Genomic DNA, 144,179 nt, shown 5'->3' with positions numbered 1-144,179 from the left:
TCTGGTCCCTGTCCCTGAGGGGGTCTCCAGTGGTGACGCCTCTCTCCTGGTCCCTGTCCCTGAGGGGGTCTCCAGTGGTGACGCCTCTCTTCTGGTCCCTGTCCCTGAGGGGGTCTCCAGTGGTGACGCCTCTCTCCTGGTCCCTGTCCCTGAGGGGGTCTCCAGTGGTGACGCCTCTCTTCTGGTCCCTGTCCCTGAGGGGGTCTCCAGTGGTGACGCCTCTCTTCTGGTCCCTGTCCCTGAGGGGGTCTCCAGTGGTGACGCCTCTCTTCTGGTCCCTGTCCCTGAGGGGGTCTCCAGTGGTGACGCCTCTCTTCTGATTCCTGTTCCTGAGGGGGTCTTCAGTGGTGATGCTTCTCTTCTGATTCCTGTTTCCGAGGGGGTCTCGGGTCGAGACGCCCCTTACCCACTACTGGTGCCCGACCCAGAGATCCAGTCTGCCCGTCCGCCGCCAGAGATCCAGTCTGCCCGTCCGCCGCCAGAGATCCAGTCTGCCCGTCCGCCGCCAGAGATCCAGTCCAAGCCTGCCCGTCCTCCAGAGATCCAGTCCAAGCCTGCCCGTCCTCCAGAGATCCAGTCCAAGCCTGCCCGTCCTCCAGAGATCCAGTCCAAGCCTGCCCGTCCTCCAGAGATCCAGTCCAAGCCTGCCCGTCCTCCAGAGATCCAGTCCAAGCCTGCCCGTCCTCCAGAGATCCAGTCCAAGCCTGCCCGTCCTCCAGAGATCCAGTCCAAGCCTGCCCGTCCTCCAGAGATCCAGTCCAAGCCTGCCCGTCTGCCTGGAAACCTGTCTGTGCGTCCTCCGGGTCGTCCTCTGGAGGTTCTGCCCCGGTTCGTCCGGCCTCCTGACCGGAGCCTGCTGTCTGCACAGCCTCCGGGTCGTCCTCTGGAGGTTCTGCCCCGGTTCGTCCGGCCTCCTGACCGGAGCCTGCTGTCTGCACAGCCTCCGGGTCGTCCTCCGGAGGTTCTGCCCCGGTCCGTCCGGCCCCCTGGCCGGCCGCCTGAACTGATCCTGCTGTCTGCACGGCCTCCGGGTCGTCCTCCGGAGGTTCTGCCCCGGTCCGTCCGGCCCCCTGGCCGGCCGCCTGAACTGATCCTGCTGTCTGCACGGCCTCCGGGTCGTCCTCCGGAGGTTCTGCCCCGGTCCGTCCGGCCCCCTGGCCGGCCGCCTGAACTGATCCTGCTGTCTGCACGGCCTCCGGGTCGTCCTCCGGAGGTTCTGCCCCGGTCCGTCCGGCCCCCTGGCCGGCCGCCTGAACTGATCCGGCTGTCTGCACGGCCTCCGGGCCGTCCACCGGAGGTTCTGCCCCGGTCCGTCCGGGCCCCCGGCCGGCCTCCTGGCCTAATCCTGCCGTCTGTTCTGCCTCCAGGTGGCTCCCCCTGAACTTTGTCCTGGGGCCTGTCTTGTTTTGGTCGGTCCCTCCTCCGGGCCCCCTCCGCCCACCCTGGGTGGCCGGCTTGGGGTTTTTCTCTTTTGTGGACTTTGTTGGGCCGTCTGGTATCCGGCCCTTGAGGGGGGGGGTTCTGTCACGGTTTCTGGGTTTTGGTGGGTGTTTTGATTGTTTAGGATTTTGGTTTTTGTCATGATTAGTTTGGTCATGTTCTTGGTTTGTAGTTCTTATGTTCATGCTTTAGTTTTCAGTTTTGTCATGCTTGGTTTTCCCTCTTGTGTTCCTGTGGTTTTCTGTTCCTGCCTCGTTAGTTCACCTGGTCTGATTAGTCATCCACTTCACCTGTGTCTTGTTACTCCCTCTGTGTATAAGTACTCCCGGTTTTCAGTCATTCATTGTCAGATCCTCATTTTGTCATGTTTGGTTTTTGTTCTCTGGAGTTTATCCCCGTCGTCTGTGGTTCCCTGTCGTGAGTTCCTGGGTAATAAACCTTTTTACCTGCACCAGTTCTGCCTCCTGCCTGCATTTGGGTCCTCACCGCCGCCCGCCATTCATGACAGTAGGATCTGACCACAACTGGACCCAGCAGGTTTGATGGCTTGGCGTCAGTATTACGATCCGGGGGTTGCTGACTGGTTCCCTACGGTGGAGGAGCCAGACCCGTGGTTTCCTGATCCTCCTCCTACAAGGTCCAGGAGGAGGAGGACGTCCAGGAACCAGGGGCGACAGCCCCTCGAATACATGACATCAAGCGAACTGGTGGGAATGCTCCTGGGACTGGAGACGGAGTGGGAGCCGCAGGATTATCCAGAGCGGTCACCATTCTGGGGAACCAGACTGGCGATTAGCCCCAAACCACTGGGGCGGTCTGCATCTCGGAGGTCAACACCAGCGCCACGGTCCACATCTCGGGTGACGCCATCTGCTGTACTGTCACGGTTGCCGCCACCAGCTCCCAGGCCTACGTCTCCAGCTTCGCCTCCTGCTCCAGTGCCCCAGCTCTCCACGCCGGCTCCCAGATCTGCTCCAGTGCCTCAGCACCCCACGTCTGCGCCAAGGTTCTGCCCTGCTCCGCAGCGTCCGACGCCGGCTCCGAGGTCCTGCCCTGCTCCGCAGCGTCCGACGCCGGCTCCGAGGTCCTGCCCTGCTCCGCAGCGTCCGACGCCGGCTCCGAGGTCCTGCCCTGCGCCGCAGCGTCCGACGCCGGCTCCGAGGTCCTGCCCTGCGCCGCAGCGTCCGACGCCGGCTCCGAGGTCCTGCCCTGCTCTGCAGCGTCCCACGCCAGCTCCGAGGTCCTGCCCTGCTCTGCAGCGTCCCACGCCGGCTCCGAGGTCCTGCCCTGCTCTGCAGCGTCCCACGCCGGTGCCCAGGTCCTGCCCGTCTCTTCTGGTCCCTGTCCCTGAGGGGGTCTCCAGTGGTGACGCCTCTCTTCTGGTCCCTGTCCCTGAGGGGGTCTCCAGTGGTGACGCCTCTCTTCTGGTCCCTGTCCCTGAGGGGGTCTCCAGTGGTGACGCCTCTCTCCTGGTCCCTGTCCCTGAGGGGGTCTCCAGTGGTGACGTCTCTCTTCTGGTCCCTGTCCCTGAGGGGGTCTCCAGTGGTGACGCCTCTCTCCTGGTCCCTGTCCCTGAGGGGGTCTCCAGTGGTGACGCCTCTCTTCTGGTCCCTGTCCCTGAGGGGGTCTCCAGTGGTGACGCCTCTCTCCTGGTCCCTGTCCCTGAGGGGGTCTCCAGTGGTGACGCCTCTCTTCTGGTCCCTGTCCCTGAGGGGGTCTCCAGTGGTGACGCCTCTCTTCTGGTCCCTGTCCCTGAGGGGGTCTCCAGTGGTGACGCCTCTCTTCTGGTCCCTGTCCCTGAGGGGGTCTCCAGTGGTGACGCCTCTCTTCTGATTCCTGTTCCTGAGGGGGTCTTCAGTGGTGATGCTTCTCTTCTGATTCCTGTTTCCGAGGGGGTCTCGGGTCGAGACGCCCCTTACCCACTACTGGTGCCCGACCCAGAGATCCAGTCTGCCCGTCCGCCGCCAGAGATCCAGTCTGCCCGTCCGCCGCCAGAGATCCAGTCTGCCCGTCCGCCGCCAGAGATCCAGTCTGCCCGTCCGCCGCCAGAGATCCAGTCCAAGCCTGCCCGTCCTCCAGAGATCCAGTCCAAGCCTGCCCGTCCTCCAGAGATCCAGTCCAAGCCTGCCCGTCCTCCAGAGATCCAGTCCAAGCCTGCCCGTCCTCCAGAGATCCAGTCCAAGCCTGCCCGTCCTCCAGAGATCCAGTCCAAGCCTGCCCGTCCTCCAGAGATCCAGTCCAAGCCTGCCCGTCCTCCAGAGATCCAGTCCAAGCCTGCCCGTCTGCCTGGAAACCTGTCTGTGCGTCCTCCGGGTCGTCCTCTGGAGGTTCTGCCCCGGTTCGTCCGGCCTCCTGACCGGAGCCTGCTGTCTGCACAGCCTCCGGGTCGTCCTCCGGAGGTTCTGCCCCGGTCCGTCCGGCCCCCTGGCCGGCCGCCTGAACTGATCCTGCTGTCTGCACGGCCTCCGGGTCGTCCTCCGGAGGTTCTGCCCCGGTCCGTCCGGCCCCCTGGCCGGCCGCCTGAACTGATCCTGCTGTCTGCACGGCCTCCGGGTCGTCCACCGGAGGTTCTGCCCCGGTCCGTCCGGCCCCCTGGCCGGCCGCCTGAACTGATCCTGCTGTCTGCACGGCCTCCGGGTCGTCCTCCGGAGGTTCTGCCCCGGTCCGTCCGGCCCCCTGGCCGGCCGCCTGAACTGATCCGGCTGTCTGCACGGCCTCCGGGCCGTCCACCGGAGGTTCTGCCCCGGTCCGTCCGGGCCCCCGGCCGGCCTCCTGGCCTAATCCTGCCGTCTGTTCTGCCTCCAGGTGGCTCCCCCTGAACTTTGTCCTGGGGCCTGTCTTGTTTTGGTCGGTCCCTCCTCCGGGCCCCCTCCGCCCACCCTGGGTGGCCGGCTTGGGGTTTTTCTCTTTTGTGGACTTTGTTGGGCCGTCTGGTATCCGGCCCTTGAGGGGGGGGGTTCTGTCACGGTTTCTGGGTTTTGGTGGGTGTTTTGATTGTTTAGGATTTTGGTTTTTGTCATGATTAGTTTGGTCATGTTCTTGGTTTGTAGTTCTTATGTTCATGCTTTAGTTTTCAGTTTTGTCATGCTTGGTTTTCCCTCTTGTGTTCCTGTGGTTTTCTGTTCCTGCCTCGTTAGTTCACCTGGTCTGATTAGTCATCCACTTCACCTGTGTCTTGTTACTCCCTCTGTGTATAAGTACTCCCGGTTTTCAGTCATTCATTGTCAGATCCTCATTTTGTCATGTTTGGTTTTTGTTCTCTGGAGTTTATCCCCGTCGTCTGTGGTTCCCTGTCGTGAGTTCCTGGGTAATAAACCTTTTTACCTGCACCAGTTCTGCCTCCTGCCTGCATTTGGGTCCTCACCTCCACCTCCATTCATGACAGCCATTGTGATTAATACCCACACATTGTCCCTACTGTAAGATTAAAAAAGTAAGGTTATATGTTTAACTTTGGCTTTATTGAAGGACAGGACTCAGCCAGAACACATTATACATGGTGAGAACTCACTTTTGAAAGCATAAAACCAAACATGGTTACAGCACGGGGTGGGGCAGGGGGTCCATGGCTTTTTAGTATTTGCATGAAGGGGGTCCTCAAGGAAAATAGGTTGCTATTGGGAATCTGGTTTATGGGATTCTTTAATATGGGGAGATAGAGCTCATTTTCATTGAAGCCAACAGTAGCCAGGCTCGCTTTTTTTTTTAAACAGTTTTCTCATGATAACAGGATCATTTGTCTTGTTATCTTGGGAAAACAAACTTTGCTTTCTTGAGATAACGGATTATTTAAAAGCAGCGTTGCAAGGGGGGCTGGAGCTTCTTCTGCTCCAACACAGAGACAAACAGTCACTCCTAGTGAAAATTTAGACTCAAATCAGATAAACATGCATGTCTTTGGACCATGGGAAAAAGCCAGGAGAGAACCCATGCAGGCAAACTCCACACAGGTGTTACCCAGAAACCTACTTGTTGTTAAGATGTTTAATAAGATTTAATAAGAATTATAAAAATAACATATTAAGTTGGTCTACTGGCAGAATTACAGATCTCCTCCAAGCGCTGCTTCACGCTTTGGATGCAACAGATCATGTTGCATCAGATCGAGCAACATCCATCACTGATCAATATGCCCGATTTTACTTGTATCTTATATAAGTCTGACAAAGACTGAAATTGTGACATGTCTGACTGTAAAGTGTTCATCAATAACTCATTTGCATAATTACACATCTACAGCATGACTGTAGCCCCTCTCATCAGCTCTCATGGGGTCTGTTTTGATCACACACCTACTTTTGAGCCCACCTTAATCGCCTCACAATAAAATGAATAATAATTTTGCCATTATTGCTTCTAACTCAAAAATAACACCCACAGTCATTGGCAATGAATAACTAAATAAATAAATGGCAATAGCTTGGTGGAGGTCTGCGCTCTTTTTTTTTTTTAACTTTGTTAAATAGAATGATTATTTGTATATAAACTTCAGTCGTTGTTTATGCAAAATTATTAATAAAACAAAGAATTGCTTCAAATTTAGACGTCCATCCATTTTCTGTACATGTTGTTCCAGTTCAGGCTCAGAGGGGCTGAGGTTAATTCTTTCTTTTCTTCTTCTTTTCCCCTAAACTTTAACTTGGCTAACAGCTAACTAGCTTCGGCAAGGTGGGTGCACCCACCTTAAATACCATTGGATGTACCCAAGTGACGTCACCGCATGGTTTTGTGCTCCGGTCCATTCACGCCGCGCTCTTGTAAGTACCGCGCGCCTCGCCCGTCCAACCACTCACCTTCAAACCAGAGCGGCTCTGTGACAGAGAAGAAGAAAGAAAGAAACGATCATTTCAACTATACAAGTTCTTTCTTTACAGCCCAAATCATGAAAGACGGAATTAAACACGCGAACTACGGGGAGAAACTTCATGAAGCAGGTGAGAACTTTATCATTAGGATTTAGTGAGGCGCAGATATGACAGTTTGCGGCTCGCGCTGCTCTCGCTCTGTGAGAAGTAAAACTCCCTTTATAAAATGGTTTATTTAAACTTCGGCGCTTTTTAAGTGAAGGAATTAGACCAGTTTCACATCCTGACTGAAGTAATGTTTTTCAGTATGTAATCGGCTTATTCCATTCTAACAAATAATAGCTTAATATGCGTGATTAGTTTTTAATTATATACATTTTAGCTCCTCTTACTCAATAAACACGATTATAGAAATTACATTTCCTGTATCAAGACTAAAAAGAAAAAATATGGTCGTATTATATGGTCAAAAAATAAGATTAAGTATTCCTTCTTTAAATGTGCAATTCTGACAAATGTTTTAAAAATGCCGTAAGAAATTGATAATGTCAACATTCATCAGATGCCCTCAACAAACAGCTGGACACATCTGTCAGGGCAGGGGCAATAAATGTGTTTTTGGGGGGTTTTTCTTGACTTATATGCCTTTTTAAAATGGATTCAGAGACATCTGATGCTCAAAACTCTAGCGGGCATCACAGGAGAGGACAGAGAAGGTAACTGAGTCAGACATGGAGATATATGGTTTTACACAAGTGGAATAAATATGTAATAATATGTGATAATGCACTTAATAGTCAGAAAACACAAAAACATAGGGATTCTATATAATTTGAGTCTGCAGGGTGGCACAGACTGATGTAGATCAGTGGTTTTCAAACTTTTTGAACCACGACCCCCAAGATAAGATGCATAGGTGTTCATGGCCCCACACCCACGCAACGACTTAATGATTAACTGTATGTTTTAAATTGGTCATCTTGCAGCCATCCTCTAAATAACAGGCTAGAAAACTCAGAATTTTATCTTCATAAATAAGGAGGATAAAGTGGTTTTTGGTGACAAGGCATCTACATGCCTAAAGTCAGCTTCGTCCGCTTAGATAATCTCAAATTCAGATTTTTAATATGTGCACTAACTTTGTGTTATTGTGTTAAAAAATGAATGTGCTAATTTAAAAATTTATCTCTTCATTAATGGTTTTGATGTAGACAGCCGTGGTAAAATAAAATCCTAAATTTATTTTATAAATGTAGGCTATATATTTGTTTTAATTATCTAATGACCCCTTGACATTATCTGGCAACCCCCATTTTGAACATCACTGGTGTAGATAGTATAGTAATATTTTCTTTACAGATTATGAGCGCTTGCAGATGAAAATTTAGCCTGTCAGCTGATATGTGTGAAGTGCTGAGCCAGAAGAGGAACAATTTTAGTTTTCACAACACTAAAACATAGCTCTGGATTTTTTTACAGAACATGCCAAACGTCCCTTTTTACGAGACAAAAGTTGCTTTCTCTGTAAGGGATTTGCAAACATTAAATTAGAGCGCCACGTGTAGGGATCCATTGTTGACATTAAGTCCAAACAGTTTGTATAAAGGGCGTTTCAGATGAAGGTAGCCTCATTTAATGTGCTGAAAATATAAATTACTGCTGCATTCTCAAGCTTAGACAGAATTAAATCAGCTGACCAGCAAAAATTCTTGTGTTTGATGATTAAATTAGCTCTAATCCATTGTCTCTCCTGATGTGGACATTAAAGGCAGCATTTAGGAATCATTTAGTTCTGTAAAAACAAGTTTCTGCTGTTGTCGTCTGTAAAGGTTAGTCCTGAATTTGTTTGTTAACTATTGGACTTATTTAAATTGTACTGCACACTGTTAGCTTGGACTCACATTTAACTTAACGTACCTCAGAGTTACTCATCATTTGGTATGCTAATTATGAGTCATTCATTATTAATTAACCCTTAAAACAATTTAAATGTATTTTTATTGGACATTAACGTCAATTTAAGCTCTCTGATTGGTGGAAAGATTGGTGGACGTGGCTTCATCTTCGTTTCCAGGTCTAAATAAAGGTCTCTTAGCAACATAGTAATAGTGAACTTTTTATGATGGAAGTGTGATAAATAATGCTGTTATCATGGATCATTGTGGATTTACTAGATAGAGTCTCTGAATAAACGCTGGATTGTAAACCTTCTGAATGGGATATAAATGCCTGAAAAACTTCCCAAGATTGCCAAAAAGGTAAGCAATCTATCACAATGTACCCCACAGAGCTACACACTACCACTCCTGAGACACTGGTGATGGTATGAGAAACAGTGTTGGTGGTTTAGTGGAGTTTTAAGGGTTAATCTGCTAACTGTTTGCCTATTGATTGACTGATGGATTTACAGAGATGTTGCATCCTTGAACCTCACAGACATTTTTCATTCTTTTCTATTAACAGAATGGCTGCAGATGACTACTTAAAGACTCATTTTTAAGACTTTTGGAATAAAAGACAGTTTTAATTTAAACTGAGCCACCTTTCTGCCATAATGGCAAAAGAAAACGACATGTGCCACATCAAGGGTCACATCGACGCTGATAATAGCCCGCTGATCAGCGCCTTCATGTTCGCTGCAGGCATCTTCGGCAACGTGGCCGCCCTGGTGATCCTGGAAATCCGCCGGCACAGAAACTCCAAGAGCAAGGGTGTGCAACGCAGTGCATTGTTTCACATCCTCATCACGACGCTGGTGATTACGGATCTGACTGGGACTTGCTTGATCACCCCACTGGTGCAGGTGTCGTATGCGTGGAACATGACTTTGGTCGGGATGTCCAACAGCACTCACGCAGTGTGTCACTACTTTGGTTTTAGCATGACTTTCTTCAGCCTGGCCACCATGTCGCTCCTCTTAGTGACAGCGCTAGAGAGGAGCTTTGCCATAGGCTACCCCTACTTCTACAGCCGCCATGTGACCAAGAAATGTGCTTACATCACAATCCCATTGTTATTTTGTTTATGCATTTTATTCTGCCTGCTTCCTTCTGTGGGATTTGGTAAATATGTACAGTACTGCCCTGGCACATGGTGCTTCATTGACATGAATCCAGAAGAAAAGGAAGACCGCATCTATGCCAACCTGTACGCCACTCTTATGCTGGTGCTGGTGCTGACCATCGCTGCGTGCAATGGCTTTGTGGTGTACCAGCTGTTCAGGATGTACCAACGCCGGAAGAGGCACGGCTCAGTGATGGTGACTATGACAACCAACAGCCAGCGCAGGGCAGTTTCCATGGCTGAGGAGGTGGAGCACCTGATTCCTCTGGTCTTCATGACCATCATCTTCATCATCTGCACACTGCCCCTGGTGGTAAGATAACAGCAGATACACAAACATGCATGCTTTAGCTCAGGAGTCTTCAAAGTCGGTCCCCAAGGGCCGCTGTCCTGCAGGATTTGGATGTTTCCTGCAGGATTTGGATGTTTCCCGCTGCAGCACCATAATCATTTTGATTGGTCAACATGATTACGCAGAACCTGAAAACAAACTGTTGAGGAGCAATTTTAATTTGAATCAGGTGTTTTGGATCAGGGAGATCTAAAACCTGCAGGACTGTGGCCCTCGAGGACAGGCGGTGGACACCCCTGCTTTAGCTTATATCATCACCAGGGGAATTTTTTATGAGGCTGGTGCGGGTACAAAAACCGGCGTACGTCAAAAAGTCAACTTTTGGGATTTATAAAAACCAGACTTGATGGAAAAATGATCCTAGTTTTTTTAATTGTTGTCCCAGTTTCTGTCCAGATGGTCTTTATTTCCCGCAGCTACTTGTCCACCTGGTTAATAGCTGCGATTGTGTCCCTCTGCACCGTCCACCCAGGTGGAGCACCCAGCAACTAGAAAGAAATATTATTTAACACTAAATAAACTGCTACCAATCTCAGATGTATCTGTACATATTTATTTTATAGATTGAAGCAAATTACTGGCATCATTACTGTCATTTAGCAGACGCTTTTCTCCAAAGCGATTCACCCCTCTAGAAATCGAACTTCAGCCTCCCGCAAGGCAGACGGATGCTCTACCGACGGAGATATCCAGCCACATGTTCGGATATCTTTGGCTTGTCTTGCCTTCTGACGCTGCAGTGACAGCATCTGCCACCTGCTGCCACTGTTCTGCCTTTCTGACACCAGTAATGCCCACACCGTGCCCACCAATTAAACATTTTTACGTTTATCAACGTGGTCCATCAGGATCTCTGTCTCACACCCCGGAAAATTCCATTTCTTCCCTCTTTTTCCCTCCCGAGCCATCATGGAAATGATGTGATGAATATGTATCATCGGCGTCCACCTGACCATTTATAGCCAAGTGTGCAGCATTTCCTTTTTGCACCGCAGACGCCACCTGTAGTTTGCTTTGCTACACACAGTTTGATAAATAAGGCCCCAGAGGGGTATTGCACAAAACCAAGATAAGGAATTAAGCCGGGATATGTTGGTTATCCTGGCTGAATTTAGCCCTAAGTCGGTTGCATGAAAGCAGCTCAAACTAAACCCGGCCAAGTTACTGTGGTGATTTATCCGCTGCAGCTTGCCTGCTCCAGACCAGGCTAACTGCCGGAAGATTAATCCTAGCGAGTCACCTGCATGTCCAACGTCAATTCTGTGAGGAATTAATGTGTTTTACAGCATGTCCATGGTCTTCCAAAGTATGGCGCATCATTTTAATCATCCAGTATTAAAATATTACATATACAGTCACTGTACATTTAATCCAAATCTGTTCGTAATCGCAGCAGCCTTTTATATGGATTCGAGTTGCAGTATTATTACTCAGGCCAAGTGTTATATTGCTATGCTAATGAAGACTGCTCGTCAAATTGCTGTCAGAGGTTTTATAAATATGTGTTTTATTGCATTAATTGAGATTACAAAACACAGCGGATGAGGTTACAAAAGGTGTATTCAAGGAAATCCGTGACGAGGGCAATGTAGAATATTCAGGTCCAACTCCCCTTCACCTGTTCCCTGTTCATAATGGCTTGCCCTTTTTCGGAGGATGTGCTGGACGAGGAAGCCCGCATCCTCAGAAGAGCATTCAGACGTGAACGAGTCTTCAGGGACAGCTCACATCCCCTGGCCTTTGGAGATGACTATGTCATTGAGAGATACAGATTTTCAGTTACTGGATTTCCAGGTCCAGTTTTCTGAGTGTCCGTCGTTTAATCTCAAGATCCAGCTCCATTCCTTGGAGCTTGCCCTTTTTGAGTCAGCTTTTAACATCTGCCAGCTCTCTCTCTCTCTCCAGGTGCCCTGAATAAAGCGTTCTGACAGTTTGTGAAGTCTGTAAAGAAAATGTCAGTTAGCACAGCAGGATTTGTGCATAACGTAGATTTACTTTAGCCAATACTCACAATGTTACCAGGCCTCTTAGGAGACTGTGCAGCATCCGGGTCCTGCTACACATTTTCTATTAGCACCACATCACTGACTTCATATCCTTCATGGAATAAATAAGCAGGCCAATCCCATAAAACTGACATGCCTCAAGCCTTCTGGAGTCCACTGACACAGTCTCCTCATCTGCAGACGTGCATTCTGCAGCTGCAGATGTGCCTTCCCCCTGCCGTATACATGCAGCGAGAGGACTTGGATTAAGATTTCACAGAACATACCAAGCCTGTGATTTCGAGACACTGTACTAACCGGATCATCTTCTGGTGGCTCCAAAAGTGTAATTGTGTTACCAGACACTGCAAGGTTATCCAAAGTCAGACACTATATTATATTTGATTGTGTTCCATGTGCAGTAGAATTGCAGTACTTTGTGTACCTTGTATGAAGCAGACAGTTTCTGTGGCTGGGACAGAGTCAGTTATTGTCCCTCCCTGGATCCCCTCCATCACTGGCCTCCCTTTATTTAAATGGAGGCCAGTTCCTCTGCTGGAGTCACATCCTGGCTTGGTGGGCCGCCCCCTGTGCCAGTTCTATAGGCCTTTTTTTAACTGCTACAATCATACAGACATTGAACATGTCAGCAGACACCTCATCTATTCACCTCATTTGTTCACGGTTATCTACTTTGGAGACACTTACCAGCCTGCAAAATGTTCTTATATTTAATTTTTTCTTGCTGCAGGTCCTTTTATGGCCAGACAGGTTTGTCCTTTATGAAGGACAGAAAGATGAAATAGATAAAAACGTTACATGAGAAAAATAGATTAAATGACACATTGTGGATAATTGTTTGCACCTAATCATACTCTACATTTCCTGAGTAACATGCACCTGCTTGTCACTCTTAAAGTATACAACAGTTAGTGGATTTGAAAAGTAACTCCTTTAATTGTAGCCTAATTATGACAGTTCCAGTGGTGCACTGTTTATTAATTGTACAGTTTTTGACTACTTACGCATTGAGCCAGTCGGCTATTGTCTGCCAGGCTCTCTCGCGTTCTTTACTTATGGCATTGGTATTGCCTTTTTTCCTTATAATATCCTTAACTTCGTCAGAGAACTCCGTCAGGAGCTGTTGTTCAGCGGCCGTGACGTAGGACGCGCGACTTTTATCCATTTCCCCATCTGTGATTCTGTGAGCGATCGCGAGGTCTGCTTCAGTATGCCGTGCACATGCACTTATCCCGACTATCTTCACCTGGCTTAACCTAGCCGCACCTTCTCATCCTGGCTCAGCAAACGTGCAACCAATTAAGCCAGGATAGGCCGCGCAAGCTAGGTCAAGCTGGGCTTGTTTAATCATCCTGGATTTCTTTATTCTGGTTTCGTGCAATACCCCTCAGGTCTTATAGTTGCACTGTTTTCATTGCATATTATTTAACAAAAACAAAGTGAAATTTTAGATGCAGGTTTGTAGAAGTTTCCCTGCTGCAACACACTTTGTGCAGAGGTTTATATCAAGCTTTGCACAAGTCAGTATGACAGGGTTGATTTTGTTCTTTAAACTAAACCTGGGGTAAAGTATCGCTGTCTCTTCAGATCTGTGAAAGCTGAACACTGAAATGTAAGACAGCCTTGTGGTTTTGATCCTTGTCAGTGATAAACAATCTTATCTGAAGCAGCTGAAATGTCACCGAGAGCAGATACAGTCTGATTATATCGTGGTGTAAATGTCTCTGCTTGTAAAAGTGCAACGTTTCAGAATCAATACGACAGACTTTGGGTTGCGCTGATGTCAAGCTGTAGATGAGAAGTCATGTGATGACCCAGGTGTAAAAGATTAAATATAGATTTTTTGACTATGTGGTAGAAGTTTGCTTATTCTTTCAGATATATAAGGAGATATGAATCACTATTTAAGAAAACAGCCTTCACTGTGATAACTAAAGGTCTTACCACTGCTTTGTCATTTATGGACAGCAGGCACATTTTAGTAAAAGCACATAATAAAAAAATAAGGAAGTGATCTACAAATCTCATCAAGTCATCTTTTATTCCCAGTAGAAGATAAACACCATATCAGATGATGAAACTGAGACATTTTACCGTGTGATGGAAAATATGAGCTGATAGTGAATCTGATGGCAGCAACATGTTTGTTCTGGATCTTGTTCACATCTGGCTTCTTCTCTGCATGATGGAGCTTTAACCTGCATTTGTGGGTTTCATGGTGAACCGTGTTCACAGACAGTGGTTTCTGGAAGTCTTCCTGAGTCCATGCAGTGGTTTCCACTAGAGAATCATGTCTGCTTTTAATACAGAAGATCACCAGCATCCAGCCTTGTCCCATGCACACAGAGATTCCTCCTGATTCTCTGAATCTTTTGATGATATTATTCACTGTAGATGGAGGGATTTTCAATACTGACGTGAGTGAACGTAGTTTACTCTTCTCAGTGACGAGTGGGTGCTGTGCAGACCCCTCCCAGGCTGAAAATGAAACGTAAAGCTGCTGCTGGATGATCCTGCGCTGGCTTACCGTCAGAGTAATGTCTGCTAATTAAGAGTGTGGCCAGAAATATTTGAAAAGTTAAAAGTGGTGTGATATGTTCCAGACTCCTAATTAAAAAAACAAAATACACTTAAAAAAAACTGAACTAAAAATAAAGAAAATATTGACAGAATTATTTAATTTTATTTATTTATTTTTGCTGTTCTAAACATTTTTAGGTTGTCTTTTTATCATTTTTTGCCTTTCCCACTACATCCCTCTTTATGGCAGCATCCATTAAAACTACATGTACCAGGCTGATTATGTTAACTAGCGACTTTTAGGACAGCCAATAGCTGCTGTTCTTACTGAGGAGTGGGAACTGTGGCTGGAGGAGCATCAGTCCCTGAAGCTGTTTATTACCTGGAACTACATGGACCAGTCGTACCATGTCCTGTGGGGGATGATGGGGACAAAGTTTCCGTTCTGCTTCGACTACAAAATGAATCAAATCAAATCTGATTTGATTTGATTTGATAAGTTCTATGTCTGCTTGTTTTGTATTAGTGTGACCAGTAAGATGTTTTTTTTTATGTCAATGAATTGTAAACATTGTAATTTCTGAATTTATTGTTTAAGTATTTATCACTAATACAGTGAAAATGAGAGGAAATGAGAATATCTGCTATGCAAGGCGATTTCATTGTGCACCACTAAATTTTCTGCTTGTGCTCCTAAAAATTTAAGTTGGAGCCGCTGTCCTCGTAAAAAAAAGTTAGTCTGGAGCCCTGCATCAGATCCACAATGAGACCCACTACTAAGGACTGAAATGGAATCATATCACCATCTACAGCAGAGTCAGACATAATAAATCCATTCTTGATTTATCCTTGTAAAAAGGACGAGTACATAAAAAGACCTGACATTTTAAAGGAAATAGAGTTCACTGATGTGGAGGACCCAGGATGTGATCAGCCGTATCATCAGGAAGCAATTTGGATTCTTCTAATGAGAGAATTTCAAACAACACAAATCTAACATCTGTGACGGATCATTGCTTGAAACAAATCCAGTTATTTGCCGGAGATGTTAGCGTGACAAATGATGGGCTGCAGGGATGTTTTAGCATCGCCGGCTCACATCAGGGCTGCTGCTGCAACACTGATCACTTGTTTACAAAAGCAGGTTGCTGCAGCCTCACAACAAAAAAGAAATTAAAAGTAATGAAACATGACTTATTCGCTCTTTTTGTAAGGAAATTTATCTCTGTGTGGTTTTAAACATCACTTCTTTAACTTGCATAGAAGGAAAACAATGCAACATGTGCAGCTGCACATGGTTCAGACACAATTCTTCATGAAGAATGACGGCATTGAGCGATATTTACGATGAATTGTGGCATTTAATACCACAATTAATTGTGAAATTAGAGAATCATGACATCCCTAATCACAGCTAAATCTAACCATGTCTCTCCCCAACTGTGGAGCCGGTTTTATCTTGGCTATTTAAGATTCCTGCAGTAATAAGGACTTTTTTCCACTGATTTCAGCAAGTTAGTCATTTATTAACAAATACTGACTTCTAAAGAGATTAAACATAAATATGACGAGTATCTAATAGAAGGTCATTGGTGGCTAACGCCACTGATGGCACAAAACAGTCCATGGCAAGAAGAGAAGTGACTAGATGCTGGAATCAATACATGTACAAACCTAACCCACAAATGACTCATCACCCAGCGCGCAGCCATTATGCCGTCCCAGTAAGACTCCTGGGCAATCTGTTTGTAACCACACTGGGTTTTAAGTGTCTCTTTTAACATAAAATGTGAAATCGATAACTTTCCCAGCAGAGTATAGCAACGTGCTCCTAAGTGCAGACAGCAGAAATGGACCAGAGTTTCCAGAAAGTAGACTTCCAACCTGCTTCTCTGCAAAAGTAAGGCTAAATTCTGCATCGTGTCTACTCTAATCACACCAAGGCAAGAATGGCTGCATGACCCTAAAGAGTCGGTGTTTTAATCATCCTCCACCACACACTGTGCACAAGGTTACCACCACTGAAGGCAGGTGAAGGACATGGGGATCAGCTTTCATCACTGCCTCATCAGGAGGCCAAATAAAATAGATGACTCTGGTACAGTGAGGGTACACCAAGACAGCCACGGATGATTAAATATCTCCACCTACTACATCAGCTGATCTCAGATTACAACCTGAAAGCAAAATATATTAAACTAAGATTAGTTTTAGCCAAAAAATAAACATTTTTATTTTATTTGCTTGAGTTAGGTGATTTATTTCCAGTCAGTATCGATCAATATGAGCTCAAAGCATCCATTTTATGGTTTTATGGTACATTTCAACGGTTCATGATTTTATTTATTTAACCCTTAAAACGCTGAGATTATTTTTTTTTTATGTAAACTGCACGTAGGAGCAGAAGCTTTTAATCCCAGTCAGCATCAGACATGATGTTTCCAGCCTCAGCGGTCAGACTGGGAGGTAAAATGATGTAAAATGATTGTATGAATAGATGTAGCAGCATAAAGGCCGACCAGAAGAAGAAAGCAGAATTTATTACTAACAGAACTTTGTAGAAACAACACACAGATCAACAGTGACCAAACCTTTTCTCATCTCATCGTTCTCTCAAGTCTTGGCTTTCAGGAGAAAAAATATTGTTATTGAAACAAACACACAACAGAAACTATTTCCATGTTTCCACTTTTTCCTCATTTCCAGTTATTCCTGCTACTATTTACCTGCTATCCTCACTAAACCAACTCCAGCTCAGCTGCTTTGTGGCGCCACCGTGCATCAGAAACGTCTTCTTGGCTTTATTCCAGCCATAGAGGAGCATTATTTTTCTTCTTTTCACACACACATAGAACTTTCTGCTCACTGGTTGATCTTTGGCTGCTCCTGATTGGACGTTACCGTCAATCTAAGCTCTCTGATTGGTGGAAAGTCTGACAGGAAGTGGCTTCATCGTCATGTCCAGGTCTAAATAGAGGTCTCTTAGCAACATAGTAGTGATGGTAATCTAGTGATCATTACCAGGTCAAACTGCCGATCTAGCAGAGTTTTAAGGTAAATTTTAAGTATATTTATTGTTTGGCAGCACTGTTAATTCAAAATGAACCTTTAATGATTTACTTTGTCATTTTATGGTGATTTAGTGAAAATGCTCCTGAAATTCATCTGTAGTGGAAACTTTAAGAACATCAGGAACATTAAAAAGTTTTGCTTCATTATGGACGTTTTTGCCCATTTGGCAAATTATTTCTTTCATTCTGGCCGTTATTTAGGTTGTGTTAATGTGTATAGAGCAATTCTTCGTAAGAAAGTCTTAAATTTATTTTTCCTTTTGCTAACAGTATTTAATGCACAGGCCTGTAATGGTTCTGATTTAAGGGGTAAAGTTAAAAATCCACAAATTTTTCTATTTATCTAGAAAATGAATTAAATTGAAATTCTTACAGCAATTAGATTTAAAATGAGGGTTTAATGTGAATTAATAGACATTTTTGTTTTTGACATCAGTGACATCAAGTCATCAAACAACTTTAAAGGGTTCAAATCCTCAAAATTCATTGAGTTTTTTTTTGGAAGTTCTTTAAAATAAAATCGAGTTATCGATTTATTTTTGATTCAAGTGAAATAAATCCAATATCATTTCATAAAACTTGGAGATCGATTTTTTAATATGTCCTCATTTACGGTAACGTGACCCTACTCTTGCGTGACTTACCGAGATGTTAGCACACACACACACACACAACTGGTTTCCTTTGTCACCTTCGTCCAATCAGCTTCTCTTGCCGAGATGATGTCACATTCAAATATTTTCATTCACCAGTGTGGATTACATTCGCATGTTAAGTCTTTTGCAGCGTATTACCGCTCAAATTAGCAGCTAACGCTAAGACCTCATATTAGCAGGTAATGCTAACAGGTGTTGTCACGTTCTGCAGGAAGTGATGTCACCAAGCACGTAGTTTAAAATAAACCCGGCATGGTTGTTTAAAATCACATTTCCTCTAGAACAGGTTTACACTTCGTCCTTTTTTAAATAGTCTTAATCTATTTATCTGGTTTCCATGACGACATGTCATAACTGCTCTCTGTGTAGTGTAGTGAACGGTAGTGAGCACACACACACAGATGTGCACACACATAAAGGTCACCATCGGAGGACAGAGTGAACGTGTTGGAAAACACGTCAACCAGGACATTTAAAAAGTTTCACTTCTGCCCTCATGGTTGTTTTTCTTCTCCCATCACAGCTTTTCTGGCTCTGAATCTGAGGAAACACTGAGATGAATGTAGATGTGTCAGATCACATTATGACAGTAATCTGATTACTCCTACATAACTGATTCTGATTGTGAAGTAAATGTACTCAGAGTTTTTATTTAAAAAAAAAAAGTTACCTGAGAACGTCTTTAATATTCAAGAAAAATAGGTGCTGTTACATAATCGAAATAAGCTGCTGTGAATCTAATCGAATCAGGAAATTAGGGACGATACCCAGCCCTAGTTCTGAGCAGGACTGAAGGTTTTAAAGGAAAATTTGTTGAAAGTAAGAGGAAAAATAAATTATTCTGTAAAGTTTCATAGCAGTCTTTTAGAAGTGGACCTCAAGCCTGAGGGTTAATAGTGAGAAATTACTTTAAAAATAAAGACAACTGAACTGGCAAATGTGAAAATCTTCCTCTTTTTGCTGGTGTGCTGTGGTGCACCATAAAGTAGATGTGCTTAGGGAAGCCAAATGGCTAGCAGCATACATGAGAATACGTGTGATTATATTACTTTGGGCTGTCAGAGTCATGTGTCCTCTTCTGATCTCAGACATCTCAGCAACAACCACATTAACCTTTTTGACAGAGGAAGACATTTCCATCTGTTGTCCTGCAGGCAGATGTGGAAAAGCTTTTACAATATTTCATTCCAAGCTCACATTAAATAATAATGCCAGTATGGACATGGTTCCATTTAGCCCTAAATAGAATTTCTCTGTCCATTCTGCTCTACGATCCACAGAAATAATAAATCATTCCTACTGAAAATGACCACTCTGAGGGAGGCATGTTCACCAATACCTGACCTTATTACTTTATTTCTACCTCCCTTTACATATATCAGCTAGAATATACAATGTATTTTGTGTCAAGACATGTCAGCTCATTAGTAGAAAACTCCTTTGGGAAAGTTCATCTCTTACATTAATAATCATAATAGCTTAGATGTCTGTGAATTTTAGTTGATTGCTGGCATGGCAAATACTTTCCAGGCCTCCCAAGGCTGCATATTCAAACATACTACAGCAAATGCATAATTTATTATGAGCTATGTAAGTACTCATGGGTGTCCAAGTAAGTGATACCAAAGTGCACACACAAGCTTGGCAACTAGGTTTATTAAGACATTGAAATAACATCATCTGTGTACTGGCTAAACCTAACCTTAACTATTACCATTTCATACCTAGTCACTACTCAAACCATAGCTCTAAACCCTATTCAGGGCCCCAGAAATAACATTTTATTGTGTTAGGGTTGGTTTAGTCCCTTCAAGACTATTGGTTCCAAAAAATCCTGTTTCCACCAATGGCCTGGGTTGGTACTGGTGGCATTTCTTTTTCTTTTTTCTTTTTTTGCCTTTCCACAGGCACAAACTGTGAAAGGGGAACGGATATCTGATATGATTCTAGTGGAGCTTGACACACTAGAATCCATCAAATGGTTGATAGAACTGTCACTTCTGGTGCAACTCGGCAATAAGAAAAAAGCAGGAACAGCTCCATGTGTAAATATACAGTTGTTGTTTAAATCCACATGCAAAGAAGAAAGAACATGAATTCCTGGGTGACCACCATTCTCCTTTGTTTCTATGTTGTGTTGGTGTTCGTTTGATGCAAGGAAGGTGTAGATGTATCTATTACTATATGATTTCTACCACACCTACCTACCGGGTAAGAGCCAAAATATATCCGCTTTTAATTACACTTACGCGTGATTATCATTGCTGCCACGCACATCTAGCATTGTTTGAAGCGCTGTTTGTGCACAAACTCCACACGTCCACCGGTTGCAGTGTGAATAACCACTAGGGGCAGTGTGAAGAACAATGTGAAATTGGGCTAAAAAAAGGAAATGGCAACTGCCCTCGTAGTGAGAGCTGCAGACTGTTTTTAGAACTTAGCGCTCCTTAAAAATGGTGGGAAGTTTAGGAGTCTTACATTCCTTCTACGATACCGCTGCTGTCTTTTTTCCAGACGTGATCTCGAATTTAACTAAATGCAACCTCTGTCATCGTCATGTTTTTTTGTTTGTTTACTTCCTACAAATTCGGTAGGTCCATCCGTTACGAGTTCTCTTGCGCCCCCTGGTGGAATCCTCCGGTGACACGCGTAGTACTCAAGCCAGTATGTAAACAATTGTACTCATGACGCAGATCTTTGTGTACAAGAACATGAGGTTAAACAGCAAGTAAAACCTTAAAGGTCCATTTATTCTCCCTCATGTATGTAAAAAGTGACGTCCATTTCAAATGTCATACGTCGCCGTCCTCATACTTCCATGCATGTTTTGCGTTGCCATGGTTGTTAAGTCAGTTTCCTCCACTAGTGGGCAGTGCTGAGCTCAGAGTTCCCTCCCGCTGGCCGACGTCAATTTCAGACAGTTTTGGCAGCAGTAATGCGTCACCATGAAGTTGTTTCCTATCATCCAACACACCTAAACACTCGCATAACAGTTGCTGTGCTCGTCTTCCTTCTTCTTTTGCTTTTTTTTGTTTCCTTCTTGATTCTCTTCTTCTCTGATTCATTTCTTTCCCTGGTTGCATGTCAGCTGTTGTGCTCAGCACTGCCCTCACAATTTTCAGTGGTATTGCTCCATCTTCTGCATCAAGCAACGGGTAGTTAAGCTCCCTAAAAACTGACAAAATTATGTGTGTAACCAGCACAGAAGACGTTCGAAACTGTCCGTCCGTCTGCGTATCCGTCCTCTGCGTCGAGCATAAATGGTTGATTGTGGAAATGCAACAGAGATCAGGATTTACCAAACTGTCCCTTCCAGAGTCAGAAACAAGTCATCCTTGTTGGATTTCTTCGGTTATAGAAATAATGACTAAGATGTTATTGGTAAGGACGACTCGCATCAACTCACACTGTTAGCATGTTAGACAAAGAGCGCCCGCGAAGGCAGTCCACGTAGCCGAACCCACAAGATCACAAAATCCGAGAGAATTTGAGAATCTTGTGACTCTCCACTTCCAGGGTAAACGTCTTGTCATCTATGTTGGAAATGATGTTTCCAACATGATGTTTATAATGTTCAGCGATCGCAAATCTGCACGAGGCTTTTATTTTGAAATTTCAGGATGCTTTACACTGCTGCCGTGTCTGATTTCCTGTCTGTTCCTATCTGAACTGCTGAGCTGGATGCGTTCCGGACGTGCTGGAGGTCGGAAAGAAACGGCAGCGCATGTGCACCCAGTGGAAATTGCTATAAAACTGGTAGTGTGCTATTCCCATCAAAAGAAGCTATTTATTTGTTTGTTTCATTTTATTTTCATTAAAAGGTTTTTAAAATATTTATCAGACTTTCTAGTCATTTTATTCTTTATGCTAGTCAGTATTTACTGAAGTAGATTTCTTTTTCTTTTCTAAAAACTTTAAGTTCTGGTTATAAAGGTGGTTGAATGAAGGGTTGAATATGAATTCAGTGTTTGTGTGTTCTTTGGTAAAAGTAGGTCATTAAGCAATAGCATAAAATGGCCAAGTCTGTACTTAAATATATTTCCTTTTTTATTTATCAATCAATATGATCTATTTTTTATTGCTATGCTTTTTCCTATATTGTCCAGCCCTTCTTTATATTCCATACTGAATAATGATTATGATTATTTCTTAGACCATAATTTTATTTAAAAAAATCTATTCTATTATGAAAATGTGGTAAAATTACATTTAGGACTTGTTTGGTATTGGTACCAATGTCAGAGCTTGTGGTAGAAGAGATACTAATACACAGACACACACATGGAAGCACAGAAATAGTGTGATCACATTACATTTTTCTGTCAGTGTGAAACTGGTGGCTGGTGAGTGTGAAATGCCTCCAGTTATCTCTGATTGCATTAAGAATAAAAAAGGCCAGACTTTAGCCTTTTGCACCCAGAGGATAAGAGATGCTGCTAGAGAGAAAATGGAATTTGTAATGAATCTTCATACAAATAAAGGTCCCTGGATTTGAACAAAGGACAATAAAACAATAGGAGAGAGATAAAGAGAAGAAATATCATCACTCCTGAAGTGTTTGCTCAGCACATGCTGAATTTTCTTCTTGAAAATAGATCTAAAACAGATGATGTTGGTGTCTGAACGTCAGGGCATAACAGACTCTTCGCATTAACACTTTTATTACACTTCCTGTTGGTGCTGATAGAGGAGAGGAAAAAGGCTCGCTGTGTGAGCTCCGTCTGGCAAAACAATAAAAAAAAGTCTCCATGATCCTTCATCTGCTCTGTTTTTGCCGTTCATAGATGGAGAGGACGCCGTAATGATGTCATGTGGTTTTATTTAGAATTGGCATGGATCTGTTTGCAGATTTAGTCGTTGCAACACATCCTAAATTCCCGTTGTCCTTCAGCAGCTCATAAACTTTAGGAGTTAAGTGTTTTACAGCCTTCCCACGTTTAACGGTCGTAGCTGTGGAGCTTCTTGTTATAGAAGAACAAGTCTCATGCAGCTGAGCTGCAGCCGTTTGGCTTAAGGCAACCATATTGTGACTCAAGCCTCTGAACAATGAGTTAAAGGTCATTAAAAAACGGAAGTGAAATGAGAAAAAAAATAAATATATAGGTTGTTAAAAAGCAGGAAGTGAAGAATAGAAGGAGTTTCAGAAGCAAAAACCACATTTAACAGTATATTGTTCCTATGTTCCCCACGAGAAAGAAGCAGCAGCATTTTCTGAACCTGAAACTGGTCATAGCTTCCATGGATTGTATTAAGCAGCTGGTTCCCAGCCTTGTGACCATCAGCCAGGGAATTTACTGCTTCTCCTTCCAGCCAAAAACTGCAGTAGCTGCTGATCTGTTTCAGTCACAAAGAAGGAACTAATCAGTGAAACCAGATATTTGAAACTGGCCTCAGGAATGACGATAATGCAACAAGGCTGTTGTATTTTAAAAAGGTCAACTACTTTTTAATGCAACAATTAGTGACGCTAAATTTCTAAGAGTAAACATCACAGCCATGTCTGAGGCTTAGTGAAGGGAAAGCTGGTTGTTCTCTACCTCCCGACTTTTTATTTTACAGGGAGGAGGCTGAAGGTTTTAAGCACATTAAGCTGATATGTTATTTTATTAATGAATTAATATGTATTCTTTAATTTGAGTCTTGTCAGCTGGGATTCAGTATGATTATCAGAGCCAAGCAATCATAACTACGTTAGCCCAAATTTTATATAGTTGGCAAAAAGAAAATAAAAACATACAACCAGCTTTATGAAACATAATGGAACAAAAAATGTAAACTTGGCACGAAAGTACGGAAATTAAGGTTTTTAGAAATAAATTATACATTACTGGAAAGCCTTTATTTTCCTTTTAAATGGGGTCAGTTTTTTAAGGAAAATATATTTGTTTGGTGTTTATTGGAATAGCACCACCACCACAGGCCAGCGTTCACTGTAGTCTTTATGTTGCCTCCAGTTACAGCATAGAAATGCTCTGCAGATGTACCGTCCATAAACTGGCATTAAAAACACAATTAACACAGTTCTTATTTTACCAGGATTATTCTGTTCAGTGTATCTTTGTGTAAAGAATTTGCCTTTCCCTTAAAGCACAACACACATGGTCACTATTTCACTAATGTTTTTGCCTCAATAGCCCAATTTCAGAGTAATTTAAATTTCTTAACTGATTCAGAACATTACTCTCACACACACACACAAACACAGCTGATTTTGGGCCTCACCGGTAAACAGAATCTACTAAAGACCACCTTAGATGTAGGACACAGCAGGGAGGTGATCCACTCCCAGCTCTCCTCCCTCACCAGACCCTCTTCTCCATATCACCCCAGGTCTTCAAAGGATGTCTCTGTCCCGGTCTGAACCCCAGCGACCACCATCTACCAAGAAATACAGGGCTCCCCCTCCTCCCCCTCCTCATCCTCCTCTTAGATCATCTGTCCTGGCCGAGCAGGACACGGGAGGATTCACAACAAAGATAACATGCCATGATGCGTTCAGGGTCCTTGCTGTAGTTTTGCTACTACTGACAGCTGTTCTGAGATCAAGCCTGGACCCAGTAGGATTCCTGTGTTAGTAAAATAAGGAATCGAACACGGTCAGCTTGTGGGGTGAATGGATCTAATCTATTAACTATACCTTGTATAACTCAGAATACAACAGAGACCAGTGTAAACTTCATAAAGCTGCTGTACTAAATGTTAGATCTCTGTCCAACAATCACTGTTAGTTAATGACTTCATCATTTCTCACAGTTTAGATTTTCTTTTTCTGACAGAAACATGTTAACAGAAGACACAAGTGCTACAGTTCTTAATGAAACACACCCCCTCATTTTAGTTTTATGAATAAATGTCGAAACGGGAGGAAAGGGGGAGGAGAAGCTGCCTTATTTAAAGATTCATTCCAGTGTAAAGAAATGTCATTTGGTGATTTTACTTCTTTTGAATATCTTAGTTTTATTTTAAAGGGCATTCCTAAAATCCTATTTCTAATCATCTCCAGACATCCAGGACACTGTGTAAATTTTACTGATGAATTTTCTGAATTATTGTCGGTTATCTCTACTGATTTTAACCATTTCATCTTAACTGGGGATTTTAACATTCACATAGATAACATGACAGATGGTAATGTCAAGAAATTTTGTTCCATATTGGATGTTTGGTTTGTGGCAACATGTAAAAGAACCGACCCACATTCGAGGTCACATTCTGGACCTGGTTATTTCAGGGTGTTGATATTTCTTCTGTAGCTGTCACTGACTCGACCTTGTCTGACCATTTTTGTATTTTGTTTGATTTACTGATCACTCAGAATGTTCAACCAACCTGCTTCTCCGTTAGGAAGAGGTACATTAATTAAAGAACAAGTGCTAAGTTTGTGGAGGCCATAGCTATGTTACCAACAACCAGAGCAGAGTCAGTTGATGGACTCCTGGATCATTTCAATCTGAAAGTCTTGAATGTAATGGATGCTGTTGCACTGATAAGAATCAAGAGCAACTTGAGCAAACAGAAAACACCATGGAAAAACACCACTGTGGTTACCAGCCTAAAAAGAGAATGCAGAAAAACTGAGCGGAAATGGCGGAAAAATAAACTTCAAATTTACTCTGAGCTGTACAAACAAAGCCTGTGTAACTATAACAATGAGCTGTGAAGGCCAGAGAGCTGCATTTATCTGAAATGATTAACAGGAATGTCAACAATTCTCGCACTCTATTTGCTATGATTGAACAACTTACTAATCCTCCTATACAGATAAGCCCAAAGCTCCTTTCCACTGACAAATGCAACCAATTTGCCAACTTCCATCCATCCATCCATTTTCTGCCGCTTATCCAGAGTCAGGTCTTGGGGACAGCTGCCTAAGCAGGGAAACCCAGACTTCCCTCTCCCTGGCCACATTCACCAGCTCATCCGGAGGGATCCTGAGGCGTTCCCAGGCCAGTTGAGAGATGTAGTCCGTCCAGCATGTCCTAGGTCTTCCCCGGGGCCTCTTTCCTCTTTCTAATTGTTTAAATTAAAACAATTAGACAAAATATTAATTCCACACAGTCACACAAGAAAAATAGTCTGTGTCTAAAACCCGAAAATAATTCTGATGTCATGTCGCAATTTAAAATGGTTGATTTAAAAATCCTACAAGAAACAGTTTAGCATTTGAAATCAACAACATGCACTCTGGACATGATACCATCCGACTTTTTAAAAACAGTTTTTACCTCAGTAGAAAGTGATCTCCTACTGATAGTTAACAGCTCACTGGCATCAGGCATTTTTCCCAAGTCACTAAAGATAGCTGCTATTAAGCCTCCTAAAGAAAAGGACTCTAGACGCCTCTATAATGAACAACTATAGACCTGTCTCTAACCTCTTTTATTTCCAAGATTATTGAGAAAGTTGTATTTCACCAGTTTCATGACTTTTTAAATGAAAGTGGAAATCTTGATAAATTTCAGTCCGGCTTCCGACCTCATCACAGCACTGAAACAGCTCTGGTCAAAGTGTTAAATGACATTAGGTTGAATACTGATTCTGGTCTAGTATCAGTCCTGGTTCTGCTGGATCTCAGTGCTGCGTTTGACACTGTAGATCACAGAATCCTGTTGCACAGGCTGGAAAACTGGGTTGGACTTTCTGGAGCGGTCCTTAACTGGTCCAGGTCCGATTTAGAAGGCCGGAGTTATTTTGTTACGATCAGCAGCTATGAATCCGAGCGAGTGGCCATGACTTGTGGAGTCCCCCAGGGGTCAGTCCTTGGACCTCTTCTGTTCAACTTGTATATGCTCCCTTTGGGTAAAATATTACAAAACTATAGCATTAGTTATCAAAGTTATGCAGATGATACACAACTTTATGTCTCTGTCACCAGATGACTGCAGTCCAATAGACTTACTGTGTCAGTGTCTGGAGCAAATAAATACTGGATGAAGGAGAATTTTCTACAATTAAATGAAGATAAAACTGAGATTATTCTGTTTGGTAGAAAGAGAAGAGGGTCAGCATTGGCAAACACCTGGAGACTCTGGCTCTTAAATTCACCAACCAAGTTCGTAACCTGGGAGTGTTGATAGACTCAGACCTGACTTTCAGCAGCCACATCAAAGCTTCACTAAGAAGCTTTTTACCAGCTCAGAAACATCAACAGAATTAAAAGTTTAGTCTCCCAGAAAGACCAAGAGAAACTCATCCATGCATTCATCTCCAGTAGACTGGATTACTGTAATGGTCTTTTAACAGGACTTCCTAAAAAGAGCATTAAACATCTGCAGCTCATCCAGATGCTGCTGTTAGAGTTTTAACCAGGACTAAGAGATCTGAACACATCACACCAGTTTTAAAATCTTTACACTGGCTTCCAGTCAGTCACAGAATAGATTTTAAAACCCTTCTGCTTGTTTACAAATCCCAGAATGATTTAGGCCCAGAATACATCTGTGATGTGTTCAGAGAATATAAACCTAGCAGAGCTCTTAGGTCCAAAGACTCTGGTCAACTAGTCCAGACCAGAGTCCAGACCAGAGTCCAGACTAAACATGGAGAAGCAGCATTTAGCTGTTATGCTGCAAACAAATGGAACAAACTGCCAGTGGAGATTAAACTTTCCCCAAATGTAGACATTTTTAAATCCAGGTTAAAAACATTTTTCTCATGCACCTATACATGAAATCTGCATGTTAACTTTTTTAACTTATCTTGCTTTTAATCATTTTAATGTAATTTATTGTTTTATTGTGAATATGGTTGATGCCTTTTACTATTCTAAATATCTGTAATGCCTTTATTTTGTGTAAAGCACTTTGAATTGTCCTGTACATGAAATGTGCTATACAAATAAACTGCCTTGTCTTGTTTTTTCTTTCTCTTTTTTTCTGCATTTGAGTTCAGGGAATTATTCATTTTATTCCCCCATGTTTAATCTGTTCCAAGTCAAAATGTCTTTGCCATATTGATATTATGAATATCAATTTATTTATTCTGTTATAGACTAACACAACTTATTGTTCTACAGGACAGTATTATTACATGTTATTTGATTTTTAGAGATATTTTTATCACACGGAGAGTTATTATTTGTTAAGATAAGTCAAGATAAGCATTAGAACATTTGAATGCAGCATGAAGTTATTGCAAGATGAGGATGCAGGAGTTTTTCATTTGGTGCTAATTTGGAAACGCTGGTTGAAATAAAATTGACATGTTAAAACATTAAGACAAATTCACTTATTTACAAATAGTGGAATATAATTGCTTTTATTTACATTTAAAGGAAAGTACATTATCTCTACATAAATGGCATTAGATGAGTTCCTAAGACAACATTAGCAAGCAGCCCTGTTTTTAAAAAGAATCAGATACTTATCAGTAATTGTTCAGATACTTAACCTCAAATGTCAAATATAACAACGCGAATTTTAGTTCCTCGTCTGCTGCTGCTGTAGATGGCTGATTTATAAACAGGATGTCATTCGAGATGTGGCTGCATATGTGTACCTTTTAAAACCGAGATTACACCTCTGCTGCTCTTTTTTTTCTTATCACAGATCCAAGTGTACATCAACTCAACGGGGACAGAGTCTGATACTAGGAGCCTGATTGCTCTCCGGTTCATCTCCATCAACTCCATCATCGACCCCTGGGTCTTCATCCTCCTCTCCCCCAGTGTGCTGCACTTTTTGTGGTTCTCTCTCTGCCGAACCCTCCTGAGGACCTCCAGAGATTCTGTGTTTAATGAGACGCTGGTCAATAAGAATTCTGCAAACCTGAAACACTGTGGCCAGACGCAAAATACACATATTTCTACAGCAGCTGTATGACCGCAGCCTCGCTTTGTTGTTTATATTCATTAGGCTGAAATGCATTTTCTCTTGTAGGATCTCATGAGCTGCAGAGATTTGATGGGAGGCAACATCTCTCCCATGAGGTGGATGTTTATTTCTGGATCTTTCCGTTAGATAAAACCATCTAACTGAACCATTCGCTTCCACCAACTTTTAACATTTCAGCCAAGTTTAAAGACATTAAATTGAGGGAGTTTTTTATGTTTATTATACGTTTATTTTATGTTTATTATTATATGTTTATATTATAAAGGACACTTTGCCTTTGTTGCTGCTATGACTTCATGTCACCTGGTTTAGATGAATTGATGAAGCCTTTCTGTTTCTGTTGTATGTTCATCTAGAGAACATACCATAATAAATCAGAAGAAAATCGCTAGTAATATAAATACAACCAGTGACAGATACAGTTATTTGATGAGCTTTATGAAAGATTACAAGTTATTTCCTCCCGGCAACATTTCCTCTTATTATTAAAGAAGCATGAAATCCATAAAAAGTCGAATGAAATTAGGAACTTCGGCTCAAATTGGAGGAAATCCAGCTTTCTTAAACTGAAGCAAGAGGAAATCAACACGCTGCATCGTGATTCAACTTAACACACATTCAAGTTTAACTTGTGTAAATGCTCAGTTTGAGCAAAGGGGACGAAGCCTGGAGACGAAGATTTCACTCGGAGTGAGTGATAAACAAAAACATGTTACTTTTATTTATCTACTCAGCATGTCGCTTTCAGGATTTCATTAAAATGTTCATTCAACTGCAAACGTTGCTTCTTAGACAGTGTTGAGCAACTGTAGCTCGGGTGGGTCATTTCAGGGGGATGGTGGTTTGAGTTGTCCAAGAGCAAGACACTGAAGCCTAAAATCTCATTGCACAAACCTCTTTGTTGGTAAAAAAAAAAAAAAGTCTCATGTTTTAGGGATGAAGCAGTAGTGGTGGATCCAGAAAGCCTCGGTTAAAGGACTGGACGACCACTCCTGCATAAGCCTTACCCTTTGAGACTTGAGGTTACTTAATTTTCTGCTTGAAAATTGCATCCATAATTAAATTAATATATCTCTACAACCAAAAGATCTATTTGACCGTCTGTTCTCAGCTTTTAAAAATATATAAGGGCACTAAAGGAAGAGGTTAGGACTGAGGGGAGGATTTGGGCCTAAGTTGCTGCTTATTGTACGGCCAGCATCTCACAAGGCAGCTTTACTGCTATTCGTGTGTCTGTTTGTGTGAATTTGGAGAACAGCAGACCATTATTTAGAGTATAGATGTAATGCATTTAATGAGCCAAATTACTGCAGATATCATGACCATATAGTCTCTTTGTTATTACAGCTTTTACATGATGATTCCTTTCCTGAATGGATTGTTTTCTGTAGCTTAGATTAAAGCAGAAATGTGGTCATTTTGCAGAGACGCTTACATTCAGCATTATTCACAGTAATTCTTTAAAAAGGACCACAGTCTGCTTCATAAATGGGTTTTTACTGGAGAACAGAACTCTGTCACCATTTCCACCCTGAATCTTTTTTAATGCTCTTGGTTGAAAGTTATTTGGAAAAACTATGAAAAGACTTAAAGACTAAAGGGCCATTTGAAACACATTAGTTTCACAAGGGAACATGTTAAATGTCACTCAGATGGCACAAAAAAATTATTTTAAATTTCCTATTAGAGCACAGATGGGAAAATATTGTAATCTAAAAATTAAATCCCTACACTAACTTAAAAAGTATTAGTTTGATTACAGCTGCACTAATAAAAGATAAACTCCCCTTCTGTATCACTTGGAAACGCCACTATGAACCCAGTTTCCTGGCAAAAGCTGGTGGTTTTTTGTTTTTTTAGCAGTAAAAGTAGCTACAACAAATTTTTGAGGGATCTCCGGTCATAAATCTGTCAGTGAAAAAAAGAAAACAGAAACCATGCCAACTGGAATAACTGGTATTGCGTAAAAACAGGGAACCAGATTTAATTGCAGCAGTCTGGTCTGGAGCGATGTGTCATTTGAGAGGATGGCAGGAAGCTTGTTGCACTGTGACGTCAGCAGTTTGTTGCCTCTTGGTTCTGAGCTCAGCATCGAGATGTTCAGTATTTACCACAGTGACTTGCTGCTTCCTGTCGATGGGTGTGAATTTAGCTTCTGAGTGTGGATGTTCCAGTAATGTTTTTTTTTTTTTTTTTTTGTCTTGAGAGGATGTGTGCATGTGCCTACAATATGTGCAGCCTTTAATGTATGCATGGTGTTATATTTGGTGTGTATGGATGTTTTGGCTAGACTAACATAATGTGAATGTGATCAAACCAGAAAGCTTTCTACCTGGATGTCTCTTCAAGTACTGTATGTGAAACTGAATGCACTGAGCACACAAGTGTGTGTATGTATTCTGGCTTATGTAAATAAACATCTCATCAGCAAAATATGTTCAACCTTCTCTATAATCCTACACACACACACACCCTTGCTTTTCTATCTTTGGGGGTCCAACCCTTTACAATTCATTCTCAATCACCTGAATTAAATGTCTTTTTTTAAGCACTTGCCATAACTTAGATATAACCTTGACCATAAAACCAACTTTTGATCTTAAAAAAGTGGTTTAACAATTTGGCTCCCACAATCCAGTCGGACCCCATAAGTGTAAACCACCAACTCATGGACCCCACAAATGCATAAAAACAAGAACAAAGAGTTTGAAGATGGGTTCCAGATGTGGAGAAGAGTGTTCAGTCATTATATAAAAGTTGTTTTTTAAGTTAAGGCTGCATGTTGGCCTTGAAGAATGTTCCCTCACTGAATTAGGCTGCTTTGTTCAAAGGTTTTCCTTTTATATTTTATTAATTATTGCTTATAAAATCACAACCAAATACAGGAACGGGCATTTAAGGTGATTTTTGAAGACAACTAGTCAGGGCTTTCAAATGAGTTGATTAGTTGTGATGTCATCATGACATCATCAATAACAGAATGGAAATAATATTGTTTTTGTAAATGGAATTGAAAGTTTAAGATATATTTTCATTGTTCAAAATAAATTTTTCTATCAAAATATAGCTATCATTTTTCTTTTCATGTTAACTGATGAGGCACATTTGGTAATACATACATACATACATACATACAGACATACAGACATACATACAGACATACAGACATACAGACATACAGACATATACACACTGTTAGGATGATTTGGAATATTCACTCCATTTCTAAGTCAACAGTGACCCGTTTACTACGTTTAATATCCTATGCGTTGTTTTGATCTGAGGTTGTGTTTACTTTATTTTAAGAACAAATGCGACCTAAGGTCTATAATGGGCTGTCATTATCACACCATAGAAGTTTATTTTAATATCAAATATATAAATTGATTTTAATTTAGCTTTTAATTGATTAATTAAATGTATAATGATCATTGAAAGAATAAGAAGCTCCATCTGCCCTGCAGGAACCTGCATGTTAAGTTAAAGAGACACTAAAACAGCAGGTTTGAACAGCACTGAAAGACAAGGTAGACAGGGAGAGCCATTAAATGGTCTATATGGTATCTGAGGGGTGAAGACACATTCTTGGGATTTAAGCAACTAACTAACTGTCACTGTGTGTGAATTGCAGGAAAATAGAATAAGTAGAAAATGAGGTGACTTAAAATGTCTGCCTATATAAAGTTGATTGGACTTTCTGAATGTTACGCTGCAGTTGGATGTGTTGGGATAACCGCAACACTATCCAGAAGTGGGACATGAGGTTGGGCAACAGTGTCGGCTGATGGAGAAGGAATGCAAGTCATGTCTCGTCAAGTAAAATTAATTATTGTGGAGTTCTGCTGCTCATATGCAAAGGCTGAAATATATAGTTAAACTGAGGGAGAGGTAAAAAACAAACAAACAAAAAAAAGTCTTTTCGACTTTGACACATTTTGTATCGTATTAACCTCTGAATACCTAAAATATGAAATAATGGGCTGAAATCTTTATTTGGACTTATAACAAAATTATTAAAAAATAAAACAAAAATGTTTTGGGGTCATACAATGTTCATCATGTTATCTGTCAGAATTGTTATAGTGCAAAAAGCTTCCACTAGGGGGAAGAAGACATCAGATCACATGCAACTGGAACAGGAAAGTTTTTTTTTACCATAAAGTGATGCAATAGGCCTCAGAAACTGTATCAAATACAATGTATTAGGTATTTATGGGTTGAAATATTGAAAAAAAAACACTGAAAATAGATAAAATTCACATCAAAGGAAAACAGGTCTTAGAATGACTTATGAAGTAGATATAATGGTTAGAATTCATTTTTTGAGTCTTGACTGATCAACTGAATCATATTTAAGATTTAATGGTTATTACATGCGAAATAAATTTATTACTTGTTATAAGTGATTTTTTTAAAAATTTGGGCATTCATCTTCTACCGCTTACCTGAGGTTGGGTCGTGGTCGCAGCAGCTTAAAGCAGAAGTCCAAACTTCACTTTCACCAACTACTACTTTCAGTTCATCCAGGGAATCCCAAGATGTTGCCAGGCCAGTTGCAAGATGTCCCTCCAGCGTGCCCTGGGTCTTTCCTGAGTCCACCTCCCAGTGAGTGTTCCCTGGAACACCTCACCAGGTGGTGTTTAAGGGGCAAAAGAGCCCTAAAAACCGGCAGATGTTTGTATGAAGACTCAGGCATCAGACCTCCCAGGAAAAGAAGCTAATGGTATCTTTCTAAATATTACAATATTCACATTTTCGTCAATGAAACAAAACCAAACTAAGCATAAACACATGTCCACCATTCCTCTGTCCACATCAGATACGCTTTGTCCAAGGAACTCAGTGGTGCTGTTTTACACCTTCCTCATCATGTAAATACAGTTTCAGGTAACAACAGTGGTGGATTGTGTTCAGCAAAAACAGTTTTCCAAGGTACTTCTGAGCCCATATGTTGATATAAAACAGGTTGGTATGATGGTTGCTGTCTGAGGGCTCCAAGGTCACAACATCTAACGGCTAGTTTTGGTTTTGTGTTACTGCTCTGAAATGTTCTCACACCTTCTGAATCTATGCTACCAGTCAAAAGTTTGGACACACTTTACCATAATTGGGTGGTTTATGAAGAACTTTCTGAAAATTCTGGTTGAAAGATCAAAGTTCTTTGCAGTCATACAATGAAAAATATTTTTGATGACTTTCTGATTAAGTTTCATAAACTGATCAGCGACGTTCCATCCATACTTGAAAAGCCTAAGACTGTGTCCACACGGACATGATTTTAGGTTTATCCACTAAAGTTTTTCTTTATTTTTTATTTTTATCTTTCGACTTTGGAGGGGGTGTTGGAGAGCACTCCTTCTGGGGACTCCCTCGTTCTGCTGAGGGACTCCAATGCCCACGTGAGCAATGACAGCGAGACCTGGAAGGGCGTGATTGGGAGGAATGGCCCCCTGATCTAAATCCGAGTGGTGTTTTGTTGTTGGACTTCTGTGTTCGTCATGGATTGTCCATAACGAACACCTTGTTCAGGCATAAGAGTGTCCACATGTGCACCTGGCTCCAGGACACTCTAGGCCGCAGTTCGACGATCGACTTTTTAGTCGTATCGTCGGACTTGTGGCCGCATGTCTTGGACACTCGGGTGAAAAGATGGGCGGAGCTGTCAACTGATCACCACCTGGTGGAGAGTTCACTCAGATGGTAGATGAGGATGCCGGTCAGGCCTGGCAGACACAAGTGTGTTGTGAGGGTCTGCTGGGAACGTCTGGCAGTCCCCTGTCACAAAGAGTTTCAACTCCCATCTCCGGCAGAGCTTCAACCATGTCCCTGGTAAGGTGGGGAACATTGAGTCCGAGTGGGCTGTGTTCCGTGTCTCTCTGTGGCCGCAAGGTCGTCAGTGCCTGTCGGGGCGGTAACCCCCAAACTCGTGGGTGGAAACCAGCAGTAAGGGATGACGTCAAGCTGAAAAAGGAGTCCTATTGGGCCTTTTTGGCCTGTGGGACTCCAGAGGCAGCTGATGGGTATCGGCAACCTAAGCAGAATGAAGCTTCGGCTGTAGCTTGGGCAAAAACTCGGGCATGGGAGGAGTTTGGAGAGGCCATGGAGAATGAGTTCCAGATGGCTTCGAGAAGGTTCTGGTCCACCATCCAGTGGCTCAGGAGGGGAAAGCAGTGCCCCACCAACACTCTGTACAGTGGGGATGGGGGGCTGCTGACCTCGACTCGGGATGTTGTGAGGCGGTGGACGGAATACTTCGAAGACTTTCTCAATCCCACCAACATGTATTCTGATGAAGAAGCAGAGTCTGGGGACCCTGGTGTTGGCTCTCCCATCTCTGGGGCTAAGGTCGCTGAGGTGGTTAAAAAGCTCCTCAGTGGCAGGGCCCCGAAGGTGGATGAGGTCCACCCAGAGTTCCTTAAGGCTCTGGATACTGTAGGGCTGTCTTGGCTGACACACCTCTGCAGCATCGCGTAGACATCAGGGACAGTTCCCCAGGACTGGCAGACTGGGGTGGTGGTCCGCCTCTTCAAAAAAGGGGACAGGAGGGTGTGCTCCAACTACAGGGGGATCACACTCCTCAGCCTCCCTGGTAAGGTCTATTCAGGGGTGCTGGATAGGAGTGTCCATCGGATAGTCAAACCTCAGATTAAGGAGGAGTAGTGTAGTTTTCGTCCTGGTCGTGGAACAATGGACCAGCTCTACACTCTCTTCAGGGTCTTGGAAGGGACATGGGAGTTTGCTCAACCAGTCTACATGTGCTTTGTAGACTTGGCGAAGGCGTTCGACCATGTCCCCTAGGGACCCCTGGGGTCCCTGTGTCAGAGCTTGGTCCGCATTGCCGGCAGTAAATCAGAATCATTTCCGGTGAGGGTTGGACTCCGCCAAGGCTGCCCTTTGTCACAGATTCTGTTAATTACCTTTATGGACAAAATTTCTAGGTGCGGCCGAGGTGTTGAGGAGATCCGATTTGGTGGCCTCAGGATTGGCTCTCTACTCTTTGTGGATGATGTGTTCTGTTGGCTTCATGGGGTCGTGATCTTCAGCTCTCACTTGAGCAATTCGCAGCAGAGTGTGAAGCGGCTGGGATGAGAATCAGTACCTCCAAAACTGAGACCATGTTCCTCAGCCGGAAAAGGGTGGAGTGCTCTCTCCGGGTCTGCAATAGGGTCCTGCCCCAAGTGGAACAGTTCACGTATCTTGGGGTCTTGTTCACGAGTGACGGGAGGATGGAGCGCGAGATCAACAGGCAGATCGATGCAACGTCTGCAGTGATGCGGACTCTGCATCGGTCTGTCGTGGTGAAGAAGGAGCTGAGCCAAAAGGCAAAGCTCTCGATTTACCTGTCAATCTACGTTCCTACCCTCACCTGTGGTCACGAGCTGTGGGTAGTGACCGAAAGAACAAGATCGCGAATACAAGCGGCCAAAATGAGTTTTCTCCGCAGGGTGGCCGGGCTCTCCCTTAGAGATAGGGTGAGAAATTCAGAGAACCGGGAGGGTCAGTAGAGCCGCTGCTCCTCCACATCGAGAGGAGCCAGATGAGGTGGCTCGAGCATCTGGTTAGGATGCCTCCTGGACGCCTCCCTGGTGAGGTGTTCCGGGCACGTCCCACCGGAAAGAGGCCCCGGGGAAGACCTAGGACACGCTGGACAGACTACATCTCTCGGCTGACCTGAGAACGCCTCAGGATCCCTCCGAAATGTGGCCGGGGAGAGGGAAGTCTGGGTTTCCCTCCTTAGGCAGCTGCCCCAGCGACCCGACTCCGGATAAGCGGAAGAAAATGGATGGATGGATGATTATGTGTGTTTACGTGTCCTTTGTGAAGGAATATACATAGTTATGGCTGACATGAAAAAATATTCGATATTTAAATGGTCCAACTTAAACTTTTCTTTATGACAAAAACACAATTACACATTAATGGAGCTTAAATGGGTCAAGTATATGAATATTTTTAAAAAATGGCAATAACTAATGCTGGCATAGATTAAAAAATAACAGTATTGATATCTGGTTACTTATTCCTACATTATTAATAACATGAAACAGTGACACACGTTGGCCAACCAAAAGAGAATAAAAAGAACTTAAAATGAGGCGCCGTTAAGAATGTTATCAGAGGACATGCATCTTTTGGTTCTACCGGGATACATCTGTTCATGGAGGAAAGGGCAAAACTGTTTTTCTCAGCTCTAGAGGACCTTGCAAAGAAAACAGTCCAAAGTTGACTGGGCAAAAGGTGTGTGATCATACTGAGGGTGAGAAGTCATCGGTCTAGACGAGCAGCTTGAAATACCCTGAGCTGCTTTTATTACTTAACTGTTGACACAGAACCAATGTAAAAGCAAGAAAGTGTGCAGAGAAATCGCTAAAAGAGAAATATTCAGGTCAGAGGACATTGTATTATTTCTTCAAAGCAACATGTCAGAGTCTGTGATTCAAACTCCAGATGTTACAACTGTCTACAGGCATCGCTCCACTTCTAAAATATTCACTATAAACCTCAAAAAGATTTTAAAGCTGTGAAAAGGACTTAAAACTTAAAGAATAAATACGACAAAAAATGGAGTCTGACTTTGTGGAGGTTGTTTTGTGGCAAACATTATACCCCTGGGACCTTCACAGATCTACCTCTTAGTCCAACAGTATAAGCAGCCAGATAAGCAACCATCAGCAAGAAACAAGATCTAGAAGCAGAGATCGGATCATACATGGAGACACATAAAAACCATCGGTCCAGTTCGAAGGACTTTTTCCCAGTCTGAACCCTCTTAGAGAAGTTTTCTTTACATCGTCTTCAGGAATAGTTCTCCAGGGAGGATATGTCCCTCAGTCATACCTGCTGAGGTCCAGGTTCTGGAGCGGATCCATCCCTCCATCACACCTGTTTCCACTGATCTTCAGTCCAGTTCTTGTGTCATGTGACCTACATCGGTGGCTGGTTACCTCAGTTGGCAGCGCATCAGACCACAGTTCGATTCCCCAGGAGACTGATATTACCACCTTCCAGTTGGGTGCCTAACCACGTCACTGGATAAAACTGTCTGCTAAATGACTAATCAGCCTTCCTTAAGAATGGCTTCTTCACAGCCACGTTTCCATGGAGACCATTTCTGATGAGGCAACAGTAGATGGATTAACTGAAGGTCCCATCTCAGGTCCTGGTTCAGGACTTTGCTGGATTTCAGATCCTGTTCATCTGCTGTAGAACGTTTTTAGTCCTGACTCTTCTTTTGTCCTTCAGGTGTCCAGTTTCTGCATTTCAGTTTCTGCTGAGATAAGCCAAGTTTGCAGCCAACAGCTCTATTTTCTGTCTTTTACCGGTCTGATCTCTGCTTGTTTTTATAGATGGGGATGTGATGTGCCTGGTGACAGACTGCTGGTAACAATGAGCCCAAAGATCCAGTTTAAAATTAAAGTTTTCCGTTACATGTCAACAACAATGGTTCATCCCTCGAGTTTGAAGCCTTTTTGCTCTTGAATGAGTCAAATATCACTAAAGACCTGAAATATTTTCAATATGTTTTGACATAAAATTTTGCCCCTAAAGGAATAAATACCTCAGAAATGTCAACGTTGCCTCATTACTGCTTTAAAATCTCCTTCTTACAGATACAAAGGTGTTTCATGTCCTTCGCTGGCTCAGAGTTGTGTGCTGGGAGCCGTTCCCACATCTCTGTGTTGCAAGTCTGAACACATTCAGTTTCACTCCAACATTGTTTCAACAGCCCTCATGTGCTCCAGCTCTGAGAGCCGCTCTCCAGTCAGAGCCCAGCCAACCAGCTGGAAATACCAAACACTCCTCATACTTGAAGGGGACCAGAACGACAACACACTCAGATTACCATATAAACTCTGTATTGTGTAACATCCGTTTAAACAACCCAGAATTTGTTGATCTTAAATGCCATGAACTTTTTATTTCTGGTCTTTTGCAAAAGGCTGTTTTATAAACAGACATAATGTTTGTGTGAAAATCAGCCAAAGAAGCAGAGAATTTAGTTTTAGTCTTAGGTTATAAATCAGAAACGAAATAGAAATGTTCTAAACACTTGTGAAATTTATTAAAATAAATATGTAAAGTATCCGTTTATATGTTACTGGAGCTAGCTGGACGGACAGACTTTATTCATCCCCGAGGGGAAATTAAGTTGTCATAGCCGTCCAGTATCGTACACAAAATACCCAAAATACACAAAAACACAACAAGATTGAAAATATTGAAAGTAGAAAAATAGAATAAATATATTTAAGGGCACTTGTCAAATAATATTATTAAAAGCAACTGTGTAATAATAACAGTATATGATGTAGCAGCAACGGTATATGCTAATAACAACAACAACAACAATAATAATAATAACAACTACTACTACTACTACTACTACTACTACCACTACCACTACTACTAATAATAATAATAATAATAATAATAACGATAATAATAATAAATGTAAATATATAAATTGTTCCTATTTAGCATGTGCAACGTATGCTTAATGCTGTTGGGTGTGACAGATATATTTGTGTTGTTCATGTAAAAAGTTATTTTTTCTTCTTTCTGCTCCTTTTAATTTTTTTTCCTGACTATAATTGATCTGTTTTTGATTATTTAATTAAATTTAATTAATAAAACAAAGAAATTGTGTGATAAAGAAAAACTGTTTTATAAGATATATGATCTGAATTTCTCTTAAAGACTTGTCGTTTTTATTGATTAACTGGTTTATTTGTAAGTTTCCTCCTCAGCTGATTAGAGACTAGTAAAGGATGTGGTCATCTTTTTTGTTTTTGGCCCAGACGGGAGCTGAGGCAGCAGTACGAGAGCTGGATTATAAACCATTAATGAATTAAACTGGTTAAAGACCATTGGCTCGGGTATTAGTGGAAGATGGACTGAGTGCACCTCTAGTTTATCCCTTTTATCACACCAAGTTAAAAGGGAATAGATTTTAAAAAAAAAAATGTTTTTTGGTTTTATTATTTCTTTTTAGGATAAAATAATCTTTTTTTTTTTAAAAAAAAAAAGATTACAGGCCTAATAATTTAAGTCTGATAAAGCAATGGTATAGGAGCAAGAAAAGTCGAGTATCTCCCCAAGAAAGAGAGAGCAGGCTAACAAAAAGAAAAGAAAAATAAAGGAGGGGAAACAGCACCTCAGGCTTAATTTATTACCGACAAACACTTGATACTAAGAAGTCACGTAGCCTCAGCTAAAACAGCTTGTTATTGACTATTAATCCTTTCCCAGAGACCAGTCATGGCGTATTTAGTATCAGTGGATTGTAATCTGAGGGTTGTGAAGATGTCACCGTCATCCTGCTGCGAAGTAACCAACCTGAAAAAGTGGAATGTTAACACTAAAAGATCCACAGAGGGTTAAAATGGGCCAAATGAAATGGAAGATGAGAAGTTTTCAACTTTCAGATCATAAATAATGATGAATAACAGTTTGGGCATTTAACTCAGATTTAATGACTTTAAAATTAAAACTAGAGGATCTTGTAAAAGAGACAAGTTAATTCAACGTATTAAGTAGAAAAACGTTCTCTGGGAGTACCATGAACAGCAAAAGTCATCAATGATAACAGCGTTATCACATTTTCATCATAAAAAAATGACTGTCACTACGATGTTGCTAAGAGATGTCTATTTAGACCTGGACATGATGATGAAGCCACTTCCTGTTAAACGTTTCTGATGCACGGTGGCGCCACAAAGCAGCTGAGCTGGAGTTGGTTTAGTGAGGATAGCAGGTAAATAGTAGCAGGAATAACTGGAAATGAGGAAAAAGTGGAAACATGGAAATAGTTTCTGTTGTGTGTTTATTTCTAATATTTTTCTCCTGAAAGCCAAGACTTGAGAGAACGATGAGATGAGAAAAGGTTTGGTCACTGTTGATCTGTGTGTTATTTCTACAAAGTTCTGCTAGTAATAAATTCTGTTTTCTTCTTCTGGTCGACCTTTATGCTGCTACATCTATTCATACATTTAATTGACATAATTTTAGCCTCATAACCTGACAGCTGAGGCTGGAAACATGTCTGATGCTGACTGGGATTAAAAGGCCCTGAAGGCATTTTTACATTAGAAAGCAAGCAGGCGGAGCAAAAAATAGCAAAAACAAAAGACTTGGTGTTTAAAGGGTTAAGAGGTTTGGGATCCCTAAAACCCCCTTTTCTCCTCTTTTTATGTGAAGCATTTATTTTGTTTGTCTCTGCATCTCGTTTCTGTCTGTGCGTCTCTCTGCCAAGTTTTTGTTAAATGCAGCGAGAAGCTGGAGAGAAGCCAGCCTGTTTATGATGATACAAACAAAGAATTCATGCCTCTTGTTCCCTCTTCCTTCTTTTCTCCGTCATCCTAAAGAAATTCTTCGTTCAGCCTGACACATGGCAGTGTGTCTGTGGGTGGGGTTAGGGTGGAGTGTTTTTTTACGCCTGTCAGGACCTGTTCATAGAAACTGATGTCTTAAGAACAAAGAATATGATCCCTTTTCTAAGATAAGGATTTACTCTCCAAATTTATTTATTTATTTTTGTCATCCTAATGGCAAGGAATGATGCTTCTACTTTTCCCACTGAGGTTTTAGTGGCCACACTAAGACTCTTATAAACTAGAAGTCATGTCTTCTATTTGAACTCAACCACAGAAACATTAAACATCTTCAGGAATGTACTGAAATACTTTAGATATTCACAGACCAAACTGGTCCTCAGACCAGAGGAGCTTAACTAGAGGCTTCCTCTCTCTAGTTAAGATAAATCAAAATCTGGTCGTGTTAAAGGGAAAGTTGCACAACTTACATGAGATTTGAGAGAAACCGAAGAAAGCTGGGAATTTTTTATCTTAGATCATCTGCCTGATTGTGGAACATTACAGTCTTCTCACGCTCCGTTCATCCCAGCTGAAAAACACAGTCACGTCAATAAATCAGAACAGGATGCTTCTGTTACCATGGTGACAGCTTTGCAGATGATACAGATGTTCTCAAACTGGAGGAAACATCAGCTACTGGCTGTCCTGGTTGTGTCTGTGGCTGTAAATGACGAAGGAAAAATTAATTCTAGGTGCTCCGATAGGCTGAAGGAGTCATACGTGCATCAGGTAGAACTTAACAAAAACACTCAATTTAAGTCTAAATATGAAACATATTTTACACCAGAGACAAAATTTCAATATTTCTCATATTATAAATGTAGAAGAACAGAAATAAGGTTTGTCAGCTCCACCTGTTCAACTTAATCAACCAATCAGATGGCAGCATCTAGTCAGGCAGCCATGGCAACGACTTACTGAAGTTCAATCTGAGCATCAGAGTGGGGAAGAAAGGATTTAAGTGACTTTGAACATGGCATGGTTGAGTATTTACTGGGATTTCACTATTAAAACATAGTCCTGAATTCTACTGCTGTTTCTCACCAAACGTTTAAGTGATCACCATCATTCAGGATGTTTTTCTGACCACATTTCAAGACGATGGTTCCCACCATCCTTCCAGTTTTTAGTCATGTGTTGGACAGTTCTAACCCGGTTTTAGTCGTTTCTGTTTCTCCTTAGATGTTTTCTCTGCTTGATGCCAATGATCTGACCCTTCTGGAACAACATCTTTTCTACAACTACAGGATGTGTTTTTTTTACATGGTTGTTTGAGCTTCTCATTTCATAGTCAAGGTCCAATAACGTGTTGCAGCTGAAGCATCGTCGTCCATGCAGGAATTATCCATTGAGAGGCTCTTACCTTCCTGTATCATAATTGATACAGTTTGAGAACTTTTTCATCATTTTATGGTAAAAAACTTTGTTTAAAACCCTGTTGAACATAATCTGATGCTTGTCTTCTTCCCCCTGGCAGCCACCAGCAGTCAGAGTATAATACAATAACTGTGTCATATCACATGGTGGTAAATGCTAAATATACAAGAAATATATATTTATGTTTTTATATATTTAGTTAAAGAGCAAAATAATCATTTTTTTCTTGGGTCGGGCTTTAAACGGTTAAAGCTTTATTTAAACTACTGGTTAACACTGTTGTACCATTTTCCAGTCTAAGGAACGGCTGCAACTTTTGTTCCCGTTACCTCTGTATTCATATTGATAATTGTCATGGTGACAAAATTTTCCTCCTAAAGTTGGAAAAAAAACCAAGACGAACGCCTTCAGATTTTAATCCTTCAGGTTGGGAATCTGCGGCTTAAATACGGACTAAGCAGCAATGTTTGTGGTATCTTTTCATTAATTGAATCTTACTACCTTTTAACTTAATTTGGATTTTTTATCCCAAAATTTTTTTTAATCTCATAATAAATATTTCAATTTTGATTTTATTACAATTATTATATTAAATCTCAATCTGGGCTATTTTATCTCATACTGAATCTCATAATTAAATTGAGTTTTTATTTCAAAATTATAACATAGAATCATATAATAACTAACTCTCATTATGGAGATACCTTGTTGATATTTTTCCATTCTTAAGCCAAAGGAATGGGCTTACAGGAAAAACAGATGTGGAAGATCTCAAGCTGATGTACTGATGTACTCCGGAGCAAAAATATTTTTATCCCTCTAAAGTACTTCTAAATATTAACATCTGAATTCATCACTGTTGATTCACTCCCTTTTTTGCTTCCTGTTCTCCCCGTATCCCTCCCTCCCTCCGATGGTTTGTATGGAGGACTTCCTTCCCCTCTGACTTCTGTTATCTCTCCATCTTTGCCATGTCTGTTCTCCCTTCTTGGTGGATTATGGCAGAGATGAGCTCATCACATCAATCTCCATCTAGTAAAAGATCATTTATTCATAAGCTGAAACGCAAAATATTGAATCCCACAACTATCGGGTCCAACAAGTCGAATAAACTTCCTGGAATCAAAATAAACTTTATTTATAAAGCTCTTTTCATGCAGGCAACAAAGTGCTTTACATGATTAAAAAATAATTAATTCATGCATATTAAAATAAAACAAGCCTTCACACATCAAAACAGATAACACAGCAATTTAATACCACACTCATTAAAGTCTTTCACACAAAGTTGAACACACACACACACACACACGCATATACACAAACAAAGCATAACATGACTCCCTAATTTCTGTCTCTAAACTGAATGTAGGTATAAAAATACTAAAAGTCTCAATGCTGCTGTGAGGAAACAATGTCATGGGGATCAGTCCACACCAGGAGCCAGTTTACCCACGTCCACAGAGGCTGCCGCCATAGAAACCACCCAGATCAGGGCAGGCTGGGGCTTACACCACAGCCATAGGGCTGCAGTACAGGACCCCCGGCCACCCAGACAAGGGCGATCACCACGGCAACAACCCCCAGACCGAGGAGGCAAACCCCCAGCATGGAGGATCCTCATTAGGAAAACACTGGAGTTAAAACAAAGATTAAATAAATTAGAGAATCAATAAGAAAAACTTAGAGCAGCAATAATATACACATAAACGACTTCATAAAAAAATTTACCAAAAAAAGCAAGTTGAATAAAATGAAAATAAAAAGTAAAATAAATTTTAATAAATAAATTAAGATCAAATCAAATTCAGTTAATAGCTCAACTAAAAAGGTCTTGAGACTCTTTAAAAAAAAAAAATCAACAGTCTCTGCAGCCCTGAGGAGCTCCGGCAGGCTGCTCGAGAGAGTTCTGAAGTAATGTAATATGTAATAGACTTTTTGGGAAGAACAAAGAGAATGGCTTTACAGTAATCTAATCGACTAGAAATAAAAGCATCAGCATCTCCATGCTGGCAAGAGAGAGAAATGGGCAGACTCTTGTGATGTTTTTAAAATGATAAAATCCAGTTTTTCTGACATTTCTGATGTGTGGAGTAAAATCAAGCTCAGAGTTGAAAAGAACACCCAGATTTCTCACACACCAAAAAGAAATAAAATGTTTTAATTTTGATAAAATGATCTCTCTCTTGCCCTCGGGACCCATAATTAAAGTTTCTGTTTTGTCCTGATTAAGCTGTAAGAAGTTCTCTGCCATCCATGACTTAATATCTAAAATGCAACTTAAAAGGATATTAACCGGCTCCAGGTCATCAGAAGACACCATCATATAAAGCTGTGTGTCATCAGCATAGCTGTGAAAGTTAATGCTGTGTCTCCGCATGAGGCAACATGTACAGATTAAAAAGTATTTGGCCTTAAATTGATCCTCGGGGGACCCCACATTTTATTTATTGAATTCCTGAGGAGCATGTATCCATACTTACAAATAAATTGTCGATCTGTGAAATAGGAATAAAACCAGTTAACAACAGTACCTGACAGGCCCACAAGACTTCTGAATCTGTCTAATAAAATTTGGTCATCTACTATATTGAATGTGGCACTAAGATCCAGCAGAACCAGGACAGAAAGTTTCTGTCTCTGTACTGTGGTTTGTCCTAAACCCAGATTGATTTTTTTAAAAAATAGTGTTTATTCAAAAACTCATGCAATTGAATAAAAACAGCTTTTTCTGTCATTTTGCTTAAAAACTGTAACTTGTATACAGATCGGTAATTATCAAGAATGTTTGGATCCAAGTTCCTCTTCTTCAGGATGTGGGGAAGACTCCCGTCTGCAGAGAGTAGTTTGCTAAGTTTAAAAGCTCAGGCTCAAAGAAACCATAAAATGTTTTTAAAGTGATGTGGGAAATGGGTCTAAAAGGCAGGTTGTTTGGTTTAGTTGGGAGAAAACTCGACCAAGCATCTTTGCATCAAAACTCTCCAGTGTTTCCTCGTGTAAAATCAAAGCTTCGGGTCTGTTAAAATAAAAGACAGGAAAGTTCTCGCATACAGCATCTGATGCAGGCTGAGGACTTGTTCAAATCTGTGTTTATTAAAACATAAGTGGTTTTAAAAAGGAATTGTGGGTCAGCATTAAAGCATTTCGTATTTCATACCCCACCATGGCATCTAAACATTTTTCCTTTGTCCTAACCAGCCAAATCTCTGATGCTGAAACTGGATGAGGAGACTGCAGGGCCTGCGAGCCAGGACCAGGACCAGCAGACTGAGGGACAGCTTGGTCCACCAGGATGCAGAACTCTCTCCCTGCTCTGCTCATGATTTTATGGTCATGGAAATGGGCTCAATGTGATTCAGTCTGGTGCAAAATGACTTTGCAGTAGTTTGTATCAACACATCACCTGGCTGCAAGACTGTCCAGAGCACATTTTCCCCTCAGGGTTATATACGTTTACCAACCAGCATGTTTCAAATGTGGCTCTGAAACTGACAGAAACAAAAAAACCAGACAAGGTTTCTTAATTTTAGCTCTCTGAAAGACAGCAGGCAGTTCACCCTTAGTCTCACTGTTCAGAGCTAATCTGTATGTTCCTGTAAGATAATGAGCCAGCATAATTATCTGAAAAAGCTTATGCACATCAAAAGACTGTGGTCCACCACAGCTTAAAGGATAAAGCATGATGCTATCACCTCATGTTGTCAAAGCTTACAGACTCGACTCTACTCTGAAGGAAGTCCTGGTATCACTGCATTACCTCGATGTCTTTTACAAGTATTCGCTTTGAAATTTAAGAACATGCCAATTTCACCAAAATGAAAATAACAATCTATCATTTCACTGCAATCTGCTCAATGAATGGCTGAAAACCATGTTAGCTGTACAATCTGCACAGATTCCACCTTATAATTATTCATTTACTTATTTTAATTTATTTTAATTTTAAAAAACATGTTTAACAACACAATATTTTTATTTTCATTTAAAAAATTTGTCCCCTGAGAGGTCGTGACATACTTGAGTGGTAAGCTATAGCACTTAAGGTAAACACACTACCCCTGGTGGAAGATTTAATGTGCTTGTTTTAGTAAATATACCACACTTGTGTTTAAAAATACCCATTTAAACAGGATTCTTTTGTTGTAAAAATGATATAAGATGCTCTATTTGCCAACATGACTACACTATTGTGAAATGAAACTTCAACCTTTGCATGAACAATGTGTTTGTAAAAAATAAAAACAGATTCATACACAAAACATGACCAAAGAAAAGGTTTTGTGAGGCAGCTTCACTCATATTTACCATCAATCCTGTGATGATGTAAAACCTTTTCATATTGGTTATGATATGAAGCATGTGACTTATAAGAGTTAAAGACCCAAAATTATCACAAATTAGGCTGCTTCATGCATTCAGGTGAAAATGAAAGTACATGTCAGGACATTCTTTTTTCTTCTTCTGTGGTTTAAACTGAGCTAAATATTACAGAAGCTGAAAGTGGTCATGCTGTCAAATCTGTTTTGTGTTTTTTTTTAAACACCATTTTGTGATAACTCAGGAGGGTTAAGCCACACTTATCCTAAAATGACATTGAGAAGGTGGCTTACGATTTCTCTCTCTTGTCAGCACGGAGGTGCTGATGCATGCTTTTATTTCTGTAGAATAGATTATTGTCATGCCCTGCTCTCTGGTCTTCCTAAAATGTCCATTTCAAACCTACAACTACTCCAGAACTCAGGGCTCAGCAGCACAAGGACCAGAGGACGGGGACACATTACACCAGTTTTAAAATCGCTGCATTGGCTCCCCGTGCGTTCAGGATTGATTTTAAGGTTCTTTTAGTAGTTTATAAATGTCTTAATGGTCTTCTTATTTATCAGACCTTCTTTTAAGTCATGAACCGTTGCGGACCCTGAGGTCCTCTGGTTCCAGCCTTTTAGTTGTTCCAAGGGTGAGGACCAGGACATACGGCCCTCGTCTGTGGAACAGTCTGCCGGAGGGCCTCAGGGCTGCAGAGAACGTTGATGGTTTTAAAAAGAGGCTTAAGACCTTTTTAGCTTGGCTTTTAACTAAATTTATTTTATCTTAATTTATTTTACATAACTTTATTTCATGTCATCTTATTTTCATTTTATTCAACTGTACGACTTATTTATTTATTCATTCTTAGCTGTTCTTATTGTTTCTTAAGGTTATTTAATCTTCATTTTAACTCCAGTGTTTTCCCCATGGGGATCCTCCTCGCTGGGAGTTTTGTCTGCTCGGTCTGGGGGCTGTTGTCGCGGTGATTGCACTTATCGGGGGGTTGGGGGGCGCTGCTTGGTGTGTGTATACATGTGTGTGCGACTGAAATATTTTAATATAATAAAATATTTTAATGAGTTTTTATTTTTATGTAATTCTTGTATGTAAAGGCTTGTTTCATTTTTAATATGCATAAGTGTTTTTAATCATGTCAAGTACTTTGTGTTACCTGTGGCATGAAAAGTGCTGTAGAAATAAAGTTTGATTTGATTTACCTGTTAATCATGTCTCATCTAGATTATTGTAATTCTCTTTACTATGACATTTGCAAAGCTTCTCTCCACCGGCTCCAGCTTGCTCAAAATAAAACTGCCCGAAGGCTGACTGGAAGGAGACTTTGACCATATTACTCCTGTCCTTTCTGAGCTTCACCAGCCCCCCTTGAGTTTAGTTAAATGCTAAATGACTTGGCTCCGCTGTATTTGTCTGAGCTTCTAAACAAGCGTGCTCCGACTGGAGCTCCGAGGTCCTCGGTCAGAAGTACTAAGTCTATCTCTGCTTTTAAATCCTTACTTAAAACACACTCTAAGGTCAATGATAGGGGGTATTTTTCTTACTTTGAAGTATCTTAGTTTGTGTTTAATATTTTTTAAGTATGTTTATATTGCATCTGTTTTGGAGTGTTTTATTGTTGGGCTGTGCAGCACTTTGTGTGACGGTAGTTGTGGTAAACTAACTTGAACAGGAACTATAATGGGTGTTCTCCAGATAACAGATTATTCAAATGGAGGGCGGCGAGGGGGCTCGAGCTGCTCCTAGTCCATCACAAAACCAAAACTGAGACCAACATTCAACCGCTGTTTGGTGAAATACTTGCAGCAGCTCTTTCCATCAGCTACATAATAGGGTTTTGGTTTTAGGTATTTTTCTGCTGCGAGATTCACAAACATCACCGAGTAGAAATGAGTCAAAGTTCAACTTTGTTTTGATTGTACATCCTTTCTGCCTGCATGGCAACCTTGTGACATGTTTTCCTGTTACTGCCATGGGAAACTTGTTTTTGTTTCTTTAAACTAGTTAAAAGGTGACAACTTTCCACGTCATGGGAACACGCTATGCTCCACTAAATCACTAAACTCCCAACATACAGCATCCTAAAAATCAAGCTAGCCAGGAAGAGGTCTCTGCTAGAGGGTTGGGTAGTACTCGGGTTCATGGAGTCCTGGATCACACCCTTGACTCGCCCTCTTGCTCCATAGCCGCAGGGCCTCTGCTGTTTGTTTTGTCCCTGCAGTGGGCTTCTGGGGTTTCATGCTCCAAGGTAGCTGCTGCTTGCCCAGGTTTTGGGGCATTTTTTTCTGCTTCCAATCCCTGGAGGGGGCACAGTTTATTTCTATGAATCCACTCATTAACAGCTCAAAGCCTCACCTGTGATAAGGCAGGGTTTTGCATGCAGCCGTGTCCATGTCTTTATATGCTGCATGTGTCTAAAATTTTTTCATCTTCCTTATGGTCTCGACCAGCTATTCATTAAAATTATCCATTATCCACCTTTTGTGTTTGCGCTGGAAAAGAAAAGAAAAAAAACATCCATTTCTTTTTCTCCAGAAAAGAGATGAATGACAACCATTTCCAGTGTCTGAAAACCAGTTAACAAGACCAAACGTCAACAAAAAAAACACTTTACTTGCCCACAAACAGATGATGCCATTACTCAGGATGCTCCTCCACCATCATCATTCATTTCAACACTCGTCTGCAGCATGTTGAAGCAGCCAGTCATCAAAGAGAACTGGAACAAATAAAACGATAGCAACTGCATCCAATCAAGCTGTGAGTGCTTGATAAGAGTGTGCAACTGCTGCATTCGAGGGCTTTATCTGCACCAGTTTACTCCTCATCCATCTTCAAGGACAAGGTGACAAAATCTCACCCTCTTGCATATAAAGCCAGAGACTCTTTTCCTTAATGATGCTCTGGTTACAGATTTCTGTTACAGCTGAACAATATAAACACTTCTTCATTCAGGTCCCCAGGCTTTGTATCTTTCTAAGGCCCTCAGCTACAACCCCTGCACCACAGAGGGTGAACACCAAGCATCTGCTATACAAGAACCAGAGCCAATCTGTTCTGGGGGTCTGCAGATCCCCCTTCAGTTTCATAGCAACAGGCAGCATCAGAAACTGCTGTCCCCAAACTCTGCAACCAGGAGGCATCACGGTTAGTTGCACCGAAACATTGATGTGGATAAATAAAAGAAACTCAATATCATACTAAATAAATACATGATCATGCACACTATGTCCAGACTGGTGCAATTACATTCCTTCCATCCATCCATCCATCCATCCATCCATCCATCCATACTTTTACATGTTACAGAAAGATCTAAACTAGTGTTTTATCTCTTATTGTTCATCAATTATGACGTGTAAATGTGCTACAACTGTCATTATTTTTGGTTAGAAAACAAATATTACAAATATTAAGCACTAAAAATATGTTTTTTTTTAAACAGAATGTTCATATTTGATCAATTAAAATGAATTAAATCAGATTTTTAACAATAATATTTACAAATCACCTGGAGGTCAACAGTTTATCATCAGAGCGTGTGAATGTGTTTGGGTTGAACAGGATGGAAGAAACTCAATATGACACCAGTTAGAAAACACACGTGTGGTTTTGCCATCGGACAGCGGTCCGGGTTTATGAGGGGAGGTCTCTGCTGCCCTTCTCCAGGTTTACAGACTGTCTCTCTTTCTGATCTACTACATGAACTCAGTGGGGCATTTCCGAGGAACAGAGGGAGGATGTTTACCACATTGTTCATGTACAGAGTGGAGGATGTTTTCTCTGCAGCAGGTTCATATACGGCAGGAAAACACACCATAGAGACTCCTCTCCTGCCTCGGAGGAATCTAGAGTTATAACGTGTAAATCCACGATTGTTCGAACTGTACTGATCCAGTTCGAATCAGTTTTCAGTGAGAGCTGCAGAGGTGGGTCAATATGTCTGAATTACACTAATGCAGCTCTGCAGTCACAAATTTATCATTTAGAAACAGACCTAAATAAATTTAATTCAGTCTCTCAGAAAATCCCCCAGATGGCTTTTACATTATCTCAGTTTCAGAGAAACATCATTAGAATCCTGATTAGACCGGAACCAAAGGAAGGGAGAGTTAAAAGCGTCTTCTCAAAGCTGAAACAATCGTTTCTAATGTCCGCATCAGTCATAAGGTGGAGACTTTGTTTTTATCTGGTTTTACCATTAAATTCTACAGACTGAGAAGCTGGATGAAGTTTGACCTCCAGTTTTCAACTTTTACTCAATTCAATAGAAAAACCCATAAAAGCTTAACTCAAGTCTGTCATAAAAGGCATGAAATTAGACTCCACATGTGGAGTTTGGAGAATTAAATTATGTACAGTAACGTTATTCATCACAACTGAACCATCTTCCTTCTTGAAAGGAAACGTCTGGAGCTAAATGCATGACTCACTATCAGAGGTTGGTATCATCACCATCAATTCATTATAAATTTATTTATAAAACACTTTAAAACCAGCAATGGCTCAAAGTCCTGTAAACCTGAGATGGATAAAAAAAAAGCAGAAACAATTAAACTTCAGTAATGGTAAAACAGATTAAATCAAATCCACACAATAAAAAAGTTGAATAAATTAATTAAAAACTAAATAAGTTTTGTTGAAAGGCAATAAATAAGATTTAAAATGGACAGTGTGGGGGCCTGTCGTACGTACAAAAGAAGATTGTTCTATAATTTAGGTGCACTGCTAGAAATGCTGTGTATCATCCAATAAGAGTCAGAAGAAACCAAATTCACTTTAGAAAACACCAGTTATGACCCAGAAGAAAGTAGGAAGTAGAGACTGTTCAGAAATGGAGGATATTTTCTGTCCCAGCTGTAAAAATGCAAATACTCCATGCACAGAACTGAATACCTGAATGTATGGAAATACAGGTGTAGGAAAATGTGTTCCAAAATATTCAAATACTAAAGAGAATTCAACTACAAACTAAATCATTCTTCTCTTGTCCCATCTTCTAAATTGCTCGTCTAATAAAATCGCTGAAACTTTTTTTTTTTTTTTACATGGTTTTTGTGATACGTCTGTTTAAACAACTTAATCCTCAACATATTTTGAATAGTAATGATGTACCGAAGTTGTGTCTCAACATGTATGCAGCCTTTGCACTACAACCTATTTTAAAAGGTACACTATAATAATTACTGCCATCTAGTGGTAAAGATGGATATAGCAAAGATTTCAAATACCAAGCACAAAGGACGGTGGCCATCAGTGGCCAAAATTCTTCCAGACAAACATGTTTTCATTCTCAGGTGCAGCAATGACTGCACTGCAAGTAACTTTGTGTACTGTCTTCTTCTATGGTTCTTTTAAGGCATTACTTATCCCAAACAGTGCTCTAGCACAGTGGTTCTCAACCTGGGTCTGGGACTCCCCCAAGTGGGTATCCTTAAGAGACCCTGAGGCTTTAAACATTCAGAACCATCGTGATTAATGTCCACACATTGTCCCTATTGTAAGAAAATAAAAGTAAGGGTATATGTTGTTAATTTAACGTAGGCTCTGTCGAAGGACAGAATACAGTATTCATGGTAAGAATCTAACTTTTCAAAGCATAAAACCAAGCATGGTTTCAGCATGGGGTGGGGCAGGGGTCCATGGCTTTTTAGTGCATGAAGGGGGTCCTCAAAGAAAAATAGGTTGGGAACTTATGCTCTAGCGCTGCAGTGTTTTCCGTCCGGGGTCGACAGACACGCCAGTACATCCTAATCCCATATCTGATTTAAGATTTCGTAGCAGCAAGACACAGCCTTGCCAAGTCACCATTCCAACATCAACAGTGCAGACTTCAAACCATTTACTAGTTCTTAAATTGTGTTGATACACAAAAAAGAAAAAAGTTATGATAGCATATGTGTTCTGTGTATATTAGCATCACATTTGGTCGCTGAGGAAGAGGGAAAAGTTGTCGGAGAGACCAAAATCCACCAAATCAGATTGAAGTGCTGCCACCTGGTGGACAGGAGGACGAACATCTGGAAAATGTCTAACCTGCGTTGTCCTCCGTCTTTTCATAGACAGGAACTGGCTTTTGGTGTAAAACATTTATGTAGCATCCTATGGTGAAAACTAATTTTGTAAATATTTGTACAAAATCCAGGATTTTTATGTAGCTTAGATGCCTGATAACATTATTATTTGCTAAATTTGTACATAAGTTTTTAAAGTCAACTATATTTACATTTTAAGGTGTGAGGTTAATTAAACATGTTTGTGGTTTAGTGATGTGCTTTCCCGGATGAGCTGCACTACCTGAGCAGCTGCAGACATGCCTCATGTCACCTCTAGTGGAGAGGCCACTGGCTACATGCACACCTGAGCAAAATCATCCAAACAGGATGAAGACAGAGAAATGGTCTGTGGCCTGAAGCTGCAGGACTTTTCCTTTAAAGGAGCTGTCTTGATAACCGCTTCATTTCCACTGGTCCATTCGTACAACAGCAGGTGAAACTGATTCACGATCAGTTTTACTTCCTAACTGGACAGACGGATGTCCCAGAAGTGGGACTGACTTTGCCAGCAGGCGAAATGTTCAGCAGTCACATAAAACACAGCACACAAAAGAGATGTATAAGATATCAGATACGAGCCACAAATTACAATATGAGACAGATGCTTGGTCTAAAAGCATCTAAAAACTAAGTGTATAGTAAAGTAAATAATGAGCAGCAGCAGGTTTGATGATTGACAGGATGTGTGTCTCGCATCAAAAAGATGATGCACATTTTCTGCTCTGCAAAGGTACTTTAACATGTTTTAAAATAACTCATCCATTACTGAATCTTCCTAAACTTTAATAATCTACTTCGTGAGCATCGGAAAGCAGCTCGGATGTTTCTGACCTCTTTCAGAGCTGATCAGGTTTCTCCTGTCCTTTCTGCAGCATCTCTCTGGGTCTCCGAGGACCTGCAGGAATGCTGACCTCTGCTCTTCCTCATTCTGCTCCTCCTCCTCCCTGCTCTCCAATTAGTTTCTAATAAAAACACGTGCTTTTTAATCCTTTCTGAATTTGGATAGCTTAATCTAAAAGAGATCTTTATCCATCTATTATTGCAGCCGGGAGAACAATGTCATGGAGAAATAAACTTCAGAAGATGATGTTATCAGTCTCTGTTTGTGGGAACGCTGCTGGTTTCAATTTCTATTCACACCACTGGAAGCTAAGTAGAAACAAGAAGACACTTTACAGGCTGCAGGTTGGACTCTAACGAAGCAGCATCAACTTCTCAGCAACGGTAGACGTTAGGAGGAAAACCAAAATATGTCTGGAGAATTTAAAAGGTTTACAGCGAGCAAACAAACTCTGCTCACTTTTCAGACTTGATGCAAAGACTTTTCAAACAAGTTTCCTTTTAATGAAGAAATAACTGACAAAGGATTCATCAGATAAACGGGAGTAACCAAAAGAATTTCCAATAAAAGTCGATCATGCATCATTTAAGGTTTTAGCCTGAAAGTTTCTCATCCTGTATTTTCAGCAGATGGTTGAGACGCTGACAGATTTATGATAAAAACATTTCTGTCCTACGGGAAAAAAAGAAGCGAGGAACACAGAGAACTTTGTTTCATTTTTAGATTAAATATAAAGGGCTTATGAAGTACCTGTCAACCAGAAAATAAACTATATTCTGAGAAAATATTTTGGAAAATAAATTAAGGAATGAGGGATGTGGAATTAAGGAATAACTTCCCAGTCAGAGTCAGTAAGAGGAACCCAGATATGAACCCTCATTCCCAGTGTTAAAACAAGGCAGAAATTTTCCTGGAGCAGGATTTGGAGAACATCTAAGATCTCCAGGATAGCGGTGCTCGAGTTGTTCTTCACATCGGACATTCTGGTCCACACTCCTTAGGATTTATTACTCATATTAGTACTCAGTATCAGCAGGTACTCAAATGGTTCTCGGTTTAAGAAAATGTATTATCGGTGCATCCCTATTTTTAAGAAACATCAGGAACTTTATGAAAAAAGAAATGGAAAGTGGACTATTTTTACGGTTCCCCCTCAGTATAAGCTGAGTGTCTTCAGATGAGCCGAGTTCCTCTTAGATCCCCCGTAATTCCAAATAAAAAATACTTGATCGCAGAGGGAAATGTCGCTGTTGTAGTTTTTTTTTTTTTTATTTAAATAAAACAATAGTTAATTCTCTTTATATTTTATTACAATCTATCCAAGTTTCTTAACATCCCAAAACACCAGCTGTCCAACAGCAACATCACTGTGGAGCAGTTCTTTACTTTTTTCCTAAAGTTGTGTCCAGGATGGAACCAATCAGATATCAGGATCTGTTGATGACCTTCAGTTTAAATTATCCCATGATGCACTGCAGCTCAGGAAACTTTTTTAAATTACTTAACGCCTTAAATTAAATGTCTAACTTTTATCAACTGACATTTAATTTTACATTTTAAGCAGCATTATTTCCAGTTTTAGTTGACAAGTTTTAGTTTTAGATAAATGCATTAAATACATTTTATTTCCGGTTTTATTAAAATCAATGGAGTTATGATGTTTTTTATGCCCTTTTCTCCCTCTGTATAAATAAGTCAGACAGGCCTGATCTTACGTCTTTTCAGATCTGCTACTTGCAAAGCTTTCAACAAGTCACCAGAATCCGGTGGTGCATCAATCCAAAAACCAACAATTAGCACATCAGCATCCAGCTGAGATAGATCAGCATCTTAACCAGCTGCTGGCTCTGCAGTCTACCAGACACGTGCACTTTCAGTGTCTAAAATATTCAATGCTTTCACTTTACCATGAATGTAACGTAACGTGTGGTTCTGTACGGAAGCTGCTGCACCTCTGGTGGAATACTTATGAGATGTTTCTTCTAAATGAATTAAAGCTCTGGTCTGGAGGTCGTTGGGTTGTTGAGGTTGTTCATGATGAGTCAGATGGAGCTCTTTTAGACTCCCGGCTGCCAAGGACTGTAAATTGTCTCTTGAATGGATTCATGTTATGTTGATGTGTTGGTTAGCTCACCATCTCAGAAGCAGCATTGCACATATGTTTTTACTTAAGGCTGTTATTTTATGGGCTGTTGTGTTTTGATTTGTTGATGCTGTTCATGTTTCCTCCTGATTTGTATCTTGCTGAGTTTTTATAATACAGTGCTTATTCTGATTATTTCGAATTTTGCACCTGATAAATAATAACCCTAATTTGGAAAAAAAAAAAGAAAGAAAGAAAACTCAAACTAAAACTAACACTAAACCTAATAAAACCTAAACTAAAACTAAGCATTTTCAAAAAAAACAAAAAAAACAAGAAAATCTGCTTTAAAAACTAATTAAAACTGACTAAATTTGTCAAAACGTGGCCCCTGAGGAAGGAGGCGAGCAGCTAAGTGTTGAATTAATAGATTATAGTGGAGAAAGAACATTATATAATAGAAAAAATCATTCTGAATTAATGATAATAAAATTTTTTATTTATTTTAGAAGGATTTGAATGGTTAGGAAAATCCTCAGCTGTCTCTGTAATGTAGGTCAGGTCAGTAGTTTGGACTCATCCTCCTGCTTTGCAGTAGGAACAGAGACATTTCTAGTGCAGCAGACTGGGTGGCTGCTTTCAATCCAGACTGAGGCAGCAGCCGCCGAGCAGCACCATTTTCACAAATGGAAACGATAACATGAGGGAGAGGGAATGGGTGAGTTTTCCCGGGAAAAAGCTCCACGTTGGGCTCTTGGTGAAAAAGGCTGAGCAAGGACAGTGATGGTGAATGGGACTGCAGGAGCTTGACTCAGCAATAGTGTACCTTTACCACTCCTTAATTTCATTTTACACAAAGTTCTACCTTTTAAAATGTGATTATTTCATTTTAAAGACACTCCCAGCCGTTGTTTGGTTGTAAATCTCCACAGTGGTTTGCTTGTGACCGCAATGCATTAAGTTAATATAAAACAATAGTTAATATAAAACATTATACCATGTGAGCTCCTGGTATTTTTTGTTTCTGAGCCTACCTAATTTATTTTTCCATTTACTTCTAATTTATTTATTTATTGTTGCCTCTTGTTCAGTGATAATTTTCAATGATAACGCTCACAATAATAAAAAAAAAAAAAAAACGAGCAGCCATTTAGTTTTTGATGGTGTTTTAGCTGAGATTTGATTTGTTTCTCCACAGATTATAAATGCATTTTATTTTCATGTAAGATTTTATTTTGTATTTAGGTTTTGTATTTTAAGTAAGTGGTCTTGAGATAATTGTTTAAGTATTTAAAAAAAAGATGGATGGGTTTTTAAATATAAAGTATCTGTCTTGCAGCAAATAACTGAATCTAAATGAACTTCACGGTATTTTAGTGCTTCCCCTGATAAGTAGCCTCACTGTCATGTTTCTCATTTTACAAATATAGGTTTGATGATCAAAATATCATTAAAATCACTTATTTTATGTATTACAACATCAAAATGTTCCTGTGTGAAGCTCTTTGTAAGCAGTAGACAAATGATAATTTATCATGATTATTACCTGAGATCACGTGACACAACTTTAAATTCCAACTATTCGGCATTGATCCACTAACTTCTGTAAACTTCTGTAATTCCCAGAGTCCCTTCCTCATCGTGTCGTCATGGCAACGTGATGACAACTTCCTTTTCCCCCTTTCTTATGCAAGAAACTTGTGGTTTAAGAGGGAGCACAAAATCCTAAAAATAACACACAGTCCCAGTTGAAATGGAAAATGCACACACACACACACACACACAAAGCACTTGGTTGACAGCCAGTTTGGGTTTAGACGGATTAGAGTTCAGCAGCCAGTAACTAAATGTGGGGGAAAAGTTCAGGGCAACAAACTTTTAAACAAATCACAAAACTTCAACATTTTTACACAGTTTAAACTAAAGATTAAATTTATGGTTTTATCACAAATTTAAAGGACTCTGGGGTTAAAGTTCTGCTTCTTCTCATTAACTAACCCCATCCCTACTCCATGAAGGCCTGCTATCCTGCCGGTTTTAAATGTTTCCCTGCTCCAACAGCCTTTAGTCAACTTCATCACAATGACCCTTTAATTTCAGTCAGGTGTGCTGAAGCAAGAAAACAACCGAAACCTGCAGGATAGCTTGACGACTGAAGTTAGACACCCATGATCTGCACTTTATAATATCAAAAGATTCAGACAGACAATCAGGAGGAATCCCTGTGCGCATGGAACAAGACTGAAGGTCAGACTGGATGATGATGATCTTGGAGCCTTAGATCACATCTAAAACTTGCAGGACAGGTTTTAAAGCTTTTGCTAAACTTACCGAGCTGTTGGAGAGCCATTTTATTTGAATTGGGTGCATTGCAGCAGGGAAACATTTAAAACCTGCAGGACCGTTGGTGATCTCTACTACTGTGTTGCATTTCACTGGACCAAAGCTCATCTAAAATGGTCTGAGGCAAAGGGGAAAGTAAAATATATCTCTGGTTTCACATGGTCTGTCTAGAATAGATCAAACAAACTCGGAGCATTTTAAATCTGCGCTTTCGAGTGAATTTCTAGTCCTGGTGACCTCTTTTTTGTTAAAGTGAAAACATCATATGACCTGATCACGCTGGTGTGATCATACAACCTAAAGATCAAAACAATCTCATTCCTAATAAACCCCCTCAGGCGACACATTTAAATGTCAAAGTCCAAACCTCAAACCACTACGTTGTGATTCAAAGATTAAGCTGTAACAAGGAACTCTACAACAGAAGGATCCATCCAGCCTGAATGAGCCAGGAAAGTTTAGAAAGGAAAAAATCTCCTATAGCTACGCAACCGAACCCCAAGAGATTTGCTCTACTTCACAGAATTATAAATTTTATTTTTATTGAGAACTACATAAAGTTTCCTGGGAAAAAAAGAACTTTCCTGCAGAAAATAAAAGATATAGTGTTTAGAAAGATCAAATAAATTGTTCCCTTTGGGGGGTAACGGATTTAAAGTTGTGATAAGAAAAGAGCCTGAAGCCAGCGAAGGGGTAGGAGTTGTGTCTTTGCAGAAGAGTTTCAACGTCTTGTGACGGGATGTAGGTTTAGTAGAAAATGAGATTAAAGGTGTTGGTGCTGTAGTAATGTTAGTTGTATGTAGTGGATATGAATATTTTAACAGAGTTTTGGCTTTTCTTTAATTAAAAATGTTTAATTTTTAATTTCTCTGTGCTAACTTCACAGAAAGTTGTTTCAAGGTTTGTTTTTTCTCCCAAATAAAGTTTTTCTGATGCACTGGCTCAGGGATCACCAGTTCCGGGCCATTAAGAGGCTGTTGAAGAACCTTTTTATTTGAATCCGATGTGTTGCAGCAGGGAAACATCTAAAACCTGCAGGACAGTTGGTGATCCCTACTGGTGTTGCATTTTTGCCATACTCTCTAAATTCAGATGAAAAATTATATAAACTGCAGTATTAGTTTAGAAACATTCTCAGTGGTTCCCGGTGGATCTTTGTGCACATTTAAAAACTCATGGTTAGGTTAATATGTTAAGAAATATTTACTAAAAATTCCCATGCTCATGCAGGAATGCCCAAAGCCAGTCCTCAAGGCCCACTGTCCTACAAGTTTTGGATGTTTCCTGCTGCAGGACCTGATTTACACATACTTGGGCAGAACTTGACAAGCTTTTGAGAGCCATTTAATGTGAATCGGGTGCAATGGAGCAGGAAACTTCTAAAACCCGCAGGACTGCGCCCCTCGAGGACCAGAGCTGGACACTGGGTTTTCAAAATCCAGCAAAGCAAAGAAATAATCCAGTAGAGAGGGACAGAGTATTTGTCAGTTTAAGCTGTAACAAGGTGCTGGTAGATGCATAATAAAGTCTTTGGATTTAATGATGGGGTGTCTTCATCAGACCAGATGGGAAGCATCGCAGGGCAGATTACTCATTACAACGTACAGTGACTTGGGACTGGACTTGTGAACATCCCTGTTTAAAGATACGGTGGGGAAATTGTTCATAATGTTTTCTAAAAGGACAGCTCATTAAATGTAAACATCTTGAAATCGTAATTGTAAAAATTAATTTAAAAATTATTTATAGATTATTATGCTGTTAGTTTACTGGTCTGGCCTATTAAACTAAAATAAGGTAAAACCCTGCTCTGCAGAACATTAATTTTATAAAAATTGTAAAATGTTTGTGGCTTTTATTGTAGATTCATAAACGCCATCTCTGAAGTCACCAGTAATTCACATTGATCATTAGGTGATTTACCTCAAGAATTCACATTGAAAACCATAATTCACTGCTTGGTTCCTCCAGTAGGAGACAAATTACCAGAAAAAGACATTTAAAAAAAATCAAAACAGGAAAGCAGAAACACCGACCGAACTTGGGCACCCCTGACTTACATACTAACAACCACATACCAGTAGAGATTTAGACTGATATAAAAGCAACATTAAGCTACATTCACTTACAGCCCAGAGTGTTAAGTCCACGATGGATAGATGAGAATGAGGATCCAAACACAGGACAGGCAGGTGGATAGATGAAGAAAATGTAGACTTAATTATCACTAAATTAGAGCAAAAGGTGCAGATACGGCGGAAACTAAACACTAAAAAAGTGAAACTCAAGAAAACAGTCGTCATGAAAAAGTATGTGACAGACTGGTTAAAGAGGTTTGACATCTGGGAAGGAACAAAGAAAACCAGATAAGGACTTGATACAGAACAGGTGTTACACAGGTGCAGCATTACAGGGGTGTTGGCCCCCTCTCAAATCTGATTGGACACCCCAGATGTCCCCTTAGGTGATTGACAGGTCACTGGAGGAGGACAGAGATGTCTTTCCATACCTACATGGATCAGCAGGATCTCTCCACCAGGCTGAAGTCACTTTTAAAGTAGTTTCCTAATTATTCATCCTTAAATAATATTATCATTTGGCTGCACATTTCTGCAAGCATTGCAAGTACAACTACTAAATTTAATAAAGGCTGTTAACCTGATGTTAGCATAAAGCTACGTAGGAGTGCTATGCTAGCACTGAATTAACTTTAAAATAATGTGGGGAAATGTCATACCAAGTCTTCAGTGAGTGTATTTAGGGACTAAACATCAAGTCAGTTAAAAAAGATTCACATTAGTGCTAAAAATAAACTATAAAGGTGTTCAATATCCACGTTACTTGGCGCTGATTAAGCTAGCGCCGCAGAATCGGCTTTAATTTAACCCTGCAGGGACCAACTGGGTCTTTTTAGCAACATTTTAATTTGGGTTTTAGGTTTAAGGTTTGAATCAAAGTTAACAGCTGCAACTTTACTTCTCATCACACCTTTTATTTAAAAATATTTACTTTATTTTAAACTTCTGATTTGGACAAACACTGATTAAGGCACAAAATAGAAAAAAATATCATTTTCTGCTTGGACTTGTTGGGATTTTGTTTTGTTTTTTAAATACAAATTTGTACTTTGAAAAGGTAATCCATTAAAATAAAGTTATTTACAAGGCTCCATTTAGATCCAAATTTAAATTTAAACAGGCTAACTGGCAGTAATCTGATTATGAGAAATCAGATTAACACACTTGGTTTTCTCCCCAATATTCCAACGTCTTCATGCATGTAGACCCGTATATCTGATTTATTTAGTTTTTTTTGTAAATTTGCACATGTGCAAAACAATGTTGCTTCCGACTTTAAAAATTAAAGATGTTAAAACAACATGAGCGTCACAACATGAGCGAAACAAAACAAAAACATGATGGCGTGAGACAGCAGGAAGTCTGAGTATTTTGTAGTTTTTTTTTAAATATTGCATTTCAGAAGCACATGTAAGCACAACAGATTCAACTACGTGATTACTCCTTTAGCTTTAACAATAAAAATACTTCTTAAATAAAAAATAGAACAAACTGCACCCAGTTTAGTGCTAAACATGCTCATAATTTAGCTTTCACTATACAGTTCCTGTAAAAAGAAGGAAATAAACAGAACTGAAATGCATATAAAAATGCTGAAAGCCAAATGTAAAAAGAGAAAAAACTAAATGTCAGCTTGTCCTTGACATTAGTCATAAAACCACAGCTGCAAGAAACCAGGAAATGAAACAGTGACTGTAAACACCAAAAAGAAAACCTACAGAATTTGCATACAAATATCCAACATGAAAATAGCAACAGATAAGAAAATTCACAGTTCCTCTGGTCATTCAATATAATATCTGCTTTGGTAAATAATCACTAATTTGGCAACAAATCATTGTCTCAGAAGGATTAATGTGGTAATTATATTAAAAAGAGCAAACTGTGACCCAACAACAGACCAACCAGTTTAACCAGCAGTGTCATTTCCATCCTGTCATCACAGTTCAGAGTGAATGTTTGGATTAATGTCAGCATTGTCATCCGCCACCAGATGTTCTTCAACATTAACTTCTTCATCCTCTTCCTCTTCGTCTGCAGAAGTTTGCTGTTGGGTGGAGTCTGGTTCCTGAGAGTCCATGATTTCCAGGAAGTTGTAGAACTCGGCAGCAGGAGGCCAGCTGTCGTCACCCAGCATGCCTACGGTGAAACGCCAGAAAAATCATCCAGGACTTAATATGAAACTCAGATTACATGCTAATTACTCAGATTACAAATAATTCTAATCCAAGCTCAGAGCTCTGGTAGCTTGTTACATGAGCCCGGATTTGCTGGATTTATTTCCATACTATGCATAGTGACATCACTTCCTGTTAATTTCAAAACATCAGGGCTTTGTTGAACATGGCGACACCGTTTTAGTGTTAGCTGCTAATGTGTTAGCTAATAAACTGCAACACAGTCTCCAGGTGTTTTACTACATTTATACTCCAGCTTCCTGCTGCTGCACGTATCGCGTTTTTCCTTCGTGCTCCATTCAGATCACTGCTGATGTCTTTCCTCCTTGGCATTGTGTTAACACACACCTGAAATGCTCCAGAGCAACGAACTGAGAAAACTTCTGCTTTATTTTCAATCTATTTTTGTTTTCATGTCGTTTTCATCCCAGTTTTTAAAACCTGTTACACATAAATCTGTATTTAAATAAGTTCAGGTGTCAAAAAGAAAAATGGACTCACAAACTTAAACCTTAACCAGTTTAAAAAAACAATATGAGAGAAAATCAATACAATAAGTAGAAGCAGAAGCTCAAATTGACTATTAGTCTTTTATTTTTGTCATGATGGTAATTATACCAATGATAAAAAATATAAAAGAAAATAGACTAAAACAATTATGTGACAGCAGATTAAGGTAAAAAATAGTTTTTATAAAAAAAAAGAAGCTATTTCTACAATTGACATAACTGGATGTTCAGAGACTTGTAATCAGATATTTGAGACAGAGAATCTAAGTGTCAGTGAATGAGGTCTGTGATTTACTTTGGTTTTGACCGTTGAATCTTCACTTATATAACTGATTAACAGGAATTTTATTTGGTGTCTGTCCTTTAGACACTGTACAGTAAGTTTCTGTGCAGAGAAGGGAAGGAATGTTCTGGATGACATTAAGAAATGACAATCCTGTGGTTCAGCTAAGTGGAGACGGGCCCCATCAAAACCATAACTTTATCTTAACTCTTTAATTTAAAATATACAGGGTTAAAATCATTAAAGTAGAAGTCATGACCTTCGTTTTAAGAGACTTTGTTGTACTTGCAGCTTCCACACATTTAACTAATGGAAGATGTAATCTGCACAGCATGTTGGAAAGTCATCACCTAATCACAGCATGCAGGAGGACAATCACTGCAGCTCCAAGGCCACTGCTGCAGTTAAAAACACCATCACCAGCCGCTTTAGAGATAAACTGATAGCAAAAACAAAACAAATCCACCACCATATCTGCTCCTGTTAGGTACGGACTCATTTCATGGCTTGATGAGGGAAACATGTTCACAAAGCAGACAGAATGCACACTGGAAAATACACAATAGCAGATTCCCTGGATTAGGGCTGCACAATATATAGAAAATTTACCTTTATTGCGATATTAGTCTAAAACTGTGATTAATTAATATTAGTCCCTATTTGCATATTTTAAGGAAGTGATGTGACACGTTTCCAAACACGGCTCAGCTTTCATGCTGTGTGTTAATGCAGAATCAAATGGACTCTTTCTGGATGCTCCATGTAGATGCTAACGGCTCCATGTAGATGCTAACGGCTCCATGTAGGTGCTAACGGCTCCATGTAGATGCTAACGGCTCCATGTAGGTGCTAACGGCTCCATGTAGATGCTAACGGCTCCATGTAGGTGCTAACGGCTCCATGTAGATGCTAACGGCTCCATGTAGATGCTAACGGCTCCATTTAGATATTAGATGCAGCAGAGGCATCAAACAACTGTCAGCACTGCCTCCAGCACTATAAACAGCACCTGGGTCCAACTGGACTCACAGCAGTCTGACTACCACCTTATTATGACGTCCCTCCTGTTTGATTTCTTGCTTGTGATGTTCTTACTCTCAGATGTAAGTCGCTTTGGAGAAAATCACCTGCCAAATGACTGTAGAATAGAAGGGGCAAAAAGAAATACGGAGTGTAATGTCTGAGGACGGCATGTCCAAAATGCTTATCGTGGTCCTCAAAACGGCCGCTTTAAGAGATTGACAGGAAGCTACGCAAGTTTGTTATTGAGAAGTGTAACGAAAGCATGCCCGTTACCAGAGCTATCATCCAGCTGAAAGCTGGACAGTGACCCACCACAGAGTTTAAAGCCGGCATCGGCTGATGCAGAAGGACGATGTGCAGTAGTGGCCTTGCAGTACGGCGCAAAACCAGCCTTGCCCAGCACCTGCCCTCAGACTTTGGAGAGAAGCTGCAGTCTTTTCAGAGCTATGTGATTGGATTGAGGAAAAAACACTCACACCCCCTTGATTAGATCGGTTATGCCGACCAAACCCCCATGTCAACTGGAAATGAAAAGTCGGTTCACCGTCACGTTGGTGTGCCTGGCAGACAGGACAAAGTCCCCATATGTAACTTTAAAATGCAAAACCGCGCCGAAAGAGGCAATGCCTGCTGGGATTGTTGTACGTGCCCAGGGGAAGGGCGGGATGGAGAGTGAACTAGTGGTACACCTGAAACGGGTGTGGGGAACGCGGTGCAGGGCATGCTCATTATGGATACCTTCCACGGACACCTGACTGATCCTGTCAAAACTCAGGTAAGGAAGATGAATGGCGACTTAGTCATCATACCAGAGGGGATGACAAGCCAGCTACAGGTGTTGGAGGTGGTGGTTAACACGCCTTTCAAGGAAAATCTGGGCAAGAGGAACACCAAGTGGCTTCTGTCCAATAATCACACACTCACATCTGGAAAAAATCAAGAGCCAGCTGTACGTCGGCTTTATGAACGGATCCTCCAGACATGGTAGTAACACCAGAGAGCATCATCAGTGGATTTAAAAAGTGCTGCATATCAAATGCGTTGGATGGTAGTGAGGATGATTTCTGTGGGAGGAGACAGGACCGCAGCATGAGAATGGGAGTGATGGTGAGCCCAGTGAGGAAGAGGATGTCTGAGTAAAAGACTCACGCTGACTTTTGATAAGATCTCATGAGCAACGTTCTGACAGTTTGTGTTCTAGTTGCAGCTTCGCAAGACTTTAAATGTTTAATTACAAAGGTGGCTTGTGTTTTTCTGCGGTTCAGAATCGTTTAATTGAACCAATCACTGTTCTGGTTAATGAAATACTCCTATTTAAATTCTAAATTACGAGTAGTCCGTTTACATTTAGGTTTTATCAATGCAACACCCATTATAGCCAAAAATGACAGAAGGTTGTAATTATTATTTTAATAATCAGAATTTTCAAAAAAGTTTCTTTAAACAAAGTAAATTTTGTCCATCAAAGTTTTTCTCTGAAGATTAGTCGTGGAAAAGTTGGGGGGGGGGGGGGGGTCATCTTATAATCAGGGTCGTCCCATATTCTGGGCAGTACAATAATAGCTATCAGGTGTCCTCCTCTTCTTACCTGTGGGTGTCTCGGCCCCATCCTCGACCCTCTGCAGCCACTGCAGAACAGACGAGGCCACTATGGGGGTGCTGGGTGGGAACTGATAGATTTCATCCCCAGATGGTAAATGTGTGAGAACCAGAGCAGGAAGTGGCGGCATTGACCCCAGATATGACCCCAGGACGGACATACCGGCTGGGGTGCGGCCACTGAAACGCAAACATAATTCATGAATTTATAAATATGCAAATAATAAATATTGTAGAATTAATAAAACATACAGGTGGATCCAGCAGGGCAGGTACCGCTCCAATCTCACTCCTAGCTCCACCAGTTCTTTCATCTCCTCTACCAGCGCCTGGTTCTGTTTCCGTCCGATCTCGTCCTCCTCATCTCCCACAAAAAGGAGGATAAGGGCTTTACCAAGCAACAGGAAGGAAGGCAGGTTTTCCATAGTCAGCTCAGGCTGGAGGTAAAAGAGATGGAATGGATGAAACATTAACCCAGAGTGAGAACGTTCTCTCAAACCATCTCCTCCAACTACACACACACAAACATTTCCTTCATTTCTGTGTGTGTTTAAGTGATATTAATTTGTCCAGCTATGCCCATCATGAAGAGACCCAGGAGGAAAACCTGTCATCACTGCTACTTCTTGATGTTTGCATGGTGTAGAAAAGCCCTTTAACAAAATAACAAAAAAATAACTTAGAAAAACAAAAGACTATGGCGACAAGAACGCTGGCATGATATAGACCAAATATAACCGAAACAAACATGGCCTGGATTACACCTACCAACAGCAAACAAAAACAAAAAGAGGACCTGAAACCAATGGACTTAAATACACGGAAGGAACTAACAAGGCACAGGTGAGCTGAATGAGCAGAAACCAAAAAACAGAACATGACACTAAACACCAAAAACCAAGAACATAAGTAAACCAAGGAACATAAACCCTGAATCATGACATCTCACTGGTCACGTGTCTCAGTAAAAAAAATCTCTAGAACTTCTTCAAGTTGTCCAGAACGCTGCTGCAAGGCAAATAAAATCTCACGCGTCGCCCCTGAACTAATCCAGCTGCTCAGGCTCTCTGTTCATTACAGAGTTCATTTTAAAATTCTGGTTTTAACATACAGAGCTCTAAATGTTCAAGCACCGTTTATATCAGCAACCTGTTGTAGCCTTACATTCCCAGCAGGTCCCTGGATCCGGATCACGTGATCGGAGTCTGCAGTCTTTGCAGCAGTGGCTTCCTCCCTGTGGAACTCCCTTCCTCTCAACCCGAGATCTGCAGACTCAACGGTCTCTTTTAAAAAGCAGCTGAAAACGCATCTTTTAAAACTTGCTTTGGTTTAGTTTTTTTAGTTTTTATGTTTCCTGTGTTGTTTTGTGATTTATTAGAATAGAACTTTGTCATTGCAACAAAAAGTGCAACAAAAGGGCGCCAGGAAGCAATTTGTGATTTTTATCTTGAAAGGTGCTATATAAATAAACATTTACTGACTTACTTACTGACTGTACTTTTGACCCTCAGTCCCACATGTTGACATTTCTGCAGAATAAAATCTGGTGTAGTTAATAAACAGAGGAAGAGCTGAGCTTGGAGCCGTTGAGGAACACCCGCCTTCAAGATTGTTGTTGTTGCATCAGTTCATGGAGCTGTTTATTCAAGCAGATATAAACCTGATGGTAAGACATGACCCGGATGTCTTGAGAAAAGCACATTTTAACCCCAAATCAACATGTGTTGTTGGTTGTCTGCAAGGAATTCCACCTTTTGCAAAGTTTCACACACACCATTTACCTCCATCAGATTTAAACCCAGAAAAAGTCTTAGAAACATTTCAGTTGTTACTCCTAATGGTGTGATTTCAGCTGAGTTGTTGGATCAAACACAAAAACAAACACACACATACCACTGGGTGGAGGAGTGCAGTGTTAATGTGTGTGAGAAGCTCTTTAACCGAGGAGGATGCAGGCAGCGTGGACGGATGATCGAACGTCCCCCAAGATGGAAACACTAAGACTGATGGAGGGTCCACAGCGTGGTCTGCAGCCCTGTGTGGAAAACATCACAAAACACACACATAATCAGTACACACAGCACACAGGAAGCAGCAAACCCAAAACACCAAATGTGGTTTCAGTTTTTTTTTTTTTTAGTAAACTTTATTAAAAACAGTAACGATACAGGAGAACACAGACAGTAGGCCAGTATGTTAAATGTACCCAAAGCACAAATACCAAGTAATACAAATTTATTTTTTACACACAACTGATTTAATAGCTATCAGGTTTTACACACACATACACACACACATATATATATATATATATATATATGTATATACATACACCATGGACTGTTAATATTAATTTCCCCTTTTTAGGCTGAATTACTAAAATAAATTAAGTTTTGTGCAATAATAATTTTTATTTTAACTTGTGTGTGTGTGTGTGTATATATATATATATATATATATATATATATATATATATATATATATATATATATATATATATATAGTAATTCAGCTTCAGAGGGGAAACTATACTATTGAGATATATAGATCAAAACTGCGTGAGGTACTGATGCATAAGTTAAAGGTCATAATAGCTCATTTTAAAAAGCTTTTAAAACCATAACGACTGTACATTTTAATGATTTTATTAATGATTACACCTTGAACACCGTTACCATCTCATAAGACCTTAAAATGCTGTTATGAATCACATTTTGAGTAGAACTCATCAAACTCACGTTTTGTCCTCTTTATACTTTTACTTTATTAATTCCAATTAAATCTAACTGAAGAAATTCCAGTAAAGAAATTACAACTCTGAGCATCACCAGAAGCAATAAAAGGTGATTTTCCAGGGAAACCTTTCAAACAGTAAAGATGTGAGTGAATTTAGAGCAGGTACCATTTTTCTGCCAGTCCGTTCGTCAGCAGTCCACTCAGGACTTCGCCTCTCAGGGACTTTGCTGCTTCAGAAAATACAGAGAAACCTGGAGAGAGAAAACAGCGTTTTCTTCTAAATAACCTGGCAAGTCTCACTTACTGTCAATAATATATTAAAAAAAAAAAAAAAAAAATATATATATATATATATATAAAAACAGGATTAAATCTGAGTATTTTGAGTGAACATCATGTAGATAATTAAATATAAATTTTATACTGACTGTATTTATAGAAATTTTTACATTTATTAGCTGCACATTGGTTATATTGTGAAATTAGACAGTAAATAAATTACCTAAAAGCACAAAAATGTTTTTTTTAATTAAATATATTAAAAGAATATTTTCAAAAGGATAAAATCTAAGTATTTAGTAATAAACATTAAAATAATTAAATATAAATATTATACTGATTATACTGGTAAAAATCTAATCATATATTGGCTGAAAACTGTTTTTTGTTACATATTTGATTGTATATAAATTACTATAAATAAAAAACAGAAAAAGACAAATGGCTATATCGAGGCACTAGATCTGAGTATAATAAAGCTCCAAATCTTGGATCTGATGCTGGGTTGCTGCAGCTCGTCTACCACGAGTCATCTATCAGTGTTTTACCTCTAAATGTGCCCATCGAGGAATTAATGTGTACAGAAGCATTTACTTAGACACAAAAAGTACAGAAACATTTGTTTGGTGGATTATTTCTCCCAGTTGGTGTTGTGTTCTACATGGTTGGATAGTCTGATTAGTCACCCTTTTGTGGAACTAAACATGTGGGTAGCGCCCCGGAAATGTGCCAAAATCTCTGCTTCTTTCCAACCATGTAAAACACCAACTGGTATTATTAAAGGGGAGAAATAATCCACCAAACCCTAATTTTATTACTGTGTGTGATGGGTTTACATACGTAGAGGGGCTGTACGAATATGTGTGTGTTGTAGCATTTAAAGTACTCTGACTGGCCAGATAAGACCAGAAAAGCACAATACAAATACAGACCAGTTAACCACTGATTTCTTTTTCTGTGAACACCACACACACACACACACACAAACAGAGCCTGTAACTTTGTCTTGGAACAGGCTTTACAAAGGTCTGACTTCCCAACACTACCTGTACATTAATCAGCTGCTAAAAATCACCTTTGACAGGTGCTTAAATTGGACTTTGAAGAGCATGAGGCCTCTGTGGCCCCTCAGAAAGAGACCAGGAGCCACACAAAGGGTAACGATGCCCAAAATCCAAACAGTAAAAATACAGATCAGTGATGTTTTTAATTTTCCTGTTTTTTTTATTTGTTAATGAAAGCCACATTGAAGAAGCAAAGCCTACAGGGGACCACAAAACAAAGAGGACAAAGAGGACAAAGAGGACAAAGAGGACAACCTTCACTGAGGTTCAGATGTTTGTTTTTAGATGGAGCTTAAGATAACTTTTCTTGGAACTGCCTCATAACACTCAGCCTGCTGGTCCCTGCTCCGGCATCTTAATCTCTGTTAGCAGTTGCTGCAGGCTCATCTTCCTCAGTTCTTCCACCCCTTGTCTTTCCATCTCATTTTCCCCTTTGTTCATCTGTTTGTGGGGTGTATCTTAATTAACCAAGCTACCATGTAATGCTGCAGGGTCCAAACACTGCAACTATACAGCTAAGCTGTGTTGCCAATATGGTGACACTTTCCACATATAAATGTACATATGTGCCCAAATGTTGCATGAAAATGGTGCATTTGGTCTAATTTAGTAGTTAATTAATTCATCGTTTGGATTCTGGCTTTTACAGAATCAACATAGGCGACAACCATCAGTCAATGATGTGCAGCGAAGCCTTCGTCACACAAATTAACCACATTTCAACCTCCTACCTGTTTGTTTGGGAGTCTTGAATAATCCCAGGACTCTGTCAGGCCGGTAGCCTGCGAGCTCAGGGTGAGGCACTTCCTGAAGGAATGATGTCACTTCCTCCTGGGTGGACAGTAGCACAGGAGAGGCTGAGCGGCTCCTGGTAAAAAAAATATACAAGACAAGCACTTTTAATTTTTATTACTGTGGATTCTTAGAATGGAAAATAATGACAAAATTATACAGTAATAAACAGCAGAAAAATACATCAGACTGCATTAAAAACAAACAAGCATAAATATCAAACATCAGCACCAAAATCTTCCTCCAACTTGCCCCATTTTTAAGTATTAATGCAAATCCATCCATACCTTTCTGAGTAATCCTGCAAAATAAACAAACAGAACTAACCCCTAAGAATTCAATATCGGAGGAAAAGCTCGTCTAGTTCCACTAAACTAAGACATGATCATTTAAAAACACGCATCTTAAACGCCTTTCTGTTTACTGCACATAAAAGCTTCGCTTGTGTGAAATCACTTGGCTTATTGAAAACATGAGCGCTCATAAATAGCTCCTATTCTCCAGGAGATGGATTCATTCTGTGCTGCTGTTTCAGGGGAAATTTCTTTATTAAAGCAGTACTTCAATAATAAACTGATGATTTGATGGGTTAAATCATTAAAAGTGCCCTCACAAGTCATCCTGTGTAACTTATTTCCATCATGCCTTAAAATAAATAATAATAAATTTAGCTCAGTCTGTTGTTTAAAAGATTGGATTTGATTGATGCTCTGAGGAAACGTTTCATCTTATTAGTGCAGCTGTAATAAAGTCCAAGACAAGCAATCACAGGAAGAAGTTTGTTTTGCTTTTCCCTAAATTTATTTATCTTAGTTGGGGATTTCGGGATTGATGGAACATGAGTTACATCTATAAATGTGCTGCCTATTATTTCCTGTTTCTTCTCGTGTTGATAGAAATCAAATGATTTGTTAAAGGAAGACAGTGGAGAGTAATGACTCTAGTTATTAGTCTGCATTTCTTGTTAAATGTTCTATTTCCCTCCCCAGACATGCAGATTTACATCAATGCAAACATGGCAAGTGTGTTTCTTTATAGTTTTTACATGCTGCACAGAACTCTTCATGGTAAGTTAAAGTGAACTTGCTATGAAAATTAAAAAAAAAAAAAACACCAAATGCAAAAGTCTTAAATAAGGGAAAACTTGAAAAAACATTTTAAGTTTTCAAGCATGACATCACCTCAAATTCAGCCGTACATGTTCGAGCCAGAACTAGATCCAGTGTAAAATGCTGACTGCAGCAGAAAACAATCATCTGCAAAGATCTCGACAGGTAATGACGCTTACACACCTCCACATTGATACTTGATGCTAACATGCTAATGGCTCTTCTTTGTACACAATATATGAAGAGTGGGGGTTGGTAAATGCTAACTATTGTTGCTTGTGTGAGTTATTGTGTTTCTGAGATTAATGCTTTTGTTTGCCCAGTAAAATATATATAACTATGAGTGTGTGCTTCTTTAGCTGCCTTTTCACTTGGTGTAACAACGATGTTTTACATTAAAATAAAGTACAATGCTTAAAGTTCAGACTCAAAGCTTTTTATGTTAGAAGAGCCTCCTCTTTTAGCTTCAGTTACTCCACAAAGTCAGCATTGAGCTGAGCCTAGTTAAAAAAATAATCATCTCTAAAGCATAGCAAATAATTCCAAACATTTGCACAACTGTGTTGCTCGCCGGCAAAAATAAACAGGATCCAGTTATCTGGGATCAGTTTTTAGGGAAGCTGAACAGGGTCAACTTGCTCTTGCTGCCAAATACATTTTGCTGCAGACATCACAGAAAGAAAAATGTAGTGTTGTATTGGTAATGTTTATACGGGGTCTTGATGCTCAATTTGGATTTTTTTGAGTGATTGTTTACTTATAATTTAAATGAGACTGCCACCAGACTTCAGAATAAACAGTCTACAGCTCTGAAGTGAAGTCACACACCCTACCTTTATTACCCTGACCCCAAAGGTCAAGTTAGTTTTATTTAATTCTATTTAAATATATACTAGCAGATGACCACAGAAGTCATTTAAGGTCACCTTTCCTACAAAACAGGTTTATATTTTGTCCTTTAATTTTAAAAAACAGTCTCATGTTATTCATCTTTATCGTAAATGTGATTAAACTTAATTTATGATTTAAATTAATATCTTCTTACATCATGATAAAGCGATGTAGCGCCTCGCTACCCAGCATTCCTCTGTAGTGCTGAGCTGACTCCTGGGGGCGGAGCATAAGGACAGTAGGAAAGGCGGTGATTGGCTGGAACGGGACAGCTCTGCCTGGCTGAGCGGCGCAGAGATCTGTCCACTCTCCACAGTCAGTGGTACTCATCTGAACATCATTGACACCCGAACCTTAAAACATCATCAAAAAGACAAAAAAATTCATGTTTTATACATGACTGAAGAATTATGAGGAATTACAACAAACCACAAGTGAAATCTTAAAATTGTGTCGGCTAATCTGTTGTTTTATACTCAAAATTAACTTTTTTTAACCTGAAATAGCATAAAAAAACTACAACTTACCTATAAAAAAAATAACCTGTACAACCTCTTTAGCAGACATCCTCTTGTTTTTACTTTTTTCTGTAAAGTGATCACTATTTCTAATTTTTTATGTGATTTGCACATTAATTTGCTGCCCGCTGCATGCTCAGGATGGGAGATTGAACTGAAGTTAAGATGCCATGCAAACCTTTGGTTTCCTTAGCTAGGCTTTTTTTCTTTATCTTTTTTTATGAATTGGCTTGTGTTAATACTGACTGGATCACAATGAATTGGCTTGAATTGATTTGTCTGAAAAGTACCCTGCGATGACTTTGTTGTGAATTGGCACTATACAAATAAAGCTGAATTGAATTAAAATTATTCCAAAACAATGTTCAAAACAATCTTGAGGAAAAAAAAAACAGTTTTAGTTGACTTTACAGGGCTGTTAGCAGATTAAGCTAACATTGGTTTGGCTAGTCTAGCTATAGAACTACAACTTCAAGTGCTAAAATTATAATAGTAACAGCATCAGATGTGAAAAACGATGCTATTGTTTATATTTTTAATGTTATTTACAATATACAAGGTTTAGTTACTTTAAAACGTCTAAAACTCTAAGAAGTTTAATAACTTTAGATGACATTACAACAGTTAGCAAGTTAAGCTAATATTGGTTTGGCTAGTTTAGCTGTAGAACTAGTGCTAAAATTATAGTAATAGAAAGAGATATGTAAGGCAATTGGTTGGTGATTTTTTTCAGGGTGTTCCAAATGCAGAAATTTTGTGTAGGAACGTTCAGGGAAGCTAATTAACCTACCCTTAGTATGGAACAGCAGAATGGTATGCAAACCAACACCATGGCAACCCAAATATTTCTACTTTTCTCTCCTAAATTTATATTATCTGTAGTTCCTAAATATAAAGGGTGTCTACAATGTCAGGGATCCGGGTTCTGGATAGTTCTGTTGTGGTGAAAAAGGAGCTGAGCCAATAAGGCAAACCTCTGGATTTACTGGTCGAGCTTCGTTCCTAACCTCACATATGGTCACAAGCTGTGGGCAGTGATGAAAGCATGAGGTCATGCACACAAATGGGCAAAATGAGTTTCTCCCACATGGTTTCTGGGCTCTCCCTTAAAGAAAGGGGGAAAAGCTCCATCAATACCATCCAAGAGGGCCACGGAGTAGAGGAGTCAGATGAAATGGCTCAGGCATCTAGTTAGGATGCCTCCTCAATGCCTCCCTGGTGAGGTAATCTGGGCATATTCCACTGGGAAAAGACTTCGGGGAAGACGAAGGACAGAGTGGAGGATCTACATCACTCAGCTGGCCTGAGAATGGCTCAGGATTCCCCCAGATGAGCTGGAAGAAGTGACTGGGGTGAGGAAAATCTGGGCTTTTCAGCTTAAGCTTCTGCCCCGGAGCTTGACCTCGGCAGAGGATGGACGGATACATGGATAAATGGATATTTATTTGTTGTAATTGTAATTTTAGCCTTGTTTGTAATTATTTTATTGCATGACTGCCATGTATTTTATTTATTTTGGCTGTATTTTATCTTATAAAGCACTTTTAGCAGAATGAGTTATTGTAAATCCAATCCAACCCAATGTTATCTTTAAAGCACTTTAAAATAACCACAGTAAATGTGCTATATAAATAAATTTGACCTGTTCTATCTCTTCATTTAAAGACAACTGCCATGAGTTGAAAACATAGCAAACAAATGAAAGTGCTCTTTTGTTTACCTGCCAGTCTCTCTGCAACTTCAATGAAGGAGCTGAGAAAAGCCATTGAAACAGCATCCCCTGGCGGTGAGAAACAGGCAGAGCTCAACTCAATCCACATTTGCTTTCAATAAGAAGTTCCACTCTTTTGTTTTTCCTTTTCAAGACTTTCTTTATCTAGCATGGAATGGTAATCTGATGAACACAAACAATAAGGACATTCCCACTAAAGACAATGCACAAATGTCACCAAGCAAAGAATCTCTTACATTTGAGGTAGAAGAGCGCCACTGTGAGGCTGCTTTGTGCAACTTCAGCGTGGAAGTTGTCAGAGGTAAGTTGGGTTATCACATCTATATCCTGCAAGCTGCCCAAGTTTTCAAACACAGATGCAGCAATTTCATCATCCACCTTGTCTGGAAATGGATGCAGAAACATTAATACACAGATATACTCCCACTCCTTCCTTTTCTCCCATCCACCACTCTCTTTGATTTTACCAAAATATGTATCCTCCACTTCTTCGTCCTCTTCTTCATCCTCCTCTTTTTCTTGGCTTGTGAAGAGCTCCAACACCTCATCTTGGCTGTGTAAGGTCAAATACTTCACCTCCGAACTCTGAAGTGAACACAAATACACTCTTAGGTAACAAAAGTAGGAGATCTTGTTCTGTGTTTGTGTGCGAGCATCTTACCTGGTCAGGCAGCCGATAAGCAGCATTATATTCATCAGGGGTTTTCACTGCAGGACTCTGCCTGGCAAACACAGACACACACGATTAGTGGTTAGTGGCAGAGGAATGTGATCAGATCTGTGCTGCAGACTTTCCATACCTGTGTACCAGCAGCACCAGAGCGAGGCCTCGCAGCCTCCAGGCCAGGGTCATAGCCATGTCCAGGTCCAGGTGCTCGGTCACCGGACGAGAAAACAGGAAGACCTGAGGGGTCAGCTGGTACGGGAACTGGGGCGGCGGGACTGAGGAGGGGTCAACGTATACTTCAGACTGGCAAGGGAAACATGTACAATTATTAGATAAAATAACTAAAGTTGGTTGGATTTTATTTTTAAAATAACAATATACTGCTTTTTTTAGACTATGGTGACACTTTTTATTTGCATGCTTTAACATCTGTACTCAGTCGCCTTGACTCTCTTTATCATTGCTTCCTGCATTTTATCTCAAAGTCCTTATCCAGCACACATCATTGTGTTCTTTATAATCTGGTCTCCTGGCCCCTAATAACCCTGAATGCCTATTTATGCGTTTGCAAAAGACAAATATAGAGCAGTATGTACATCTTCTGTGTCACTGGCATGCAGGGGGTGTTGAGCAGTATAGCTGATATGTGCCCTGCAAAAGGAACAAAGAAGAAGAAGCTGCAGTGTATTTAATGGCCTCACAGACCACAGCCATCTACTGCGCTGCCTCTTTATGTCTGTTTCTGAGAATGATTATCATGAGCTCCTCCACCGTCATCATGTTTGTTATTGTCTGAAACTAATGTTGAAGCTCTGAACTCTGCACTGCCCTCTGGTGGATGCACTGACTAACAACCAAGACAACGTAAAGGAAGAATAAAAGTATGAAGACAGTGACGTTTTAAAACTAAATTAATGAAAAGAAAAATACTGCAAAAAAGTAAAATCAATTAATTTGAAGATCATGCCTTGCTCCGAGGGGAATGATTTCCTGTGCCTTTCTGTCTTGAATTCTCTCATCGAACAAGCTCTGTTGTTTCTCCTTTGCTGTGTAGAGGATGCGAAAAATTGTCCATTATGTTCAGCAGCTTCTCTGGACAATCAGCTAAAGCAGATTCAGCGTTATCCCCAGCATAGAACCAGAACCAGAGTTATCCCCAGCACAGAACCAGAGCCAGAGTTATCCCCAGCACAGAACCAGAACCAGCGTTATCCCCAGCACAGAACCAGAGCCAGAGTTATCCCCAGCACAGAACCAGAACCAGCGTTATCCCCAGCACAGAACCAGAGCCAGAGTTATCCCTAGCACAGAACCAGAGCCAGAGTTATCCCCAGCACAGAACCAGAACCAAAGTTATCACCAGCACAGAACCAGAGCCAGAGTTATCCCCAGCACAGAACCAGAGCCAGAGTTATCCCCAGCACAGAACCAGAGCCAGAGTTATCACCAGCACAGAACCAGAGCCAGAGTTATCCCCAGCACAGAACCAGAACCAGCGTTATCCCCAGCACAGAACCAGAACCAGCGTTATCCCCAGCATAGAACCAGAACCAAAGTTATCCCCAGCACAGAACCAGAGTTATCCCCAGCACAGAACCAGAACCAGCGTTATCCCCAGCATAGAACCAGAACCTGCGTTATCCCCAGCACAGAACCAGAGCCAGAGTTATCCCCAGCACAGAACCAGAACCAGAGTTTTCCCCAGCACAGAACCAGAACCTGCGTTATCCCCAGCACAGAACCAGAACCTGCGTTATCCCCAGCACAGAACCAGAGCCAGAGTTATCCCCAGCACAGAACCAGAACCAGAGTTTTCCCCAGCACAGAACCAGAGCCAGAGTTATCCCCAGCACAGAACCAGAGTTATCCCCAGCACAGAACCAGAACCAGCGTTGTCCCCAGCACAGAACCAGAGTTATCCCCAGCACAGAACCAGAACCAGCGTTGTCCCCAGCACAGAACCAGAGCCAGAGTTATCCCCAGCACAGAACCAGAGTTATCCCCAGCACAGAACCAGAACCAGAGTTATCCCCAGCACAGAACCAGAGTTATCCCCAGCACAGAACCAGAACCAGCGTTGTCCCCAGCACAGAACCAGAACCAGCGTTATCCCCAGCACAGAACCAGAGCCAGAGTTATCCCCAGCACAGAACCAGAACCAGAGTTTTCCCCAGCACAGAACCAGAACCAGAGTTTTCCCCAGCACAGAACCAGAACCAGCGTTATCCCCAGCACAGAACCAGGCTTCTTGATCTGTTTATTCAGTCTCTGGTTCTTCTGCCCCACCAGATGCTGCAAAGCTGACTGCACTTTCCGTAACAGACTTAAAGAAGATTAAGACTTGGTGCAGATATTGAAGGATCTCAGATTTCTTAAGAAGTAAACTCTGCTCTGTTCTTTCTTCTAGATGCTACTGTGCTGCATTTCCAGTCCAGTCTGATCAATTAATAACTTTTATATTTTGCATTCATCCAGACTGCTGTTGTTTTACGTACTGAAAGATTTCTACTAAACTAGGTAGAAAAAGCATTTCAGATTTTCCAACAGTATGAGATTTACAACAAAGAAGCATCATTATAACAAAATAACGCAGCAAACAAGTTTTTATGAATTTTTATCTATTTTCTTTTCAAAATGTACAAATTTACCCATTTATTTAGCTATTTTTGTAAAGTTTTTATCTTATTTCATGGCACTCCTAGTGCTCCGTACAAAAGACAAAAAGAAACCTGTGGCTAAGCAAACTGTAATACAGTAGCTGTAGATCTCCATCATATTCACCACTAGTGGCGCCTCCATAAGCTGCAGGAAGGAGTGGAGGTTCAGGGTGGACAGGACCTTCCTCATACGTGTCACAGGACAGCGTTCAGAAGTCATCGGGGCCATGAAACCATTGTGAACCCTACAGTGGAGGAACCACACTCGAGACAACACGGAGGATTCGTTTACTCTGAAAAAGAGATGCAGAGGATTCTAGCTGACTTACATACTCAAATGTCAGCTTTCTCTTTAAAATTCCCTCTTCACATTATGCTCTCACTAGCACCTATTCAACTAAATTTGATTTACTCAGTATATTTACTCAATATTTTCTGTGACAAGTCAACAACTGTGTCTCAGAAAACAAACAAGAACTCACCCTAACTGCTTCAGAACCGGCCCTCCAGTTATGAGGATAAATTGATATTTGGATCCATACACGTACGCCGTCTCCATCATCGACCTGTGCTCTGATTAAATACGATGCAGTTACTTTACTGACATTAACAAGTCAAGCTCACTTCACTTTTTTCTTTTACTAGAATTCTGACTTCTTCAGTCACTTTTTATTTACTTATCTTCAGTATTTTTTCTTGCCTCCATTTGTCCATCCTTTCTAATCCTCACCTAGAGTTCCCAGACTGCGAACATAACCCAGGACGATATCCCTCTTCCCGCTGGCTGCCTTTTCTATGGCCAGGAGGTCAGCGTCTGTGTGGACATACTTCACCTCTTCACGCAGAATGGCGCTGGATAAACAGAGACAAAAGCTTTCTGTCATTCTGATATGACACATATGTGTATTCCATTATTTCCCTTGTTATAAACCAACCTATGTATCAGTCCTCTGTAGTCTCCACTCTATATATATATATATATACATATATATAGTTATATAAATATATATATATATATATATATATATATATATGTATATATAGTTATATAAGTATATATATAACTATATATATATATATATATATATATATATAAATATATATATATATATATATGTATATATATATATGTATATATATATATACACACATATATATACATATATATATACACATATATACATATATATACACATATATATATATATAACCTGTATATATATAACTATATATATATAGTTATATAAATATATATATATATATATATATATATATATATACACATATATATATATATATATAAATATATATAACCTGTATATATATATATAACTATATATATATATATATATATATATATATACACACACATATATACATATATATATACACATATATATATATATAACCTGTATATATATATAGTTATATAAATATATATATTTATATATATATATATATATATATATATACACACATATATATACATATATATACACATATATACATATATATATATATATAACCTGTATATATATATAACTATATATATATAGTTATATAAATATATATATTTATATATATTTATATATATATATACATATATATATATATATATACATGTGTATGTGTGTGTGTTATATATATATATATATGTGTGTTATATTTATATATGGAATATATACCTGTAGAAAAGTGACGTTAAGTGCAGTTTAAATTTTTTCTCCTGCTATAACGGCATTTGATTTTTCAAATGAGAAAATCCCAAAGAAAATGTTTTTAGTTGAAATTACTCTGGAAAAAAGTGCATATAGGGCCATAAGAAGTAAATGCAACAGATCTGAACAGATTTTTTTATTTTTTATTGTACTAATAGGCTTTGTTAGTTACAGGTACAATGTGTGCAATAAGGTCATTATAAAAAGGTTTTTAATAAATATTGAACCAGTTCAGACCTCAACTTGTTACAGTTTTGTTTTGTTTTTTTAAAGTTCAGTGCAAAAAACATTTTGTGAAAAAATCGTGCCAGAGAATCGTGATCTCAATTCTGAGAAAAGAAATCGTGATACACATTTTCTTCTGGATCGTGCAGCCCTGCCCAGGATGTGTTTCTTACTCACAACAGGACTTCAGAAACGATGGAGTTGACATCGAAAACTGTGTCCAATGCAAAACTCAAGAACTCCTTCCCGCTTCTACCAACACAAAGACAAAACAATGATAGAGATTAAAACTATGCAGCTTATAAACTTATATGTCCAGTGATAAGCCAATAAAGTATAATTACTGATGGGTTAGAAACACTGATTATCTCATGATACGACACGATACGATTCCATACCATGACAAACGATACCAGACCATACAAGTTGGTTAAGCAGGTTTAAGCCAAACAAAATATGTTGATGCAGAATCAGTTCATGACATATTTCCATTAGAACTCATGTAAATAATTATATGATTGTTTTTTACTCAGTTTCTAGTTTTAAAAACACAACTGCAGCATGAAAAAGACTTTTCCCACATGCTTTGGGAGAATAGAAGTGCTTTATTTTGCGAACTGTATCTGGGTTTGGATGTTTTTCTTTGACAGAAACGACCTCCGGCTTTGCTACCCTGCCCTATAGTCCAGACATATGGAGAATATGGGAGATTGCTGTCACATCTAGGACACAACCAGAACTTCCAGAAATTCCTGCAGCTCCGACAGTGCTGCTGTAGGTCTCTTGGAAGCCTCCATGACCACTTGTCCTCTTTATATCTCTGCTGTCCCATACTTTCCCCACTTTTTGTCTTCACTGTGTTCTATGGTTTGTCCAGTGCTGTGAAAGCAAAGACAATGGGACTGGAAAGCAGCTTTAACCTTGCAGCATCATTAATACCACTTAGCCCTTTAAATGTTTTACAAGCATTAATATTTTTTTAACACCACGAAGGCACCTAATTTCATTGTACAAGCTTATTTATTTCTCTCAGGTCTTTTTTCTATGAACCATCACTGAGAACGTCAACTCCTCACAACCTACCTGAACAGAAAAGCTGCGTGCCGTCCTCTTTCCTCGGTGCAGTATGGCTGAACCAGCTCTTTCTGACAGCTGACCTGCAAAAAGAGGGAGTTCATCTTCCAGATCTGAAGAAAAAGGGGCATTTCTGGGGGCTTTTATGTAAATCTCTCCATCATTTACCTTGCCAACCAGAACTCCATAATCCTGCAAAGCCTGAGCAGACTTTTCCAGCTCCACTAGGAATAGAGAAATGGCTGAAGAAACTGGAAACAGAAGAGGGAGCTGAGCTTTGAGTAAATGTTTCTTGTAGGTCTTCTCATTATCACCAAACAGAATTATCATCTGATCCTTATCAGGCCTTAAACTCTGGTAAAATCAGACATATTCAAACACAAAACAATCTAAACCAAACTGCAGAAGCATTATGAGAAAAAGAATCTGCAGAAACCAAGAGCTACACCTCCGACTCTCCAGGTCTCAGCTAGCATGTTAAATGTTAAATTTCATGACAGTCCAATTAGAAAAAGACTGAGTATGGCTTGTTTGGGAGGGTTTCAGGAGAAAGCCTCTTCTAATTGGAACACTGCAGCACAGCTTACCAAACCCAGATTTATAAAATGCATGTCAACATGTTTTTCCAATCAAGACTGCACAAAATCTAAGCTACTACATTAATATAACCCCAAGTATTCTGCACCAGTTCCATAATTTTTCATCTTTATTATAAAAACCGCAAAGCCTACGTCCATATTAATACAATCAAATTCCCAATAAAGCTGCTCTCATTCATTTACTTTCTGTTTGTCTGGTTAGACCATTAAAACAGGCCAGAAATTATGCTCATTAAAACTCAGTCCACGGAGTCGTGGGTCAGTTCAATAACTCGATTGTTCAATAACTTGATTCCCCTTCTGTGCACGTGTACTGGGACAAGGATGGTGGTCGAAGTGAGAGCTGTGCAGAAAAGCTAACACCGTGAAGAAAAGTGGGTCAAAGTTCCAATACAATGATGGAAACGAGAGATACCCTTATAAGAAATGACTTTTGAAAATTTTGTTCTACAAGCTGTTCAATCATCGACTTGAGGATGCATTTACATCATTTTAGCACCTAGCTGATTTTTATTATAATGTCCTGGTAGGTGTGCTACTGTGAGAAGCCTACCTTGATTCTCAAAATAGATAAACATCATCTTCCCAGAATGCAGTGTCTCATAAAAGTCTGCAGCTGTATATTCAATATGGTCTGACGTGTTGGCCTTTTCTGTGCATCCTCCTGACGTTATCCACAGCAGGGAAAATATATAAACCCACATTTTGGAGAAGAGACCGAGCTGCATTCTCTGGAAGAAGAAAAATCAATGATTATTAAACTAATATCATCACGAGTGAATTAGACTGAGTTGAGTAGTCACACATGGTTTAAAGTAGTAGTTACTGGAACACTGTGCTACAAATTGGAGAATATCACAGAACAAGTTGGTACATTTTGGGGGGAGAGAGCTTAGCTGTGTTGCTCATTCCACAAATGCAAGATCCTTACAAGTTGTATCTCGTTGTAAAGATAAGTAAGTAGACTTTCTATTAATGTATAATACTATAATTGTTATTATTAAAAGAGAGAAACTGCAAATACAGATTTAGTTTCCATAAGACGGATCCAAGGGCTCATTCATGAAAACAACCCCAATTTAAAAAACAAAAACGGACTAATTTGGAGTATTGTAGGCTAATATTTATACGTATATATGATCCTTTACAAATGTATAAAGCATTGAAACAAGAACATGGTCGAGTTTACCTTAGAAAGCTGACATGTGGGGGTAAAACGTTGAGGTTCAACTTTTGTCTTTCGAAGGGGCAAACAGTTGACCAACCACGGCTAAACTTGTGAAGAAAGTAAAGACAGACATTTTCAACACTTAAAAGCCAAATCTTCTTCTTTGAGTGTAATTACAGCAGAAATCAAACGCCTTTTTCGGCTTGAGCCGTTAGTTTATTATCTGGCTTTGCTAGCTGCTTAGTCCACATAGCTAACGTTAGCTTGAATAACTTCAGATTTTATATGTATGTTTGTGTCGGTATGTATACGTGGTAACTGTAGGTTATTTAAATAAATTCAGCATGTTATTCTAAGATTATCTTGTACTGTAAATGTAGCAAAGAAATGTGCTTTAAAAGAAAGATGCTCTTCCTTCACTAAAGAGTATTAGCGTATCAGAGTTAATAAGACTACTTCCGGTTATATTTTCAGAATTAAATCTGTCATTTAAGAAATTGTTCTTTTCTCTCGCTAGCTATTATGTAGATAAATTATAATATAAGATTTTATCATAGAAATTGAATAAATAATGCTTTTTCTGTGTCACTCTTTTAATTAACAAGTTGCTACTCGTGAAAGGCAATTTTTACTTTAGAAACTAAGCGACTTTTTTACAAGTTTTGGTTCTCGCTAACTTGACGCGACTTGTTTGGCTTGTTTTGACTCTTCGGTTGCTGGTAGAAACACTCACGTGCTCATATAACCCAATCAAATCAGGGAGTTGTTAGACTTGAACAAATGACCAATCAGAAGTGAGGTAAAGGCGGGCACATGCGCAGCTGACATCATCGAAAACCAATGACGTGAGAAATATGTGGAGGTTGGGTGGCAGTTTTAGCCAATGAAATCGTAAACTGGAAAAGTGGGCGGGGCGTTTTCGCCCCCCGGAATTTCAGCTCTGAAACTAGCTGGAATCTGCGGCTCAGTATTCAACTGTTTCACATGAGAGAAACGCTGATATTGAGCCAAGATGGCGGCCTACATAGAGTTAGTTTCCGTTTTACTTGGGAACAAGGGGGTGGGTTTAAAACAGCATCACAGCTGATCTGGAGGTTTTCCCCCCTCAAGTTGTTTTTTGCAGAGAGGAGCTTTGCAGACAATCACTGGGGCACCTCTAATGTTTTCTTTCTTCTTATTTTAAACCCAGCGTCTTTTAAACCCAGATATTTTTTCTCTAACAGTTTTTCTATTTAAAACCCCAGCTTACTTTAATAATGACACTTCTTTTCAGAAGAAACTGCTTTTATCGCAAATTTTCACTCCACTCGCATACCATCGTGTTTTTGTCATCCACGGTGAATTTAGCCCAGGTCTGACCCACTTTTAGCGTCTTTGGCTTCACAGCATCTTCTGTTTGTGCGGTGGAGATGTTTTCGACAGGAGAGGAGGTCGATTCCCATTTGTTTACCTCACTAAAGGAGTCATACGGAGATGCAATCTCCCCAACACTGGAACTCAGTTTAACTACCATCTACACCGTCCTCTATTCTTTCCTCTTTGTTTTCGTTTACCTGCAGCTTTGGCTAATTTTGCACTACGGCCACAAGCGCTTCAGCTTCCAGAGCGTGTTTTTGTTCCTGTGTTTGCTGTGGGCAGCGCTGCGAACGACCCTTTTCTCTTTCTACTTTAAAAATGTGGTGCAGGCCAACCAGCTGCAGCCTCTGGCCTACTGGCTGCTCTACTGCTGCCCCGTCTGCCTGCAGTTCTTCACCCTCTGCTTGCTCAACCTCTACTTCACACAGGTAAGGCTGGATGACACCTTTCATTTCCAAAATCCACATATTTTTATCATTCTGTTGTGCTGTACTCTGGGGACTTGTTTTGGAGGATGGGTATGATTCTGTGGGCAAAATCTCAACAAGGAGACAAACCCATGAATTTGCTGTAAACAAATATTAGTTATTAAAACTACAGATCCTATGAGGCTTCTGGGGCTGCCTCGCAAATGGAAAATGAGAAAATGACTAACTTTCTACCCTTCCAAAAAAAAAAGAAAAAAAAAATTTAACTCCTCATGTTTGGTTAACAATATGGGGGAAAAGTCATGGCTGTCACCAGTTTTGTTACGTAGCTTATTAAATAAAATCAAAAACTGTATGTATTTTACTTAAATAGCTGGAAGAAAAACTTAGCAAAGTGTCATGTCTAATGTTTATATATATATATATATATATATATATATATATATATATATATATATATACTTTTAAATCAAGAATATATATTTTGCAATTACTATTAAAGGTTAAAGGTGCTTTTTATGGGAATGGCTGAAATAAAAAGTCAGGGTTGTGTATGAAGGTAATTTTCTTTCATTTTTCCAGAAATCAGAAATTCTGAGCTTTTACTCGACTTACTGAACTGCTTTAAACTGCGTGTATATACTGTGTCTATATGTATGTATATATATATATATAATTTTATTATTATTTTATTTATTTTTATTTTTTTCCACCATTAAATTACATTTCCACCATTAAATTACATACATTAGCAGCTTATTACTTCTCACATACGACTCTGGGCTCTGACATGTTGTGACGTCACATTGTACGTAGATACCATAGACTGCATATAAAAGATGGACGGAGCCTCCGTGACGCCACCCGTAAGTTTCTGAAGAGCTGAATTGAAGCTCATTGGGCGGTTCCCACCGTCGCCATCTTGGCAGCGTCACGCGTGTTGTCATTCCTGGAAAATCCAAAAATGGGCAAAGAGGTGGAGCCGAGAGATGGACTGTGAAGGTGGAGGTGGATGATTGACACCCATCAAACTCTGAGCTGCCTGTAGCTAAGAGCTAACCGAGCTAACCTGGAGCTAATGGTAGCTAACCAGCTAATGGAGGTAGGCGGGCTAAAGCTAAGGTGCACTGTTAGCCCGCTAAAATTCATGGTTGTGCTACACTCTCCCTTCTTTCCATGCATTTTGGATACCTGTCAATCAAAAAGACACGCCCCTAATTATTCAGAATTTCAAGATTAAACATCCAAACGGGTGAGTTAAAAAAAATTCACTCCCCTCACATTTGTCATGAAGGTAAATTTGACCTATTAATCCTAAAATGGATTTTTGTACCAGGCTTTAAACATGTTTATCTCTGCTGTGAAGTTGGTCTTTTTAACATGGGAGTCTGTGGGGATTTGCTCTGTTTTGGAGCCCCTAGTGGATGAGGGGGGAACTGCAGTTTTTTGCACTTCTGCATAGACTTCACATTGTACCGACGTAGGTTGCCGCTTGGTACATTCTCTGAAATAAATCTAATAATGGACTGGTAAATGTAAACAACCATATTCCGACTATCGTATTTCAGAAGTACACATAGACGTGTCGGCTCAGATTATTACAGTAATCTGATTACTCCCAGATATTTTGATGCTCATGTAAACGGGATCAGTGTTTCATAAAAATAGTTATCTGAAAATGTCTTTAATGTTCTAGAAAAAATTGAGTTACATGAATATCTGTAAATGAATGGATACTGAATCGAATCAGGAAATTTGTGGTGATACCCAGCCCTCATGAAGTATTCCCTCACATAAACCAGTGTAAACAGGCAAGAGATGCAGCTACTTCTCCAATCCAATCAGCATGTTTTTAAGCTGAAGTTAGTTTGTGAGCTCAACTGTATTTGCATCCCTGTGAAGTAACCCTGAACTGACATTTGTACTTGGACAACACTACAAGTTGAGCTGTGGACAGTGTTTCAACCATTGGCCTGTAGTGGAGCAAGCTCTGGATGCAGACCCCGCTCAAGTCCTGCATTAAATCCCAGCACTTTCTGCCCATTCAGGCTGGAACACTTGTCCCTGGTTGGTGTTTGAAAAGGATCCAGTCATTCAGTCACAGTTGTCAGGCACCTGTGCCTCCAAATGTCAACAGACCTGTTTGTGTGTCGTTCTGGAGCAGCTACACATGTGCTATCTGCAAGGTTGCAGCTAAATCACTGCTCCAAAGAAAAGCACAGCGGGGCATGTGTCTTTTGTGCATGTGCAATAAAAAAGGAAGGAAATTATGTTTCATTTCTGTTTAAGTGACTATTTGGTAACGCAGCTCACTGCGTCATATGACTGCTGAATTAACACCCATCAGCTGACCTTTAGATATTCATTGCATACAAACTAAACCTGCTTTGAGCAGAAGATGAAATGCTAAATTTAACTTTGCAGCAAAACTGACTCACATCCCATGTTTGGCTGTTAAATAAATGAGCTTCTTCCAAATCTCCTCATCCTCTCAATGTCTTTAAAATAGAATTTTACTTGACTGGCCAGCTCGGTCAACAAACCTCTCCTGCTTGTGCTTTTTATGTCTGGCCAGTTCAAAGCTAAAAACATATCAGATTAATGTATTTCTCCAGAGCGCAAACTGGAATCTAACTTGGAGTCTATCATTTCTTTGCTAACGGTACCCAAATTGACAATATGGATGTCGTAATAATATTCTGTCATCTTTATATGCTTCTGATTTAGGCCCTGTTTACACCGCAACATTGAGACAGTAAAACGCAAAAGTTTTGTTGTATTCTGGACTCTATTCCATGGTAACAGTTTTGGATGCAAAAAAAGGCCTGCGAAGTAAAATCTTCCAGCAAGGCAAGTCTGTCAGTGTAAACTGGAACTGGAAACTTTTGGTACAATGAAGTCATCAAGACCCTGCTTTACCAGCGAAAGCACAACAACAACAATGGCGGACCTCCGTGTCATGTTTGTGATGCTGAATCTTTAAATTTATTTGGTCTTTTAAAGTAAAACTTGTTTCTGGTAGAGTATTTATGATGTTAGCAAAGACATGTGGGTTGCATGCGCAAGATAATTAGATGTTTGCACGCAGCTCTTCTGTTGTGGTCTTCAGTTTTATAAGGATGTGGGGCACACCTGAGTGGGTCGTTGCAAAGTTTCAGCGCCCACTAGAGGCCTGGCATGGGCACTACATCGTTTCTGGTCATATTAGTGTCTTATCCAGCATGGAGAGACTTTTCAATCCGCTACTGAGTGGATAATTTTTTTTCTGTTTTACATTTAGTGTGTAAATGTTGTGTAAACAGGGCCTTAGTTTTGACCAGTAAGGATTTTGTTATTTCATTTAGTCAAGATTAATGTGCCTCTGCTTCTCTTTGAACGTCAGCAGCAGCTGGTTCCACTGCTGGTTGTGATTTGCAGTTAGAAAATGTGAAAAAGAAAATATTGGAGATGGTAAAAACATGCCTCCTTGGGAATATATTTTGAGCATTACAAAGACAGAAATGACAACATATATCATGTTTGAGCTGGCAAATAATAAAATGAGCTCTCACCAGTGTGATATTTCCACAGATTAAAGCAGTTCCTGAACAATGCTCTAGTTTTTCTTGGATGTCCACTGCAGTTTTGTTTTGGTTATTTGCTTTGTTTTGCTCTAATCGTAACCCAGACCATGGTATTGTTTAAAATGCGGTAAGGGTGGTTATATTATTGCCAGCTGTAGCAACCCTCCGAATCCTACATTGGTCGATGCCAAGAGGAAAGAGTTGAAAGAGAAGCAACAGGCTTGGGACAAGAAAAATGCTTCTGATGACACTTTAAACTAGGAGCTGCTTCTATTGGGGGCCAAGTAGGAATGGGTGAAAGTAAAAATCCTAACTCTGCATTAGGGTTGTCACTATACTAAAATTTCAAACTCAATACCGATAATAAGGATGGTGCTCGATACTTGATACTAGTTTCGATATTATAGAGGGGGAAAATTTAATTTTTTTAAATCATGGTCAGAACACCACAAAATAACAACACAATCCAAACAATACAACAAAAAATATATTAATAAATATCAGAAACGGCATTAACAATGTAAAATAAATAAATTTTTAAAAATCTCTAGTAGTTTGTGCAGAGATAGCCTTCGTACAGTCTAGAACAGTGTTCTCCGACTTATTTACATAAGAGTCTTTTTCTTCACAATACTCCAGATGAGATCAAGTAAACAATAGAACAAGCAAACTGTTTAAGATTATCTACTTTTAAAACTAGATTATTTAGTGGCTGGTTAGCTCAGTTGGCAGAACATCAGTCTCACATGTGGGAGACCAGCGTTCAAATCCCCCAGTGGACGAATATTAACACCTTCCAGTTTGGTCCTTAGACAAGACCCTTAACGCTACTGCCTAACCACTGTAAGCTGCTTTGGATAAAAGCGTCTGCTAAATGATTGTAATATAATTTAATTAAAAAACATTTAAACAGATTAGCTTTTTAAATGTTTTTGTCAGCATTAAAAGGCAATAATATCTAACGGTAAGTCAGCACGTGATCAGACAGTAACAGATTCACGCAATTCATTTTCAGGCTGGTTATGCAGCAGAAGTCTTCTTCCTCCTTCATATCCTTGTCCATCGTATTATTAGATAGGCCAAGTTCTGGAGACCCTCAAATCACTTACCATGTTAAAATCCTGTCTAGTGTTCACAGCACCAAAGTACGCACTGGTGTCACTCATACTTTCCTTTCTGAGCTTAAAGGCATAGCCAAACTATGCAGAAAGTCATTTGGAGACATTTAGCAAAAAGAGTTGATCATTTTATTTCTAAAGCACTTTAAAAACAACATAACAGCTGACCAACGTGCTGTACAATAAATTAAAATCAGGAAAAAGCATAAAAAAACCTCATAAATAAAGAACAAGGACAAAAATGAAGTGAGGTTGAAGAATAACTGAAACTATTAGAGAACAGACTCCAGGGGAAGAAGTCGAAACGGTTCATAGGCCGACTCCTGTCCAACCACGGAGTGAAAATGTAGTGACTCCCTCCTTAACTGCCATGGCTCAGCCAAATCTCAAACAACCTCAAATGGAACCAGATTTTTACCTCAGAGTCAAAACTGGCCTGTACTGAAACTCAGCTTCACACTAAACCTGCAGCTGCATCAGCTTCACCTGATGGAGGAGAGACCCCGAACTTTGACTTGCCAGCCAATCATCTTAGCACATGAAGTACAACACGTAGTGGTGAAAAGCACAGGTATGTCATCTCAACTCCATTCACCTGCTAAACTGAGGTCCTCAGGAAAAGTGCCTTGTCCCAACTATGAGGTTGACTATGACACATAGAAAAGCATGTTCTTTCTAGGAGTGGGTTACATTTTGTTTTGTTAAAAGCTTTAACGTCCAGTTGGAACAACTACTACTTCTACTGAATTACAACAGCTAGCAACATAGCCTTTCCTACCACCGTTTTGAAGCACTACGGACTTCAGATTGTTAATTTTACGCGAGTCTACAGTATGTAAGTAAGTATGTCTGCATGTAATATGTATCATATTTGATACATACAGTTTCTGAGAGCTTTTGCATCACTTTATGGTAAAAACTTTGCTCAAGACCGTGCTGTACACAATCTGATACTTGTTTTCTGCCCCTGGTGAATGCCTTTTGCACTACAATAAATGTGACATATCACACAGTGATAAACAGTAAATATATTATTTTTGTTTATTATTTTTACACCTTATTAAAGGCCCCAATAAAGACTTAAGATTAAAAAAATGAAAATGTTCTGCCCAGTAAGGGTTAATGGGACAGATGTGCACTCTTCCTAATGATTTTTTAATTTAATTTAATTTAATTTATGCCAGTTTACTTCAGCTGATGATGATGATGATTTATTTCTCTATACAAGATTTCTGTAGTTAACTGTACAGGTAAAAATAATGAATCAACCACCTGAAACTTGAAACCTGAAAAATCTTGGCATCAAAAATTGTTAATTTTGTTCCTGTCTATTTATTTATTTAATCTGCAAATGAGATATAGATTTATTTCAACAGGGCTCAAAAGCACATAGCCTGAGACCACAGTACAGCACAGTGACCCATTCCTAATAATCGCACCATGATCACAAACCATGAAAATATGTGGTTTATTGTCATTTATAACTGAATGGAATGAACCTTGAAGGCCCTGCTAGTTTCCATGGAGATGAAGGGGGTTTTATAGTGAAGCATTTACTCTTCTGTCATAGACTATATTGGGCTTTACTTTATTCTGGATCCTCATGGTGTTTCTAAGGTGAATGTGGGGCTATCCCTGGATCCTCCTGACTCTGACCATTGATTGAGGTGTCCATCTTCACCATCGGCCTTCCTGAGATATTTACCTCCATAGCATCTCTATTAAACACCTGGAAACCTGCTAAGGTTCACTTTTTACCCTCTACTGTAGCACCGTTCCTCATCAGACATTACTTTACTCATTCCTCGAATTACTTTACTAATTCCCAGGATTACATTACTGATAACCAGGTAGGTGATAACATTTTACATTTTCTACTGTGTTCCAGGTGAATTTATTCTGACACAGTAACACATATCCTGATTCTGACACTTCTGTAGTAATCTCACATGTCTAAGCTTTCTGTAGAGACCAGGAATATACATGCAGCCCTTGTAGTTGTGAGGATATACTTAATCTATTTTGGTTGTGTCATTTCGGACAGGAGGCAGAAAAAATAGGCCCTGTGAAGAAGAGGTTAATCAGCTCAGGTTCAAATTTTTGAAAAGTGTATTTAAAGGTTTATCATCAGGTTAATACAGACTGGCTTCACTGTTATTGTCATCAGCAGATGGCCTGTGCACACGAACTAAAAATATGTTTTAGCAAAGCTGTATTAATGCGTCATTAAACCAGTGTCACAAACAGGTTTGCATTAGCACTTCAGTGACAAACAGCACTGTTTACCTTTGAACTCCCTGCAAGTAATAAATGGTTGAAGGCCTGAAAGCAGATGAGCATCATGCGACTGCTGTCTGACAGGCGTGTGGAAATAGTGGTTTTCTGATGAGTCAGTCCTGACCTGTGATTTTCTTCCTCATATTTTCAACCAGTTGCTACTGAAAAATATTGTAATGATTGCTTACTTTTCTTTGAATAAAGCTCTTTCTCCTATGCAATGAAAAAACATGCATAGATTTAGAAAATATAGATGTTAAAACCCTGCATTGTATTATTGCTGAGTTGCTTCATTTGCAGGTAACAAATGACTTTGACCTACTTTTACTCTGACTAGTCATGTGGTCGGGGCTGGGTTCATGTTTTTTACCACATCTAGATGAGGGTTGTTATTAAGGCTAGGTAGCATAGCTAGGTTATGACATAATGTACTTTTTTCTGTCATTTATTCATATAAATATATAAATAAATACATTTTAATTAGTTTAATATGTTTTAAGAAATAAAAGGGGAATACATTTATTAAAATCAGAAATCAGATTTGGTTTTAATTTTAGGCCGTATCGCCCCACCCTCGTTGATATACTTTGAATATGAATTACTGTCTTTATAAAAGAGGAAACTTGTAGCACTAGACAGGAGAGAGAGGAACATCTGTTTTATTCCTGTCTGGTTTTCATGAGAGCTGAACAAACTATAGTTTGTTAAACATCTCCAGGATGTGAGTGACGTAAACCTGCTGACTCACCTTTTGTGTAAATAAACTGGACTTGTGATCCTTTTAATGTGTTTTTTTATTATCAGCAGTGTAAAAATGTATAAGAAGTAGAAATTAAATTAAATGAGATTGTTCATTTATAAATTAATCTGAATCTGAAGACCTTTATTGTCCCACCAAGGCAGGAAACGATAAAAACATACACCCTATAATACAAATATTAATCATAGTTAAGACACAGAAACCAGGTCAACCATCTACATGCAGCCTGCACTCTAACGTATCAGCTACCGTAATTTGTTGACTACAGTAATCACATTGGGGATAAACCAACTTTTAGATCTTTTTCTTTGTCTAAGGTGCTCTATAGCGCCGCCCTGAGGGGAGTAACTTAAACTCTCTGTGAAGGATATGTGTTTTATCTAGTTATCCAACCCATGTTCACCACTCTGATTAATTTGTTCCCGTTAATTACAATCAGAAATTATAAAAACAAGGATGCACCGAACAAGACCCACAAACTTAACATAGGGTAGAGACCTCAAACTCTTTTAGTCTCCGTAGTAAAAACACTGGACTGTATCTACAGTCTGGTCACACAGTGTCAGTGAGGGGGGCTGTTTGATTTAAGATGAACTCTTTGGTTTTTCCAACATTAATTAGCAGGTAGCTCTGCACCACTGCTTCAGTTTAGAGACAAACGCAAGATCATCAGAGTCATAAAAAAGGCCCACTAATGCCATATAATCTGCATATTTAAAAAGTTTAAAATAATCATACATTCTCATTTCTTTTGTGTAGACTGAAAATAAAAGTGGTGATATGACACAACCTTGTGGTGCTCCTGTATTTAAAATTACTTCCACTGAGAATTTCCATAAAATGTCAAATATAGGTGTGAAATGTAAAAATGTATAACCAGTCTAACCAGCAAATACAGTTATACATTTTTTCATAATTTTACACCTTGAAGCATGTGGTTGTGGCTTCGGTGTAGGTTCAGTCAGCAGATAATGACATGCTATGTTGGATGTTGGATCCTCCACCTTGAGGGCCGCTGTCCTGTAGGCTTTAGAAGTTTCCCATTCCAACACACCAGATTCAAATCAAATAGCTCCAACAGCTTGTTGTCAAGTTCTGCACAAAGACGCAATACTTTCAGTCAAGCATTGAAGCAGGGAAACATCTAAAACCTGCAGGACCAGGATATAAGTGTCCGTGAACTGACTGGTTGAGATTAGTTTAGAATCGTAGTATCCCAAAGAGGCAGTTTTCTCTAAAGGATAGCAATCAGCGTGTCACAGAATTAAATAATTTACTGAAATGTACGACTCCAAAAGAGAATATATATATATATATATATATATATATATATATATGTGTGTGTGTGTTTGCTCACGTATGCGACATGCAGGAATCTCCCCGAGCTCTGTTAAGTTCACACCCTTCTCCTAAAACAAACCCAGCAGTTTTCTCTGTCCTTGACTCAGCATTTGTGGTATTTCTGCCACCGTTGAGATTAAATAGAAAGGATGTGTGTGTGTTGTTTTTTTCATGCCTCTTATCTAGTTTTTCTGTTTCCTCAGGTAATGTTTAAGGCCAAAGCCAAGTATTCACCAGAGCTCACCAAATACAAGTAAGTCCTTCACTGTTTCAGAACGAACATCAGAATATTTCTGTATAACTTTACCGTCTAAGCAGCATCGTTTTTCTGTCGTCAGGGTTCCTCTGCGTTTGTTCTTCTTATGTCTCAGTATCTTTTTCCTGGTGGTGAATTTAACTTGTGCATTATTGGTGCAAGGAGCTCTGGAGCACTCTGCACTGCCAAGGTAAGCAGGAATAAAATAAATACCATTAATGTCTCATGATTCCATAATTAGCTTTTCAGAACTGTCTATTTATTGTCTGTCATCTTGAAACTTTTCTTAACACTTAAAAATCTGCTAGATCTCCAGTGCTAGCATCGCCTAGATAGTCAACAATGTCTCTGGAAGGGTAGTGTGTAGCTCTGTGGGGTAAACTGTGATGGACAGCTTACCCTTTAGGAAATCTTTTAGGCATTTATATTCCGTCTAGGAGGTTCACAATCCAGCCACAAAACGTAGTGTTTATTCAGTATGGAGCAGCCAAAGATCAACCAGTGAGCAGAAAGTTCTATGTGTGTGTGTGAAAAGAAGAAAAATAATGCTCCTCTATGGCTGGAATAAAGCCAAGAAGACGTTTCTGATGCATGGTGGCGCCACAAAGCAGCTGAGCTGGAGTTGGTTTAGTGAGGATAGCAGGTAAATAGTAGCAGGAATAACTGGAAATGAGGAAAAAGTGGAAACATGGAAATAGTTTCTGTTGTGTGTTTGTTTCCAATATTTTTTCTCCCTGAAAGCCAAGACTTGAGAGAACGAAGTGCAGATGAGAAAAGGTTTGGTCACTGTTGGTCTGTGTGTTATTTCTACAAAGTTCTGTTAGTAATAAATTCTGCTTTCTTCTTCTGGTCGGCCTTTATGCTGCTAAATCTATTCATACATTCATTTTACATCATTTTAGCCTCATAATCTGACAGCTGAGGCTGGAAACATCATGTCTGATGCTGACTGGGATTAAAACCTTCTCCTACATGCAGTTTTTATTAAACATTTAGACAGACCAAAATACCAATAAATGGCTTGGAGTTTCAAGGGTTAAAAGTTTAAACTTTTTCTTTCTTCAGTGATGGAGAGATCAGACATGCAGTCTTGGCCCGGGTCCTGATCAACGACAGTCTTTTTGTTTTGTGTGCCATATCTCTGGCCGTATGCATCTTCAAGATCGCCAAGATGTCATCTGCCAATGTTTACCTCGAGTCCAAGGTAAAAAAAAAACTAAAACAGCATCACTGCTTAATCTTTTAAAACTTGAGGTCCTCCAGTGGGAGAACTTTGAGAACACTTGGAGACTCCATCTGAGCTCTCTCTACTAAAACCTCTACTTTTGTCAGCGTTTTTTGCAGAGATAATGTTCACATATTGTACCATGATCTGACAGATTTAGAGCTACAACTGCATTATTTCAAAGGGATACTCATTCTGAAGTGTTTTTTAGGCAAGCCTGATTATCTTTTTTCATTTTCCTATGTGCCATCTTCATTTATTCTTTACCAGTAACTCATAAACTGATATTTATCTTACCAAATATCACAAATATTTCTTTTATTGACTCCAAATGTATTTGTATAGACCTTGTGGAGGAAGAGATATACTCATTTGAATATGAGGATGCAATTTTAGAGCAGAGGCCTAAAAAAATATATATTTTCTTTCTTATATAAGCAAACCTTGTCTGAAATACACAATCTGAATGGCAGCCCATGTTGGTCTAAAAGCTGTTTTATATCATTCAACAATAATGATGCCTTTACAGATGTCACATGTGCATTAACGCACCCCCATACCATCACTGATGCTGGCTTGAACTGCACTGATTAAAAAGCCAGATGTTCTGTCTCTTCTTTAGCCTGAAGGACATGTAGACTGTGATTCCAAAAGGGATTTCAAATGTGATCCATCAGTCCACATGAGCCATTATTTTTAATAAATAAACCCATCCCTAGAGGAAGCACCAGTGTTGATGGCTCTTGCTTACATTTATTTTCTTAATCTTTTTCTTGCCCAAAGGATTCACCTTTTTATGCAATCCAATTTGAGAGTAAAAAAAAAAAAACAAAGGCATTACTGATTCTCAGCTTTGTCCCAACATACAGCGGTTTCTTTAGATTCCTTGAATGTTCTAATAATTTTTGGAGGTCTTTGAAATCACCCAAATTGTGAGCACTTTTATGCTCCTATGTATAGAAAAGTTATTAGCAAGGAGAGATGTTCAATAAAAATGCTGAGATTTCGCCATATTTATGTAATTTTACTACATTTCTCTGGGATTTTCTTAAATTGTTTTAAATGCAATCTGCTCTTATTTTTGGTCTAAGTAGATAGTTTCCTTTCTTTTGTATTCCATCCGTTGAAATGTTTTGTAACTTGTTCCACATCGGGCCACCAGGGGTTGGTTGAGCTAATTTTTGTTCACTGCCTTGGAACCTTTTTAATTTTCATCTTTATCTTTATCTTCATTCAATAAATTCTTCATATATTTGGAATTTTGATGTTATTGTCCTTTACATATCAAACTATCCAATGACTATTCCATAGTTAACAGTGACATGATTTAGAGAACAACCACCTCCTTCAGGTAGAAATGGCTGCTAACAGACTAATGATGCTAACTATGGCTAAATCAGGAAGTATACGTGTATGCTTAGCACAAGCATGCTGCTGCTATTTTTGTTTGGCTTACATATGTGGCTTATATCTTATCTTTAAAATTCAAGATAATTCTGAAATGCTGCTTGTTTTAAAATGATGACTCTTCCTCCAGGGTACATCAGTGTGCCAAGCAACAGTCATAGGAGCAGTGGTGATCCTCCTCTACACATCCAGAGCCTGTTACAACCTTGTGGTGGTGGCCTTGTCCCCACAGGACAGACCCAGTCCCTTTAATTATGGATGGTACAGCGTCTCTGATCAGGTACTGTACCAAGTGTTTATAATACAAGGTGGGAAATAAGCTTTTATATAGCCAGACAGCCGGAGTGTGTGAGTGTGTGGACTAGTCATCTTAGGAGATTTGGGAGAGTAATGCTTAGTGGGGTAAAGGGCTTTGTCTGGCTATAAATAACCATGTGTATGTGTCTGTGTCTTTGTGTGTATATACTGACCTACATCAGGGCTCAGGCCTTGAGATAGACCCATTTTAAAAGGTTGTATTGTGCCCGTATATCTTAAACATTATAGATACTCATGGACATCTGACATGAGCATCATCTGACTTTACAAATGATTTCTTTATTTATTTCATTTATTTCATTTCATTCTGTTCCTTAGATATGCATCACACAGATGTACTTGTTTTGAATTATTCACTGCTTTGTTTGTTTGTTTTAATTAAAATGGCTATAACACCAACTAGAGTATAGAAACAGTGGTTTTGAATGTATGCTATAATGCAATAATCAGCTATAGTGATTCACTTTAAATGTGTATTCTGTTTAATAACCAGCAGTACTAATGTGGTTAAAATAAAAATAAAAACAGAAGAAACTACCCTGCCACATATCTCTGTTGACATTTTCTTGACAAGCTCATGGTCTTAATTGCTAGTCAGCTTTTACTATAATACCTGTTGGCCATTATATACAACATGGGTTAACATCGGCTTCACTTCTTTATATGCATAAGAATTACATCAGCGTTTTTGTATTAAATAAATCAGAAACTCCAGACAACCAGCTCCTATGCCTATAAATAAATTTAGCAGAAAACATTGATCTCTGTAAGAAAAAAAGTAGAGAATCATCAGGAGTACCTATAAGATACACACAAATAAATACACATTTTATTAAAGGCACAAATAAATTAAAATAAATAAATATCTGAGAATGATTGCCTTTTTTTGTTTGAGTTCAGTTTCTTAGATTATTGTCTTATTACACTTGAAGGTTTAACAACATTACTTGGTATATTACCCTTCTTATTCATTTACATATATATTTTTGTGTGTGTGCGCAATTAAGGCTGATGTAGAGAAGATCAGTGGCGAGGCTTACATCATTTTTGGGATCATTCTGTTCTTCTGGGAGCTGCTACCTACCAGCTTAGTCGTGGTGTTTTTCAGAGTCCAGAGACCCCACCAAAATCTGGTAAAATAAGCCAAAGTTAAGAATATGCAGGAAAATTTGACAACAGCTTAAATATAATGACCAAGTTTGAACACGTCTGTCTTTCAGGCTCCCAGGGGAATGATAAACAGCCACAGTTTCAGCTCCAGAGCTTATTTCTTTGATAATCCCAGAAGGTATGATAGTGATGATGACCTTTCCAGAAGTATAAATAGTAGGAGTGATCGAGCCAGGTGCGTACTCATAAAATCTAATATTCACTTAAAGAACATAAGAATACAAGAATGTATTTTTTTATACTTTGGTTTAAATAACTACTTAATTAATTTATGATAGATACTTTCTATTGTCCTTTTAATATCTCTTCTTAAATATTCCCTTTCTCACACTTTCAGTCTCCTCTCCACCACACCCCAGCTGGCACCTTCTAGTTGGTATGGCTCCATCCAGCGTAATGGGAGTTTAGCAGCAGGCGTAGCCTCTGCCCAGCTGCCACCACCTTCCACGGCTCCCCTCCTCTTCGCCTATGGAAATATCCAGAATCACCATCATCACCATCACAACTACTACTCCACCCCACAAAACAACAATTACCAACATCATCATCACAATAACTTCTATTCCACTCCACAGAATTATTACTGTGGATCACAGATGTATTTCTGCACCCCACAGAATTAAGCAGGGTTCATGGTAACATCTGGGCAAAATTCATTCTAAATAATTCTGTTTTTTTTTTGTTTTTTTTGTCTCTTATGTTTTTACAGCAACATCAGAACTGGCTATTTTAATAGTCTAATGTAGATCATTTGGATTACCAGTTATGCAGAAGAGAGAAGTGGGAGTCTCAGCACTAACGGCCGTTGTGCCTGCAAACTTTAAAACTTTAAAACTTTAAAACACTGTGGTTGCATTATTATATGTGAGACTGGAAAAATCAATGACCAGATAATTATTATTTCACTTAAAAAGTTAATATTTTTTCACTTACTGGAACCCTGTAGGAGTTGTCGACTGTAGCTAGCTAAAATGGGTTATCATGAAGCTGTCAGTCAGAAGTGCAGGTTTAGAGACATTACATTCATACAGCATTGCTGAATTGATTGAGTTATGTGACCATTGTAATGGAATATAATACAATCATCTAAGAAGCATTAAAAGGGTAATTCAGGCTGCTTTGGATACTGGCTAGCTAGCTGGGCATTTCATTTCAGTCATACATCTAGTTACATGACAGGAATTAGCTGGTGCTAATTTGCCAATGGCTACTGCTAAAAATTAGCTCAGTGTCAGTGCTAGCAGTTTGCATAACCTCAAACTTTCAAAAAAGGTTTACAAAATAAAATCACAAAAGTTTAATCCGTCACAGACTTTTTGTCTGAGGCAAGTTATCACTTTTGTTCAGCTAGTTGAGCTAATTCTGGTGCAACACAAAGAGAAATATGTTAAAAATAATGCTGTTAGATGCTGGCTAGCTAGCAGGACACTTCATTTTCACTTTTGCATCTAAATACATATGCCAGGAATTAGCTAGTGTTAATTTACCAACAGTTCCTCCTAACAGTTTACAGTTTAGTCTCAATTAAAGCAATTAGCGTAACTTTAAAAAAAAAATTATTTTTTTTTCCCTCCAAAATCAGGTTTCAAAATAAAATCACAAAAGTTGAATCCATCACATTCTGGTGCTACAAAAAATGCTGCTGGGCAAGAGCAGGTGGTTTTTTTTAATGCTATTCAAGATGCTGGCTAGCTAGCAGGACATTTCATATTCACTTTTACATCTATTTACACATGACAGGAATTAGCTAGTGCTAATTTGTAATTGGCTGCTAAAGCAGGGTGTGTTACCTTATATCCAGTGTTACCAGCATAATCTCAAAAAGTCCACACAATCAAACCACAAAGCTTAAACTCATTAAAGCCTTGGTAGTGTTGTGTTTTTGTAAGGTAGTTATTACTTTTAAGCTGGGGTTGGTCATTTTGCTGCCACACAAACAGGAAGATGTAAACATGCCATTAGCAAGTGTAACATTAGGCTGCCACCATACTCATGTAACTATGCTACATGTACAGTTTAAAATCTAATATAAGCTTATACTTCTCTAATGTTCTCGCTGTTATCAAGCTAACGGCTTACAGTAAATGTTGTGTTAATGGTGACTTCTCACAGCCTAATGGAAACGGCAACAGTTGAACTTTTCAGGTGGAAACGAAGGAAGCAAACAAAGCTATCTAGCATTATTACTGATGGTCGCTATGATTCCAAGCATCCCTCCAACCCAGTACTGAGCGTCAAACATGCCGAAAGGCTAGAACACCGTTACCAGATGATGCACATTAATGTGTACACTGATAGTGTTTTCTGCTTTCTTTTCTTTCCCCATGCTTTTGACATGGTGTGGTGACATGACACAAAACTGTCATGTGACAGGCATATCAAATGTTAGTTATTTGTAAAATTAAAGAGAGATTAATTATAGAGGTTGAAAAATAATACGGTCCCATAATTTAATCCTGCTAGAAAACTGCTCTTGGAGAAACTCACTTGATTTTAGGAAACCATTTTATTGATTTATTGTAAGAGTAATTATGTGTTTTATAGTTGAATTTCATGTTAAATCCCACCAAACATTTAGAAATTTAGACTGTGTTATAAATCAAGAAATTGCATTAGAAATATTGCTCTTTTAACCCACCAAACTCACCAAATTTAAGTAGTACATATCAATGTGGCTTTTTTTTTTATGTTGTCCTTTTTTAGTATTTTTGAGTCATTATGTTTTTTATAGTTGAAAATGCCACTAAAAGGTACACCTACGCCCCCTGCTGACATAAACTGGAATTACTTAGATTGTCGTTTTGTTAGCAAAGCATACAAAACAAAACAATTTTAATGAAAGTTTAAGCTCTATGCTTTAAAAAACTATTAATAAATGTAGGCTACCAGCATATTTAAGACATATCAGAAAAAAACATAGATTTTCAACTTATTGACTAAAACCTGACAACTGCTTAAGGAAACTTCACCAAATCCCACCATCATGGTACTCAGAACTGGGCTGCATCACATAGTTTCTGTTTGTTCTAGTGGTAGCCGACATAAGTCATGTGATGTGACAACAGTGAGTGAGCTGTTGGCGTGTTCTGGCCTTTAGGCATCTGGTCAGTTACTAGAACACAAGAACAGGAAAATCCAGGCTTCCTAAGTTGCATATATAACAGTAAAACTTCAGGATAGAGTCCCAAACTGTGTAGAAATTTTTGGGGTTCAAGCATACAACTTTATTTGGATTATTTAGAAAACATGAAGAGATTTCGACATCAGCATGCAACCGATATCTAATGGAAGTATAACTCAGCCTTTACACTGTTCTGTTCCAGATTGGACGAGCCTTTGTAGCTCATTTGTTACCAAAACGTGAGGCTTTGTGGACTGTGAGGCAGAAATTTGCACTTAGACGAAGATAACCTTCAGAGGAAAAAGGCTTTATAGCCTGAATGTGGGTTTTTCGTCGCCTGTCTTGTATTTTCTTCAGTAATCGTCTTAACTCATGTTTTTCAGCTTTTCCTTTGTAAAAGGAAACAACTATGTGCCATCACATTTTCATATATAATAGCTACATTCCTTAAAGAAAATGTTTTTGCACAAGAATTCGTGAGATGTTTTTAATTGTCACTTCACAACAATGGGTTTGTGTGTGTTCAGTGACATTTTTAGGCGGTGTGTGTTGTCTTAGATATTTGTTTTTGACAGATCACTTTTGTGTTACATAGATTTTTACAAACAGATTTTATAGTTTTTTTTTTTTTAAACTTCTTTCATGTTGTTGCTCATAATCGCAAAAATCTTTTGAATCTTATGACAGTCTGCAGCCTGTCGGCAATAATCTTAAGGAATTTTTGTTGTTGTTTATGATCCTCTTCTCAGACCAAAATCAGTGCATTTGCACTAAATCAGTAAGAAATGCTATCCATGTGTTTTTGAACACTTGTATTTCAGCTGTCGTGAAAGTCAACCTTGTAAATGACCATGAAAACTTTGACTTCATTGAACTTAAAGCCAGAACTGGAAAATCTTTCTTGGAAGAAAATGAAGCGGTAAAAATCATCCAGGCCACCGCTCGCGTTTTAAGATTCCATCACTTTTTAGTCATCGGGTTTTGCAGGACACTTTGAAATACAGTGAAAGAAGTAAAGTTGTTATTGTTGGGTCCAGCTGTTAGTCTGCAGAGCAGAATGCATGTTTCTGCATCAGTGTACAAGAACTCTGTGTCAATGTTTCTTTCCAGGGTAGTATTGTTTGTGTAAAGATGTTATTCGCTCCATCTGCTACTAAAATGCAGTGGTCATTTTTTAAGCTGTTTTATGTAATTGATGGTTTTATCCGTGGCCATATTGAATGTAACTTGTGTAACAGATCGCTAATGATGTATGCAAGGAAAGCACTACCATGTTTAAATAAAGGCCTTTGGCACTGCTAAGACGAGCGCAAAGAGGATCATTCATGAATATTAATCTGTGCAGTGGTTCTTAAAATGTTCAGACTGATGTTCAGCATACTGAAACGTAATGAGTACATCAAACCAATGTACAATGTTCTCATTGTTTTTGCTGCCATGTGTCTGACTGGGTCTGACCTTTCCCATTAATTCATGCAGCTGGTCATGTGGCTGAATTTACCAGATAACAAGGTTATGAGGATCAACTGAAGTCAGGAGAACAGCTGGCTACAGCTGGAGAACATTTAGCTGCTTTCTAAATGGTAAATGGTCTGTATTCACAGACAGATGGTGGAAGCTGCCATGCAAGGCGCTAACCACGACCCATCGGGCAATTTCGGTGTCTTGCTCAGGGACACCTCGACGTCAGCTCGATAGGCCGAGGATCGAACTGGCAACCCTCAGGTTACAAGATGACCGCTCTACCCACTGAGCCCATGGCGCCCCATCAAACCTGTACATCTGGTAGTCATTCTGGATCTAAATGTTCTATAACGGGTGCCCAAGTGCTGTCCTTAAGATCTACTATCCTACAACTTTTAGATGTGTCCCTTGTCCAACACACCTGAAACCTGAATTCACATGACATCCAGCTCTGCAGACTGGTAACGAGCCATTCGTTTGTGCTGGAGACAGGATACATCTAAAAGTTGCAGGATAATAGTTCTCAAGGACCAGACTTGGGTACCCTTGTTCTATAAAATACATTTGCTAGTGAGGCCTCACTTGGCGTGTTTAATGTTAAAGCAGCACTACTGAACATGGTGGATTTTCTCACTGGGGCACCCCTTAACAACGGCACATTCAGCATCCAGCTTGCATCCTGTCTCTTCTCAGAGATCTCACGCCAGTAACTCAGTCCGATGTTGACTCTTATCTCTTGCTCTGTTCTGTTATCTTCTTCTAATAACGTCTTCTTGGATTTCTTTGCTAATTCATCCAAAGTGCACATTTAAAACAGCCGGTGTGTTGATATCCGGCTGCTAGTGCCATAAAGTGAAATGCTGCTGTAAAGTGATGCGGAAAAAAATAAAAGTTGTGAAGTGCAGTTATTCAGCTTTGGGATGCTGCAGGGCAACAATAGCTGAATGAATTTACAGAATTTTTTTTCTTGTTTTTGTGGTTTTATTGAAAAAATAGAGTGCTTATCAATAATATCAATCCAAAAAAAATTATAGATATTGCTGTGCCATCAAAATGAGTCAGAAGTATGGAGTTTTAGTCTGAAAGTTATATAGTGCTACTTTAAAGTTAATGAGAGAACAATTACAAAACAATAAAAAACTATTTTTAATCCCACTTCCACCAACTCCTTCAAAATTTGCATCCAACCTCACCCACTGACCCATATATAGGCCAGCTTAAATACGTCTATATGCACTGTTTTATTGGTTAGCCTATATTTAACAGAAGGTAAAAGAAATCAAATATAGTCTACAACAATGTTCAATTAAACTGAGGCGATAAAGCTATAAGAAAACAAAGAGCAAATCTATTAAACAAATGTGTCAATTTCACATTAAATCTGAACAAGAGCGAGAGAGAATACATCTGATTTTCCTTTGTTGGTTTCATGTTCTTCAGCTTTAATTTTGTTACCGACCTCAGTTACGCTCTCCATCAAGCAGCGATTTCAAGAACTCACCCCGGTCCCAACGCCGGGCTCTGCTCCGCCCTCTGGTGGATGTATTGGCTAACAACCATGCCGACGTAAAGGATGCATAGAAGTATGAGGACAGTGACGTTTGAAACAGATGTACCGATTTACGCATGTAACAGGAGCATAAACGGGCTTTAAAGGTCCCATATTATACATTTTTTCATAGGTCCAACAACATTGTTTTCAAAGTGTATTACTCCAAATTCAGCCTTGGTGCTTACAGCGATTCCACGTGGCTCTAATGAAAACGGTGTTTCTGTCTGAACCTTTAAATGTTCATGAGTGGTGCCTCTCCATGTCCCTCTCTGGGAGAAGATCCGGCTTTTGCTGGTAGTCACTCGGTGATTTCAGAGGACAGGCTCTTATTTTTGTTGTTTAACAAGGAAACAGAAAAGTCCCGAAGTCCAATCAATAAATTAAATACACAAAGTGCAGCGTTGCTATGATCTGTATTTCAAATGAGACTCAAAATTATTTATTTATCACAACAAAAAGAAAGATATTTTGTTTAAAAACAACTGTTAAACACAAGGGACATGATGTAATTCACAGAATGATGTTCTCCATGTTTAAAAGAACTGAAGACATGGGCAATGTACAAATTAATTCAAGGTCCACAATCCGGATCCGAACAAAAGATCCTGGTTTAAACTCACTTGTGTGATTCAAGAAACATTCATGACATTTGCTTTTCCATCAGATCTCCATGAAAACCATGTTCTCTACTTAAATGACACATAGTTCAAAAGAAAAAAAAAGTTTGGATTTTAAAACCATTTAATTAATAATTCATTGCCACTCTTCCCCCCCAAGGCAGGGATTTAATTAATGTGCAGAAGTTTAGATTTTTCCAGTGTTTTTAAAGATCCCAGATTCCCATTACCAAAAAGGAAAGTTATTGTGACCTGAATATGTGTAAAGGAGTTAGAACTGTAAGCCTGAAACCCAACAAGAAATGAACATCCCATTAAAGAAGAATTTAAGGCATCTTGGTCGTCAGGCCTCAAGGCAACACGCTGAAACGTAACATCTCTTTCCAGCCTGGATCACACGATCTAGAAATCAATATTTTCCAGCATTTACTTTCAGAAACAATCTGCAGGTGGCCTTGTTAGAGTTCAAAGTTCATCATCGCTGCTGCCGTCCCAGGAGGCGGGGCTTAGAGATCTCCGAGGGAGGAGTTTGTGCCTCTGTCAGGATTCCACTCCTGCTTCCTGGTTGATCACATGATGGTACCCTCTGTTTCTGATTGGCTCCTTCTGCCAACAAATAACGCCGAGGAGGAGGGCGATGAGGATGAGGAGCAGGAATCCTGACAGAACCAGGCTTATGATGACCTCTGAAAACAAAGAGACAGAATCCACCTTTGAGAAATGTTGTTATTTATTTATTTATTTCTAAATATTAGCAGCGGTGTGCGTCAGGAGTTCACCTTTATCCCTCCCCTGTGAAGGCAGCTGACATTCCTGGTCCCTGTCGTCTGAGATCCACAGCTTTGTAATTCTCACAAAGTCCTCTAGGGGGCAGTCAAGCAAGCAGCCGGGTAACTGAAGCGGGTAGGGCGCCACGGTGCTGTCGTTTCGGTAAAACATCGACACGAAAGCAGAGCTGGGTGGAGACACAAGGCCGTCAAAATTCTTACTTTCAAATAAAGTAAAAAATTTAAGGTAAAATTAAATTAAAAACATTACATCAAACTAATAAAAATGACCATAAAATAAATCTAAATAAAATAAAATGAAAAAAAAAAATTGATTTCACATATCCTTGTATTAAATTCTGCTGTGTTACACATCCAAGTACGGTGGCTGGGAAGTGCAAAACAATTTTACATTGAGTGAAACACTTTTGTGATACAAATTTACATCCACTGCAACACTTTTACATTGTCACGATGCACATTTACATAATAGAAACCATATTTACATTTACTAAACTAAAGTACAGTGTTGAAACACTTTCACCAGCAACAAAGCAACTTTACGTGGACGTGAAACACTTTTACAAGTTAAGGAAACACAGTTACAAAGATAGGTGTTTCACCATAATCTGTGACCCATCAGAATCTGTGACCGCTGGGAGACCTCTGCACATACGTCTTAGAAGACGAGCAAAATCCTGAAAACACTTTTATTAAAGTCTGAGTTGATTATAATGCAGGTAAAGTAAAGCCACACATTCTTATAGCTATCAGGAATGTGTTTAAGACTTTTCTTGTGCTCTAAGACGTACATGCAGAAAAATGCACACTATCGCCCCCTTGTGGTCACAGATTCAGATGGGTCACAGATTATGGTGAAACACCTCTTTGTAATTGTGTTTTCCTGAACTTGTAAAAGTTTTTTGGTAAACTTGTAAAAGTGTTTCATGTAAAGTTGCTTTGTTGTTGATAAAAGTGTTTTGTCATTGTAGTTTTGTTTTGTAAACGTAAATATGGTTTCTATCATGTAAATCTTTATCACAGAAGAAGAAAACTGTTTCACTCGATGTAATATTGTTTTGCACTTCCTGATCACCATACCAAAGCAAATTAAATACATGAATCAAATTTAAAATAAAAGTAAAATTAAAATTTATTTAATTACATTTTTGTAGAAAATGCCAAACAGCCACGATTCTACAACTAAAACGGCCACCAGCTGTCATTTTGACCACTACATTTAAACTTTAAATGATTCTCTTTTTAGCTAACTTTACAGCTAAAATAATAATATAATCGAATAATGTTTTATACAACTAAGTACAAAGCAACAACTGTAGCCTTCTTTGCCACAAAAACCAAATCTAAACCCCAATTTGTGCAGCTTAAAACAGAACGGGGGCGAATAAACCTGAATGGAGAACACGCAGAAAACATGACAAAAGTTAAGCTACACGAAGGCAAGAATATTTATACTGTCTATACTATTCACTATGAGGCTAAAAACTTTTTAGGCTTCACAGCCAGCTCGGATCACGTCTATGCTCCTGCTGCAGCACCAGAACACGGCTTTGCAGCATGTTCTGCAGGTGTTGGAGGTTTTTTTTCTCCCAGCTTCTCCGTACCTGCTACCTCCTGCTTTCAGGAATCTGCTGCATCTTTGGATTGTGCTGCTTTCTATGTAGTTTCACCAGCCTTGCTGGCCGTTCCACCTTCATAAACTCCGCTAGTCGTTGCTCTGCAGCTGCAGAAACCCTTCAGCTGTTTGGGTTTCAGTGCACTTCTTGATGCTGCGGACATTTATTCCTACAAGGTCCCACGTGTTTAAAAATCCAGCATGGATCCACCTCTGCATACCACACTTTACAGAATATCTCCACATTATCTGATCCAGAAAGTCAGGAAACTAAAAATACAACAGCGCAAAATCTTGTTGGGTCAAAATAACCACCTGTAAATCATATTTCCTCCACTAAAAATTAAAACTAGTCTCTATTAAAATTCACAAAGTTTTAGGAAAAGTCAAGGAGCAGCAGAGCTTTATGATTTTATTTGACAGTTATTGAATATGCACATTTCAAAATGGTCAAAATGGCCGTCTTGGTCAATCCAGTGTATTCCAAACTCTTTAATTCACACGTCCATTAATTTTTGGCTCATTTAAATCCCGCTGTGTGAATTTTTATTTCACTTATTCCAACAAAACCATATTTACCCGTTGTTGTCCCTGTTCAGCTCAAATATGTGACAGGAAGCGTAAGGCGGCTGTATGCCGTTGAAGACGTTCAAACTGGCCTGCAGAGCAGCTACGGTGGTGTCGTGCTGTGAAACACACATTTTTCCAAACATTAAGGCCGTTCGTGCTTTCTCTAAGAAACAAACACATCACTGCAAGAAGAAGCTCCAAATGCAACTAAAAAAGCATAAAATCCCAGCTCACCGCTGACAGCATCATCAGTTTGAGCTGCTGAGTTGGGTCTGGGACGGCCATCTTGGAAAGATTCATGACTATTTCATGCAGCAGGATTCCTGAAAGACAAACAATAGCTTTTATGTTCCCAAATTAACCAGTAATTAAAGATGACTGGTGGTATTCTACTATTTTATCGTCTGCAAAAAATCCCAGGAATAGTTCAAAATCTCAAAAGGGTATTAAGTTTTATTAAAAAAAGAAAAAAAATGGTCAAATCAGGTTGAAATTTTTTTTTTTTTGATTTTGTAAATTAAAGAAAATAAATAAATGGTCTTATAAAGCCTATAAACACCAGATACAACACATAAATTAATTAAGTTTTTCATTATTTAAAATGGTACAACTCATCCTTAGTTAGACTTAAAGAATAAAAAAAACAGACAATTAAAACAGCATTGGATTAAAATAGAATAACAATAAAAAAACATACCATAAAATCAATGTTTTATTGTCTTTCATTAAACATTGAGAAGTCTAAATGAAACGAAGGATCCATATAAAATAAAGATATAAACTGTGTTATTATGGAATCTTACTGTAATTTTATTATCTTTTTACAGTATTTCTCTAGCTTTTTTTACTGTGTATAACACATTTATAAAGCAGGAGGAAACCTTTTTATCTTTTATTTCTTACAGTGATTAAATGTTTGATTAAATGCACGTATAAAACGATGAACTGAGGCAAAATACTGTTAAAATTTGACTTATTTTTCTCCAGAAATTTCCGGTTGTTCTTAATTTTTTCTAGTTTATTAAATCTAAACATCTTGATAATGTGCTTGTACTTGTTGGCACTAAAAAGGGGAAACTGGGGAGTTTTTGTTGTTTATAGGATATGATGCTGTTACTTTACTGGTCCGACCCACTGCAGAGCTAAAATGCTGGTTTGCCTCCATCATATTTGACAGACTTGCTCCAGTTAGACCTCCGGGGTCTTGCATTAGGAGGTCCAGGCTCGGATCCAGTTCTGACGAACAGTCTGGTTCCTCACATCAGACACTTTCTGGTATCAAGTCCTGACTTGAGACCAACTTCTTTGCACTGGCTTTTAAACACAGTTGGCATTAATTTCAACTTTTTTTCTGTTTTTGTTTTTATTTTATCAACATTTTATCAAACTCTACAAATCAGCTTTTTAATGCATTAGTCTTTAGTCGTCATGGTGATGCGCTTACCAGAAAACTGCCACTGCTCACGACGACATGTCTGAACTGCTACTGGTTATCCTCTGGTTAGGCTGTTTACTTGCAGAGCATCGCAGCATAATTATATTATTACTGACGTTTTAACTCGGATCAGGCCCACAAATTATTACCCTGGAAACTCGAGGAAAAGCCTGTTGTCCTAATAGTCAATGGATTTAAATAACTTTTGCCTGACTTATGTAAAGTTTAGTAAATCTCCTGAAAACAGCAGCTCGGCCTTTTTTCTCCTATTTTATTTATTTTGTATTTGTTATTTGACTGGGATAGGACAGGTTAATTAGTACAAGAAGCACGACGCAAACATTCCAGATATGTCGAAGAAACGCTTAACGCTTCTATCTTAAAGCTAACAAAGTTAATGTTGCCACGTGAAACGAAACCTCAGTATGAAACATTCAGATCATATTATCAGTAACAGCTGATAAAAAAAACGTTCCCTGTTAAAACATCAGATTTGTGTGATGTTAAAAACTAAAGCCATGGATGAATTATTTAAAAACTTTCCTACATTTAATGTGACCTACGTTTAAAGTGTCTGATCCACCTTCCTGAGCAGCTTTAAGACATACGCATTTTATATATATTTTTATTTGGTTTTTTTTAGTTTCATTTACTAGTTTTAGATCCATTTTGTATTATATAACTTTAGAATTTCCCTTCAGGGATTAATAAAGCCAGAATTTAATTTAATTTAATTTAAATGTTTCAGATTTCTGTATAAAACTTTCATTCCTTTTTTTAATTGGAACAGATTTTCCTTTTTTTTTTTAGAGATTAAAATCATTTTAACTAAGCTGCTGAATTATTCTAAACTAAAACTAAAATAAATAAAACTAAATTAAAATGTAATAAAAATTAGAATAGAAACTAAAATTAAAAGAGTGAAATAAAATTTTAATAAAAAGAAATAAAATAGTAAAGATAATAAAATTTTAAAAATTAAATAATATAGAGAAATAACAGATGTGCTGAGTGTGATAAAAAGGGAACAAACGACAGCTCAACACATCAGACTGAACAATGAAAACCAGAGAAAGTCCGTGTGCACAGACCTCCCTGCAGCCGACTCTTCTCTCGTTGTTTGTAGACCCCAAACGTGACCTGCAAATATTAAACATGAGCATCACTGCACTTCAACACTACAGAAAAGTCCAGATGTTGCAGCTTTTACCTGAAATCCGAAGTCTTTGAGCATCCTGAGCTTCTCCATGACGTCTGGAGTCACCCAATCAGGAGCGGTCATGTTGTGACGGGACTGAGAACACACAGGAAGCAGAGGGATGCCAAAAATCCACAAAACGTAGGAAGAAACTAAAATATCTGCCAGGCTGAGCCGACCGACTTTCTTTAAGTACGTGTTATTTCAGCAGAACCTTCACCCGCTTGCTTTGTCTTTGCCGTCACTTCACACGTTGTTGTTTAATTCTCACTGACACAAATATACAGCTGCATGCAAAAGTTTGGGCAACCCTGTCACTTTCAACTGGCTTGAAATTAATTCTACTTGTAGATTTAATTCGTACTTGTACTTGTTAAAGTTTAAAAACTGGTGATACAGGATATAAAACGTATGTCCTTCTCCTGAAACTGCTGGTTGTTCCTGAATCTGCTTATTCATGTAAAAGTCATGTGGTCTTTGAAACGGATGAGGTAGGTGGAAAGACTGGAGTAAAACCAGATCAGTGAAGAGTTAAACGGATGTTCCTGAACAGGACAATCGTTATTCATGTTCATGATATCCTAAAATGAATCTCCATGTTACAGCTGTGGGAAACGTTTCTGGATCCTCCTGGTCTGAATATTTTCCATAGAATAAATCAATAAAAAGGGATTTCTCATTTCATTTGATTAATTTCGTGTTATTTTCTCACCTCGCAGAAGAGTGTGTCATACACACTCCACACCGTCTCCACGTTGGTCTTTTCCAGTCCAGTTTTATTCCTCACCAGCTCTATGATGTCCTGAAAAAGTATTGCAGGATTTGAGTGCCTGTGAATTTGTCTGATTTTAATCTCAGAGGATGATTCAGCTGGTACAGACAGATTAAAGCTGAGATGATCCCTGAGGCTGTACCTGGTATGTTGTGGTGACATTAAGAAATTCTGCTGTGTGTTCAGTTTCATTCATCAGCTGTTTGTAGCGAGGACAGTCGCCCAGAGGAAATGAAAGAAGCTAAAAAAAACAGACAGTAATGTGGGTAAAACATTCAGCAGCCTCAGCATGAACACCAGACCGAAGTCTTTCCTCTTTCCACCAACCCTCTCTTCGCTCTGCGGCACCGTGTGGACGGGGATGGGCTGCCACTTCAGGTCTGGTCTGAACACCTGCTGACCGCTGGGGGGGTAGAGACCTGGATGGAGGCGGGAGATATGGAAAGTTGCTGGTAAGGAGGAGTTTAAAGGGTAACAAGGAGATGAGAAGAGGCGGCGCATGTTCCGACCTGCGAGGTTGGCTTCGGCACTCATCAGGGTGCGATCGTAGTCCGTGCTGCGAACTAAGATCTGACCACAAGAGGTGCAAAAGAAAAACAACTTAAAACATTTGAAAGAGCATCTATTTAGGTCGGTGCAAAGTCTAAACAGCTTCCTGGTGACTTGTCATGTGATATGAAAGATCACATCGTACCTCGTGTCGGTTGTAGGATTCGTTGAGGAAATTCTTGTATCGAGTCCTCAGAAACTGGCCCAGCTCAAAGTGCTGCTGCATCCCCTCCTAAAAACAGACCAGACCCCGTGGAAATGGAAATTTGCAGGTTTTAGGCGGGAATGAAACTACAAAGGAAGATTTCTGCTCTGAATTGCTCGTTTTCATGTGACATGACATCGGCCTCAGTAGTTCTGTGTTACGTGAAGTCACAGTCGACCTGGTTTTCATCCCGTTTTCGTTGTTTCAGTCAATTAAAACATGAAACTGATCGAAGTTACATCAGGGTTCCCGAGGAAGGAGAAAAAGGGAGAACGAGCCACAGCTTTAATGAAGGTGTTGAGAAAAGCGGCTTTTAAATCTTTCATTGGGATCAGAAGTCACATCACCTGAAGATTAGAGAAATAAAACCTGAATACGTCCAGAGTGGAACTTTCCTGTTAGGCTGCAATAAATTAGAAGTTACAAAACTACATCCATGTTTTGTTCTTGCTGTTTATGACAAACCCTCTAAAGCCCTGGTCTTCGAGGGCTGCTGTCCTGCCAGTTTTAGAAGTTTCCCTGCTGCAACACACCTGATTCAGACAACCATTTATCCAGAGGAGACCACTGAAACAAACCAGCTTATCTGTGAAGAGGTAAGTTAATTTATCTTAATGTGTTTTCTCTCCGTCTCCTTCCTGTTTGTAACTCCACATACTGAGAAACCAGCTGCTGCTGATACGAGGTGGTGCAGGCCACTGCTGTGCATACTGGTGATCCTTTACATGAATTATTTACATCTTTGTAATCAGCCCCAATGAGACGTTTGGACACACAATTCTTGTATGATGGAAATATTAGTTTATGTTGCCTTTCTGCTGAATTACAAAACAATAATAAAGATAATAAAGGCTATATAAATAATCACTTGTTAGGCTTTTTAATCAGCAGATGTGCCAAAAAAGTTCATTAGTTAAACACATTTCCCTTTTAACGTGTCTACAAGAACACTGGCAAACCATCTATCTACTGCATGTAACCAAATGTGATAAACTCAGCATTTACAGAAAGCATCCCAGGACAGGAAGACCGAGACTGACCCTGCTGCAGAGGAAAACCATTCAAATTACTTTCCCAAAGTATTTGCTAATTAACAGGACCACAGATCAGAGTCGCAACAAATGCCTCATGGGGTTCAAGTGGCAGCCACATCACATCAGCTGTTCTGAGGAGGCTGCGTGAACCAGGTCTTCGAGGTCAGACTGCTGCATATGAACCTCTGCTGAGAAACGCTGATCAAAGGAAACTGGCTCCAGACCAAGAAGTTTTTCTGTTTGCATGTTTTAATCTCCTTTTTTGAAGCACAGAGGAGGAAGTGTGATAGTGTGGGATTGCTCTGCTGCGTTGCAACTATTATTTAAAACTGAAGAAATGCAGTAACTCTATCTCATCCAGTTTCCAGTCAAGAGGAATATTATTTGCATTTTAACAGGACGGTGGCCCAGAAACACACCTGCAGGGCTTTTTAACCAGGGAAGGTTTGTATCATCCTCCACAGTCATGTGACCACGTCTGAAAAGTCCAAAAATACCCGTTTTGGTTTACCACAACATTTTCATGTGTGTTCATGCAGTCGTGTACAGCTGTTCATAGTTCTGGTTCTGCATTTTGAATCAAACTAAATGGGCCCTGACAACTTAAAATGAAGTTAGACTGCATATGTGCTGATCTTAAAGTAAAAATCTGACCAATATTCAGAGAATTCAAGTTTATGGAGGTTAAAACACAGCCAGGCTTCCTTTATTATTTATGCCTGAGTAGAACTAACCAATAAACCATCTGACATCAGGCTGTGAAACACAAGTTAATTTAAATGTTATCTTCCAAGAAAACACAAATGAATTGCCCTTATTTGGATTCATAAATCTGTCTAGACCTTAATATTTGTCCATGAGAGCACCATGGGTATAGAAAGGATGCAATATTCTACCAGAATGTCCAGAGATTACAGCTTCAGTTGTAAAACAATCATACCTGCGATAGCTGTCCGAATCCCTGAGGCCAGGCGCTCTCCTGGTAGGGATCGGTAGGATAGGCTTTGACTGGTGATCTGTCTCCATGTCGAAACAACTGAGGGGGGGAAAGTAAAAGGCATCAGGTCACATCTGAATAAGTTTCCCTTTTAAAGTGACATTTAACCCTTAAAACTCCACGACATTTTTTACCATTTTTGGTCGCCTTTTCGTTTTATGAAGTAAATGCAGAAGCTGAAACCCTCTTAATCCCAGTCAGCATCAGACATGATGTTTCCAGCCTCAGCTGTCAGATTATGAGGCTAAAACGATGTAAAATGAATGTATGAATAGATATAGCAGCATAAAGGCCGACCAGAAGAAGAAAGCAGAATTTATTACTAACAGAACTTTGTAGAAATAACAACAGTGACCAAGCCTTTTCTCATCTGCACATCATTCTCTCAAGAACAACAGAAACTATTTCCATGTTTCCACTTTTTCCTCATTTCCAGTTATTCCTGCTACTATTTACCTGCTATCCTCACTAAACCAACTCCAGCTCAGCTGCTTTGTGGCGCCACCGTGCATCAGAAACGTCTTCTTGGCTTTATTCCAGCCATAGAGGAGCATTATTTTTCTTCTTTTCACACACACATAGAACTTTCTGCTCACTGGTTGATCTTTGGCTGCTCCTGATTGGACGTTACCGTCAATCTAAGCTCTCTGATTGGTGGAAAGTCTGACAGGAAGTGGCTTCATCATCATGTCCAGGTCTAATTAGAGGTCTCTTAGCAGCATAGTAGTGAGATCAAATTATCAATCTTTTCTATGATGAAAATGTGAAAAAATAATGCTGTTATATTGGATCACTACATTTTGTGGCTGGATTATAAACCTCCTGGCCGTAATATAAATGCATGGAAAACTTTCGTAGACATATCCACAATTTACCCCACAGAGTTCCACAATACCACTCCTGAGAAATTGTTGACAATATTAGAAATATAGCGCTCACGAGGCTTGAGATCTAGCTGAGATTTTACATTATAAACATGAATGCTTTCACTGTTCTTACATAAAACTGAACAATCACAAGAAAAACAAAAGAAAAAAGAAACTAATGCATGCAGCATCTGTTGTAAACAGAGCAGCTTCTCTAAACTGTACTTTACCCAAAACCTTTGTTCCACTTTTATCTGTGTCAGTAACAGTTATAACACCCAGTCAGCTGACTATAAAGGTCTTTCTAAGTGTTTGTCAAGCACTAATTTAATGGACGAGCTACTGTCGGCTTGTTTTGTTTTTTTAATAACTACAAAAACAGCTGTGAATAAATAGTAAAAACCAGTTTGTGAAAGGTCAAACATCACAACAGATCTCCTAAATTGACATTAAATGCTAGGCCACCTGTGTAGCTTAAATAACTCCAGTCATTCATGCTTCTTGAACTGAAGTGTGACTTTCTGCTTTTTTGATATGGAGAGAAATCCGATGTGCATGACCGAGGCATCCATTACAGATGAGCAAGAAATGCGGTGTGTAAACTCTATTTGTGGGGTGGATTATCCTTTTCTGAGTCCTAATCTTGTCTGCTCCAGGAAACATTCACAGCTCTGTAGCAGGAAACTAGGTAAGCGTTTCTTGGGATGAGTGCAGCAAGAAAACTCCAACAGCAGTTGCAGAAACATAACAAAACTTTCATTTTAGGAAGTCAATATGTCCATTTTAACCTGACCTTCCTCTCAGAGAGCCATAATTTAACACTGGGGCATGCAAGATCATTGATGTCATGCTTTTAACACAGTAAAACATGACTACTCTCACAGTTATTTCAATACTCACATGCCTGAAAGATTCCTTCTCTCTTATACAAAGGGCGGAAAACGACGAAAGAGAAAATATCCCTTGCTCTCCTTGACCTGTTTTAATTTCATTATCTTGCATGTGCTTTTGTTTGCATATTTAGTAACCAGGCAGATTAAATCTAATGGTCAGTGAAATCCATAGACAAGCTAATGTACACAAAAGATTAAAGTCCTATTAAACTAGGTGACTCTAGACCAAGCATAAAGCAACATAAATGTCAGTATATCTCTCTTCGGTGCTCTGAAATGATAAAAACCTACATGTCAACAACTTTATTGTTCCCTTAGTATTATTGGCATTACTGGTTTCTGGTCAGCTCTACTTGGAAATAAACTGGTTTTCAGCAGCCAGGTCAGACAGGTACTGTAGGACTGGCTACTACAATTCAAATACCCCCAACACAAAAAAAAATTTTTAAATTAAATTAAATTAAAATAAATAAATAAATAAATAAATAAATAAATAAATGGTTACTGTGCCAGTTTTGTCACAAAGCAATGTTTGTAGTCTCTTGGTTTTAATCTAACACTACATTACCACTTAACAAAATGTTAATTCAAAGCTGAATTCTGTTACTATTACCAGTTTGACTATCCAACAGTCCCCTGACGCTAGCTGTCTGAACCCAACACTAACATTAACTTATCTTAAAATGACGTCTTCTTAAATATATGACTATTATGCCGAATTAACTTCAACAACTCAAGTATTTCGACGGGCTTATTATTTACCCTGACAAACAACCCTGCTTTCATCAAAGTAAAGAAAATACAAAACTTCCGTAATGTTACACGGAGTTTCGCAAATGCCTGTCAGAGAACCGCTGCAGAAAGAAAAACTGACTCCATAACGTTAAAGCGGACATTAACGTAACTCACCACAGTCACATATGCAAGTTTTCTTTCTGGAATAACTTGTCCGCACACAGAGCCCGCCGCAAAAACAAAAAGCACCGCAGAGAACATCATGTTTCCGCATATGTGACTGACCAGCTAGCTCGATCTGCTACAAGAGACAACGGCTTCAGGTCCTGGTTGGATGCGGTCAAGTCAACGGTTGTTAACTCTGGCTTCTCCAAACAGGAAGTACAACAAGAAAATACAGCATAAAATTTAAGAACGAAATAAAGGGATGGAGAAAAATGTTTTTTTTTTTTTAAACTCCTATTTAACTTTAAAACACTTTAAACAACACATTCTTTACTCATATGTTGACTTCTTTTTCGTGAAAAACCCATACGTTACTAATCGAGGAATTTATTTTGACAGCAAAGTAAGTTTCCTTCAGCTGCGCATGCGCCGAATCGGTCTATGGTAGAAACCCAGCGCCCCCAATGCAACGGGAAACCAATGCAGTTCTCCAACGCCTGGTGGCGCTTAGTTAAAGGTGGAAAAAATATCGAGATAACGGTTTACTTATTTTCAAAAACTAGAGAGGGTCTTTGTTAAACTTCAGGAACAGGAAGCAAACAGAATAACACAAGCTTGCAACAACTTAATGTTATAGCCAATAATAATAATAATAATAATAATGTGTTAATTCCACAGATTAATCTCTGCAGTAACTTGTTAATTATGACAGCTCAATTTAAAAGTATTGGTAGCAACAATAGCCATTTATGTATTTGGTATGGGGTCAATACCAAATCTTGCACTATTGCACACCACTAATGCTGCATCATGTTGTTCCTAGAGGAAGCACTTGATGCAACTATTGTGGAATTTTTCTTAAACAAAAGCACAATGAGAAGTGAAGTAAAAGTTTAAAAATACCTTATCAGAAGGGTAGTAGTCTGATGAAAGCATACAGCAGTCTAGGAGTGTTCTACTGGTAAAAAAAATGGCATGAGGCTTTTACTATTACACATTATCAACTTAACAGAAGACAGGCTTCCAGATGTCTAGCTCGGCTCTATCTGTCCTCTGTCCTCAGTCAGGCCTCCATGACACTCTAAGGACAGAAACCCAGGCAGCGCAGGCCCAGACATTGCATACTCTAAGCAGATATGATGCATAATGTTCAGATAACTGAGTAAATATCAAAAATAAAAATTTCATGGTGTTAGCAAAGCATGATGCTGGTACCAGGAATCAGTTTTGCCAAAATGGACTTTAACATCCAATGGAATCCAAAAATCTCCACCCTCAGCCATTAAATTAGATTGGTCACCTAATGAGCCTTGGAAAAAAACGCTCTCATTAATAAGGTAATTCTCATGTCATAGCTTGGCTTTGCTGTTTGTTTGCAGCCTAATCTAGTGGTTTCAATTTTGTCTGATCTCATGAGCCCTCAAAGAAACAAGTTTCTTGAAAAATGGTGCAGCAACTTCAAAGCCACTCCCACATCCATGCACAGACTTTGTGGCTGATGATGACTTCGCTCGGCTAAGTTGGCAGTGCATTTCCTCAGAGATGTTTAAATTTGTCTGTTTTATAGTATGTCACAAGCCTGTTGCCATAGAGACAATCATAACTCAGATTTGTTAGCACGCTGCTTCACTTTTTGACATATTGAGCAGTTTTCTTAAATCTTATTGTTGCATAGCCACAAAAGTTAGCTAACAGACTCTTCTCTACTTATATTTAGCTTGTGATATGTCACATTTCTCCAGACTCTCCTGTCATGGGTGAAATGAGATCTTGGGCTTCAAAGGGAATTGCCGAAGGATGATCCTGCAGTTTACCATTTTCTATGAACACTCATTGGTCAGTTTATTTGCTTGTTTAATGCAAATATCTAAGCAGCCAATCACATGGCAGCAACTCAACAGATTTAGTCATGTAGACAAGGTGAAGACGCCTTTCTGAAGGTCAAACTGAACATCAGAACAAGGAAGAAATGGGATTTAACATGCACACTTCCTAAAAAGTTCTTCTCGTCTGCCACTAGAGGTCAGTGTGGTTTTACACCCAAAACAGCCTCCAAGAGATTTATTTATTTATATTCTTGCTGTAAATTGAATTTAGTAACATGCGATCTGAAGACATTAATCAACAATCAATCTAATCAACATTTAAATTATATTTTTATCCCTTTTTTTAATATTAATCAAAGTCTTGTTGTTGTTTGTACAAATTTCAGAAGTTATTAATTCTCAAATAATTATATTTTTACTCTGTGGGTAATTTTTGGGAGTCGCCAGTGGGACCACTGAGAGACTTAAGGCAGACGAAACAGCTCTGGCCTGAACCAAAACAAATGCTGTTATCAAATTTGGCTCCCTGTGCTGGCCTTGAATGGCTGGCTGAAAGCTCCCTGGAATGTTTTGTTGATGGACGCTCAGTCCCCCACCCTCCCCTCACCCTCTTCACGGGCGATGGACTTCAACCTGGATCAGCCCTCAAGGATGCCCCACTATCATCAGGTGGCAGAGACTGTGAGGGAGAACTGGGGCAAAGTTCATATGCTCACTTCTACGCACACACACGCACCACACTCAAGTACATGACTACAGATACACCTCCCCGTTATTCACTGCCTTGCTGTCCTTCCACCTCCTTCCACTCCCGGGCAGTGGGTTCATTGGACGCGCTCTGAGAATGCAGCTGCGTCTGCACTTGCTGCGATGGGAGTCCCCCCCCCCCCCCCCCCCCCCCCCCCCCCCCCCCCCCCGCCACGTGTTTCTCATGTTGTGATTGTCTGAGTTATGTTCTTGTATGTACTGAGGAGTGTTTTTCTGTATCTCAATAATGGGCCCTTAGGCCCAGTGTGGAGATGCCTATTTTTTATCCTCTCAGCTACATCTTACTCCCTAATGTTCCTTTCACCTATATCTAAGACAAGGAGCGCTGTAGAAATGGCTGCTCCGTCAGTGTATGCCTGTTCTGTTTGTGTCATCATATGTTGTTTTGTCTAGTCTTGGATGGGTTGTACTGAAAACATGAATTTCCCTGCAAAGGGATTAATAAAGTATTTTTCTTTCATTCATTATTTTTCATTCATTTCATTTCATTTCATTCATTTTTCAAGCATGTTCATGCAAGTAGGAACCATAGAGACCTTTTAACCCTGCAACGCTCCAGACAACCAACACAAGTCACAGAGCTGAATCACCTGGCCTCAAGGTTTCTGTTCTAGTCACTGATGAACCTCAGAAGAGCTGGAGGTCTTTCTTTAGGACTTTTCTTTGCCTTGTATCAGGACTTTAGGAGAAATAAAGCAGCACTTTAAAGTCTAACGACAACTCCAAAGCAGAAAAAGTTAGGACCGTATGGATGGAATGACTGGGACATAGTGGTGGGTGTTGAGCCATGTTGGGTGGCCGTCAAATGATGTTTAAAATAAGTAGCATTTGCATTTAAAAAGTTAAACATCTTCAGTTCTTTTTTTGTGAACAAGTTAATCTTTTTTATAGACATTATGTTCTAACTAAATTAGACATAAATGAGCATTATAATCAAAGGTTTCCCTTTAAGAATAATGGAATAGAAGTAGAGAATATACAGGAAGTATTGGTACCTTGTATATGTCCAGTTATTTGCTAGCTAATATTCAGGTTTATTCAATGAATATTAATTCGATAAAGATTTTCTAATAAATAAATGAATAAATAAAATAAAGGTTAAAAAAAAGACTCTTATATTGAGTCTAATACCTTCCAAAAATTCCAAACTCATTCAGTCTTTTTTAACTGGACTGTCATTAACTTGAACATTTAACATGCTAACTGAGGCCTGGAGAGTCTGAGATGTAGCTTTGGGATTTTATTTTCTTTTTTAACAGTTTCTCGGAGTATAGCATAGTCTGACCATGAAGTAAACTTGCTGGGAAGCTTTGCAACTTCCTTGTAAAGACGGACTCCAAATAGTTTAGAAAAAACCTTATAAGCCTTCTCAGATTGATGGGAAGCTTCTCTAAAATCATTGCTGATGTCTTTCCTCCTTGACATTGTGTTACCAAACAAGATTTTCAAGTTATTTTACATTATTTTACACCCTGACAATAGTCTCTTTGACCCTTTGTTTTTTGCATGTGGCTGTTTGCATTTGTGTTTTGGATGCGAAGTGTCATTTAATCTGTCTTTAAATGTTTATTTCTTTGCACATAGCTCAGATTAAAGGTAGCAGCGAATGCTGAAAACATGCTTAAGCCCTAACAAATTAACACTTGTGCCAACACAGAAACAAGCAAACCTGGATCACACGCATCAACAATAACAGAAATGATAACAATAGTGTTTAGAGACGGCACGGATTAGCCTTAATCTGCAGGATCTGTGTGGTTGTTGCTCATTGAGAAGCTAGATACCCTTATCTATCACAATGACACCTCGGAGAACGAGGTGTAATCTGTTTGTTGGGAGATTATCAAAACCAATCCAAGTGTTTGGGTTTGGGGCAGGGGGGTCCTCCCCACGAAGATCACCGGCAGAATTACTGACATAATTACCAAGATAATCTGATGAGCAGATGTCAGACCCTCCCCAGCCTAACAATGCACATTAATGCTGCCTTTTTGTTCACCTCTGAGTGTGATTTCTACAGGAAAGAAGGGCTGTTTTCCATCTTTATCTGAGCATGTGAAGAGTTATGTGCTCAGGGATGCAGAATAACCTCCTGCAGCCAGAAGGTGGCAGCATTTCTGTAGCTTGTGGTTGCACTGAAGCCTCTGACGCATTTGTTTGAGCACACACACCACTGTGAGATGGCTGTTTTCCCTTTTTGTAAATATGCAGCAAAATGCAGCATAAGCATAACAGTAAATCAAATCTCAGAGAAAAACACACTTCTTCTGCTGCTTTTAGGTAAAAATCACTTTCCCATGAAACAGTGAATATAAATAGAACTAAAGGACAGAAGGTGAGGGACTGAATTGGGAAACTCGACGTTCCAGCTGGAGAGGAATACCCACAGATTTAAAAATAGGCCACAACAATCTTTATATAACAAGTGGGACCTCAGGTTTCTTTACAGTCTTACTGCCTGACAAATGAATGGTTACAATCCAGCATTATCCTTATTAATCCAAATGAGCTCAGTACCTCTGACAATCACATTTAAAAACAACTGAACTTGTATTTTACTGATTCATTTGACGCATATTTCAATAAAGCATTTGAACTTTAGGGCTTTTTTGCTTTCGTTTTGCAGCAACAGAAACAGATTTTCTGTTCTTAAACGGGTTTGTTTTCTGTATGAGAAAGCAGTTAGAGACGGAGAGGCGGGGTTTGTCTTTCTTGAATGGAGAAAGCAGCCAATAGGAAACGAGATATTTGCATGATTGACAGGCACTGCCCCTGCAAGACGCCCCGCCCTCTATGACTCTGTGTTTTATTCTGTTTTTGGAGCAGCAGCGTCACATGTTGTTTTGCTCCACCATCACGTCGCTTACTGGTTTTATTCCTTCGCTGTTTCTTCTCTGATCGGACGCATTTATGTGTGGCTGTAATGGACTAGAATAAAACGGGTTTATTTCTGTTCTTTACTGTGAGTTTTTCTTTATTTATTTTTTTAAAGAGGAGAAAACAGAGTTAAAAGCGAAGCGGAGAGAAATGGCAAGTCCTCCGGCGACGGGAGGACACCTGTTATCTAATGGGACGAATGACGTGAAGAAGTGCGGATACCTGAGGAAGCAGAAACACGGACACCGGCGCTTTTTCGTGCTCCGGGAGCCCACGGAGCGCTGCCCTGCACGGCTGGAGTATTATGAAAGCGAGAAGAAATGGAGGAACAAGTCCGCCGCCAAGCGGGTCATAACTTTGGACTCCTGTTTGTGCGTAAACAAGCGCGCAGACGCCAAACACAAACACCTCATCGCCCTCTACACCAAGGACGAGTACTTCGCTGTTGCTGCAGACAGCGAGCAGGAGCAGGAGAGCTGGTTCAGGGTCTTGACTGATTTAATAGCAGAGGGGAAGGTCTTCGACAGTCCCGCGTCCACATCCTCCTTAGTGGGCTTTGAAGAAACCAGCTATGGACTCCTTTCTCCTGCAGCGGCTAACTATAAGGAGGTTTGGCAGGTCAACTTGAAATCCAAAGGTTTGGGTCAGATCAAAAACCTGACCGGGGTGTACAGGCTGTGTTTATCCAGCAGAAACATCAGCTTCGTCAAACTTAACTCTGAAACTGCTGCTGTCAGTTTGCAGCTGATGAACATCAGGAGATGTGGCCACTCAGACAGCTTCTTCTTCATAGAGGTGGGCAGGTCGGCGGTGACCGGGCCGGGGGAGTTCTGGATGCAGGCGGAGGACTCAGTGGTGGCGCAGAACATCCATGAGACCATCCTGGAGGCCATGAAGGCCATGAAGGAGCTGTCCGAGTTCAGGCCCAGAAGCAAGAGCCAGTCAGCCAGTACTAACCCCATCTCTGTGCCCATGAGGCGCAACCTTAACAACCTCCCCCCAAGTCAGACCGGGCTGGTGAGGAGGTCCAGAACTGACAGCATGGCCACCACATCCCCAGGGAGGAAATTTACTTCCTGTCGGATAAGAACATCCAGTGAGGGAGACGGGAGCGTGACCCGGCCAGTGTCCATGTCCATATCCGTGAGTGGGAGCCCCACCAGTTCCAACTCCAGGGACCACGTCAGCAGACCCCACACCCTCAGCAGTGGGCGCACCTGCAGGATGCTCGAGTTCAACTCCAACCTCCATCATAGCCGGTCCATGCCGGTTTCAAACTCCCCTCCAGCAGCCTCCAGCCCAATCAGCATGTCCCCTAGAGGTGGGGGTGCCATCTCCACCCCCGACAAAGCCAGACGTCCCTTCAGCTGTAGCGCCTCCATTTCCGGTTCCCTTAGCGACACCGGCTTTATGCTATGCGATGACTACAGCTCTAGCCCAGGAGAACCAAAGTTCCTCTCCCTGACCCGCAGCGACACCCCTGACTCCCTGTGCAGCACGCCCCCATCTCGTGACACCAGCGACCCTTGTGGCTACATGATAATGGAGGGCGCAAACGGCATCAGGTCCGGGGGTGAGGTTTTGGCTTACAGGAAGCGCACACACTCCCTCACCACGCCACGACAGCAGAGGGTGGTGGCGCCCCTATCCTCGGCTTCCTTGGATGACTACACCATGATGAGGTTGGCCCACGGTCACAACTCCCACTCTGCCTCCCCCAAAGTGTGCTACCCCAATGATTATGGAGACATAGAAATAGGTTCGTCCAGGAGCTCCAGCAGTAACCTTGGTGATGACGGCTACATGCCAATGACACCAGGTGTCGCACCTCAATCAGTCAAGGGAGACAACTACGTCCCCATGAGCCCCATGTGTGTCTCAGCTCCAAAGCAGATTGTGAACCCCAGGGCGCACCCCCAGGCAGCCACTAATGGTGGCTACAAAACCAACTCCCCCTGCAGCAGCTCGTTGGAGGACAATGGCTACATGAGGATGTGGTGCGGCTCCAAATCATCCATTGAAAGCCCTGATAGACACGGCGAATACATGAACATGTCGCCTGGAAACCCACCTCCTCTCCAGACGCCGCCTGACCACTACATGGGGCTCATCGCAGGTGAACCGACGTCGGTTCGGCCCGCCTATCAAACCGGCTCCCTCACGCTGCCTGCCAAGTTTCAATCCAAGAGTGAAGAAGCCGACCAGTACGTCTTGATGAGCCCACAAAGTTTGAAGCCAAGGGTGGGGGAGTCGGATTATTACTCTGTGATGCAAACGTCCCCCCTGAGCCCCTCGGCGTCATCCACGGCCCGACATAACCGAGCAGAGAGCCTGCCTTACAGGGGGAGACTAGGCCGTCCTAATAGGCTATCTCTGGACACCCTGAGGACACTCCCCAGCATGAACGAGCACCCCCTCCCAGGGGAGCCCAGGAGCCCCGGTGAGTACATCAACATCGACTTCACCAGAATGTCCCCGCCTTCTTTAGTTTCCACGGCAAGTAAGTCTTCATCGCTGGGGTCCAGCGGCGGGGGTGCGGGAAGGCCATCATTGACGGACTACATCAACCTGGAGCTGGGTTCACACTCGCCCAGAGAAGCTGACTCTCCTGCGGAGAGGTTGGACACGCTCCCAGAATTATCCTGCTCAGAGGAAGATGGCGAGAAAAGCACCCAGCACCTCGATGATGAGGTGAAAAATGACTACACTGAAATGACATTTGGGATGACCAGCTCTCCCCCACAGTGTGTTCCACAACACTCAGGAAGGTGTGTTTCATCATCACTTATTTTAGGCTTCGGATAAAATTTTTCAAAAAGTGTAAATCTGATCATTAACTCTGTTTTCCAGCAGCCTGAGCAGCAGGGAGAGGCGACCCTCTCTGGAGGATCAGAATGTCCCAGAAAACATCAGTGTCTTCCTCCTTGGGGCCTCCTCCTCCTCCATGGTGGACCCAGATTGCTCTGCCAAGGTCATCCGAGCCAATCCGCAGGGACGCCGGCGCCACAGCTCGGAAACCTTCTCCTCCACCGCCACCGTGACCCCAGTCTTTCCCTCCTTTGCCCACAGTGAAAATGTGAAAAGGCCCAGCTCAGTGGAAAACATCTCATCCAGGAGCAGCGAGGGTTCGGACGAGGAGTGTGACAGCCCCGTGAACCGACAGAGCTCAGCCGGCTACCCCAACGGACTGAACTACATCGCCTTGAACCTGCTGGACAAAAGGGATGTAGAGAAATGTGGAGACCTGGTCGGCTTCAAACGCACCAGTAGCTGCAAAGGGGGCATCAATGGATTACACAGTACGCCGTATGTCTGTCTGGGGTTCAAGGAGGCTGCAACCACTGCCAAAGGTGGGTGAGATTTAAATTCGGGCATATAGTAGCCTAAATCTTCATTTTCTGAACTTAACAAGATGTAACTGAGCCATCAGTGGCCAAGTGTTCCAGATTAGGGTCACGTGTGTCTTCTATCACCAGCTTTAAGGGTGTCATAAGTGTTATTTTAATTGCAATAAATAGTGGTTTTAATGCATGAAAAGAAACTATTACTGTAGAGTGATAAGCCAGATAGGGGAGGAAAAAGAAAAAGTAGGGAAAAAAACAAGGAAGTTTGATTTCAAATTAGCTCCATGCATTACAAAGCATGTAACTTATAATAAGTGGTGCTGATGCTGCGTTCATTACTCCACCTAAACTCGTCATTTAAACAGCAGCCTTCTGTTCAGCGTTGTGCAAATACAAAAAAGGGACATTTGTCTTTTTTCCTCCTGTTTCTGAGCTCTTTGGTGCGACCCAATAATTTCCCGCAACGTGTGAACACAACACAAGGCTGACGTGAACGTTACCGGAGCTGAGAGCTGGGAAGTAAACAAGCACCATGACGGTAGCAGGGCTGCTATTTGCAGGCTGCAAATGCCAAAAATACACATTTAGCGCCGCATTCACAGATGGAAGTAACAGATTAGAGATTTATTCCAAACTTTTTTTTGCAATAAGCATCAAGTTATTCATGAAACGGAAGCATGAAATCGGTTTTCATGTCATTAGCAGCAATGCTTCTGTCAGTTGTAATGTCACCCTGAGCCTCGGGCGCTTCCGGTTGTTGTTGTTTTTCACTCGGGTAGGCTCGAGGATGTGTTGCACATTAGCGTGACCTCTACAAACCCCCTCCCCTTCCCCTCCTGTGATCAATACTGCATCCCAGAATATCCAAACAAAGCTGCTGCCAGCGTGGGACAGCAGGACGTCATGCTGGAGGCCGTAAACGCACCACAGGGCTTTAAAGTCTACACGACATCCCTCTAAGTTTGACCCCCTCTTCTCAGTTAGCGTATGTGCTCGTCTGCACGTAGAGGTTTTGGTGGGGCTGGGTAAGGGGGAGGGGGTGAACCCCGACATGTGAGGCCCAGCGCTTGTGTGTGTATGAGTGTGTGTGTTGTGAAGAGGGGGTTGGCGTCAGGTAACCGGAGGTCACGCTCCGCATTCCTGCCAGAGCTGGTTTAAAAAGTTGCTGTAAAAGAGGCCTGTTTGTGTGTCCCGCTCATTAGAATGAAAGTGGCTTTTTATTTCACCACAAAGCCCCTGTGTACAGAGAGAAGGTTTCATTTTTAGCACACGTAACACAAAAATGCCACCTTAGTAACTCGTACGTGCACCATCAGTGCGACAATGACGCTCCGGTAAATCAAATCAGACCCTTTCACCCCAAGTAATGGAAAATGAACTCTTCTGTACTAAACAGCTTTAAATTGGACCATAATAAATGTGAGATGAAGTTTGAGGAATTAAAAATGTTGTTGGTTTGCACGTCCTCTGTGCTCATACATGATATTTTCATGGTTCTAGTAAAACCACAGTATCTCACAGAAGTGAGTACACCCCTCACATTTTTGCAAATATTTTATTATATCTTTTATGGGTCAATATTATAGAAATTCACCTTTGACATACAGAATATTAAACTTTAGTTTCTATAGTGTTTTCCCATGAAAAGACATGAGAAAATATTTGCAAAAATGTGAGGGGTGTACTCACGTCTGTACTTCAGAGGGACAAGAGAAAAGAACATACATGTGGGCTCTAGCACGTACACATGCAGTTGTATGTTCTCTCTTTTTTTCCCTCCCACTAAAGGGATCCCTTTTTTTCCAGCCTGCATCTTTGAACACTTGGCAGAGACGTGCACAGCTCACAAGAAGTCAGGATATTCTGCTTTTTGTATGTCAGAACATAAAGATTTTCTCTAAACATTTGAATTCACGTGTGCTAATGTTGAATGTTGTAATATATATTGTATTTATTTTTTTGCAGGTTTAAGTCATTGTAGATGTAATCTGATAGGATGTGTGTTTAGAGACTTATGGGTTGGTTTATTTTTCGCTGCTGCTGCATGGCTGTTATGTGGGAATGCGAATGAATGCGTGCATAATGGGTCAGGATGGCACGTGCACTCTGCTGCCCTTCTGCCTCATTAGGTTGTTCACTTAGCAGAAGTAAGACAAGCAGATAGGAGGAGGGGGGATGGAGCAGCGGAAAGAAGAGGGGAGGGGATTTGGCTTTTTAAAGCAACAACAACAAACCGGCCGTAAGGCCTCGTTTGAGCATGTTGTATTCTGGGAGAGCAGGCAGATTTGATGGCTTGTTTACTGAACTCCCAGTTCCACCTCTGTGGGGTGATGGGGGTCAGAAGGAGTTTTAGAACCATCTTTAATTCTGTGTTTATCAGTACGATATGCTGGAGGCTGCTCTGACCCAAACATCTGCAGGTTTCTGCTCAAGTGTTCGCCCTGTCAGTGGAGAGAAGGGTAACTTCTCTTCCTAAAACCCACCATCCACAGCTGCACTGTGGAATTTAACATTTTTCCCCTTAAGATCCATGTGACAACCCCTATAGGGAGAAACTTCTGTCAACAAAACTGTCTCTTGACAGCTGAATTTTCTCCTTCTCTTCAGATTCCCACCTTGATTCAGTTTAGATGTCTGAGTTAGGGGTCAGGAGTTTGTTTACCTCTCTGTTCTGTCAGCGGTCCAGCCCATGTGACTTGGAGGTGGTGTTTACCGCTGTGCTAACCAAAGCTGGCCGTCTTCATCTGCGGCCCTGGCTAGCCGCAGCTCAGCCAGGTGGATGTTCTGTACCAGACCCAGATTAGCAAAGTCAGCCGTCTCCATTTCCAGCTTCACCACTGACTAATACCGTTTTTATCTGCTGCTGTTGAGCAGCTCCTGCTTCATTTTTGCTGCAGCTAGACTCGTACAAGGCTGTGCAGCCGCCAGGCTTTTGCACAGGCCTGTACAGATTTCACTTTTTGTAGAAAATCTATCAAAGGGGCTTATAAAACGAAAGATCCCCCACTTAACGTTCCTCCAGATGGCCACTTTCCAGAGGGCAAGTGTGTGAGAGTGCATGCAGTTTGGTGAGGAGGGGTTAAACACCAGCCCTCCTGCTCTACCCTCACACACATGCAAAAGCTCATTACACCAATTTTCCTGCCCCGTGCACACATGAGCATGTTAAACTTATATATGCTGCTATATGGCTCTCCGTACTTCACATCTGTACCTACGCCTGATCCCTCCGCTAATGACGGCCCACCATCTGCCGCCCCCGGGGAGCACAACCATCAGCGGCGAGTGTGTGTGTAATGCATGAGCCAGATTAGAGATCCACGTCCATCTACTCAAATCCTGCTTCCCCTTTAACGTCATCCAGTCAGTCAGTTGTACAGCGAGTGATGTCATTGCAAAGAGGATGGGACAGGTAGATCCGAACACATAACCCACAGCGTGTTCTGCAGATCTGTGTTATAGCTGCACAGACATGCATCCCGAAGAGGCTAATCCTAAATTTGGGATCAGGATCTCCTGCTTTGGGTCGGTAGAGGTTCGCAAAAAATGACCTAAAATCTGACTTGGTATTAGTTCAGTGTTGCCAACTCAGTAAGGAACGTTAGCCATCCTAAAAGTCGCTAAATGATGTCATAATCTGATTTGCATAACCATGTTCATGTAGTGTAACAGATGCAGATGTTTACATTTTATTAACTATTCCTTCAGAAAACAACCTGAAATGTCTTGAGAAAAAGTGCAATTTCAAGAATATTTTTCCTTATTTTATCAAGTACATTATAACTTACATATCACAGTGGAGATACAAAACATTTAATCTCAGGTATCTGCAAGAGGAAAAAACTAATGATGGAAGTCCGGCTGTTTTGGCTTTTTTCCCGCTTCTTTTTACTCCAAAATAGCTCTTCAGTGAGTATTACTTCTTCTGTTTTAGTCTAATTTAGCTACTATAATCTCCCTACAATCGAATGTAGATTGTATGGAGATTAATGATCAACATTAACAACTTTTGGAGATTAACGATTTCCGAAAGTGTCTAATAACACTGGAAAACATTTAGAGTTGTCGCTTGTAGCTTAAAAAAGAAAATTTACAAAATAATAACGACTTTGCCACTAAATATAAAGTTTGATACATAAAGTTTCTGAAACATTTTGCATCACCATATACTAAAAACTTTGCTCAAAACACTGTTGTATACAATCTATTACTTATTCTACCGCCCCCTGGTGGACACATTTTACTCTACAATAATTTGAACTATTGCATGATAATAAATGAAAAATATATGCAAATTAATTCAGTTTTTACTTTTTTTAAGGGCCAAATCAAGACTTTAGATTTAGAAACTGTGGATTTTCTGCTCATTATTTCTTGCATCAGGCATTAAGGCCGTTAATAAATGTTAATATTTTAGGTTGTTCACAGGATTTTTTCCCAGTCTTTTTTTTTTTTAAAGCTGCCAATCGATGTAGTTTATTTCCCGCTGCTAAAGTGACACATGGCTCTGTTTTCCTTTTTCTTCCCATCACATGTACTGTTAGAATTACTCACAAAGGTGCACCTGATTGTACCTGTCAGTCTGACTGTCCAGTCCATCCCTGCACAAGTGTGCACAAACACACCAGCATCTAAATACTTTATTTACATCACAAGCTGCCAAACAACAGAGCGGTTCGTATTAAGCCAAGCCAGGAAATGCAGAAATGCCGTGTTATATGATATATAGAGTACAAACATGGACACATAACCCTGAAGGCTCTTGTGTCAGAGTTTCCAGGCGGTGTGTTGAGAGTGTGCATGTGTGTGACTGTTCAGAGAGGCGGAGGGGGGCTAAAGTAGGCCGGGATGTTCCAGACAGAAGCGCTAGCTGCTAGATAACTGCGTGGCCAGCGTTCCCCACATTTAGCCAGCCACGGCTCCAGATGAGATTACCGCCTCTGTGGGAGAGATTAGACGGCCGGGAGTAGATATCGAGAGGATGTAACCTCCTCGGTTAGCAGCTGGGGGAATACGTAACCCAAGGTGGTTGTTTGTTTGCTTCAGGCTGACTGAAACTTAACACCTGTCAAATGCACAGATGAGCTCTGGCATGTGAGCTTTAAAACCCAACATTTCCTCCATATTCTTCCCTGTTTAATCATTTTATTACACTTGAAATATCTTTTTCCTGTTAAAAGACTGAAGATAATTGTTTTTCTAGGCCCTTTCTTTCTATGTGCACCAAATGACAGCTTTACAAGTGGTAACTTTCCTGGAAACAAGAAAAACGGGCTTGCTTTCACGTTGACTGCTACACATTTTTGAGGTTGTCTGACTTGCTTTTTAAAGATTTTCATCAGCCTTGCAGTGATAGAAACCCAAAGACAATGGATAGTTTTAACCTTCCTGAAAAGTCTAAAGCTTTTCTTCAGCTACAAAACCTCTGCATCCTCCCTTCCCCCCTCTCTACACCAACTCTGCCTCTACTTGCATGTGATAAAACGCCATAAAACCCACGTAAATATCAACATCTGTTGCAGCATGACGACAAAGAGGGTTTGCATGCGTGTATAATGTTGTAGATGCTACAGTAGTGCTTGCTGCTGGTCCTGTGCTCAGCGGGTGTCCATAGCAACAAGGCAACAGTGCGACATGAGACCCCCAACCCCCAACGTTCTACAGATTATGTAATTACGACCGTTGCAGAGCAGTCCCCTTCCCCACTGAAACACACATATGAACACATACATACATAGCGCTGTGAAGCCATAAGCCCTCGTTGCTTAAATATTGCCAGGAAAGAGGAAATGCATGCACCTGTTTATGGAAAGATGTGAAAGTATAAAGAGAAATGCAGCCTATAATCAAAAAAGTCAGGATGCAAGTCAGTGTTTGGTATTGACTTAATTATGAACCCTCTTAGACAAGCTTGTAGTTTTCAGGGATAGTTCCTCAGGCTTTTTGAAGGACCTTCCAAAGCTCTTCTTTAGACGTTTCTGCCTTTTGTTGCATTCTCTGCAACAATAATGTTGATATCCGGGCTCTGGGGAGGATTTATACCTCCATCAGTCCTGTTGCAGCTGATTTTCAGTCCAGTTCTTGAGTCATGTGACATACCTCAGCCTTTTCTCCCGGTTTCCTGTCCTTAAGTACGGCTTCTTGATAACCAGCCCACCATGAAGATCATTTATGATGAGGCTTAGACCAACAGTAGATGGGTCAACTTTTCTTTGTGTCCTTTGATTGCCTAGACCCCAGAAAAGTGTCATAAAGTGAACAGAATAACATGTAAATCTTAGTTTACTGTTATTTATTCTCACTTTTTGTGCCAATAACCAGTTAAATTAGGTGCAAATTGCTAATTTTCAAGCTCACCTTGATCATCTCAAGGAAACAAAGCTCATTTTCTTGCGATAACCATCTAGTTACTGGTTATCTCCAGAAAACAAAAGGTAGATTTTTACGATTTCCGATCCAGTTTAAAATATTTTCTTTGCATAGTTGCCTGGTCTGTTGATACAACAGTGGCTCATCCTGTGAGTTATGAGTCTTTGCTTTGCTTGAAATGTTCATAAGTCGGTGGTAAGTTGCTTAAAGAGCTCTTTCTCTGAAAGTTAAGTGGGTAAAAAATTGAAAAATGGCTATAGAAAAACTTTGAAAGCCCTTCAGAAAGTCTTGAAAACTATTGCTCAAGACCACATTGGAAGATTATAAGAAATCTCGACTGCTTGGAGGCAAAATATAAAGAAATTTGGACAATACAACAGTCTCTAAAGAGCTTCACCAGCAAAACAGCCGGTGTGTTAAAAAGAAACGTAGCTGCACAGTTTTCTGTCTGATGTGTGCTGCACTCGCTGTTCTGGGTTTTCAGACAAAATGAGTTTCCTTGTTTGTGCGGCTCATTAATCTGAGTCTGTGAATGAGTTCATACTGTTCGGTAACAGAGAAACACTGTGTTCTCTCAATCCTCTCATGTCTGATTATTTGGCACCTGTGTTGCAATCAGACCACAAACTAGGATGAAAAATTTGTAAAATATTATTTCCATTAACTTTCTTTTCTTTTTTCCTCTCTTCCAGACTGAAGGACTCATCCGTCCTCGTATATGGCATCTTGACTCAACTGCTGCTCAAGAAAGAAAACAAAAATGAAACAACTCAGCCCCAAAAGACTGTAAATGCATTACAGGGGCTTTACACTTACACACACACACACACACACACACACAGCAAACAAGCAGGTCGCCGTCTATGCATGTAGGAATCCAGGACAAGTGTGTTTGTGTGTGCATAGGTGGATGTGTGTTGCTACGTCTCACGTTCCCTGCACTTTGAGAGGCCATTTCTCCTGTGACCCAAATTTTGGCACAAGCACAGACGCAAAGATAGTCAGACAATAACGAAGCTCTCATGGTACCAGATACTATTTATTTACTTGAGGGTAGTTTTATGTCTGTGTGTGAATGTATGAGTGTGTTTCTGAGACGAAATACGAGCAACTGGTATGCCAGTGAACAATGAAACCTGCTACATGGCTTACAGGGAGGATACCAAGGTACACTGAGTATAAATATATATATTTAGATTAGATATTTTATTTATTTTTGGATGTTGAATGTTGGGTAAAATTTAACCAATGCCTTAATGTGTATACTGTCCTTATGTTTTGTATTAAATAAGAGGTAAATATTCTATTATGATATGTTTGTTTGGACCTCCATCTATATTGTTATTTTCTGGTGGAAACAAATTGCCTAGTTTACCATTAATTATATATTATTTCAGAAATGTACAGAGACAGTGGGGCTGCTCGAGATCTGATTTATTCTAATGATATTGAATTATTTTCTTAATAATTTCTTAATAACTCCAACCCAGTTTATTTATTTGTCCAGTTGAAAGCGTTGGCTTTGCTAAAGTATATTTCTAAATGTCTATATGAATTATGCATATCTTTATAACTCAGCTCAGACCCTACAACACCAGGCACTGTACCTCCCACAGTTCCTCAGTCACTTTAGCCTGAAGACCTCACACACTCCTACCTGCAAACCTACGGCCTGTTCAGCTCGACACAGGCCGCCCTGCTGTGATATTGTTGACTGTACAACTCTCTAGTTGAGGTGATAATGGAGGGGTAGAACCAACCAAAATGGTGAATGTTGGGGCATGGTTTGGGCAGTTAGGGGTTGAAGTAAAGGAGGAGAAATAAGGTTGTGCTACATGGAAAAAGTAATGCAGGAAGGGCTTACAGCCACATCTGGCACCATTATGGAAGGTCACTGAAGAATCGTTGATCTGGAAATAAAAACTACACGACAGACAGCATAAAAACTAGTTGAGAAAATTATATAATATTAGACTTTAAATCAAGTATCTATAGTACCACGAAATGTGCAGTATAATTATGTAACAGTTCTGGGATGATGCACATAGAGAGGTAGAAGTGAGAAGACTTGACCTCATGTATTTTACAACAGTATCTTGCTGAAGTTAGCTAACGTCACAACCATTAGCCAAAAGCTAAGACCAAGTAAAAGAACAGAAAAACTTTGGACTTTAAAAAGTGTGGCCGAGATTTTTAGTTAATGGCCCATAAATGCTAAAGCTAATGTAGCATAAAACTAGTAGGCCAATTTGGAAAGGAAATATATTCATAAGAATTTTACTAATGCTAGCTAACAGTAGTAGTAGTAGTATGCTTACTGCTAAGACTAGCTAGTATTAGCTAATATTAGCTTCAGTTCATTTAGCTACTGGTTATACCAGTAAACATTCAGATTGTGTCTATTAATTTAATCTAGAGTTAAATGTGTTGTCATTTAGTAGTTATAAGGTTCTGTTGTAATTTAAAGAAGTTAAACTAAAACAATTTAATTGAACGTTTGAAAAACTGCATCTTGACTGTGGTTTTTGTGCCGTCCACTGTGCCGACTCCAACTGGCTCACAGCCCCTTTAGTGTACAGTAGACTGTAAAACTGTAAATGTCTGAATGTATCGCTGAGCTGGTGGAAACACAGCTAATTTAAAATGACAAGTTTTAAGTAATATTGGAGCTGTACCACACTAAGTTATATCTATTTATCTTCAGAGTTTTGAGTGTGTACATTGTGTATATATTTCAAATAAAATATACTGAAAGAAATCTATTGGATTTACATAGAGTACGTAGATTTGAGCTAGGTTCAAATGATATTCCCGTGTAAAGACTTTGGCTACAGATTTATTAAAGGGGATGTTTTCTTTTGCTTTTGGGGTGTACAGTGAATTATATGCTTTTCTCCCTCACAGTCTCTGTGATTATATATAAATAAAAAATGTTTATTTTAATATAGAAATCTCTTTGCCTTGTTGACACAATTTACCTAATGGCATATGCAATAGTGACATGAATAAAATCTAGTTTACAACTGTGGAACCAAATGTAACATTGCATTGATTTTTGGTTTTTGCTAAATAGGAGCTGTGTTTGCTCCTTGTACATTTCTCTTTCTGCCAAGGGTTTTGTTTTTCATTGCTGAGAACTTTGTTCTGGATATGTGTTAAAGCTCTTTTCCCATCTGTGTTAATGGGCAGATTGTTCTTTGCTGATTGCTGTTGGATTGAGTCAGTCTGAATGTGTTGTTGTCTTCCATTGTACATAACTCAACATATTGTTTATTGTGATGCTCACAGCAGATAATTATGATTTCTAAATTCTGGTAGTCAAGTCTTGCTTTTGTCTGTATTAATTATGGGTAGCAAACAAAAGAAATAAATTTATTTAAACAGTTACAACTTTGTCCTCTATTTATTTATTGTAATTTTGCAGTTTAGAGAGTGAATTGTTTTCCCATTCATGCTAATAAACAGAGACTTCCTGTATTGTTTTAGTCTTAATAATAGTTTGCATTTATGTGACAGATCTGGTTTATGGGAAGGCCGTATGAGCAGCTGGACTTTTTCTCAATGGAGCCATGCTGTTTTTAATATGGGCAACATGTGGATTGACAATGCATTGCTGAAATAAGTAAGGCTTTGCCCGTAAAAACGGCTTTTATGGAAGGATGCTTTGCTCCAAGATCTATATTGCTCAGTGTTAATAGAGCCATTAAAACAAGGCAGCAATGGTAATAAATCTTGTATCTTTTTTTCTTTACATGATAATATTCAGATTTGCATTTGAGATGCTGCAACTTAACCTAATTTGTTTTGAAACTTTCTAGTACACTTCTAGTAATGTTGAAAATGTTTAGTTTTTTTTGGAGTTATCTTTGTACCATTGGGAACTTTTTAAAACCTAAGGAACCTCAATTAGAGGACGTTGAGAACAGAAGGTCAAACTCTCCCTAAATGGGAATTTTGGAGACTTCGTCTGAATTTTATGTACTAAAAGCTCTCTAATTTTGTTCTGCTTTACTTTATCACAGTTGGTCTTTGCAGCGGTAATGTCCACATATTGTTTTTTTCTGACAGTAATTTATTATATAAATTATTATAATATTCAGATTAATCTTGAAAGTGTTTGGGGGTATTTTTCAGGTAAGCCTGAAACTTTTTGTTTGTGCTATGTGCCATCTTAAACAATATAGAAATTGAAAGTGTCTCAATAAAATTCCCTGGAGTAATAATAGATGAAAAATTGAGCAGGAAAAACCAAACAAAATATATAAATTTAAAGACATCCAACCCAATTTCAGTTCTTTATAAATTAAAGATTGTTTAAATCATTGTACACTATATTATTCCTTCAAAGCATACGTGACTTAATGTGTTGAAGTGACATATAAGACAACAATAAATTCAGTCTTCTTCTGAACCACAATGATCATCAGACCATTTTTAAAAAAAAATTAGTTTACAGTATTGTCCTCTTGACCAACAAAAGACTCCAAATCCCACCACAGTCCTCTTGTCCTGCCTCATGCACTGAAATATCATGCATTTGGCAATGAGTCAAATAGCTTCCTGTGTTGAGGGGAGAATATCCTGCAGCCATCCTGTGGAGAATGAGAAGCAGAAGTCTTTCAAACTATCTTTGTTAGTGTTTTTTCATTTCCCTTTCTTTTTTGACAAAGGCTGAACAGGAAGCTCATTGTAAGCCAACGATTTCCTGTAAAGCCATGCTTTTCCTGAAGACTATTTTCATGACACAATACACTTGTCTTTATCTTTAACAATCTTGTGCAGATTACTGGAGCTGCCACGGTTGTTGTTTGTTTTTCTCACAAGCTGCTTCCTTATACACAATCAGTGTATGATGCAGATATGTTTCTATAACAAGGTTACATTTCTAATTACTGGTTTACATACTGATTAAGAGATAGTATTGAAGCCGAGATATGTTGTTTTTTCCCTGGGTATCAGGTCATGTAGATAATAATAGATTTATGATTAAATCTTGAGACTTTGCTCTCATGGAAGTGAATTAAATTTTGTTTACAGGTATTCGAAAGTAATGTTTGAGTATTTTTTTTAAATTGTAGTTTAGAAAAGAGGAATACCATTATCTTGAGTTTGCAGTTCATATGAGCTTACATATAAATCTTCAAGTATCTACTAAAAGGATGAAGTTTTATATTCCAGACACAGAAATGTCAAAGTGAGTTTGCCATTTGGCATAATGCATGTTTCAAAGTGCTTCAATATTGCTTTAATAGGTTGACCATAACATCCTAGTAGACCAACTGGAAAACTGAACTAAAATTTTAGGTTGTGAATTGTTTGAATCCTACTTGAAAGACAGGGGCTACTTTGTATTAATTGGTAACCATAGATCTACTCTAACAAAGATGAAATGTGGAGTTCCCAAAGGCTCCATTTAGGGCCCCTTTTTGTTCAGCATTTACATGCTCCCACTAGTTCAGATAATGGAAACAACCAAATATTTGATCATACTTGTGCTGATGACACTCAACTCTATATTACTGCCTCCCCAGGGAACTCTGGTCCCCAGACAAAGTTTTAGTTTGTGCCTTGGTCAAATCAATACAGGATGCTTCAGAATTTCCTTCAGATAAATAAAGATTAAACTAAAATCATCATGTTTGGAAAAAAACATGAGGTTCTAAAGATCCGTGCACAGCTTCAGTAAGCAAAGTAAATAAACAACGAATCAATCCAGAAATCTTGGTGTCATTTTGGACATTTTTGGACTAAATTTTAACAACCACATTAAAGCAAGAATCAAATCAACTTTTTACCACCCAAAGAATATATCTAGAACAGGGGTGGCCAACGTCGGTCCTTGAGAGCCACAATCCTGCAGGTTTTCCAAATTTCCCTGCTCCAGCACACCTGACTCAAATTAAATGGATCCAACAGCCTACAAGGATCTGCAGAATGACTCATTAGTTTAAGTCAGGTGTGCTGGAGCAGGGAAATTTGGAAAACCTGCAGGATTGTGGCTCTCAAGGACCGACGTTGGCCACCCCTGATCTAGAATAAGGGGACTGATGGCTCAGCACAATTGTTTTTAGTAGTCTTGCCTTGCCACTCAAAGACTTGAGACTTGACTTGGATTTGCAAAAAAGGACTTGTGAACATCTCTGGCATAACATGTTATAATGACTTTGCCACTTCTTGTTTGGGTTTAGACATTAACATAATTTGCTTAGGTTTAGAATTCCACACTAATTAGTGTAAAAAACAAACAAACAAACAAACAAAAACCTAACTGACAAACTAACAAAACACTACGTGTGCAGTTGTGCTAACAACTACCAGAGGTCACATATTCTTTAAATGTAATTACAAGACTTTGACTTTAGATTAAGAACTTGAAAAAACATTCTGACAAAACCAGATTATACCTTTACATTATAAGCATCACTGGGTCTTTAACTTCTTGTATTATAACATAGTCTATTTACCTTGCCTTATTAAACAAACATTATAAAGTTGAGCATATCTGTGTGGCTACTCGTATTCTGTTAAATAAGTGACCTATGCGGACATCTACTACCAGAATGTATATAACTGCAGACAAACTATTAAGAACACCTATCCGTATTGTGTATTTAATATATGAAATAAGTGAAAAAAATTGTATTGTGCCACATTTGCGCACGTTTCTCATAAATTATTTATTATTTATTTTATTTTATTTACAGACAGCGGACACAGTTGGCTCTGTGTTGCCTAAGGCATCCTTTGTGGTTTCAGAGAGTTCACTTTTAATTGATCACAGATATGTAGGTTTTGAGTGTGATGATGGAAACATGAAATAGCTATTCATGATTACAATAATAAAAGATAAAAAATACCAAAACATTTTCCATATTAGAAAAGCCAAACACCGACTGTCCAGCTAACAAAAACAAAACAAAAAAAAAGCCTCATTAAGCCTTCTGCTTGTCAAAGTAATGTTTACTGTTATTCAGCCGTAATCCCTTTACTTTTGTCCATAAATGGACATTTCCTGTGTAGCAACAAAAAATTAAAAGTGTGTCACAGACTGATGCAAGAGGGGGAAGTAGTGAAAAAAGTAAGGAAATCACACACACATCTTCATTGAAATTCTATAATTTAATCAGAAAACTTCAGTGTTTTGTTACATGCAGAAAAAACTATTAGTCTCGAGGAACATTCACACAGAGGAACACGCTGTCATGCAAACACACAGCTTTTCAGCTCATATTGGCTCCTCAAAATGTCTGTTTTCCTGTGGGTGAGCAAACATTTGCATTACAATGATTCTCAGTAATTGGAAGGAAACTAACAAATTGTGTCTTAAGCATCATTTTAATTCTCAAATTTAGTGTTTCTTTCGAACTTTGCTGTGATGCTTCTGATGTTTTATGTAAAGCATTTTGACTTGTCTTGTATATGAAATGTGCTATACAAATAAACCCACCTTGCCTTCCTTTTTAAGCCTGGGGGTTTCATTCATTGTTAATAAGTGAGTGGTTTCTTCTCCCTTATCTGGTTTACCCTGGCGTGGCCATACCATGTGTAATTACAGTGACAACTTCAGCTCGTCACGTTGCTCTTCTTCTTCTTTGTTGTCTATATTTTAACATGTGGATAACAGGCAATGCAATTTCTGACTAATAGGATTTACAGTTATGAGAAAAAGAAAGTAAACCCTTTTTTACATGTGAGTTTTTGAATATCAGGAGATAAGAAAATGTACATACAACCTCTGATGAACAACACATCATAATTATTTGAACAAGAACCCTTACAAGTCCACCCTTACTGTGTTAAGAGAAATTAAGAGGGCAAGTTGCAGTCAGATGTTCTCATTGATAAGTGTAAGTTTGTAAATGCAAACATTTGTGGCTATATGAATATCTAGAGCATTTGCCAGGGAGGAAAGACAACGGACAAAGGAAAATCTACAATAAAGTGGCTGAAAAAGAAAATGAGGAGACTGATTACATTATATAGAAAAAAACAGCCTTTCACCCTTTAAGCTTTGCATAAAAATTAAAGAGATTTCTTTGAATTTTTCTTTTCTTTTGTACAATACTAATAAGAATCAACATTTTTTAACTAATGGTTGAGAAGACAGTTAATAATATAGTAATAATGGTCAATGTCTGAAAGAGCAGAATTAGTAAACACTTACTTTTGGTAATTCAACCCTAAACCAGTCAACAGAGATGACTCAGGCAGGTTTATGTCCACATGTCTTTAAATAAATGTTATTAAAGTCAATTAAAAATGTGCTCTGTCTGTCATGTGTATGGGGTGAGAACCAAGGATCCACCATTGCCACACACCAGAGCAGGAACCACGACACTGTCAGACCGCAGGTCGTTCAAGGGTTGAGTTAATGCTGCTAAAGGTGGTTCTACACGCAACTTAATCATGGCGCAGACTTTATCACACACTGTTTCTGTATTTTAGCTTACTTTTTGTGGAATAAATCACGACATGGGTTGTTTTTAACACCCTCACCACCACTACATACTATGCATACCAGGTATTACGCAATAAATACTGGTTGCCAGCTTGTAGTATACTAGCTTACAGGCATGTTGTTGCTAGCAATTTTTACTACATTTTAAAAATGTTTAATGCTTGTAGAAGGAATTTTAAAAATGTGCATTTTTTTGAAGAAGATGAGTATTCAGTAGTAATATTAAAATAAATCAAATACAAAACAAAGAAGATGAAAGAGATCCACTTTGCCTCAGATCATTTTAAATGAGCTTTGGTCCAGAGAAGACAGTGCTGGTTCTGGATCCTGTTCACATCTGACTTCTTCTTTGTATGATGGAGCTTTAACCTGCATTTATGTGTTCAGGGTGAATTTAGTTGATTTCTGGACGTCTTCCTGAATCACTGCAGTGATTTCCAGTAGAGAATCATGTCTGCTTTTAATGCAGTGCTGCCTGAGGACCTCCAACATTCAGTTTTGACCTTCAGCCTTGTTGCATGCACACGGATAATCCTCTCGATTCTCTGAATCTTTTGATGATAACACTGTAGTTTGTGGGATCTTAAAAGTCTTCACAATTTTACGTTGAGGAATATTTTCCTGAATTTGTTCCAGTCTGTCTTAGATTGGTGAACCTCTGTCCATCTTTCCATCTAAGAGACTCTGATTAGTCAATTAACCCAGTTAGTTGTCAAATGCTCCTCCAGTTGTTTTGATTAGTACAAATTACTTTTCCAGCCTTTTGTTGCTCCTGTTCAAACCTTTTACAGATGTGTTGCTGCCATCAGATTTAAATGAGCTCACATTAAATGGTAAAATGTCTCAGTTTCAGCATCTGATATGTTGTTTATGTTCTATTGAAAATAAATTATGGGTTGATGAGATTTATACATCATTGTATTTACACAGCATCCCATCTTCTTTTGAATGAGGCTTGTATAAATAAGTGTGTAAACAAGTTCATTTTTGAAAGAATAGTTTGCTTGTACTTATTTGTTTTATTTGTTTGTTTGTCTTTTCATTTTTTCATGCTTACGGTGACGTAATTGCGGAATTTGTTTATGCAGAGGAAGAAATAGTGAGGGGGCAGACCAGTTGTTTCCCTGAAACATTAAACTAAGTCATTATGAAAAACATCCCAGACTCACAAAATCATTACAATGCAGTTATGACACTTGTATGTCATTTACGGGCATCACTTCCTCATGTTCCCAAGTATGCAGCACATGCACAGTGTGAAATCACACCAACACATGAGCAGCCAGTGAGGGCACACCTCTAGCTGGTGTGTATTATTAAGCAGTGGGATGCTGTCATTGGGGCTCCGCTCTGCTGCCAGGCAGAAAGCAGCCTTACATAAGAGCCCACCACTGAGCCACCGGCGGAGAACATGGAGTTCCTCAACCCTTTCTGCACACATTATCTATCTGAAAAAAAAAATAATAATAAAAAAAGAAGAAACCCCTTTCTTTTTTCTGTAACAAAAATCAGGCTGGGCATTTGGAAGATCACAGAGTTTGGTGCTGGCTGTGGTCCTCAACAAAAACAACAGCTTGCTAAATAAAGCAACTCAGGGGAGGGAATTTCTCAGGCCTGTGCAACAACAATTAAAAGTTCTTTAAATACAATTAACAGGATGGTACTTCGAAGCATTTATTTGTGTTGTGTCTTTCTGTCAAATCTTTTTCCAGATTCCCTAAAGTTAGACCATAAACAATCACAGTTTTCTACACAGACACATTTAAAAAGAACAAATTATGACTGCAGAAAATCTTTCATGTCTCCTTTCATCTGGTTTTGAAATCTTTATAAATCAGAAAAGTTAGCTGATTAGAGTGACAAGGCATGTATTACTTCCTAAAAGGAGATCACATTAAAGTAGTTACAAACATGTTAACTAAATAAGCAGCTGAAAATTAGTTTTTAAATTTCATTACCATGTAAACAAATGGTTCGGATTCTCCAAACATGAGCATGCAGAACTTTTTAAAACAGTTTGTCCACATTTTTACTCAAAATGATTGTGTTTTAGTACAGTACAGATATGTTGGACCTGAAAATATGAGGGTATGCATGGTATGCACTGTGGATTACAAGCATGTGAGAGGGTCTTACAAAGCGTGGAGCTGCTCCTTTGACAACCTCACCCATCCAGTGCTCAACTGGGCCACCCTGCCAGCTTGCTGCCATGTCGTGCTGTTGCTCTTGAGGGGATTGGGAATCGCTGCCCCCATTATTTCTCCCTGAATCAGCCTAAGGAGGGTTTCAGCCAGGCTCAATGAACTCTGTGGCGCAGCAGCAGGGCAGAGCTGTGACCCACTTACAGCAGCCAACTCTGGTTCGTCACACAGAAGACGACTGAGGCACACACCACTGCCTATCCCACTTGAAAACATAACATACTGACATATATGTTAAAGGTACTGGTGAAAATTGTCGCATGTGTCACATATATATATATATATATATATATATATATATATACATATATATATACATATTTGCACATATGAGTAGACCACACTGAAATTGACTGGCGACCTGTCCATGGTGTAGTTGCCCCTTGCCTGCTAACTGCTAAGACTGGCTGTAGCCTCCTGCAACCTTGAATTGACTAAGCGGTATAGAAAATAAACGAACAAACGAACGAACAAATTGTCTTCCACTGTTTAAGGACATATAGCCAGTTGATTATTTTATTATATATATTTATTATATTTTATTATATACTGCTTGTGTTTTCTGGTTAAACCAAACCAATCATAAGTGGGACTCTAAACTGTAGAGAGCATGACCATTCAGTTCATAGGGAGCTGTGAGGAACCATACAAAGCTTCACAGTAAACTAAATGGCAAGATTGTCCCTCTGTAAATAAAAATTCTTATTATCTATGTGATTTAAAAAGGTTTAAAAGTTTCCCAAATAAAACAACATGCCATCAAAACTTACAAATATTTTAGGACACAAGCTATTCCTGTCATTAAAAGTAGCCTGTTAGCAAACTAAGCTAACGTTTAATGTCTAGTTTAGCTGTGGAGATAAAATTCAAATTAGCTTTCAGGGCTAAAAGTTAGTACAGCCGCAGGAATAGATAGGATTAGTTAAATTTTACATACTGGCATCCTTTGAGTTCAGTTATGACTTTAAGAAGTTACCCAAAAAGTAACATGCTATCATAAACAGCTAATACCCTCAGGAAATCAAACTTTTGTTCATTTTCAAACTAGCTTATTAGCAAGCTAATAGCTAGCTTAGCTGTGGAACTAAAGTTTAAATTAGCTTTCCAGGCTAAAAATGACTACAGCAGCAGGAATACAGGATTAATGAGGGTTGTCATAATTTGAGTTTAATTGTTTATGTGACATAAGAAGTTACATCACAACATGTTATGAAAAAGGTTAATATTTAATGAAAACAACTGCTCACATTAAAAAGCTTATTATGAAGCTAATCTAAAACTAGTTAGCAAACAAAAAGTTCAAGTTAGCTTGCAGGACATAAAATGAGGACAGCAACAGGTTCTACAAATAAAACACAAGTAGCTACTTAGTTTACATTGACGTAAGAAACAGATTTTTCTTTATTATGTTCTGATTCACAAACCTTGTTCATTTAAAAATATCTGTCTTTTTAATTCATCAACCTATGTTTTCACAATCTTTATTTCTTAAAATTAATATTTT

At 39.8% G+C, this 144,179-nt stretch overlaps 5 protein-coding genes and 1 long non-coding RNA gene across 10 annotated transcripts; 4 read left to right on the top strand and 2 right to left on the bottom strand.

The window, feature by feature from the left end:
- Nucleotides 1-6,217: 6,217 nt before the first annotated feature.
- ptger2a (prostaglandin E receptor 2a (subtype EP2)) lies at nucleotides 6,218-33,965 on the top strand. Of its 2 annotated transcripts, XR_006009568.1 has the most exons (4): nucleotides 6,218-6,374; nucleotides 8,709-9,621; nucleotides 28,461-29,342; nucleotides 33,953-33,965. XR_006009568.1 is itself a non-coding variant. In XM_041979322.1 (3 exons), exons 2-3 carry the CDS (start codon nucleotides 8,800-8,802, stop codon nucleotides 28,731-28,733), a joined length of 1,095 nt encoding a protein of 364 aa, XP_041835256.1. In that variant the 5' UTR covers nucleotides 6,218-6,374; nucleotides 8,709-8,799; the 3' UTR covers nucleotides 28,734-31,168. The 2 variants fall into 2 exon arrangements, 1 of the variants encoding a protein (XP_041835256.1); XM_041979322.1 differs by lacking the exon at nucleotides 33,953-33,965 and having other exon boundaries at nucleotides 28,461-31,168.
- A 19,077-nt stretch (nucleotides 33,966-53,042) lies between these two features.
- LOC121635246 lies at nucleotides 53,043-64,249 on the top strand. The gene is made up of 3 exons (XR_006009376.1): nucleotides 53,043-53,052; nucleotides 54,560-54,564; nucleotides 64,140-64,249. It is a non-coding gene; the product is annotated as an uncharacterized LOC121635246 (long non-coding RNA).
- txndc16 (thioredoxin domain containing 16) lies at nucleotides 61,279-83,484 on the bottom strand. 3 transcript variants are annotated; one of them, XM_041978347.1, is made up of 20 exons: nucleotides 83,059-83,484; nucleotides 82,423-82,598; nucleotides 81,439-81,521; nucleotides 81,280-81,353; nucleotides 80,374-80,448; nucleotides 78,984-79,105; nucleotides 78,736-78,826; nucleotides 78,378-78,546; nucleotides 75,730-75,899; nucleotides 75,591-75,651; nucleotides 75,397-75,514; nucleotides 75,166-75,312; nucleotides 74,918-74,977; nucleotides 72,834-73,032; nucleotides 70,619-70,755; nucleotides 68,711-68,795; nucleotides 67,702-67,843; nucleotides 66,061-66,245; nucleotides 65,798-65,988; nucleotides 61,279-62,356 (listed from the first exon to the last, which is right to left on the bottom strand). In XM_041978347.1, exons 2-20 carry the CDS (start codon nucleotides 82,595-82,597, stop codon nucleotides 62,157-62,159), a joined length of 2,484 nt encoding a protein of 827 aa, XP_041834281.1. In that variant the 5' UTR covers nucleotide 82,598; nucleotides 83,059-83,484; the 3' UTR covers nucleotides 61,279-62,156. The 3 variants fall into 3 exon arrangements, 1 of the variants encoding a protein (XP_041834281.1); XR_006009375.1 differs by lacking the exons at nucleotides 61,279-62,356; nucleotides 65,798-65,988 and adding exons at nucleotides 66,973-67,073; nucleotides 67,294-67,626 and having other exon boundaries at nucleotides 66,112-66,245; nucleotides 67,688-67,843; XR_006009374.1 differs by lacking the exons at nucleotides 61,279-62,356; nucleotides 65,798-65,988 and adding an exon at nucleotides 66,973-67,626 and having other exon boundaries at nucleotides 66,112-66,245; nucleotides 67,688-67,843.
- Nucleotides 83,485-84,127: 643 nt separating this feature from the next.
- gpr137c (G protein-coupled receptor 137c) lies at nucleotides 84,128-99,333 on the top strand. Its single transcript, XM_041978348.1, has 8 exons — nucleotides 84,128-84,821; nucleotides 94,084-94,133; nucleotides 94,219-94,326; nucleotides 95,202-95,340; nucleotides 96,899-97,048; nucleotides 98,094-98,219; nucleotides 98,307-98,431; nucleotides 98,594-99,333. Exons 1-8 carry the CDS (start codon nucleotides 84,447-84,449, stop codon nucleotides 98,877-98,879), a joined length of 1,359 nt encoding a protein of 452 aa, XP_041834282.1. The 5' UTR covers nucleotides 84,128-84,446; the 3' UTR covers nucleotides 98,880-99,333.
- Nucleotides 99,334-104,805: 5,472 nt separating this feature from the next.
- acp2 (acid phosphatase 2, lysosomal) lies at nucleotides 104,806-117,009 on the bottom strand. Its single transcript, XM_041978349.1, has 13 exons — nucleotides 116,842-117,009; nucleotides 114,117-114,212; nucleotides 112,083-112,169; nucleotides 111,898-111,958; nucleotides 111,716-111,807; nucleotides 111,531-111,629; nucleotides 111,329-111,418; nucleotides 110,629-110,712; nucleotides 110,510-110,558; nucleotides 108,218-108,306; nucleotides 107,993-108,099; nucleotides 105,790-105,965; nucleotides 104,806-105,696 (listed from the first exon to the last, which is right to left on the bottom strand). The coding sequence occupies exons 1-13, from the start codon at nucleotides 116,929-116,931 to the stop codon at nucleotides 105,551-105,553; spliced, it is 1,266 nt and encodes a 421-aa protein (XP_041834283.1). The 5' UTR covers nucleotides 116,932-117,009; the 3' UTR covers nucleotides 104,806-105,550.
- A 5,250-nt stretch (nucleotides 117,010-122,259) lies between these two features.
- Nucleotides 122,260-135,403, top strand: LOC121635449 (insulin receptor substrate 2-like). Of its 2 annotated transcripts, none has more exons than XM_041978589.1 (3): nucleotides 122,260-125,071; nucleotides 125,157-125,653; nucleotides 132,709-135,403. In XM_041978589.1, the coding sequence occupies exons 1-3, from the start codon at nucleotides 122,454-122,456 to the stop codon at nucleotides 132,711-132,713; spliced, it is 3,120 nt and encodes a 1,039-aa protein (XP_041834523.1). In that variant the 5' UTR covers nucleotides 122,260-122,453; the 3' UTR covers nucleotides 132,714-135,403. The 2 variants fall into 2 exon arrangements, with proteins under 2 accessions (XP_041834523.1, XP_041834522.1); XM_041978588.1 differs by having other exon boundaries at nucleotides 125,154-125,653.
- The last annotated feature ends 8,776 nt before the right edge of the window (nucleotides 135,404-144,179 follow it).

This window comes from Melanotaenia boesemani, chromosome 24 (genome assembly GCF_017639745.1).
Source record: "Melanotaenia boesemani isolate fMelBoe1 chromosome 24, fMelBoe1.pri, whole genome shotgun sequence".
Classification (NCBI taxonomy): domain Eukaryota; kingdom Metazoa; phylum Chordata; class Actinopteri; order Atheriniformes; family Melanotaeniidae; genus Melanotaenia; species Melanotaenia boesemani.
This window is presented reverse-complemented; position numbering and strand designations above follow the sequence as displayed.

Excerpts from the sequence above, each read along its gene's own strand:
- ptger2a (XM_041979322.1), top strand. The coding sequence starts at position 8,800 with ATGGCAAAAGAAAACGACATGTGCCACATCAAGGGTCACATCGACGCT. Across the intron at positions 9,622-28,460 it reads TCTGCACACTGCCCCTGGTG|ATCCAAGTGTACATCAACTC; the intron begins GTAAGATAACAG and ends TTCTTATCACAG.
- txndc16 (XM_041978347.1), bottom strand. The coding sequence starts at position 82,597 with ATGCAGCTCGGTCTCTTCTCCAAAATGTGGGTTTATATATTTTCCCTG. Across the intron at positions 81,522-82,422 it reads TATCTATTTTGAGAATCAAG|TTTCTTCAGCCATTTCTCTA; the intron begins GTAGGCTTCTCA and ends TTCTGTTTCCAG. Across the intron at positions 74,978-75,165 it reads GGCGCTCTTCTACCTCAAAT|GGGATGCTGTTTCAATGGCT; the intron begins GTAAGAGATTCT and ends TCTCACCGCCAG.
- gpr137c (XM_041978348.1), top strand. The coding sequence starts at position 84,447 with ATGTTTTCGACAGGAGAGGAGGTCGATTCCCATTTGTTTACCTCACTA. Across the intron at positions 84,822-94,083 it reads TCAACCTCTACTTCACACAG|GTAATGTTTAAGGCCAAAGC; the intron begins GTAAGGCTGGAT and ends CTGTTTCCTCAG. Across the intron at positions 97,049-98,093 it reads GGTACAGCGTCTCTGATCAG|GCTGATGTAGAGAAGATCAG; the intron begins GTACTGTACCAA and ends TGCGCAATTAAG.
- acp2 (XM_041978349.1), bottom strand. The coding sequence starts at position 116,931 with ATGATGTTCTCTGCGGTGCTTTTTGTTTTTGCGGCGGGCTCTGTGTGC. Across the intron at positions 112,170-114,116 it reads GATTCGGACAGCTATCGCAG|GAGGGGATGCAGCAGCACTT; the intron begins GTATGATTGTTT and ends GTCTGTTTTTAG. Across the intron at positions 108,100-108,217 it reads AACTGATGATGCTGTCAGCG|CACGACACCACCGTAGCTGC; the intron begins GTGAGCTGGGAT and ends TGTGTTTCACAG.
- LOC121635449 (XM_041978588.1), top strand. The coding sequence starts at position 122,454 with ATGGCAAGTCCTCCGGCGACGGGAGGACACCTGTTATCTAATGGGACG. Across the intron at positions 125,072-125,153 it reads GTTCCACAACACTCAGGAAG|CAGCCTGAGCAGCAGGGAGA; the intron begins GTGTGTTTCATC and ends TCTGTTTTCCAG.